This window comes from Microtus oregoni, unplaced genomic scaffold (genome assembly GCF_018167655.1).
Source record: "Microtus oregoni isolate MIOR12 unplaced genomic scaffold, Mior012 000006F_ref0000085, whole genome shotgun sequence".
Lineage (NCBI taxonomy): Eukaryota > Metazoa > Chordata > Mammalia > Rodentia > Cricetidae > Microtus > Microtus oregoni.
In genome coordinates, this window is record NW_024543065.1 from 60,874,162 (window position 1) to 60,977,077 (window position 102,916).

At 48.4% G+C, this 102,916-nt stretch overlaps 3 protein-coding genes and 1 pseudogene across 5 annotated transcripts; 2 read left to right on the forward strand and 2 right to left on the reverse strand.

Annotated features, from left to right (window-relative positions):
• Positions 1–549: 549 nt before the first annotated feature.
• On the reverse strand, positions 550–1,371 carry LOC121449055 (regulator of G protein signaling 9 binding protein). The gene has a single exon (XM_041653261.1). The coding sequence runs from the start codon at positions 1,369–1,371 to the stop codon at positions 658–660; it is 714 nt and encodes a 237-aa protein (XP_041509195.1). The 3' UTR covers positions 550–657.
• A 1,036-nt stretch (positions 1,372–2,407) lies between these two features.
• On the forward strand, positions 2,408–62,432 carry Ankrd27 (ankyrin repeat domain 27). Of its 3 annotated transcripts, none has more exons than XM_041654026.1 (29): positions 2,408–2,514; positions 7,634–7,765; positions 23,762–23,872; positions 24,944–25,100; positions 25,860–26,014; positions 27,108–27,167; positions 27,251–27,304; positions 27,396–27,461; positions 28,078–28,154; positions 29,630–29,751; positions 31,004–31,082; positions 32,323–32,455; positions 36,088–36,180; positions 37,769–37,896; positions 38,353–38,435; positions 39,120–39,235; positions 40,119–40,211; positions 42,308–42,505; positions 46,000–46,059; positions 46,183–46,302; positions 47,589–47,633; positions 50,492–50,614; positions 52,548–52,745; positions 53,695–53,814; positions 55,712–55,873; positions 57,194–57,305; positions 59,539–59,617; positions 59,801–59,873; positions 61,206–62,432. In XM_041654026.1, exons 2-29 carry the CDS (start codon positions 7,664–7,666, stop codon positions 61,431–61,433), a joined length of 3,147 nt encoding a protein of 1,048 aa, XP_041509960.1. In that variant the 5' UTR covers positions 2,408–2,514; positions 7,634–7,663; the 3' UTR covers positions 61,434–62,432. The 3 variants fall into 3 exon arrangements, with proteins under 3 accessions (XP_041509960.1, XP_041509961.1, XP_041509962.1); XM_041654027.1 differs by having other exon boundaries at positions 36,127–36,180; XM_041654028.1 differs by lacking the exon at positions 23,762–23,872.
• A 2,755-nt stretch (positions 62,433–65,187) lies between these two features.
• On the reverse strand, positions 65,188–70,909 carry Pdcd5 (programmed cell death 5). Its single transcript, XM_041654051.1, has 6 exons — positions 70,723–70,909; positions 69,620–69,657; positions 67,380–67,441; positions 66,633–66,724; positions 65,636–65,707; positions 65,188–65,346 (listed from the first exon to the last, which is right to left on the reverse strand). The coding sequence occupies exons 1-6, from the start codon at positions 70,786–70,788 to the stop codon at positions 65,299–65,301; spliced, it is 378 nt and encodes a 125-aa protein (XP_041509985.1). The 5' UTR covers positions 70,789–70,909; the 3' UTR covers positions 65,188–65,298.
• Positions 70,910–83,490: 12,581 nt separating this feature from the next.
• LOC121449979 lies at positions 83,491–84,037 on the forward strand (annotated as a pseudogene).
• Positions 84,038–102,916: the final 18,879 nt, after the last annotated feature.

Genomic DNA, 102,916 nt, shown 5'->3' on the forward strand with positions numbered 1-102,916 from the left:
ACCCCGACCGCCACATCGAGTTGTTGAAACAACCTTCTTTGGTTTCCTAAATGGAGTCACAACACCAAATCTGCCCTCGCTGCCGTTCCTGGTGTCTAACAGGCAATCTCCGCCAAGAAGTGCAATAGTGAACCACAAAGAAAGCACTTTGCATGGGCCGCTATCAGCACGCTGCTCTCCCAAAGCTTAGGCCCCAAAGGGTTGAGGTAATAAAACCTACTTATCTGTCTTATGGCAGTTTGCTTCTTGTCTAGGGACAAAACACCCCCTTTGCTACCCTTGATGCAACCCTACACTTTCCCAAATTGCCCTGTCTTATGCACTGTGGGAGCCAACTACTAGGGTGAGGGCACCAAACTTGGGACACACGTGTTAACCCATCAAGCTCAAAGGGATACGGGGTCACTGTGGACCGATTTCTATTAATAGAAGATAAAGCTCCTGCGGACGGTAATGCCCTGACAGCCCTGTGCAGTTAACTCCTCTTGGGCCAGTAAGTTAAAAAACAAAACATGTCTTGCCCAGGCAGAAGGTGCCCTTGAAAGGATCATGTTCACACGCGCACACACCGGGGGTTCACTACCTCTCTTTAACAGGCCAGCCTTCACGCCCATACTCTGGAAGGAGAAGGGGCAGCGGGCGGCCGTTGGGTGTCAGTCAGCTCAGCTTTGCCACACATAAGGCGAGTGCCACAGCCACCAGCAGCACGGCACTGAAAACAGTGGCGGCCAGGGCCTTGCTGGGGTCGCAGGGTCCCGCGCGTTCCTGTACCGAAATGCCACCAGCCGAGGACGCACCAGCACTGGCACCTGACAGGAGTTCGGCGCCCGCTGCCTGCCGCGCCTGCACAGTCCAGCGGGGTACGTTGACTTTCATTTCCATGTCGTCGATCATCTTGCCCACTTGGAGGACTTCGCGCTCCAACTCAGGCAGGTCGGCGACGTCGAAGTCTCCCTCGGCCTCGTGTCGCAGGCTGCGTGCGCTTAGGGCGCGCGCGGCCACTGCAGAGGAGCCGCCAGCCACCCCAGTGCGCACGAGTGGCCGGCGCGGCACGTGCAGCGGGAAGGCTGCTCCCAGCGTCAGTGAGCGCTGCATGTCGGCCTCGAGCAGGTCCAGGCAGCCCGAAAAGGCCACCCAGAGCCGCTCGAACTCCGCGCGCTCCTCGGTCGCCAAGCCCCGGTCACGCAGCGAGACGGTCAACCGGGCGCCTGTTGCCACGGCCAGCTCGCGCGCCTTCTGGCGGGTCTTCTGCAGCTCCTCGCGCAGGTCCTGTGTGTCCGCGGAGCCCCCCACAGTCAGCACCAAGTGATGATAGCACGCTGTGGTCTTATTAAGCGCGTCCAGCAGCGCCTTGCACTCCTCTCTGGCCATGGCGCTGCCCTCAGGCGGCGGTGCCCCACTGGCACTCTTCAGCGTCGCAGATCGCCTCCAGCCCTGATGAAAGCCTTGGGCTGGGCGGACCGAATACTGCTCATGGCCTTGCCGCCGTTCTAAATGGAGCTCTCTGGGGATCCTCGACGTGCGCCTTCGACGTCCCCGCGTGCAGAGGGAGTCCGGTTAGCTGCCTACCATCCTCTCTTCCATTGTTCCCAGATGCGCTCCGGGTCACTCGCAGTGGCTCTGCACGACTTTCTCCTTCACGGGGGCTACCTGAGAAGCCCAGGGTGCAGACCCCATCCTTGGTCGACCCCACGTCTCCAGGCTGAGCGGTGCGCCTTAGCTCCGGTCAAGGACAGCACGATCCAGTTTCGTAGCCACGCCTCCTGCCGCGGGTCTGGGCCAGGAGCTTCCCCGCCCCCCCCCCCACCACCACCACAGGTAGGCGGGGCCCTGCCAGGGGAGGTCAAGTGTGGCTTTCCCTCCTCTCCCTCCCGTGTATTCCATTATAGTACTGGAACCTTAGCGCCCGGCAAAATCAACTTTTTCCTGTTTTGCAGACGAAGAAGACTGAGGCTCGGTAGAAAGTAGCTTATGTGGAGCCCATGATAGTGAGGAGACAGGACCGAGGGATACTGATCCCTAGACCCTGTATGCAACAGAATAGTGTGGCTCAGAGGACTGAGCACCTTCGTTTTGCGTCACCGGCAACACAGGGCGGTCGTCCGGGCAGGATGGTTACCTAGGTGGGGCTCTTCTCCTTCGCGGTCCAGCCCGAGTTCAGGGACCCAGCTAGGACCCCACCCCTAGTGTCAGATCTTCCCTAGGTCCCGCCCTCTCACATTCTGGGCACGCGCACTCCCTGACTCTTGGCGGGGCTAGTCCGAGTAGGAAGCGCGGTGTCGCCTGAGCCCCACCCCCGACTGAACTGGGCTTAATGATTGCTCTGTTTACATGTCAGTCTCAGTAAAAGTGACCTCTTATTGGACAGACTGAGGTGAGGCTCCGCCCAACGGCGGAGTAAAGGGGTGGGCTGAAGAGTGGCGCTGCCGCACCCGGGTGGTGGGCACTGAGGTCCCAGCCCAGAGCCTGGGAGGTGCTGTCGTAGCTCAGAGGTGAAACTATGTAGCCTCTTAAGTAAGTGTCCTCGGAGGGTGTCCTCCAGCGCCTCTCTACTCTAGGGGGCGCGGAGGTCGGGTGGGGACCGGGAGCGGAAGGGGGAGGGGCTCCCTGCGCTGAGCCGGAGCCCCGGGCAGGGCTGAAGGGCCCCCGGGGCCCGGACCCGTTGCTGGCTGAGCCTCCCAGCCCCTCTGGTTCCTCTGCTGTCCGCAGCGTGGCGCGCCTTGCCCACGGTGCCCACCGAGTCCAGAGGGAAGGCGAGGCGGCGCGGAGAATGCGTCCTCTGTTCTCGGGGCTCCACGGCAGGCCCGGGTCCCGGGATCTGAGACTTGGGGCAGTGGATGGGACCGTCGATCACAGGTCGTGTGACCTGGGAGGTTTTCTGGGGGCGAGCCTGAATACTTGGAGAGGAAGCTGTATATGCCGGTCCCAGTCTAGGCCGGCTGATTGTAGTCCCCGCGAGGGATAAAGGAGGAGAGGGTGTCCCTGCCTGCTTTACACGTGGCGACGACCTCTCGCCCAGTAGGTAGAGAATACTTTTGGAAAACTCTTCGGTAGTCTGTTCAGTTTCTTGGTTGAAAACGGACTGTCCAGATGCGCGCGCGCCTCTCGGTGCCCCTCCAGCCTCGCTTCCAGCTGCAGGGGACTTGGACACTCCTGGTGGGTGGCGGAGGGGGGGGGGGCGGTGGTAGCAAGTGACACATCACCATTGAGGAGTGAGGGACTTAGGGTACGAGGGCTGATGAGACTGGACAGACTTGGTGGCTGGGAAGTGCTTCGTTCTGTGGAGAGAGGCTTCTGTTTTTATTCAACGCAGTAGACTTCCCACTGACCGTGGAGCGCAGCAAGGCTTATTAGTATTTTGAGGGTTCCCCAGTGCAGGCCATGGTGGTGTGGCAGCCAAGGGGGTTTAGTACTTACTGTCACTTAGGGGGTCGATTCTTTAGCCAACTCAACTGACCGTCTGCATCCAGAACTTGGGTGCTGTGGGACTTGGCCTTTCTCTGGGGAGGATGGATGCTGGCACACAGGGGTCATGCATGGGTCTTGATATAGGAATAGGTTTCAGAATTAAATGAGTGGAAGGAGGGAGAACCCATCCCTTTGGGAAGCTGTAGGGGGATGGGGAATGATGAGGCTGCAAAAGTGGACAAAAGCCAAACACCAAGGGGGGGGGGGGGAATAGAAGAATACTGCCTTGACCTGGAGGTTGAAGTGGTCACTTGGGGGTGGTTCAGGTGTGTGGGAGATCTGGGAGGCAGAGGTAGAGGATGGCCTTGAAGCTGGGTGATTATGTGTTCCCAAGTTAGACCTTGGGTGAGCTCTCACCTGAAGTCACCCTGCAGGCAGCATTTCTAGGAGAGAAGCAGCCCCAATTCTACATAGGGCCCGGAGTCCAGCTCATGGGCCTGGGCCTCCCTCCGCCGAGTGCCAACCCCACTGTGCTGCACTCACCCCCGGGCTGCTGCAGGCTTTTTCTTATCGATTTTTCTGTGTGCTGGTCAACGATTTTGTGCTGTTAGGACACTCCCTGATTGTTAGCTGGTGACATTAGGCTGGTGGTGTCCAGTAACTTCTTCCTCTCCACATAATTATAGACAACAGGCTTAGAGAGGAATCTGGACGAAATGTGTCTTTGGGAGATGCTAAGAAACCTCCTTCAGATTGCCTGCGCACTTGCTGAAAATCCTGGCAAGTAGATGGGGTGGGAGGGTGGGAATCTGGGTAGTGACTGTAGCCTGCCAAACTTAACTGCCCTCCCCCCTGACCTTTCCTCCCCAGCACCATCATCCCATTGTCACTGTTGTCTGACCAGCTTTGAACATTTTGTTTATTTTGGGCTCCTTCCCTTTTTACCTGCATGGCTGCTGCCTGGGATTAACCCTTCACCCACTGGGGCAAGACTCTGAGCCAGATGGAGTGCTGAGTACTTTAACAAGGGATTATAAAGAAGATATAGCTGGGGTCTGTAGATCTCACAGGTCCAGAAGGACCCAGGTGACTAAAAAGCACAGATTCCACCGCCCTCCCCATGCTTCTGTTGATATTAAAAATAGATGACTAGAAGGTTTTCCTCTTTTGGCCAGTCCCCCCTTCCACTTTGAATCATATATTACTGGAGAGCATTGCTCACCACTTGGCAAGTGTGCCTGGTTAGGGTCCTCCAAGGACAGAGATAGCCTCAGTGGTAATACTTGGCCAGGAGTGTATCTCTGGGAGCCACAGACTCCCTGGGCTGGATTCTGGGGAGCAGGGCTGCATCCTGTCACTCCATGGCTCCTGACCATCCAGACTTACCCGGGTTGGCAGGACAGTTGAAGACCACAAAACCACACCGAAGTGTGCACACTCTCCCCTGAAACGTTCAGACTAATGTGGGCCCCTGTACGGCTGTCTTGTTCATGGGGTAGCTGGCCTCAGATAGCTCACGTTCAGTGGTCTTTGGCATTACTGACTTCTGTAAATTATCTCCTCATTGGAAGGCTATCAGGGATGGTCAAGACTCCCGCGGTGCTTGGATTCTTAGTAGGACTTTTAGGGACTTATATTACTTAATTTTAAAAAAGTCTTTTATCATGGTTTTCTGTGCTCACAAAGACCCCCTAGCCTCCTGATTCCTTAGCTTTGCTCCTGTATGTTTGAGGCGTGTCCTCATCCCGGATCCTCTCTATTCCCTGCTGTGCTGTTCCTCTCTGGCCTTAACTCCTTAACTCCTAGCCGGGGAGTTAAGGACAGTTTTGGTGCTCTGCCAGTGTGCCCGTGTCCTTCCCCAGCTTGGTCTCGCCATAACGCACATCCTGTTTCTCAAGTGGTTTTTATCCAAAGCATCTTCTACTGCCACCCTCCGCCCCCAGGGAACCAACTATCAGAAACCAGAAAGAAATGCTGTTCCCCCATGACTCTGTCCCCTCAAAACCGCATTCTCTGCTGCTTCTGTTGGGGGCTCATAAAAGGGTTAACCAGGCTCTGGCAATAATTGAATTCAATGAAGCAAGCACCTGAACCGTTAGCGAACTCTCCCAGGGGGGCTCAAGGAAGGATTATTTGCACCCAGTTTTTATTCTAGGATCCTCTTAAAAGTCTCCTTTTCAAGGATCTCCTCAGATCAAGCCCCAGTGGGGCCGATAGTCAAGTTAGCGCTCACTGGGCAAGGAGACTTTTTTGGGGCCCGTGTGCCTGCTGTCAGGTAGACTTTTCCATCTGCGAAGATGGAGTTTGGTCTTGTCCATGTGTGGCTTATGAAATAATGCTTTCAGGTGTTTTTCTGTCTATCGCTAAACGTGTTATTTTAAACATTGGTTTTGTGTGTGTGTGTGTGTGTGTGTAGAAATTAGAGAACAGGAGCTGGATAGGTCCCTCAGTGGTTACCAGCATTGGCTGCTCTTGCAGAGGACCCAGGTTCCCGCACCCACAACCATCTGCTAACTCCAGTTCCAGGGAGATATGACGCCGTCTTCTGGCCCCCACGTATACCAGGCATGCACATGGTTCACAGACATACATGTAGGCAAAACACCCATGCACATAAGGTAAATAATAAAAATAATAACTTAAAAAAGACCACGTGCAGGAGTCATTTCTGCGTGAGTGCCAGGGATTGAATTTAGGTCATCAGGGCTGGCAGCAAACGCCTTTATTCGCTGAGCCGTCTTTCTCACTGGCTGAATTAATTTTAATTTTAAAATAATAATTATATGTTGAAAGTGTATTTTGGATAGGTTACAGTATATAAAATGTTAAAAGCAGTTTTGGCTTTTTTTTAGTGCGGCTTCTAGACATTTATATTATGCATGTGTCAGGCATGAGGGCGCACACCTGTAGTCCCTAAGACTTAGAGAGCTGAGTTACAAAGATCATATGAAGCCCAGAGGTTTGAGGCCATGCGGGTGCAATAAAATCAGAACAAGTACAGCCAGCTGGCAAGGTGGTGTAGTCAGTAAACAAACTTGCCACCATGCCCGAGGACCTGAATTCCATCCCCAGGACCTGCCCAGAGTTGCCCTCTGACCTCCACAGGCGCTGTGTGTCATGTGTCGTGACACCCATGAGAAAAACGAAAAAAGAAAATGTAATAATTCAAAACAAAAATACAATAAAATCTAACTGTGTGGCCTGTGTCTGTAATTCTATTTTTTTTAACATGCCTCTTTTTGAACTGGCCTAGACCATTGAAACACGAGAATGGAAATAGGATAGGCACACATGAGGACTTGGAGTGTGGCAAAGACAGCTTTCCCGACTGGTATGAAAGACAGAGATTATGCCAAAAGCGATGCTGGGACAATTGGCTCACCATATGGAAAAGTGAAATTAACTGCTGATTTATAGCACATACAGAAATAAAATCCAGATGGGCTGGAGATGGAGATGTGAGAAAGTTCCGGGTTTTTCTGAGGCGCAGGGGCTGCGTTTGTGGAGCTGGAGGGGACCTGGCCTCAGGTGGCCTTTGTTGTGTAAGCAAGTCAAAATGTAACAGCTCCCATCTGCCCTCCTTTCCTTACCTTAGTCTCGGGATGTTTTTGTCCACCTCACCTGTCTTAAGGGTGTGACTGCATCTTGTTCCTGTTCGCCTGTTGCGTTCGCTAGATCTCTTGGACAACCCCTGCCTTGGTCTCTTCTTGCTTGGGTGGTGGTATCTAAGAGCCCTGCAGGCTGAGGCTCAGAAATCGTCGCTAATCAAGTCAGGCTCCAGGGCCGGCTCAGGATGGAAAAGCGTGGAGAAAGCTGGTGATACAGCACTGCAGACCTACTCTGGTCCCAGAGCTAGGAGACTGAGGCAGGAGGATCCTGCTTTTGAGATCAGGTTGGGCTCTGTATGTAGAGAGATGCAGCTTCAGAGACAAAGCAAGAACCAAGTGTTGGGGCATTAGCTCATTGGCAAGAACAAGACCTGGTGTTCAGGCCTTAGAACTAACCGTGTATGTACGTGTGCGCTCATGGGTAGGCGGGTAAACACGACAAAAAAAAAAAAACCCACAAAAAGCAAAAGAACAACCAGCTATCCCAACACTTGGGAGATGAGAGCAGGTGGATCTCTGTGAGTTCGAGGTCAGCCTGGTCTACAAAGTGAGTTCCAGTCTGACTGGCACCTAGTAAGCCCTGTCTCTAGTCTCAGCTTTTTCCTCCCTTGTCCCAGGAAGCTCACTTGGACCCCCCTGAAGTCCATATGGCTCTATATGACGAAGATCTCCTGAAGAACCCTTTCTACCTGGCCCTTCAGAAGTGGCGCCCCGACTTGTGCAGCAAGGTAGCCCAGATCCACGGCATTGTAAGTCGTCCCCCCCTCCGCCCCGTCCTGAGGGTGGCTCTCAAGCATGTGAGCAATGCCAGAAATGTGGCAGACAGATGAGACATTTAGAGGAAGTCGGTTACAAAGCTGCTGAGTTTAGCAAAGCTGTGTGTGTGTGTGTGTGTGTGTGTGTGTGTGTGTGTGTGTGTGCTGTGTCCCAGGTATTACAGCATGCTGGGTGTATACAGGGCAAACAGTGAGGGGCCACCAACCGCTGCTGCTTGGAACTGAAGCCTGGTGTCTTAGTTAAGGTTTCTGTTGCCGTGTTGAAACACCATGACCAAACAGCAAGTTGGGGAGGTAAAGGTTTATTTGGCTTATACTTCTATATTGCTATTCATCATTGAAGGAAGTCAGGACAGGAATTCAAACAATGCAAGAACCTAGAGGCAGAAGCTGATGCAGTGGCCACAGAGGGGTGCTGCTGACTGGCTTGCTCTCCCTGGCTTGTTCAGCCTGCTTTCTTAGAGAACCCAGGACCACCAGCCCAGGGATGGCATCATCCAAAACGTGTTAGGCCCGCCCCCATCAATCACTAGTTAAGAAAAATCCTTACCGCAGGATGTTATGGGATCATTTTCTCAATGGAGGTTCCACCCCTTTCAGATAACTTCAGCTTGTGTCAAGTTGACATAAACTAGTCGGCAGGCCCCGTGCTGGGCAGTTCTCATCCACTCAGCTGGGCGGTCACTCCTATGGAGGTGGGGAATAGGGACCTGTGAACTCACACACAGCGGCATGATTAGCTTTACCTGTCAACCTGGAGTGCTTGATGCTCCTCAGCTGAGGGCACTTCCTGCTTCTGCAGAGGACCCCAGGCTCAGTTCCTGGCACCAACATTTTTTTTTTATTGAGAAAAGGAGAAAAAAAAAAAGTTTCCCCCTCCTCCCAGCCTCCCATTTCCCTCCCCCTCCTCCCACCCTTCTCCCCCTCCCCCCACTCCTCTCCCCCTCCCTCTCTAGTCTAAAGAGCAATCAGGGTTCCCTGCCCTGTGGTAAGTCCTAGGTCCTCCCCACTCCGTCCATTTCTAGGAAGGTGAACATCCAAACTGGCTAGGCTCCCACAAAGCCAGCACATTACGTAGGTTCAAAACCCCGTGCCATTGTCCTTGGCTTCTCATCAGCCCTCATTGTTCGCCATGTTCAGAGAGTCCGGTTTTATCCCATGCTTTTTCAGTCACAGTCGAGCTGGCCTTGGTGAGCTCCTAATAGATCAGCTCCACTGTCTCAGTGGGTGGGTGCACCCCTCGTGGTCCCGACTTCTTTGCTCATGTTCTCCCTCCTTCTGCTCCTCATTAGGACCTTGGGAGCTCAGTCCAGTGCTCCAGTGTGGGTCTCTGTCTCAATCTCCATCCATCACCAGATGAAGGTTCTATGATGATATGCAAGATATTCGTCAGTATTGCTATAGGATAGGGTCATTTCAGGTTCCCTATCCTCAGCTGCCCAAGGAACTAACTGGGGACATTGCCTTGGGCTCCTGGGAGCCACTCTAGGTTCAAGTCTCTTGCCAGGCCTAAGGTGGCTCCCTAACTAAGAATTGTGCTTCCGTGCTCCCCTATCCAACCTTCCTTTATCCCAATCCTCCTTTTTCCCCAAGTTCCCCCCATCCTCCCCTTCTCACTTTTCTCTCCCCATATCCCCTTACCCCCATCCCACCCCACCCCCAAGATCTCAATTTTCTCCCCGGCAATTTTGTCTACTTCCCATAGCCAAGAGGACAACTATATGTTTTTCCTTTGGTTCACCTTCTTACTTAGCTTCTTTGGGATCACCAATTGTAGACTCCGTGACCCTTGTTTATGGCTAGAAACCAATTATGAGTGAGTACATCCCATATTCATCTTTTTGGGTCTGGGTTACCTCACTCAGGATAGTGTTTTCTATTTCCATCCATTTGCATGCAAAATTTGAGAAGTCATTGTTTTTTACCGCAGCGTAGTACTCTAATGTGTAGATATTCCACACTTTCTTCATCCATTCTTCCATTGAAGGGCATCTAGGTTGTTTCCAGGTTCTGGCTATTACAAATAATACTGCTATGAACATAGTTGAACAAATGCTCTTGTCATATGATAGGGCATCTCTTGGGTATATTCCCAGGAGTGGTATTGCTGGGTCCAGGGGTAGGTTGATTCCGAATTTCCTGAGAAACCGAAACACCGATTTCCAAAGTGGTTGCACAAGATTGCATTCCCACCAGCAATGGATGAGGGTACCCCTTCCTCCACAGCCTCTCCAGCAAAGGCTATCATTGGAGTTTTTTATTTTGGCCATTCTGACAGGTGTAAGATGATATCTCAAAGTTGTTTTGATTTGCATTTCCCTGATTGCTAAGGAGGTTGAGCATGACCTTAAGTGTCTTTTGGCCATTTGAACTTCCTCTGCTGAGAATTCTCTGTTCAGTTCAGTGCCCCATTTTCTAATTGGGTTAATTAGCATTTTAAAGTCTAGTTTCCTGAGTTCTCTATATATTTTGGAGATCAGACCTTTGTCTGTTGTGGGGTTGGTGAAGATCTTCTCCCAGTCAGTAGGTTGCCTTTTTGTCTTGGTGACAGTGTCCTTTGCTTTACAGAAGCTTCTCAGTTTTAGTATGTCCCATTTATTCAATGTTGCCCTTAATGTCTGTGCTGTTGGGGTTACACATAGGAAGCGATCTCCTGTGCCCATCTGCTGTAGGGTACTTCCAACTTTCTCTTCTATCAGGTTCAATGTGTTCTGACTGATAGTGAGGTCTTTAATCCATTTGGACTTGAGTTTTGTGCATGGTGATAGATATGGGTCTATTTTCATTCTTCTACAGGTTGACATCCAGTTATGCCAGCACCATTTGTTGAAGATGCTTTCTTTCTTCCATTGTATACTTTTGGCTCCTTTATCAAAAATGAGGTGTTCATAGGTTTGTGGGTTAAAATTCGGGTCTTCTATACGATTCCATTGGTCGACTTCTCTGTTTTTATGCCAGTACCACACTGTTTTCATCACTGTAGCTCTATAATAGAGTTTGAAGTCAGGGATGGTAATGCCTCCAGACAATCCTTTATTGTATAGGATTGTTTTGGCTATCCTGGGTTTTTTGTTTTTCCATATAAAGTTGATTATTGTCCTCTCAAGATCTGTGAAGAATTTTGATGGGACCTTGATGGGGATTGCATTGAATCTATAAATTGCCTTTGGTAGAATTGCCATTTTTACTATGTTGATCCTCCCAATCCAAGAGCAAGGGAGGTCCTTCCATTTTCTGGTATACTCCTCAGTTTCTTTCTTCAATGCCTTAAAGTTCTTGTCAAATAGATCTTTCACTTCCTTGGTTAGAGTTACCCCAAGATATTTTATGCTGTTTGTGGCTATCGTGAAAGGTGATGATTCTCTGATTTCCCTCTCTGCTTCCATATCCTTTGTGTATAAGAGGGCGACTGATTTTTTGGAGTTGATCTTGTATCCTGCCACATTACTAAAGCTGTTTATCAGCTGTAAGAGTTCTTTGGTGGAGTTTTGGGGGTCGCTTATGTACACTATCATATCATCTGCAAATAACGAAAGTTTCACTTCTTCCTTTCCAATTCGAATCCCCTTGATCCCCTTATGTTGTCTTATTGCTATTGTTAGAACTTCAAGCACTATATTGAAGAGGTATGGCGAGAGTGGACAGCCTTGTCGTGTTCCTGAGTTTAGTGGGATGGCTTTGAGTTTCTCTCCATTTAATTTGATATTAGCTGTCGGCTTGCTGTATATAGCTTTTATTATATTTAGGTATGACCCTTGTATCCCTAATCTATCCAATACTTTTATCATAAAGGGATGTTGAATTTTGTCAAATGCTTTTTCAGCATCTAATGAAATGATCATATGGTTTTTTTCTTTCAGTTTATTTATATGCTGGATTACATTGATAGATTTTCGTATGTTGAACCAGCCCTGCATCCCTGGGATGAAGCCTACTTGATCATAATGGATAATTTTTCTAATGTGTTCTTGGATTCGGTTTGCCAGTATTTTGTTGAGGATTTTTGCATCGATGTTCATGAGTGAGATTGGTCTATAATTCTCTTTCTTGGTTGAGTCTTTGTGCGGTTTTGGTATCAGAGTAACTGTAGCTTCATAAAAGGAATTTGGCAATGCCTCTTCTGTTTCTATATTGTGAAATACATTAAGGAGTATAGGTATTAGGTCTTCTTGGAAGTTCTGGTAGAATTCCGCATTGAAACCATCTGGTCCTGGGCTTTTTTTGGTAGGGAGGTTTTTGATAACCTCTTCTAATTCTTCGCGACTAACAGGTCTATTTAGATTGTTCACCTGGTCCTGGTTTAACTTTGGTATATGGTATTTATCTAAAAAAGTGTCCATTTCCCTTACATTTTCCAGTTTTGTGGCATATAGGCTTTTGTAGTAAGATCTAATGATTCTCTGAATTTCCTCTGTGTCTGTGGTTATGTCCCCCTTTTCATTTCTGATCTTATTAATTTGCAAATTCTCTCTCTGCCGTTTGATTAGTTTGGATAGGGGTTTGTCAATCTTGTTGATTTTCTCCAGGAACCAGCTTTTTGTTTCATTGATTCTTTGTATTGTTTTCTGTGTTTCTATTTTGTTGATTTCAGCCCTCAGTTTGATTATTTCCAGTCTTCTACTCCTCCTAGGTGAGTCTGCTTCTTTTTTTTCTAGAGCTTTCAGGTGGGCTGTTAAGTCTCCAATATGTGCTTTCTCTGTTTTCTTTAAGTGGGCACTTAGTGCTATGAACTTTCCTCTCAGGACTGCTTTCATAGTGTCCCATAAGTTTAAGTATGTTGTTTCTTTATTTTCATTGAATTCCAGGAAGACTTTAATTTCTTTCTTAATTTCTTCCTTAATCCAGGTATGGTTCAGTAGTTGACTGTTCAGTTTCCATGAATTTGTAGGCTTTCTGGGGGTAGCATTGTTGTTGAATTCTAACTTTAATCCATGGTGATCTGATAAGACACAGGTGGTTACTAATATTTTTTTGTAACTGTGGATGTTTGCTTTGTTACCGACTACGTGGTCGATTTTTGAGAAGGTTCCATGAGCTGCAGAGAAGAAGGTATATTCTTTCCTATTTGGGTGGAATGTTCTATAGATGTCTGTTAAGTCCATTTGATTCATTACCTCCATTAATTCTCTTATTTCTCTGTTAGGTTTCTGTCTGATTGACCTGTCCATTGGTGAGAGAGGAGTGTTGAAGTCTCCTACTATTAGTGTGTGCGGTTTGATGGCTGCCTTGAGTTTTAGCAATGTTTCTTTTATGTACGTGGGTGCTTTTATATTAGGGGCAGAGATGTTCAGGATTGAGACTTCATCCTGATGAACTGTTCCTGTTATGAGTATAAAATGCCCCTCTCCATCTCTTCTGATTGATTTAAGTTTGAAGTCTACTTTGTTAGAGATTAGTATGGCCACACCTGCTTGTTTCTTAGGTCCATTTGCTTGATAAGCCTTTTCCCAGCCCTTTACTCTGAGTAGGTGCCTGTCTTTGTGGTTGAGGTGTGTTTCTTGTAAACAGCAGAATGTTGGATCCTGTTTTCGTATCCAATCTCTTAGCCTGTGCCTTTTAATAGGTGAGTTGAGTCCATTGACATTAAGTGATATTAATGACCAGTGGTTGTTAACTCTGGTCATTTTTTTAGTCGTAGAGTTTGTGTGTTTCCCTTCTTTGTTTTGTGTTGGTGAAGGGTCTCTAGATGTCTGAGTTATTGTGGTCATTGTTGGACTCCTTGGTTAGTGATTTTCCTTCTATTACTTTCTGTAAGGCTGGATTTGTGGCTGTGTATTGTTTAAATTTGTTTTTATCCTGGAAAATTTTATTTTCTCCATTTATAGTGAACGAAAGCTTGGCTGGGTATAGTAATCTGGGCTTGCATCCATGGTCTCTCAGTTTCTGCAGTACATCTATCCAGGACCTTCTGGCTTTCATGGTTTCCATGGAGAAGTCAGGTGTAAGTCTGATAGGTTTACCTTTATAAGTAATTTGGCCTTTTTCCTTTGCAGCTTTTAATATTCTTTCCTTATTCTGTATGCTTTGTGTTTTGATAATTATATGGCGAGGGGATGTTTTTTTTTTGATCCAGCCTATTCGGTGTTCTGTATGCTTCTTGAACCTTCATAGGTATATCTTTCTTTAGGTTGGGAAAGTTTTCTTCTATAATTTTATTAAATATATTTTCTGGACCATTGAGCTGCACTTCTTCTCCTTCTTCTACTCCTATTATTCTTAGGTTTGGTCTTTTTATTGTGTCCCATATTTCCTGAATATTTTGTGATGAGAGTTTGTTGGACTTGCTGTTTTCTTTGATCAGTGTATTTATTTTCTCTATGGTATCTTCAGAATCTGAGATTCTTTCTTCTAACTCTTGTATTCTGTTGGTTATGCTTGTTTCTGTAGACTCTGTTTGTTTACTTAAATTTTCCATGTCCAGCCGGCCCTCTGTTTGTGTTTTCTTCTTTGCCTCCATTTCAGTTTTCAAGTCTTGAACTGTTTCCATTATCTGTTTGATTGTTTTTCCTTGGCTTTCTAGGGTATCATTCACTAATTTATTCAATTCTTCAAACTTTCTGTTATATTTCTCATCCATTTCTATAAGGGCGTTTTTTACATGCTGTTTAAGGGCGTCAATCACTTTCATGAAGTCAATCTTTTCTACTTCTTCTTGATTAAGGTGTTCATGTCCTCCCTTTGTGAGGTCGCTGGTTTCTGGTTGCTTCATATTGCTTTTCAGCTTGTTGGGCGAATTCTTGCCTTGGCGTCTGCCCATCTCTTCTTCCAAATGCTCCCTTATGGATCTTCTTTTACCGGATCAGGTCTCCTTGTCTACCCAATCTGGCTCTCCCCAACGTTGGCTCTCCTGGCGCGGAGAGATCAGGCCTCCGTGCTGGTGGGCAGGTCGCAAACAAAGCGCCTACCCTGCTTGGTGCAGGCAGGCCATAGAAACAAAGGGACTCCCGCACGCTTGGGTGCCCTGAGGATTCGGACCCAGTGCCCAGACAGGCTGGGCTGGGTGATGTTATGTGCCAAAAGAGGGCGGTGGGGCCGAAGTGGGGAGGGTTCTTGATGGAAGCTGGGTGGGCTAGGAAGAAAGAGGCGGTATGCAGGGAGTGGAGGCCCTGCAGAGAGCTCAAGAAGGATAGGGGCCCAAGGAACCTCTGAGCTCCCCTTCCCAGGCTGGCGCCGAGGGGCCAGAAACTCACCCCAACGCTGGCTCTCCTGGCGCCGAGAGCCTGGCACCAACATTTTAATTAAGAAGCATCCATCTCGCCACAAGCTCGGGTCACCTGAGAAGAAAGTCTCAATTGAGGGAATCTAGATCAGGTTGCCCTGTGACCCTGTCTGGTTGTTAATCGGTGCGAGAAGACACAGCCTGCTGCTGGCCACGCTGTTTCATGAGCCTGCCAAGCATGCGCAGCAGCAAGCATGCAGCACTGGTGTGTTCGCGTCTCTGCACCTTGACTGTGCAGGTGACTGACTGCTTGACATCCTGGCTCGCTGTCCTGTCAGGGCTGGACGGTAACTGGAAATGAAAGTTCAGTGAACGCGTTCTTCTCCTCTGTCAGTTTTGGCCATGATGTTTGATCACAGCAGTGGAGACAGAACAAGGATGTAGCTTAGAAAGACGTTTCCCAAAGGGAAAGCATTTCTGCGACAAACGCCACAACCACAAAAGTCTACAGGGGTGGCCAGGCGACAGGGATGGGAGAAGCATGCAGGAGACATGGTGGATGGGGGGGGGGGTCTCTACTGCCTGGAGGGGCAGCCCATGTCCTGATGTTGCAGATCTTCCTAGCACTTGGCTTGGGGGCGGGGTGGAGGGGTAGTTAATTTTCTGGATACTGTGACAAAATGACTAACAGAAACCAGCTGATGGAGGACAGGGTGATTTTGTTTGACTAGCGATTTCAGAGGTTGCTGTCTGTATCTGGGCTGTTGGCTCTGGGCCCATGGTGAGGCACAACACTGGTGGTGGGAGTGTCTGATGCCGAAGGTTCTTCTTCTCACTGGTGGAGAAGGAAACAGCAGGGAGGGACCAGGACCAGCTCAACCTCCAGAGGCAGGCCTGTCAGTGACTTGCTCTGACCAGGTCGGGCCCCACCTCCTAAGCCCCTAGAACCTCCTCAAAAGGGCCATGGAGCCTGCCTCAGGGGACATTTCGTGTTTGCTCATTAGTGTTTGTCTTGGTTTGCGTCACTGTCTGTCATGAAGGGAAGTCGGGGTGGGAATTGAAGCAGAGACCATGGAGGAGCACTGCTTACTGGCTTCTCCGTGACTTAACTGTTTACTTTCTCTCTCTCCCCTTCCTCTCTCTCCCTCCGTCCTTCCCTTCCTCCCTCCCTTTTCTTTCTCTCTTTCCTGACTTTTTGAGATAGGGTTTCTCTGTGTAGCCCTGCTGTCCTGGAACTTGCTCTGTAGACCAGGCTGGCATCAAACTCACAGAGATTTACCTACCTCTGCCTCCCAAGGGATTAAAGGTGTGCGCCACCACCACCCAGCAATTTAGCTGCTTTCTTACAGTCCAGCACCACCCACTGCCCTCTCACATCAATCATTAATCAAGAAAATGCCCCACGGGCCAGTATGATGGAGGCATCGTCTCAGTTGAGGTTCCCTCTCTTCAGATAACTCTAGCTTGTGTCAAGTCGGATAAAACAACCAGGACAGTGGGCTTCTCTTTTGTTTCTTTTTTTTTTCCAGTGCCAAGGAGGAAAATCAGGATTTTGTATGTGCTAAGCAAGTGTACTACCTCTGTGCCACACCACCAGCCCCTCACTGGGGGATTCTAGCCAGGGGCTCCACCACTGAGCCACACCCCAGCCCCTCACTGGGGATTCTAGGCAGGGGCTCTGCCACTGAGTCACAACCCAGCCCCTCACTGGGGAATTCTAGGTAGGGGCTCTACCACTGAGCCCTTATCCCAGTATCTTGTGTGTATGAGAATTTGTGTATGAGGACACATGTGTATATGAATGTGAAGGTCACAGGACAGCTGCAGGTGCCATTCCTCAGATACTATAAACCCTTCTTATTTTTGGTACAGGGTTTCTTCAGGATTCTGAGAGACCTGTGCAGCTAGGCTAGCTGGCCTAGTAGCCCCAGGACTCTCTTCCTCGGTGCTGGGAGTGTGTGTATACTCCACCAGACCTGTCCTGTTGATTTTCCATATGAGGTCTAGGGTTAAGTTCAAGTCCTGTACCTCACTGACTGAGCTATCTACCTTCCGAGACTCACAGTTTCATTTTCTTTTCTTTTCTTTCTTTCTTTCTTTCTTTTTTTTTGTTTGATTTTTGGGATAGGGTTTCTCTGTGGCTTTGGAGCCTATCCTGGAACTCACTCTGTAGATCAGGCTGGCCTCGAACTCACAGAGATCCGCCTGCCTCCGCGTGCTGTGATGAAAGGCATGCGCCACCACCGCCCAGCCCAGCTGCTTTTTCAAAGCATCATTTTAAGTTGAGTGTGTTGAGCACACTGGTGCTGTCTTTGACTTTGCTTGGGAAGTCCCTGCTAGCTCATTGTGACCTGTTTCCTTCTCACCTCGTCCTGCACTGTGTCTCCACTTCTCTTCTGTGGTGACAGCTCTGGTCACGCGTGGGAGGACTTGAACTGAAGGAGAAGTTTGCTTAGCTCAGGTCAGCCTCTGGTTGCTGGCAGCTTTTCTGGAAGCACAGAACGAGTGTGAGCCTTATTTGTGCCCGCAGGAGGCTCTGTCATTGAAGTTCACTCTGGGTTTCCTGATTAGTATTTTCCTTCATGTGCATTAACCAGAAGGTTTTTTTTTTTAATTTGGATTTTGAATGCTATAGAAATCATTATTAAAAATCATTAGACCCTAAGCAATAGAGGAGAAGGTGCCCGAACTGGCCTTGCCCTGTAGTTAGACTGATGAATATCTTAAATGTCGCCATAGAACCTTCATCCAGAAGCAGAGACCCGCAGCAGAGCACTGGGCTGAGCTCCCAAAGTCCAGATGAAGAGTGGGAGGAATGAGAATATGAGCAAAGAGGTCAAGACCATGATGGGTGCACGCACTAAAACGGTCTATCTGAGCTAATGGGAGCTCACCAACTCCAGCTGGACAGGAAAGGAAACCACCTAGGTCTAAACTAGTCCCTCTAAATGTGGTTGACAGTTGCATGGATGGGGCAGACTGAGGGGCCACTGGTAGTGGCACCAGGATTTATCCCTACTGCTTGTACTGACTTTTTGGAAAACCGGTTCTCTTTGGATGGATATCTTTGCTCAGCCTAGATATAGTAGGGAGAGCCTTGGGCCTTCCCTTCTCTGAGGAGTGGATGGGGCGTGGGGTCGGGGATAAATGGAGGAAAGGGAGGGGGCAGTGGGAACTTGGATTGGTATGTATAATGAAAAAAATATGATTTGTTTTTAAAAAAAATAAAAATAAAGCCGGGCGGTGGTGGCGCATGCCTTTAATCCCAGCACTCGGGAGGCAGAGGCAGGCGGATCTCTGGGAGTTCGAGGCCAGCCTGGTCTACAAGAACTAGTTCCGGGACAGGCACCAAAGCTTACAGAGAAACCCTGTCTCGAAAAACCTAAATAAATAAATAAATAAATAAAATTAAAATTAAAATAAGAAAAAAAAATGATTAACGGCAGAGCATGGCGGAACAGGTCCATAATGCAAACACGCAGATTGGCTGAAGCTACATGGTGAGTTTGAGGCCAGCATACACTAACTACGTAGTGAGGCTCTGTCTCATAAAACCCCAGTGGGTGTGCTGGGCAGTGGTGGCACACACCCTTAATCCCAGCACTCGCATAGACAGGCGGATCTCTGTGAGCTCAAGGCCAAGCTGGTCCAGAGTGAGTTCCAGAACAGGCACCAAAGCTACAGAGAAACCCTGTCTCGCAAAACCAAACCAAACAAAATAAAACTAAAAACCCAGTAGATAAACAAATAAGGGGCCAGAGTGAAGGTTCGGTGGCTAAGAGCATGTGAGGACCAAAATTCAATACTTAGATCCCAGATGTGCACCACCACGGTCAGGCCCATCTTTTGAAACGGTACTCAGCTCCAGCCCCTCCTGAGAACTATGGGATCCGCTTGAAGTCCACACCAGGTAGCTAGAAGTTTCTGGCCTTCCCTGGCCTCGTCAGGTGATGCAGCTTCCCTGCAGAAGTCAGGCGTGGAATGAAATACTCTGCCAGCATACCCAGGGTGGGGCTGGAGCTGGATGGCTCGCTCCGGCCCCTGTTGTTCGTGGGATGGGCAAGGGACACAACTCTCCACTGTACAGTGTGCTCCACATGCTTCTTAAACAGTAGAATATTACGGCTGCTCCTAGAAGGTTCCCCATCCTTCCTGTCACTTCTGAGAGAGCAACCTGGCATCGGCAGTATCGTGATTAATTTCTGTTCTGGGAAATTAAGCTTTGCTAACAGGCCCGAGAACTAACCAGCCCAGCATCAGAGATCAGAACCCTTTACGGTGCAGCATTAACCTTTCTTGTGTCTGTGACCAGACACCAAACAGAAGCGACCTAGGGAGGAAGGGTTTATTTGGGGTCACAGCCTCAGAGGGTTACGTTCCGTCACGCTGGGGAAGGAAGGCATGGTGGTATTCAGTATGGCTGGGGTGCTTGGCAGACACATCTCCACATCATGGAGGAACAGGAAGCAGGGTGCTGGACCAGAACCAGGTGGAAACAGAACCTTCAAAGGTCCACCCTTGGTGACAGACTTCCCGGTCACCAGGCTCCACCTCCTAAAGGCTCCACAGACTCCTAGTATATAAGACATGAACTGTGGGAGACATTTCAGAGTCAAACCATAACCATGAGACTTAAGTTACCAGCTCATCACTAGAAATTGTGTCAGGGCTCAGTGGTTGAGAGCGCTGGCTGGTTCACAGAGGACCCAGGTTTCATTCCCAGCACTTACCTGGTGGCTCACGGCTGCCTGTAATTCCAGTTCTAGGAGATCTAGTGCCCTATTCTAGCCTCTGTGGGTAGTGCATGTGTGCAGCACACAGGCATACGCTCAGGCAGAACACCCAAATGCACAAAATTAAAACGACAGAATAAGTAATGTCTGTAGTTTCAGCATCAGCCACCTTTGACCCTTCTCCCGACAGCCACCACGATAAGATGTGCTGGTCTGCGGTAGCAGGGGTGCGGCAGCCCGACTGCTCCCCTACACAGCCCAGCCACTGCTCAAGCTGGCCTCCTTCCAGGATGTCCCTTTCCGGGAGGGGAGGAGTCTTGTTCCTGCCACCTGGTTGCACCATGGAAATTCCTTCTCCCACACTCCCTCATTTCAGATGCAGGGCCCTGTGACACCCACACTGCTCTAATAGCCACCCCTGAGCCTATTATCTGGGCTAATAATGCCCCTGGGGCTTCCTGGGAGTGGCTCGGGCAGGTCCATCTCCTGGGACTCTTGTCGATTGGCTGTTTTCTGACTTTGTAGGAGAGAGATAGAATTAAGATCTACCCCCAGGTGAGACAGTACCAACTCCCCCACCCCATGACTCACATTCATCTGGATAGGTAAAATGAATTTATTCAGGGTTACTTATATAGCAGTGGTCACTATGGACCATACATTTTCTTTTTTTAATTTATTTATTTTTATTTCATGTGCATTCACGTTTTGCCTGCATGTATGTCTACGTGAAGGTGTCAGATCCCCTGAAACCAGAGTCACAGGCAGTTATGAGCTGCTACGTGGGTGCTGGGAATTAAACTTAGGTCCCCTGGAAGAGCAGCCACTGATCTTAACCACTGAGCCGTCTCTCTGGCCCCCATAGCTACAGTTTCTTAAGTCCACAACCCACCACTTTTTATCAGATTCCTATTTTATAATTACTCTAAGCATAGCAGGATCAGCACACACTTCGGTTCAGGTGCCACCCCCTGTCGAAGCAGTGCAGAGAACTAACTCCAGGCTCAGACAGCGTGCAGTGCAGGCAGCGTGGAATCTGGGGAAAGTCAGGCGATAATGATCAGAGACACTGCTGGGCTCGGCAAACGCTGCCGGGCTGGGTGAAGGGCCTTGCTGCAGTCTGGTGTGTGCAGCTACATGGTGCTTTACTGCGCAGCGGCGTCGCTCCCGCTAGGACATAGACGACTGGCTCATGACAGCTGCCTAGACAAAGTTGTCCAGGTTTCCCGTGTGACCTGGAGGAGGAGTCCAGTTGCCTGTCAGAAAAATTACCAGAAGGCAGGTAGAGGTGAGAGGATCTGGAGTCCCTGGCTGTCTTGGGCTATATAGCAAAACCTTATCTCAAACAAACAAGGGTTGGGGCTATCTGTAGCCTAGTGGGGGGGGGGGCATTGTGCAACAGGGACCCCCTTCCTTGGATAGGGGAGGGGTTGGCCTCCTTTCCATGTCTGTCGGGAAACTGGGGTAGTGTCTGAAACTGGAGGGTCTCCTGTGCTGTCCATACCTGTGTGTCACTCTCCCTGGTGAGCTTGGTGATGGGAATCTGTGCAGGGCGTGACGGCATGCTATCTTAATTCAAGTGGAGCTTCTCAGAACACACAGAGGTTCCTGGTCCGGTGGAGGCCAGAAGGAGGCCTGCAGCAGGATTGCTGATGTCCTCAGTGCAGCCGCAGGGATGTCACAAAGCCTCTAAATCCTGGCATTAAACGCCCCAAGGACTGCTTCTAGGCATTCCCTTGCTGGAACCCACACTGAGTTCAAGGCCGTCTTGCATGTGTTTAGTCTGTGTTGCTCTTTTTATGAAGTTGTGAGGGGCCCTGTGGAGCCCGGGAGTTGTTTCCCATTTCAAAGTTGGCATCCAAACACCTCCCTTTATTTTATAATTAAAATCTTAGATCGAAGGGATCTGGAGAGATGGCTCAGCAGTTAAGTGCACCTGCAGCCCAGTCTTGAGGTCCAGAGTCCGGATCCCAGCACCCATATCAGCTGCCTCACGAGTGCCTGTAACTATAGTTTCAAGGAATTGGACAACCTCCTCTGGCCTCTGAGGACACCCAAACACATGCTATCTTTTAAATAAGCAACTACGGAAAATTTCAGATTGTAGGCTGGTCTTGACTTTACTGAGGGTGACTTTGCACGGATGAGCCTCCTGCCTGGACTTTATTGAGCCAGGTTTACAGGCGTATGCCGCTAGGCTACTTTTTATTCAGAAATGCTGGGAACTCGCAAGGTAGTTCAGAAAAGCTACAGAATAGAATTTAAACACAAAAAAGGCAGTTTTATTTTTCCTTAATATAAACAGTGAAGACATGAACACCATAAATTAAACATGTGGGCCAGAGAGATGACCCATTGCCTAAGAGAAATTGCTGTTCTTGCGCGGGCCTGGGTTCAGTTTCTAGTCATAATGGTTTGTAACCCCAGTTCCAGGGGATCCAGTGCCCTCTTGTGGCCTCTGTGGGCACAGCATGCATGTAGTGTATAGCTAGACATTCAGGCAAAGCACTTGTACTCATACAGTTAAAAAATCTCATCACATGTTGCAGGGAAGACCGCTTGTTGGTTCCCGGCTGCTCAGCCCCAAAATAATCACATAGAAACCATATTATTTAAATCACTGCTTGGCCCATTAGCTCTAGCTTCTTACTTGCTAACTCTTACATCTTAATTTAACCCATCTCCATTAATCTGTGCATCACCACAAGGTCATGGCCTACCAGCAAAGTTTCAGTGCATCTGTCTCCCGGCAGTGGTGCCATGGATTCTCTCTGACTCTGCTTCCTTTCTCCCAGCATTCAGTTTAGTCTTCCCTGCCTACCTCTGTTCTACCCTATCAGGTCAAGCCAGTTTCTTTATTCATTAGTCAATAAAAGCAACACATAGACAGAAGGATTTCCCACGCCATTTACAAATAAGGTTTTTCACGTGGAAGGCAGAGGCAGGTAGATCTCTGTCAGCTCAAGGCCAACCTGATCTACAGAGTGAGTTCCAGGACAGTCAGGGCTACAAAGAGAAACCCTGTCTCAAAAAAAAAAAAAAAAAAAAAGTTTTTTTTAAAAGAACATGAAAAACTAGGGAAATTTATAGTAAGTGGGCATTTGTGCATAATAATGCATCGTGGTTATACTTATTTTAATTTTATTTGCCAAAAGTTACGTGTATATGTGCATGCCTGTGCATGCCTGTGCAGAGGGCATTGGATCCCCGGGAGCTGGAGTGGCAGGTGGTCATGAGAGGGCAGACATGGGTCCTGGGAACTGACCCCAGGTCTTCTGTAAGAGTGTTAATATGTCCTCTCAACCACTGAACCATTTCTCCAGTCCACTAGCTCTGTTTCTTAAAAGAAGCTTTATTGTTCAGAAATGCATTCCTAAAATATATATAGGGGTGAGTCACTTCTCAGACTTACGTAACTTTCTAGGTTTTCTTGAAATAACCCAGAGTTCAGGGATAGCTAGAGATGACAAATGACTGGCCACCAAATGCCTAGTTTTGTTTTGTTTTTCAAGACAGGGTTTCTCTGTAGCTTTGGAGGATGTCCTGGAACTAGCTCTGTAGACCAGGCTGGCCTCAAACTCACAAAGATCCGCCCGCCTCTGCCTCCCTAGTGCTGGGATTAAAGGTGTGCACCACCACCGCCCGGCAAATTCCTAGTTTTTGAAGCTGGATGAAGGACATGTGGGGCTCACGCCATTGTTTCTTAAGTCTACCTTTACATATTAGAAATGAAATAAATTGAGCTGGGAGTAGTGGTGCAGCCTTTAGTCCTGGCACTCAGGAGGCAGAAGCAGGGGGATCTCTGTGCATCGAGGCCAGCCTGGTCTACAGAGTGAGTTCCAGGACAGCCAGGGCTACATAACAGAGAGACCCTGTCTCCAAAGAATATTTTAAAGAAATAAGGAAGAAAAGAAAGAGAAGTTAAACAGTTAGGGCTATTGAGATGGCTCAGAGAGCAAAAGCTTTTGCTGCCACTCCAGCCCTAAGCAGGGCCATTTTCCCGCTGATGCCGCACCCCTCAGCAGGTCCCCAGCGTGCCAACACTCTGTCTAGTGCTGACCCTCCTCCATTCTCCAGGTCTTGGTGCCCTGCAGAGGAAGCCTGCCGAGCAGCGTTCAGTCATCTTGTCAGTTCGAGTCCTACGTTTTGGTGCCCACCGAAGGACACTTTCAGACCTTAGATGGAAAGGTACCCCCTTCTAGGATGGCTCAGGGTTGATGGGGGCTGGGGCAGGCAGAGGCAAGATAACCCCGTGTCTCGGCCTTTCACGTTATTGGCATGGAATGTTGATTTTTATATGTACGTAGCAGCCTTGAAAAGCTACCTGACAGGAGGCCATGGTGATAGTTAATAGTGACTAGGTCCTAGACTGTGCCATGGGACATGATGTGGGGCTGGAGTTCTTCTCTCTCTCTCTCTCAGTCAAGGGGAGTCATCTACCGATATGTTAGTGGTCCTGGGCACACCCTTCTCGGGTCTGTGGCCTACAGGATTATTTCTTTTGTTGTGGCTGGTTGTTTTTCTTTTTCTTTTTCTTTTCTTTCTCCCCCCGCCTCCCCAAAGTGAGACAGGATCTTACTTTGTAGCCCTGGCTGGCTTGGAACTCACTCTGTAGCTCAAGATGGCCCTTGAACTCACAGATACAAACCTGCCTCTGCCTCTCAAGTGCTGGGATTAAAGGTATGCACCACCACGCCTCGCCCATACTTATTTTTTGAGGGTTTTGGTGTGTTTACTAGGCTGGTTTGGAACTCCTGATCCTTCTGCCTCAGCCTCCTAAGTGTTGAGATTACAGGCATGAGCCACCCTCTCCAGCTGTGTCTATGGTTTTTTGTTTGTTTTGTAATAGAATCAGGTAAACTCTACGAGCTGGACATTTCATTTGCTCTCAGCCGGTTGCCTTCCCCCAGCTAGTGCATGGTCCGCCGGTCCAGGCCACCATAATTACTCTTCTCACTGGGTTTTATCTACACTTTGACACCAGGGCATGATCATCCAGGGCTTGTGGGTACTATGGCAGATCTGGAAGGGTAAGGGTTATCTGTAAGTCTGCTCAGATGGCTGGCATCCCTGCGGCTCATGACGTCTGATGCAAAGTACCACAAATTACTTACCACGCCTGTTTCTTGCTTCCTGTCCAGCTGACACACACCGAGGTGGAGTCACAGGCTCTACCTGGGTACCTTTTGGGAGGAAACTGCACGGGGTGTCTGTGGCTACCACCCCCAGGCTGGTTCTGTGACGTTTTCTTGATTCCAGGGTGTCCTCATTGAAGGAAACAGGATTAAGTTAGGAGCTGGTTTTGCTTGTCTTCTCTCTGTGCCCATCCTCTTTGAAGAGACTTTTTACAACGAAAAGGAAGAGAGCTTCAGCCTTCTCTGCATCGCTCATCCCTTGGAGAAGAGAGAGACTTCAGGTACCAAGGGAGAGTCTCCCCTTTCTCCTGACAAGGAAAAGTCTGTGCAGACACTGCCTTTTCCTTCACACAGCTGTTAAAAGCTTGAATGTCGCGCGCGCGCGCACACACACACACACACACACACACACACACAAAATATCAAAGAGCCCTCTAGAGATGTGCATAACTTTATAAAATCCCCTCTGGGGCTTGGACTAAGGCTTCCCTTGGCTGAGGCTGCCGTGCTGGATATGAGAGGATTTCAGGTGGTACTGTTCACGGAGGCCACACCGCTTCTGTGTTCAGCCTGTGACAAGGTTGTCCCTGGAGCAGTGCAGAGCCAGAGTCCTGGCTTTGTGTCTGGGCCTCAGCCTGAGGTATTGTTAAGCTGCCTGCACCATTGTCTCACTGAGAGCTCATTGGGTTTCAACAGGTTGTTTCGTTGCCCCGGGAAACAGCAGAATCCCTTTGCCAAATGCACTGAGAAGCTCTAATTGCCAGGAATTGGCTTCTCCTCAGCCCCATGGGTTGTACCTAGGGTCACAGATTAATCTGATTTTGTTCCCTGAAAAGACCTTGTATGACTTTCTGGACTTCATGATCTCCTTCACCTTCTGGTCCCTGGCCATCCTTTCATGGAACCTGGGGCTCTAGACCCACCTGGAACAAGGAAAAGGATGTGACACCCTCCCTCTCCCCCTATATCCCACACAACCTTCCCATCAGTCAGGAACCAGTGAAAACTGTAGCCAGCCTGCCCCTCCATGTCTTTTGCAGAGGAACCCTCCGCACCTTCGGATCCTTATTCCCTGAAGACCATTGAAGATGTGAGGGAATTTCTGGGAAGACACTCGGAGAGATTTGACAAGAACATCGCGTCTTTCCACCGGGCCTTCCGAGACTGTGAAAGGAAGAGCCTCCGCCACCACATCGTTAGTAGCTGTGTCTTGTTCTGCCTGGCTGGCAGCTCTCACTCCAGAGCTTTGGTTCTCCTCTCAGCTCTGGAATCCCTCTGGGGACCAGTCCATGGCTGGGAGTAGCCCAAGTCCCTTTAGGAAGTGAACAATCTTGATGAGTGTCATAAAGAAACAACCCCCCCCCCACCCACACACACACACTGTTACTGGCTATGTTAGCACCAAGGGGAACTTTTTCCCTCATACACTCCTTAAAAAAAGAAGCTGAGGGGCTGGAGAGATGGCTCAGTGGTTAAGAGCATTGCCTGCTCTTCCAAAGGTCCTGAGTTCAATTCCCGGCAACCACATGGTGGCTCACAACCATCTGTAATAAGGTCTGGTGCCCATTTCTGGCCTGTAGACATACACACAGACAGAACACTGTATACATAATAAATAAATAAATAAAGTTGAGAGCCAGGAGGAGTCTTCAGTGGGTAGAAAAGGCAAGACAGACAGCCTGGGTTCAGGTCCCCAGAACCTATCTCAAAGGTGGACACCCATGGCATGTGTCTGTAATCTCAGTATGCTTAAGAGAGGAGCTGGGAGTGGAGGCTGGAGGATCCTCCAAAAGCGTAAGCCAGCTAGCATGAAGTCCAGGGCACAATAGCAAACAGCAAGAGATTCCCTGCTGTTAGGAAGGCGGAAGGTGAGGACTGACACCTAAGGTTGTCCTCTGACCTCTGTCCTCTGACCTCTGCACTCACAGGTGCTGTGCCACACACACATATACATATGTAAATCTGCAAATATGCTAACAAGTTGAGGGCTGACGATATGGTTCAGTGGCTAAGGGCGCTTGCCGCCAAGCCTGACTGTGTGTGTTGGAGTCCCTGGCCCCACGTGGGGGGAGAGAGTGACTCCTAAAAGCTGTCCTCCGAACCATCCCCAACACGCATATTGTCTATGCCTCCCCACTACAGACACATCCCAGATCTATAAATGTAATATTTAAAAAGATGATCTGGTAAAGCTCTCCTGTGCCCTCAGTCCCGTCGTCCTCGGATGCGCTACCCACTCAGGCTTTGGTGGTAAGAGGGTTCTTCCCTCTCTGTTCTGTGTGTTGCAGGACTCCATCAATGCTCTCTACACCAAATGCCTCCAGCAGCTTCTCAGAGACTCTCACCTGGTAAGCAGGTAACCACACCAAACAACAGCAGTCTGCACGCATGCGCACCCAAACGCTCACCCAGCATTTCTCTTGAATTCCAGAAGGTTCTTGCAAAGCAGGAGGCCCAGATGAACCTGATGAAGCAGGCAGTAGAGGTAAGGAGAGAGGTGGAGAGCGGAGGGCAGTGGCTGGGAGGCTCGCTGGCACCTGATACACACCCCAAGCCTGGCTCTGTCGACCCCACAGATCTACGTCCATCACGATCTTTACGACCTAATCTTTAAATATGTGGGGACCATGGAGGCGAGCGAGGTAAGTTTGCCATCTTTGTTCTCCAGGACAAGCACCTTATCTGAGAAATCTGAAGCACCTGTGGGGGCTGGAGAGATGGCTCAGCGGTTAAGAGCACAGACTGCTTTTGGCAGAGGATGTGAGTTTAGTTCCTAGCTCCCATGAGGGATGGCTCACAACCTCCTGTAACTCCAGGTGTAGGAGATCTAGCACATTCTTCTGGCCAGTGTGGATGGATACCCGTGGTCACGTGCTCAGACACAGGACACACACATACAATGAAAAATAAATCGTAATGCTTTTAACCCTAGCACTCAGGAGGCAGAAGCAGGTAGATTTCTGTGAGTTTGAAGCCAACCTGATCTACCTGTTGAGTTCTGGGACAGCCAGGACTATGTAGAGAGACATTGTCTCAATATTTTTTGTTTGTTTGTTTTGAGACAGGGTTTTTCTATGTAACAGCCCTAGCTGTCTTGAAACTTGAGGTGTAATCCAGGCTGTCCTATAAACTAGGCTGGCCTTGAACTCACAGAGATCTGCCTGCTTCTGCCTCCCAAGTGCTGGGATTAAAGGTACACACCACCACCGCCCAGCTACAAAAGTCTTAATTTGTAGCTTTGTTCAAATCTGTTGCTAGGATGCCGCCTTTAACAAAATCACGAGAAGCCTTCAAGATCTTCAGCAGAAAGACATCGGGGTGAAACCTGAGTTCAGGTAAGAACTCTCACAGCTTCACACGTTCAGTGTGCTTGGCAGCTAGGGGCATCTTCTCCCCTCAGTGGCTTCAGCAGGGCTTCTTCGCAGCAGTCATGGCTACTATGGAGCTGTGCAATTGCTCCTGACTGATGAAGGCGGCTGACATTGACCTGGGACGGTCTTGTGGCCATCCTCTCCTGTGTTTGTGGGCCAGTGTGCCAGCTGGGTGGGAACTGAGGGAGGGGCCATGTGACTCACTCAGCCCCCCCCCCCACCGCCCCATGAAGGCTGTCTGCCCTCACCTGCCAGTCTGAGAGAACCTAGCCATGGGGGTGCTCGCTATCCAGTGAAGTTCCAATAGGGTAAAAATGTCTGAAGTATTGATGTGCAAGCCTCTTCTCACCCTTGTAATATTTCCATCTTTGGCTTTTATTAAATTTTTAAAAGTTATTATTTTTGTTGCCTTTTAAAACTCTTTTCCTTCACTTTAATTATATTTTATTTTAGTGTATATGAGTGTTTGGCCTGCATGTATGTGCACACATGCGTGCAGTACCCTTGGAGGCCAGAAGAGGGCATCGGAGTTCCTGAGATTAGAGTTACAGCCAGCAATGAACTGCCGTGTGGGTGCTGGGAATCAAATCTGGGTCCTCTGCAAAAGCAGTCAGTGCTATTAAGCTCTGAGCCATCTCTCCAGTCCCATACTATTTTAAATTTTTGGTGTTTTTTTTTTTTTTTTTGAGACAGGGCTTTTCTGTGTAGCCCTGGCTGTCCTGGAATTCACTTTGTAGACCAGGCTGACATTGAACTCACTGAGATCCGCCAGCTTCTGCCTCCCAAGTGCTGGGATTAAAGGCATGTGCCGTTGCCACCTGGCTATTTTAAAAATTTATTATTTGAATTATGTGTATATATGTCTCTCTGTAGGCATGTGCATATGAGTGCAGGTGCCTCAAAGGCCAGAGGAGTTGGATCTGCCTCAAGCTGGAATCACAGGTGGCTGTGAGCCTATTGTGGGTGCTGGAAAGCAAACTCAACTGCAAGAATTAAATGCTTTTAACCACTGAGCCATCTCTCCAGGCTGTACTTTCTCTCTCTCTCTCTCTCTCTCTCTCTCTCTCTCTCTCTCTCTCTGGTTGTGAGCCTATCCTTTAATAACTGGGCCATCTCTCCAGCCCAACCTATACTTCTTGAGACAGCATCCTTGTGCAATCCAGGCTAGCTTTGTAATCCTCCTGCTTCAGTCTCCCGAGGGCCAGGATCACAGGCCTGCACCTTTAGGACAGGCTTTTGGATTTTTTCCTTTTTCAAATTTCTGGCAAAGTTCTGTCATCTTCAAGGCCAAGTGAATGCCACCTACCTGGGTCAAAGTTCTTCTCGGTCTGTTCTTGTTGGTCGTTCCTCTGTAAGAAATGTCTATGCAGGCACACGACCAGGACAAGAGCAGCAGGGCCCTCCGCCATAACCTGGAGTTCCCATTTTCCAAATCACAGCTTCAACATCCCTCGTGCAAAGAGAGAGCTGGGGCAGCTGAACAAGTGTTCGTCCCCACAGCAGAAGTTGCTGTGCCTGCGGAAGGTGGTCCAGCTCATGACACAGTCTCCCAGCCAGAGAGGTAGGTGCTGGGAAGGGGCCGGGCAGGGCAAGGCAGCGGATACACAGATATGAAGGTCCTTAGAGGAGGAGCATTGCAAAGGGACCAGAGTTGCACGGGGGAGTGCCCTGGCGAAGCAGGTTAGGCAGGATTAGCATAGCAAATTACCAGAGAGAGAGAAGCAGCTGCTTCAATTGGGCCAGCTTCACCAGGTGTTTAGAGGTTCAGCTGTCTGGGTTTTTTTTTTTTTTTTGTATCAAATACCTCATTTTGTATTAAAAATAAAAATAAAAAATTCAAGGGTAAAAAATAAAGTAGGGGTTGGAGGTTGTCACTCAGTAGTTGAGCTCTTGTTGGCTGAGCCCCTCTACCCAGGTTCCAACACAGCACGACTACAGAGAAAGGTTAAGACAAAGGAAGCAAAGAAAAACATAGTGTACAGTTGAAGAACAACTCCCAAAGAATCTTGTGGGATAATCAAGCAAGTATACAGTGTACTTCCAACAGCGGCAGAGAAGAGGGTGGAGTGGGTGCAGCCCACGTCTACGGTGGTAGGTTCACAGACTGTCTCCAACAGTAGAGTCTCAGAAAGGACACTGAGTGGCATAGGTGGCTCAGGTATTCGTGGTCTCTTCTTTTTGCGCCATTTGACTTATATTTCTTTACGCAGTTAGGTTTTGTTGTTGATGTTTTGAGACGGGGGTCACATTAACCCAGGCTAGCTCCAGCTCACCCATTGCTGGGGTTGTAAGTGTGTGCTATCTCACCCAGCCTTTTCTTTTTAATTAATTAATTTAGGTTTTTTTTTTTTTTTTTTTTGAGACAGGGTTTGTCTGTGTAGCCCTGGCTGTCCTGGAACACTCTCTGTAGACCAGGCTGGCCTTGAGTTTAGAGATCTGCCAGTTTCTGCCTCCTGAGTGTTGGGATTAGAGGTGTGCACCACCACCACCCCAGCTTTCTTTATATTTTTTAAGACAGGCTCTCACTCTGTAGTCCTGGCCGGCCTGGAACTCACTGTTTAGCCCAGACTGACCTTGAACTCAGGTGTTCTTGCCTTCAACTCCCCAAAACTGGAGTGACAGGCATATGCCAACTGCACGCTCTTTTATCCCCTTCTGATCTGTTCAGGACACTGTCAAGGAAGCAGCCGTGTTTTCTGCCTGGCGTTTGATTTTCCTAGGGTGTGGTTTTGTGGCTTGGTTGGTGGAGGAGACTCTGCGTCTGTCCTTCCGTTTGTGTCTCATGGTGTCTATGACCCTCTTTTCCCTTGTAGTGAATTTGGAGACCATGTGTGCTGATGACCTTCTCTCTGTCCTGTTGTATCTGCTTGTGAAAACAGAGATCCCTAACTGGTAACGTTTTGTTGTCATTGTTAATATACTGTTTCCTTATTTAGGCTCTTGAGACAGGGTCTCTCCTGTAGCCCAGGCTAGCCTCCAACTCTTGGTCTTCCTGCCTCAGCCTCTGGGTTCTGGAATTGCAGGAGTGACCCATTCTGCCCAGCATAAAATACTTTAAAATCTGGCTGCTCTGCATGTCCTGTATTTGAGGGGTGACTCCAAGAAAGGTGCCTTGAATTGATGTCTCTCTTAAGAGCAAGTGCTCTCTCTACACCCTTCAGAGGTGGCTCCCTTTCAGTGGATACATGGGGAAACTGAGGCCTGGTTTGACCTTTTGAAGTATGTGGCTAGACCATTGCTGAGTAGAAAGCAAATAATAGCTCTTTCTCCCACAGGTAACCATAATTCACTTTACAACCGTGAGCTTTCTAGCTAGGTGTAGCAGTATATCCCTTTAATCCCAGCACTCAAGAGGCAGAGGCAGGTGGATCTCTGAGAGTTTAAGGCCAGCCTGGTCTATATAGCAAATCCCAGGACAGGCAGTGTTACACAGTGAAAACTTCTTGGCAAAACCCCCAACCCAAAACCCCAATAATAAGCTGCCTTAGTCCCTGTTCTGTAGCTGTGAAGAGATATCATGGCCAAGGCAACTTATAAAAGGAAACATTTAACTGGGGGCTGGCTTACAGTTTCAGAGGGTCAGTCCATGATCATCGTGGTGGGCAGCACAGTGACTCACTGGCAGGCAAGGTGTTGAAGCTGTAGCTGAGAGCTCACATGATCTGTAAGCTTCAGGCAGAGAGAGGAGGTGGGGGCAGGGCCAGCACATAAGAGTTGAAATTGCCTTGGCTTCTTGGACTTTTGAAACCTCAAAGCCCACCCCCAGTGACACTCCTCCAAAGAGGCCCACCTGATCCAACAAGGCCATGCCTCCTAGTCCTTCCCAAACAGTTCCATCAACTAGAGAGCAGGCTATTCAACCATGTGAGCCTGTGGGAGCCGTTCTCATCCAAACCACCACATCAGCTTTCTGATAGCCAGCCTTTCCCAGGGAAGTCACAAGTAGTTTCTCTTGCCCTAATTGTACACATATCTAAAGTGGGGTGAAGGGGCTAGCAGACATTATACCGTCACCCCTACCCTAGTGGATAGACTTGACGGAGATCTTTAATTATCCATCCGAGTCAATAGCATTTTTTGTTTTAAAGTGTTAATTATACAACGATAACCCGCTTTTTCTTATTTTGGTCAGGATGGCAAATTTGAGTTACATCAAAAACTTCAGATTTAGCAGCTCAGCCAAAGATGAGCTGGGATACTGCCTGACCTCGGTCGAGGCTGCCATTGAATACATCCGGCAAGGAAGTCTCTCTACGAAGCCGCCTGTAAGTCCTCCCTGCCAACCCACCCTTCTTTGGGGATATCGGGGAACCTTTCAACTCAGAGCACTGCAGAGAGTTGGGGTTGAGGGGAGGGATGGGGGTTCTGTCACAGTCTGCCAAGACTAACAGTTCCGAGGCTTGAGAACCACTCAAGGAACCAGTTGTTGAGCCCCTAATTGGTTGCGGAAGCTGCTGTGTGAACAGTGGGATTTACACCGTCAATATCCTACTTCATTAACCCTGTCACCTAAAGGAGCCGTGTGTGGGAAAGGAAACCAGATATGGCCAATCTGGATGTCGTGGGGGTGATAGGCAAGAAATGATCATTGTTGTGTGCAGTCTGAGGGCTCATGGCCTTGTTATTGCTGCCTTGGTTGGTTGATGCGCTCCGGCGAGAGAGAGTGGTGCTGTTCCGATGTGAGTTATGAGAGTCTGAAGCCAAGATTTCACCGCTGGCCCTGTTTTACTACGTGGTGGCAGATAAATGCTATAACTTAGTAGGACTCAAAAAAAATCTCCACGCTGAAGTCAAAAAATGAAGAGTGAGCAGGTGTGGTGGTCCATGACTATAATCCCAGTACCTAGGAAGCTGAGGCAGGAGGATGGCTGTGAGTTTGAGGCTGACCTAGTCACATGATGAGTTCCATGTCAGCCTGGGCGACACTGTGAGACACGATATCAGAAGACGTAGGAAAAGGAAAGATAAAGAAGATAAGCAGAGAGGACAGCGAGTTTGAGTTCAGCCTGGGCTCCTTATGGTAAGACCTGTACCACACACTGTCCCCCAGGTATTGAGCAAGTCAGGCCTGACAGACGCTGCATCTTTACCTTGCTTGGCCTGTCGACCCAGTCAGTACTGGGTGTCCTTGTCTTTGTGGCTCCACATGAGACTCTGTCTGAAGTACAGACTCGGCTTTTACTGCAGCCCGGGTTTTAGGTCACGGAGTCTGGGTAGGAATGTATGGAGCCAGCAGTGATGTCACGACGCCACGTCCCTGGGGAGAGAGCCCTTGTGCATCTCCACGTGGCAGGCAAGGCTTCTGCACGTCCATCGGTTGAACTGGTTTCACCGTCAGCTCCGCGTCACGAGAGTTTTCTCTCCAGAGGGTCGTGAAACTCGAGCTGGCCACAGGCACCCTTAGGATGTCCTCTGGTGGAGATGCCAGCTTTCCAGAAACAAGGACTGCAGTGATGTCATCAGGATCCAGGCAGAGAGCTTGGAATAAATGGACCACTTCCCTACTTCATTTCTAAAGTTTTTAGTTACATGTGTCTGTGTCTGTGTATGCTCAGTGTGTGCAGGTTTCTGAAGAGGCAGAAGAAGGTGCTGGATCCCCTGGAACTGGAGTTACAGGCGGTTCGGAGCCCCTTGATGTGGGTGCTGGGAGCCAAACTCAGGTCCTGGAAAGGCAGCAAGTGCTCTTAACCACCGGGCCATCTCTCCAGCCCTAGATATTTGAAATATTTTATTTCCCTGCCTCTTTTTAAATCGCTCCTGGTCAGCTTCGCTTTCTTGTTGCTGTTTTGCTTTTGGAAAGGTGATGCCAGGGGTGAAACTTTGGTCCTTAGGCGTGCTAGGCTCTTTGGATCTGCGTCCCGAACCCTTGTTTTTGGAGGGCAGATCTCTCGGCTGACCTTCAGTGCCCAGTCCTCCTGCTTAGATGACAGGATTCACCACCATGCCCGGCTCTGAGCTCCTAATAACAGTGTTTGCTCATTTCCTGTGAGCCTCTGGGGTGCACAGCTTCTCTGAGTGCTCGTTCTTCCCTCTAGGTTTAGTTCTGGGGGCGCCAGCTTTCAGCACTGCCCCTCAGGAAGCACCCTAGACTTGAGCAGAGAGCCCTGTCTGACTGTTGTCCAGTGCCTTTGATGTCTCTCTGGCCCTAAGCTACTCAGCTGTCAGTCACCATACAAAGCAGATTGCTGGAGCTTTATATAGGATGAGGCAGCTGGGGACAGAAACGGTTCCTTCTGAGGTGCTGGCAGGATTTGTACGTCACTTTAGTTAGTCTGCACTGGAGGTGGGCAGACAGACGGGAGGGATGACGCTTGGGAGGGGACTTTGGAAATGATTCTTCCCCTGAGGCACTGTTGGCTTTATCTATAGCCTAGTCAGATCTTAGAGACAGGTGAAGAAAGAACTTTGTTCTACCATGTTGCCAGGAGCCTGACAGTTTCCAGCATCACCTGTGGAGGGGGATTTCCCTCACTTCCAACCAAGACTCTTGGTGGAGGAGTTCATTTGTCGTGCCATTTGGTTCCAGGGGCCCAAGTGAGCATGGAAGCATTGTGGTAGGAGTGATTTTGTAAAAACAGGCTCAAGACTGGGGGCGTGGCTCAGTGGTAGAGCATTTGCCTAGAATCCCCCAGTGAGGGGCTGGGGTGTGGCTCAGTGGTAGAGCATTTGCCTAGAATCCCCCAGTGAGGGGCTGGGGTGTGGCTCAGTGGTAGAGCATTTGCCTAGAATCCCCCAGTGAGGGGCTGGGGTGTGGCTCAGTGGTAGAGCCCCTGCCTAGAACCCCAGAGTGAGAGACTGGGGGTGTGACTCAGTGTTGATCACTTTGCTTCAAATTTTGCATTGAGAGGTTGGGGTCATCTCTCTGTGACAGGGCTTTTGCTAGAACAAGGCCCTGGCAGTGCAAAACAAAGCGAGCCCACAGTGAAACAGAGCACAGCATTGACCTCGGCTCAGATACTACCACTACCACATGCACAGAGGTTCAGCCGCCCTACAGTCAGGGAGTAACAGTAACCAATGAGTATAATAAACTGTAAAGTGTAAATTTCTAGGCTTTCTTAGGTTTTAGTCTTATTCATATGTATGTGTGTATATGTGTATGTGTGCATATGTTTATGTGTGCATATGCATGTAAGTGCCTGAGGAGGCCAGAGAGGGCGTCAGAATCCCTGCAGCCAGAGTTACAGGCAGTTGTGGGTCACCAGAGGTGGGTTCTGGGAACAGAACTCGGGTCCTCCAAAAGAGCAGCAACCGTTCTTAACCCCTGAGGCGTCTCCTCAGTCCCAGATTTCTAGGTATTTGTTGTCCAGATAAGCAGGTAAGCGTTACCTTTGCTGGGAGGATCTGATTATACTAACTTTGGCGGCTCCTTGATATGCAATGAGTGATTGGTGTTGAGAGATCTGTCGAGTTCCTGTGTCTGCCTAGATTTCCTCCCCGTGAATTAGGCTGACGTTTTCATGGGCACTGTCACAAAAAAGACTCCCCTTGCTGCTTGGCACCAGGGAGTAGAAACCAGTGTGTCCGGCGGTACTGTCCACAGCCCTGGTCAGAGAGGCAGCATCAGGCCATTCGGGCAATGGGAGGGAAGTCTGAGGGGCGGAGGCCAGGCCAAGCCAGTCTTCCATCTGGAGGATGGTGGCGTGTATATGGCACATTCCTCTCCTGTAGACGACTGTCTTCACCCTGTTGCCTCGCTGCCCCAGGCTACAAATTTCAGAGCTCACCTCCCTTTGTTCCCTTTTTGCGCTGAGGCGGATCTGTGCTTCAGCTCAGAGAGCAGATCTGGGTTGGGGAGAGCCCCTGAGGGCCACTCCTGGGTTGAATATCAGGGCTTGTGCCTGGGCCCTTTCTGGGGAGGATCTGTGACAGGGTCTGTGATGTGTGATGACCACAGGACTCTGAGGGAGTAGGTGACAGACTGTTTCTCAAGCAGAGGATGAACGTACTGTCTCAGATGACGTCAACACCCATCGACTGCCTGTTTAAGGTAAGACCCCAGGATGTCTTTGAGGGCGAAGACACGGGAACGTTGTTCCATCTTGCGGTGTCTGTGAAAGTCCCGGGAGGTTCTGTGTTCTGTCTGTGAGGGTGGCAGGAAGACGGCCTGATTCCCCAATGTACGCCGTGCTGTTACCACGGCATGGCGCACTGGGGCTGCCGGGCCTCAGAACCTTTGTCCACCACTCAAGTCCAGCTCAGTGAGATCTCTCCCTGGTACCCGACAGAGCTGAGACCTCTCCTGGACCCGAGGTACTCAGCTGAGAGTGTCGTATCTGATGCCCTGGGACTCTGATCCAGGGTGTCAGAAGCACTCTTCAGATGCTCACGGACTCCTGGAAGGCTCCTGAGGCAGTTTCTAACCATCACTGTGGGCTGCATGAGACTGGACCTTCTCTGAGGGTCTACTGATGTTTTCAGGCTTCTGGGAGAGCCCATAGAAGGGGGCACATCTGTGAATTACAGAAGCCAAACCCTGTGGGTTTGTGTGCTGGTGGGGGTCTCCTGCTAATTGCAGGTGTTTTGTTTCTCTTAAGCCTAGGCTCTGCTTGATTACTATAGGGATTGCACTGAGGCTCTGTCTGTCTGTCCCTTTCACTCCTACTCCTTCATTGATGCTGGAAATTGAACCTAACACCACTCACATGCTAAGCAAGCAGTCTGCATCTGAACCATAGCCCAGCCCCTGGCTGGTGGAGTCTAGATGGGTATTCCGTAGCTCAGCCACTCCCTCAGGCCTAGGTGTTTTGAAACAGTGCCTACCTGTACAGCCCATGCTGGACTTAAACTCACCATTCTCCTGCCTCTGCTTCCTGAGTGCTGGGATTAAAGGCACGTGTCAGCCGGCACAGCTGAGGAGTTTGCTAATGAAGCGTCAAAATCCACACTGGGGGACTAAGATAGGCTGCGGGCCTTTTCTTGGTACTTTGGAAATTTTGTTAGGTAGTTTTCAGAAACCATGTAATGGAATGTGAAAGCTATCCCAAAGCTGCCACACAGGCTGGTTTCATTGCAGTCACCAGCCCAGTGTCTCCGTCTGCCCAGACAGACTTGAAGCCAGCCCCAGAGAAGCCATTTCAGTGTAATCGCAGGTAAACCTTTAGTCCCATCTCAGGAGGCAGAGGCTGGTGGATCTCTGTGAGTTTGAGGCCAGCTTGGCCTACAGAGTGAGTTCCAGGACAGCCAGGGTTACACAGAGAAACCCTGTCTTGAAAACCAATCCAAATAAACAAAAGAGTTCGAGGATAGCCTGGGCTACAGATTGAGACCTCTTTTAATAACAAAATAAGCCAGACTCGGTGGTCCAGACTTGTCATCCCAGTGACTCAGGAGGCTTACAAATTCTAGGCCAGCTTGGTGTACAGAGTGAGTTCAAGGCCAGCGTACTTAGTGCGACCCTGTCTGTATAGAAGAAGGGCCAGGATGTGGCTCCATGACGGAGTGCTTGCCTGGGGTGTGTGACATCCTGGGTCCAGTCACAAGTACTGCTAAATCAAGCGAAAAGCAAACCTCAAGACCCGTTGAGGCAAGCAAACGATGCTTTAGCATTGATACTGTTGAGGTGCCCCTTTATCTAGCACATTGCGTCTGGTAACCAGAAGGAGGTGGAAAGACTTCTGAGCCAAGATGACCAGGACAAAGACACCATGCAAAAGATGTGCCACCCGCTTTGCTCCTGCGAGGACTGTGAGAAGCTTGTCTCTGGGTAAGATGGGCCTGGGGGCACGGAGAGCCCGGGTGAGAATTCACAGGGTGCAGAGAAAGCTCTTCCCATTGCCCGGCAGTTGTTGTCTGTGTCCCGAGTGCAGGGAAATGCCTGCCTCTTCCGCATCCTCAGCACCGGTCCTGCCTGCGCCTCACAGGGGCTTTTAAGAGGGAGAGGGGCGAATGCTAGTTTCTTCTGATACCATTTTTGGTTTCCCATTATGCTTGATGCGCGATTTTGTCGTGTCGAGGCCTAAAGGGTCAGTGGGGACGGACGCTGGAGCCACAGGCCTCTGATCCTCGGTGCCTGGGAGAGTGAGAGGCACCTGTGCCTGATCCTTTACCAATGGGGAAGGCTCTCATCTTGGACGGTGTCCATTTTAACCTCATCTCGTTAGCCTGGTGGGGAGGGCTCTTCTGTGCCTTTATCTGTTTTCCCATCTCCTTTCTGTTTCAGGAGGTTGAATGACCCATCGGTTGTCACTCCTTTCTCCAGAGATGACCGGGGTCAAACACCCCTCCATGTGGCTGCCCTCTGTGGTATGTGGCTTTGGGCTGGCTCCTATGACTTATTGAGACAAAAGGATAATTAGTACCCCCAAAGCCAGTGGAGGCCCAGCTGATGGGGTACCGGCAAGGGTCCCTTTGACTGATAAGTATCCCCACAAACCTGTTAGCCACTGTGCCACCTTGCAGGCTGGAGGAGCACTCGTGTGGCCCTCCAGGCTTGGAGACTGGTCAGTGAGGACAGGCTGGAATGTCTGCTAAGATGATCTCAGAATCGTGTTTTGGGGCTCACATATCTCCGTCTTTAAAGACAGCATTGAGCCAAGTGTGATGGCACAGACCTGTCATCTCAGGTACTCAGGAAGCTGAGGCAGGAGGATTATGAATTCAAGGCTAGTTTGGGCTATATAGTGAGACTCCATCTCAAAACTAGGAGCCTGGAGTACAAATGTCGTCAGTCACCATGTGGGTGTTGGGAATCGAACCTGGGTCCTCTGGAAGAGCAGCCATCTCTCAAGCCCCTGGCCCATTGGCATTCTTGCTGTTGAAGTAGACCAGGGTGTGATCCCTTTGTAGGGCATCCCACAGTGATTCAAGTCTTCAGTGCTTGACCCATGTCACCACTGGCTCCTGTAGAGCTGGCCCATCGAGAGCGAGGTGGTATCGTCATTGGAAGCCACTCTGCTTCCTCCAGTGAGAGGTCCTTCTGCTCTGCAGGTCAGGCATCCCTCATTGACTTCCTGGTCTCCAAAGGTGCCATAGTGAACGCCACCGACTATCATGGGTCCACTCCCCTCCATCTGGCATGTCAGAAAGGCTTCCAAAGTGTGACGGTGAGCGGCAGGGTTGTGTGGAACGTTGCGCAGCCGATTCCTCTCTGTGTGGGGACTTCGTGGTGGTACCATGCACTAGTCCCATGCTGGCTCTACTGCTGCCAGGCACAAGGACCCCGGAGGCCGAGGCACCTCCCTGGAGATGGGCTGAGATGGGAAACTTCCTGATCGTCTCAGGGAGGGAAGGGCAGGGTCCTAGACATTTTTCTTTAAACGTTGTTTTGACAGGAAGCAGTGAGCATATCATACTTTATGTGTGTGTTACATCTGTATGCGTGCATGTGAGCCACCGTGCACATGTGGAGGTCAAAGGGAAACTTGCTGGAATCTGCTCTCTTCCTTCTACCACGTGGATCCCAGGGCTTGAACTCAGGTTGTCAGGCTTGGTGACAAGTGTCTTTATCTGCTTAGCCATCTTGCCAGCCTGCAATGGCATCATTTTTAACAGGGGTATAGGTTGGGGATCCCACATCTTAATGCTCAGATGTTTCAGATTTTGGAATATCGGGCACATAGCCTAAAGGTGATTTTGTATAATATTCTAAGTATCTTGTGTGCCTGTGCTTTGGCACATGTTACATGCCTCTGTCACATGTGACCTGGTATGAAGTTTTCTGCCTAGGTTATGTCAAAAGCTCAACACTTTTCAGGTTTGGGGAGATGGGGGTATATCTCTATGCTGAAGCATCTACCTAGCATGGGTGGAGCCCTGTGTTTCTCCCCTAAAAAAAGAAAGAAAATAATATTTTGGATTTAGGGCCAAGAGTATAGAGCCCATGTAATGTCTAAGATCTGACCATGACCCCAGCCCTGGTCACACTTGGGGATGCTGTGGCGCCCCCTGCTCCTCCTGGAGCTCAGCTGCTGTCTTCTCTCCTCCCAGCTGCTGCTGCTGCACTACAAGGCCAGCACGGAGGTGCAGGACAACAACGGCAACACCCCGCTGCACCTGGCCTGCACCTACGGGCACGAGGATGTAAGTGGCCCCTGCTTTATGTATTTCTCCCTTGTGAAGAGTTACAGACTAGAAACTAGCCCCACCTTGGATCGCGTGGATAGTTATCGAAACGTTGGTATGTAATTTTTTAAAATTTCGTTTACTTTTTGCTGTCCTGTGTGGCTATGGTATGTACCCGATGGGACAGGGGCCACCACACGTGTGGAGGGCAGAAGATGACAGCTGTGCGGAGCTTGTTCTCTCCTCCCACCAGGTCCTAGATTGGTATCTATTGCTGTGATGAACCTGTGACCACACACAACTTGAGAAGGGAAGTGTTTCTTTCACCTTACAGGTTACAGTCCATTCTGGGGGAAGTCAGGACAGGAACTCAAAGCAGGAATCCAGAGGCAGGAACTGAAGCAGAGACCACGGAGGGGTGCTGCTTACCAGCTTGTTCATCATAGCTTGCTCAGCCTGCTTTCTTAAACAACCCAGGACCATCTGCCCAGAGGTGGCACAGTGCACAGTAGGGCTTACCCGATCAATCACCAATCAAGAAAAGGCTCCACAGACTTGCCTACAGGCCACTGTGATGGAGGCATTTTCAGCTGAGGCTCCCCTTCCCAGAGCACTCTCGTTTGTCAAGCTGACTTTTACAGGGGTTCCCGGATGGAACGCAGGCTGGTGTAGCAAGTGCTCACCTATGGCGCCACCTGCTGGCCCTGTAATCTGCAACGTTTAAATGTTGAACGTTTAATAGATGTGATTGATAGCTGGAGAAATTTAAAACCTAATTGTGCATGATCTCCCCCTGAAGTTAAATCAGTTTTAATCACCCACATGACCATCTGACTCTGAACTCCTTCACATTTGATTCGAGCAACTCTGAGAGTTCCACTTCTTCCTCTGACTTTGCTAAGCACATGTTCGTCATAGACTCCTCTCCCATCTCTAGAGTTACACACCCCTTCTCCTGGTCTTATGGTGTAGCCCGGGATAGCATTGAACCTCCTAGACCTTCTGTGTGGTCTGGTCAATGAGTAGTGGGGTCAAAGGTGTGGGTTCACCACAGATGTCCTTGTAGAAAATCTGAATTGTATGTAATGTTACATAATTTGTATCTGTTTATGTAACTGCTCCTCTATAGTCAGAAAAGTCATTTCAAGTTCCAGCTGGAATCACCCACCATCTGTGTATAACCTTCTTGGTAAATACTTACCCAGCGCCTGCTTTGAGATTCATTTTGGATGGTTCTGCAGTATACTAAACAAGTTCATTTTCTTTTCTTTCTTCCTTTTTTCCTTCCTTTCTTTATTTTTTTGAGATAGGGTTCCTCTTTGTAACAGCCCTAACTGTTCTGGAACTCTCTCTTGTAGACTAGGCTGGCCTTGAACTCACAGAGTTCTGCCTGCCTCTGCCCCCCAAGTGCTGGGATTAAACGCGTGCACCACAACCAGCTGACCAATTTTATTTTCTTAAAGGTTTTTCCAATATATGTATTAATTTACAGTAGTACAACTTTGTTTTGTAAGTTTGAAAACTTCTTTTATTATTTTTTGGATTATTTTGACAGGCATCTCTGTCTGTTATCCAGGCTTCCCTCAAGCCCATTCAGTTTCCCAAACACTGGGAGTATAAGCAAGGTTACCCTCTTATTGACTGATGATTGGTGAATCTTTTTTTCACCCTCATGTTTCGCTTGTTATTGGGAATTGTCCCAAGGCCTCCTTGCACACTAGACCAGGAGACAAAGGTTATACTACCGAGCCACACCCCAGCCCCTCCCTGGGGGATTCTAGGCAGGGGCTCTACCACTGATCCACACCCCAGTCCCTCCCTGGGGGATTCTAAGTAGGTGCTCTACCACTGAGCCATGTTCCCAGCCCCTCCACTGGGGGATTTTAGACAAATACTTGACCAATGATCCATTTGGGGTCTTTTGGAAAAAAAAATGAGGTGTCTTGATCAGGGAATGTGAAACCCTTTTATTAGAACTGCTGATTTCTGTATTTTTATCTTGGTGAGTGGAGCCTCAGTCAAATTAGGGCATGGCCCCTGGCTAAAGGCAGCACTGGCGTTGCCCTCGGTGCTCCTTCATGTTAGAGAACGATGATTTTGCTATGTCTTTGCAGTGTGTGAAGGCTCTGGTCTACTATGATGTCCAGGCCTGCAGAATGGACATTGGAAACGAGAAAGGAGACACAGCCCTGCACGTTGCTGCACGCTGGGGTTACCAGAGCATCATAGAGACGCTGCTGCAGAATGGAGCCCCCACAGAGATCCAGAACAGACTGAAAGAAACGCCACTCAAGTGCGCACTGAACTCAAAGGTAGCTCTTTCATCTCTGAGCAGCTATGCAACTATTAAAGCTAAGAAATCTGCACACAGACCAGCCTTCCTGAGAAAATGTACGCTAGCACTGAGGACAGAACGCAAACTCCATAAACTCCATCCTTTTGCTCTATTTGGGACCTTGTTGTTAGTGGGTTTTCCTGATGGATAGAGTTTCCAGTTTTGTTGGCAGTTTCTCTCAGTGTTATCGTTAGGAGCAGCTTCTGGCAGACTTGGCTCCGGCCTGAGTGTTGTGCCTCTCCCAGCCCAGGAACTGTGTGCTGTGTGAGACTGGACGGTGGCTGTGAGGAGCCACAGAGAGCAAACGGAGGACAAGACACCACAGGGACAAGCGCCACCTCCTCTCCCTTCATCTCTGCTTCTAGAAACTGCATTTTAGTTTGGCCCGAGATTGAACGACTGAATTAGATAAGTTAGAGACTGAGTCTCGTATTTAGCCTTGAACTCACAGAAATTCTCCTGCCTCAGTCTCCTGAGTGCTGGGATTATTCTGTGTCTAGACTTGGTCTTGAGGAAGAGGAAGTTTTGGCTTTTCCATCTGTCTGAGGGTAGGGAGGATTTGCAGGGCATAAGGCATATTTTCTTTTTTTAAAAAGGTTTTATTTATCTGTTTATCAATTTATTTATTTATTGGTTTTTTGAGATAGGGTTTCTTTGTGTAGCCCTGGATGTCCTGGAAATTACTTTGTAGACCAGGCTGGCTTCAAACTCACAGAGCTCTGCCTGCCTCCCAAGTGCTAGGATTTAAGTTGTGTGCAGCCACGATCTGGTGTTAGATACTTCTTTTTAAATTAGTTTATTTTTTAATTTATATGTATCTATATGTATTGTGTTCTTGAGGGCCAGATAAGTGCATCAGATCCTCTAGGCCTAGAGTTACAGGCAGTTGTGCGCCACCCAACATGGCTGCTGGAAATGGAATTCAGGTCCTCTGGAAGAGCAGTAAGGTGTTCCTAACTCTTAAGCCATCTCTCCAGCCCTACTTATTTTATTTTAAATTATGTGTATGCATGCTTGTCTGTGTGAATGCATACATATGTCAGCACAGTAGCCTTGGAGTCCAAAAGAGGGCACTGGATCTCTCTGGAGCTGGGAGCCACCCGATGTGGGTGCTGGGAACTGAACTTGGGGTCTCTGGAAGAGCAGTCAGCATGTAGCCATCTCTTCAGTCCCTGAAGATTCTTGCTGTTGTCAAACTTTCAAGCCAGCTCTAACAATAGATGGAATAAGAGGAAGAGAGCATCAGATTCAGGTATCCATGGTAACCGTCATCTTCAGAGGGGATTCGGCATCCATGGTAACAGTCATCTTCAGTAGGGACTCAGGCATCCATGGTAACAGCCATCTTCAGTAGGGACTCAGCATCCATGGTAACAGCCATCTTTGGTGGGGACTCAGCATCCATGGTAACAGTCATCTTCAGTGGGGACTCAGCATCCATGGTAACAGTCATCTTCAGTAGGGACTCAGGCATCCATGGTAACAGTCATCTTCAGTAGGGACTCAGGCATCCATGGTAACAGTCATCTTCAGTAGGGACTCAGCATCCATGGTAACAGCCATCTTCAGTAGGGACTCAGCATCCATGGTAACAGCCATCTTCAGTAGGGACTCAGCATCCATGGTAACAGTCATCTTCGGTGGGGACTCAGCATCCATGGTAACAGCCATCTTTAGTAGGGACTCAGGCATCCATGGTAACAGTCATCTTCAGTAGGGACTCAGCATCCATGGTAACAGCCATCTTCAGTAGGGACTCAGGCATCCATGGTAACAGTCATCTTCAGTAGGGACTCAGCATCCATGGTAACAGTCATCTTCAGTAGGGACTCAGCATCCATGATAACAGTCATCTTCAGTAGGGACTCAGCATCCATGGTAACAGTCATCTTTGGTGGGGACTCAGCATCCATGGTAACAGTCATTGTCAGTAGGGACTCAGCATCCATGGTAACAGCCATCTTCAGCAGGGACTCAGCATCCATGGTAACAGTCATCTTTGGTGGGGACTCAGCATCCATGGTAACAGTATTCTTCAGTAGGGACTCAGGCATCCATGGTAACAGTCATCTTCAGTAGGGACTCAGCATCCATGGTAACAGTCATCTTTGGTGGGGACTCAGCATCCATGGTAACAGTCATCTTCAGTAGGGACTCAGCATCCATGGTAACAGTCATCTTCAGTAGGGACTCAGCATCCATGATAACAGTCATCTTCAGTAGGGACTCAGCATCCATGGTAACAGTCATCTTTGGTGGGGACTCAGCATCCATGGTAACAGTCATTGTCAGTAGGGACTCAGCATCCATGGTAACAGCCATCTTCAGCAGGGACTCAGCATCCATGGTAACAGTCATCTTTGGTGGGGACTCAGCATCCATGGTAACAGTATTCTTCAGTAGGGACTCAGGCATCCATGGCAACAGTCATCTTCAGTAGGGACTCAGCATCCATGGTAACAGTCATCTTTGGTGGGGACTCAGCATCCATGGTAACAGTCATCTTCAGTAGGGACTCAGCATCCATGGTAACAGTCATCTTCAGTAGGGACTCAGCATCCATGGTAACAGCCATCTTCAGTAGGGACTCAGCATCCATGGTAACAGTCATCTTTGGTGGGGACTCAGCATCCATGGTAACAGCCATCTTCGGTGGGGACTCAGCATCCATGGTAACAGTCATCTTCAGTAGGGACTCAGCATCCATGGTAACAGTCATCTTCAGTAGGGACTCAGCATCCATGGTAACAGTCATCTTCAGTAGGGACTCAGCATCCATGGTAACAGTCATCTTCAGTAGGGACTCAGCATCCATGGTAACAGTCATCTTCAGTAGGGACTCAGGCATCCATGGTAACAGTCATCTTCAGTAGGGACTCAGCCTCCATGGTAACAGCCATCTTCAGTAGGGACTCAGCATCCATGGTAACAGTCATCTTTGGTGGGCTTCCTCAGCCAGCCCTAAAGTTATCTCCTCAATTGTGACCAGTAGTAGAATACCCTAGGTCTCAAAATGTCTGTTCAGAAGACTCTTTCCAATCACAAGAGGAGAAAAGTTGCTGGGGACGTTTAGCAGACAGCTCCTTTGTGAAGCCCAGCCCCACCAGTATAAAACAGACTGTCGTCTGGTAGGGGGTAAAAAAATCTTAAAAATAGTGGGAAAATTCTCAATAATTATTGTAAATTTTAGCTTTAAAAATGTTACATTTTAAATTTTGTGTGTGGGATGTCAGAAATTTTCTTGTTCTAACACGTAGGTTCAGGGTATCAAACGCCGTTGTTCAGGGTATCAAATCAGGCTTGGTAGCACTTGCTTTTCGCCTGCAGAGCAGTCTCTGTAGAGCCCAAAATGAGCCTTTCATAGACCTACGACCATCTCTGTCACTGTCCCCTGGGGACAGGCAGGCCAAGGAGTCTGGGAATGTTACAGCCATCTCATTGGATGCCTCTCCTGTCCTCATTGTCACCTAGATTCTGTCTATCATGGAAGCCCATCAGCTGTCCTCTGAACGGAGGCCAAGGCCTTCTGAGGTAAGTCTCTAAGTCTGTAGGGTCATGCTTCCTGCTGTCATGAGCTTGGCGCCCCTCCTCTAGACCTGATGTGCCTATGACCATGCCCATGTCCCTTTCGTTGCCCATGCTGCCTTCCCACAGGTCCCTGCACTGTCCCCCACATGCTCCGTGGATTCCATCAGCCAGGACTCCTCCACTTCCAGCTTTTCTTCCATCTCGGCGAGCTTCAGGCAAGAAGAAGTCAAAAAGGACTACAGGGAGGTGAGCCTCCTACATGGGCGGACCCTGTAGGCTAGCCAGAGCTGGGCCAGCCTGCAGCCTGCTTACAAATCAGCTGGTTTGTGGCTCCAAGGTCAATGCCTTTGAGATGCGCCCAACTGCATGCCATGTCGTCTTCACTTTTTCTGGCTCTTCTAGGTCTGTTCTCCATAGCAGTTCTCAGAATGTGTGTGTATGAGAGAAAGAGAGGGTGGGGGGCACAGAGACACACCCAGAAAGAGACAGACACAGAGATGGGGCAGAACAAAAAGTAAAGTAAAGGAAGAAACTGTAGCCTAAGAAAAACATGCTTGTATAGAGATAGCTGAGAGCTCCAAGTTCCAACTCTCTTAGTACATCCTCTGTCTCCGCCCCCGGAGCATCCCTGTGAGCCTGGCACACTTCATCCCTTACAGTCTGATGTGTACACAGCTCATATTTTGTAAAAGTTTACGGTTTGTCTTTTTCCTTTTGTTCTTCATGCTTGTTCAGTATCAGTGCAATCAATCTGTCCCATCCTTCTGCAGAGGTGTGAACCATTGTATCCCTGTCCCATTGCTCCTCTCATGGGTCACTGACCACCCCAGAGGGGTCACCCCCCCCCCCCCAAAGCATCCAGTGAGCTTCATGCAGAGTCGCCGAAAAGAAGCCAAGGTGTGCCCAGACAGGGCCTCCAGTCTTTCAGAGGCCTGCTGTGGTTCTTGGGAGCGGCGTCTACTCTCACAACCCCTGTACCTAGCAGAGTATGAGAGCTGGGTGTATGAAGTGGGTTGGGGTAGCTGGCTTCTTCAGAAGGGACCCTGACCTGTGCTGGTGGCAGGTACCTTTGTGCTACTCAGGAGGGTGAGGCAGGAAGACCACAACCCAAGGTTTGCTGGGGCCATAGTGTGAGTTCACAGCTCAGCCTGAAGAACTTAGTGAGCCTCTGTCTTGAAATACAAAGTAAAGAGCCCTGGGGTTTATCCCAGTGGCAGGGCACTTGCCCAGGATGGGCAATGCCCTAGGTTCTGTTCTTAGTACCACCAAGCCGAAAGAAGGAAGTCATCTTGTGTTAGGGTCACTGTCATCCCACCTCCCACTTAAGTTGCGTTCTGGTTTATGTTAAGTGGAAGGGGTCCTGTGCAGCTGCCAGGCATCTAGATGAACAATCTTGGGGACACGTTTTAAAGGTGGCAAGCAAGTCACTGGACCTGGAGAGAAGGCTACCAGGTTTTCAGAATGCTAGTGTCATTCCCGTTGTTATTTTATTATTAAACCATTTCCCTGACTTGCTTTCTCCTTCCATTAAGGTAGAAAAGCTTCTAAGAGCAGTTGCTGATGGAGATCTCGAAATGGTGAGTTTTTCAGAGAGTGTTTTTCTCGCCACTGTGTGTCAAAATTCCTGATGTTTATAACTGAAGAGGAAGAGGGTTCACAGTCCATCACTGCAGGGACACTGTGGTGCTGGGAGCTTGAGACAGCTGCTCTTAACATGGGGTGGCCCAGGAAGCAAAAGGAACCCCCCAAAGGCCTGCCCCTAGTGCGGGATATCCCACAGCTAAGTCCAGGCTCCTGAAGGCTCCACCATCTTCAGTGTGACATAAATCACAACACCCCAGCTAGTGAGTGGGCATCCAAAACAGGAGGGACAAATGTCCCAACGAGGGACATTTTGAGATTAAAATCCCAAGGAAGAGCATTTTTAGAGCCCACAGCGTGAAGTGACCTCAGTTTGAACTTCTCGCTAGGCGGCCTCCCTGCAAGCTCCTCAGGAAGCTTACCTGTATTTTGCACTTACTTTACATGTACTTTGCATATACTTTGTCATGGTGATGCTAGGCTTATCCTTTGAGGAAGTGCCTAGCAAGCAAGGTCCTGCCTTCTAGAGAGGGCCCTTCTGGGAGTCAAAGTGATGCTGGCAAGAATCCAGACCAGGGTTACAGGAATGGGAAACAGGAGGAATGGGAAAGCCAAACAAAGCCAGGGTTGCATGAGTCTCAGTGAAGATAGTCTGTGGACAGCGGACTCCCGGGCCAGCAGGCTTGGGGCTCTGTGATGTCACAAGCAGGGACGGGGCTCACAACAGCAGCAGCCAGTAGAGACAAGTCTTCCCCAGCCAGTTTCCATTGGCTTCCTGAAAGCAGCAAACCCAGAGCTCTGAATGAGTCACCTTCTAAGGGCGTTACAGCTTTCAAGAGTGCTTCTGCGGGGGAGAGATGGCCCAGTGGTCACGATCACCCACTGCTCCTGCAGAGGACCCAGGCTTTGTTCCTAGCACCTACGTTAGTGGCTTACAGCTGCTACCTACTCCTGTCCTGGGGGAATCTAACACTTTCTGGCCTCTGTGGGCATCAGGCACACATGTGGTACATACAAATTTATGCAGACACATGCATACACATAAAATAACGAATACATTTTTTTTTAGAAGTGCCTTTTCACTGAGGACTGAGTAGGGGGCCATGTTTGCTCCTTGTGTTACTGTAACAAGATGATATGAGAGCAAACCGATTTGTTGCAGCTTCCAGTCTTGGGACTGACCAGAGTCACTGGGGTTTATGCATTTGGGCAGGGAGTTTCTTCACTTTGTGGCAGGAGAAAGCTCTAGAGAGAGGGCCTATGAGATGGCGTAGTGAGTGAAGGGGCTTGCTGCACAGGCCTGGCTGTGACCTGAGCTTGCTCTGGAACCCATGTCAAGAGACAGCCGACTTCCCAGTTGTCTTGTGTTCTGACCTCCACACTTCGCTGTGCCATGTATACAACACCCCCCCCCAGGCATGCTTGCGCACACACACAAACATACGAACAATGATAAAGTTTTTAAAAAGGCAGAGCTAGAGGGTGTAAAGTGTTAGACACCACAGACCCCCTCCACAAGGGTCCACCCCTAAGTGACCTGCGTCCTCTAGCTAGGCCTCACCCCCTACGGTTCTCCCACTTCCTAAAGCAGCACCATTAGTTGGGGTATAGACGTCTAACCTGCACGGGGCATTTCCTAGTCAAACCATTGCAGAGGCGGTAAACAGGAATTGTGGAGTTGCATTCTAACAGCCTCTGGGACCAGCTGCTGTCTCAGCTGTCTGCACCTAGCTGGTATTAGGGTTTCCATTCATGAGACCAGCTCTGCAGAACCCAGCATTCCTGTGGTCTCTAGGTTCTTAAAAGCCGCTGTAGAAGCCTGTTTTATAGTCTGTGTGGGAAGCAATGACTAGCCCGGGTTATGACCGTCTATTCTGCTCCCACTGAGGACAGATGGGGTTCAGGCCCCTTGTGGAAAGGGTGGACAGTGACATCCTATGCAGTGTCTCAAGTCACCATCCAGACGGACCTCCTTGTGCTGTCACAAGGGTCCCTCTTGAGGCCACCTGCCCATCTGGTTCCTACCCTGACTTGTGAGCAGAGCTGGCTGGTTTTGTAGTTGCCACCCCTGCATAGGGTCTGGAAGGACCACAGGGGACAGGAGGTTTAGCATTGATGGGGTTCCCCTCAAGCTCTGTCCCCCTCGCAGACACTGGTAGTGAAGCTGAGAAATGCATGTCTGTGACTGCTTTCTTTCCTCAGATGAATTATTATTATAGGGGAACAGGGTCTTACTGTGTAGTTCAGGCTGGTCTTGGACTTGCAACCCTCTTGCCTCACCCTCCTGAGTGCTGGGATTTCAGGCGTGGGCCACCACATAAGCTAGCAACTAGCCTGCGCTGGAACCCATGCATGCCCAGTCTGGGGGTTTCTTTGCTTCTGCCACGCATGTTGGCATGTACCAGTGGAAGGCCCATGGTGGGGGGCTGGGGATTCTGGGGTGCACTCTGTATGTAGCACAGCACGGAACACTTATCATGAGGTTTCTGTCGGGCGGTAAGGGTGGTTCTGGAACTAACCTGCTTAGGTGGTGTAAGAGTGTGTACTCAGGGCCAGGGTCTGACAGCCTGCCCTCCTGCCCCCCTTCAGTCTGTCCCTCTTAATGCAGCAAAGACTAATTTGCTGGGAAATGACAGGTTAATCCCTCTGTGCTACCCAGGGAACTTGGAATGGCCTGAACACAGGTGGCGCCTACATTTATTGTTGAAGAACAAATGATTTTTGTCAGTAACTTCAGTGGTCCAAGGAGCTGATTTGGAAAGTGTGTGTGCATGCGTACTTGCGTGCTTATGTATCTACTAGTAAAGGCATCAGAATAATTGAGTCCCCGTTTCTCCTCTCTGCCTACCACCAGGTTCGCTACCTTTTGGAGTGGACGGATGATGACCTGGACGATGTGGACGAGGCCGTCAGCTCAGTGGATCTAGAATTCTGTCACCCCTTATGCCAGTGCCCCAAGTGTGCTCCAGTCCAGAAGGTTCGACTCTGCCTGTATCTGTGGGACGGGGTGGAGAGGTGGGAGGCACGTGTTGTTCTTTCTGCCTAGGAAGTTCTCCAAGTCATGCCCTAGTGACACAGACATCCCCAGGGGCTGATCAGTCATGTGATGAGGAGAACACCATCCCTTCTTTGGTTGTTTTCAGCCCCCTTGTTACTTAATTTATTTTTGAGACATGGTTTCTCTGTGTAGCCCTGACTGGATGTCACTCTGTAGACCAGGCTGACCTTGAACTCACAGAGATTCACCTGCCTCTACCCGCCCCCCCCCCCGCCAAGTGCTGGGATTAAAAGCATGCACCACCATGGCTTGCTGGACCTTTTATTTTCTATGTATGCATGTTTTGCTGGCATGTATATTGATGCATCACGTATATGCAGTGCTCATGGAGGCCAGAAGAGGGCGTCAGATGCCCTAGAGCTGGAGTTGCAGATGTTTGTGAGCTGCCCTGTGGGTGCTGGGAACTCCGGTCCTCTGGAAGAGCAGCCACTGAGCCATCCATCCCTACACACACACACACACACACACACACACACACACACACACACACACCCTTTTTAAAGGTGTGACTTACAGGTAGTAGGATCCAACCTTCGGTGAATACAGTAATGTTTGTTCTCAATGAGATGCTCTACAGAGCAGTTCCATCTGACCTTTGATTGATTCCTCTCCTCTCAGCATGACTTTAAAGCCATCAGGGATAAGAAGCAGTTTCATGCTAGGAATGGAAGGGAAGTGGGGAGGCGAGGGATGTATTGACTGTCTCAGGAGGTTTGGCAAACCTGTAGCTGATTTGTTTCTTTAATCTCAGTCTGGCTTCAAACTCACTTTGTAGCTAAGGTTGACCTTGAACTCCTGACCCTCCTACTTTACCCAGAGGAAGGGATTACAGCTGTGTGCTACCCACCCCTGCCAGCTTCCACGCATAGTCTTCCACCATCACGGAGAAAGACTGTTTACGCATCAGTACCCCTGCTCATGAAGCCCTCACCCTTCCCGTCCCTACAGACCCATGATCCGTCTCCTTGGCATTGGGCTCTGTCACTCCTGGCACTGATGTGCGTTTCCTTGGTAACTGGCCTCATTACCGAGCACTGCCATGAGCAGCGTTTTGTTCCACCGAATGACCATCGCTTCTCTAGGCTGTGATGCCTTCCAGCTTGTGTTTGCAGTTAGGGTTGGTGCCCAGTGTGCCTGTGTGGTTTCCTGATCATCCCAGTCCTCCCCCACCCCCCGGGTTTTCTTTTTTTTTTTTTCTTTTTTTTTAGTTTTTCGAGACAGGGTTTCTCTGTAGCTTTGGAGCCTGTCCTGGCACTAGCTCTTGTAGACCAGGCTGGTCTCGAACGCACAGAGATCTGCCTGCCTCTGCCTCCCGAGTGCTGGGATTAAAGGCGTGCGCCACCATCGCCCAGCCCCCCCGGTTTTTCAAGACAGGATTTCTTTGTGTAACAGTGCTGGCTGTCCCGGAACTCAGTTTATAGACCAGGCTGGCCTCAGATTCACTGAGATCCACCTGCCTCGGCCTCCCAAATGCTGAGATTAAAGGCATGCGCCACCACCGCCCTACGCTCCAGTCTTTTTTATTGAACAGGCTTGGTTTTTCTCACTACATTTCATGGACTGCCCCTTCCTTCAGGCGTAGGTTTTTTTCTCCTTGGAGCTCTTGCCTAACATGATCAGGCATCCTTGTAGAGGGCTTACTTTATTGAAAAATTGAAGTCAGTCTTTTGGTGTTTCATCTCCTTCCAAAAAGCTGGGAAGTCACTCATGGGCCATGTTGAATCCAGATCCCTCTGTGATCCCAGAATTTGTATAGGAGCCAGGAGGGAGCAGGGAGGTGGCTTCCATCACCACCCCTGGCCTAGCCTCTTAAGTGTTAATGCCATTTATTTACACCCTCTGCCCTCACTAGAAACTGGCAAGGATTCCTGCCAGTGGCCTTGGTGTCAATGTGACCAACCAGGACGGCTGCTCTCCTCTGCATATGGCCGCCTTGCATGGCCGGACGGACCTCGTCCCCCTCCTGCTGAAGCATGGTGCCTACTCCGGTGCCAGAAACACAAGCCAAGCTGTGCCGCTCCACCTGGCCTGCCAGCAGGGCCACTTCCAGGTATGGCCCCACCTCCTGGACAGCTGAGTAGATGATTGGTTTTGGCAAGACCCTCACTTAGTGGCAGTGCACTGGGGCGGGGTTCAGGGAGTCCTAGAGGACAGAGCCCACACCTGGGGGATACCAGTGCCCTGTGATTCCGACTGCAGCAATGGTGAGCCTCTTCTGCCATGGAGCCGATCACTACACTCCCTTAGATCTGCAAAGTAGCTTCTTATTGTGTGATGTACAATCAAGACAGAAGTTTACAGTTAGTAGTCTTTGTTTCGTTTTGAGACAAGGTCTTAGTATGTAACTTAGCCTGGTCTCAAACTTTCAGTCCTCCTGCCTCAGCCTCCTGAGTGCTGGGATTACAACTGTGTGCCGTTGCACCTGGCTTTGAACCAAGTGGCTTCCTAAAGTCTGTTTCCTTTGGGAAGGTGTCTGTGTGTGCATGTTTCCCTTTGCCGTGGTACGTTTCCCTCTGTTTTTTTTTCTTTTTTTTTTTTTGGTTGTTGTTGTTGTTTGGTTGGTTGGTTTTTTTGTTTGTTTTTTTCGAGACAGGGTTTCTCTGTAGCTTTGGAGCCTGTCCTGGTACTAGCTCTTGTGAACTCACAGAGATCCGTCTGCCACTGCCTCCCGAGTGCTGGGATTAAAGACGTGCGCCACCACCGCCCGGCTCCCCTCTGGGTTTTAAAGGCAGGGCCGTATTTCCAGTCAGCAAGCCTCTTGGATATCCAGCAGGCTGCTTCCCACCATGCACTGGAAGCAATGGCTGCCGATTCTCCGTAGGCAGCAGTAAAGATGGAAACCCAGTGCCTGGTGCATTGTGGGCATGGAGCCGACCCCTGGCGATGTGACTCCTCCTTTGCTGTCATCTCTGTCCTCCACAGGGTCCATTTCCCTGAGAAGAAAGACTTCTTTTCCTAAATTATAATTAAGATTGACATTTTTTTCTTCTCTGAACTAGGTGGTAAAATGCCTCTTAGACTCCAATGCAAAACCTAATAAAAAGGACCTCTGCGGGAACACGCCCCTCATTTATGCCTGCTCTGGTGGCCACCATGAAGTCACTGCGCTCTTGCTGCAGGTGAGAGCCCTCCTCTCCCTGCCATACCAGGCTTTTTCCTTCCTTCCTTCCTTCCTTCCTTCCCTCCCTCCTTCCCTCCCTTCTTCCCTCCTTTTTTGGTTTTGTAGTTTCAAAATCTACACAGGGTTTCTCTACCACCTGCCTCTACCTCCTGAGTGCTGGGATAAAAGGCATGAGCCACCACCATTCAGCTAGACTTTTTAAAACAACTTTGTTTTTATAGGTTTTAAGGATTTGTTTATTTTTATTTTATGTGTGTTTGTATTTTGTCCTGCATGTATGTATGTATGCCATGTATATGCAGTGCCCACAGAGACCAGAAGAACGCACAGGTTTCCTTGGAACTGGCGTTAACAGGCAGTTGTGAGCTGTCTGATGTTGCTGGGAACTGTTGCTTTCTTTAATCCTCAGCAATTTAAGAAAACATTTTTCTGTTTAACATAGGAAATTGTTGTTAAAAGAAAACTGTTGCTTAAAACCTTGCTTTGGGGACTAACAAGAGGCACCTGTGTGCCTCCGCACAGACCCACACAACCATACACCTGCGTGCCTCCGCACAGACCCACACAACCATACACCTGCGTGCCTCCGCACAGACCCACACAACCATACACCTGTGTGCCTCTGCACAGACCCACACAACCATACACCTGCGTGCCTCCGCACAGACCCACACAACCATACACCTGTGTGCCTCTGCACAGACCCACACAACCATACACCTGTGTACCTCCGCACAGACCCACACAACCATACACCTGTGTGCCTCCGCACAGACCCACACAACCATACACCTGTGTGCCTCCGCACAGACCCACACAACCATACACCTGTGCACATCATTAAAAATTGAAAAGGAAGACAAAAAAGTCCAGCTTAATTTTTAAAAAGAAGTTGCATGAATTTTCTAGTGAACCACACACCTGTAATCCTAACACCCAGGAGACTGAGTTTGAGGCCAGCCTGGGGTACATAGTGACATCATCACAAAAACAGACTACTTTTTTTTTTTTTGATAGGCTCTCACTTGTGTAGCTTTGGCTGGCCTTGAACTCACCAGGTAGACTCATCAAAGAGATAGGCTTGCCTCTGCCTCCTGAGTGTTCGGATTAAAGGTGTGTTTCACTACCCTGTCTTTAGAGACTAAGTTTGTGGTCCTGGGAGGTTGCCCAGCAGGTAGAAGTGCTTGTGCAAGCCCAGCTCCCTGAATTCTAAACTCCAGCCAGGGATCCAGGGAAAGGCGGACACTGGAGCTGGAGAGACGGCTCAGCCGCATGAAGAGCACTGGCTTTTCTTTTTTATTTTTGTGTTTTTGAGACAAGGTTTCTCTGTGTGGCCCTGGCTATCCTGGAACTCACTCTGTAGACCAGGCTGGCCTTTGAAATCAGAGATCCGCCTGCCTCTGTCTCCCAAGTGCTGGAATTAAAGGTGTGCGCCACCATGTCCAGCTTACTGGCTGCTCTTTCAGAGGATCCAAGTTCGGTTCCTAGCACCCACAGAGTGGCTTACAACCATCCATCTCCAGGGTATTTGGCACCCTATTCCGGCCTGCAAAGCCACCAGGCATGCACACAATGCACATACATGCACACTGGCCAAACATTCCAACACATAAAATAAAAATAAATAGACCTTTAAAAAGGCTGTGGATGCCCTGTGGTTCATGCCTATAATCCCAGCAGTCCAATCTCCAGATGGGAGGCAGGGACAGGAGAGCTGGCAAGATGCTCCCCTATGCAGTAGAGCAGCAGAAACAAGACAGAAGGAGAGATCAACCAGAGAGTTGTTTTCTGACCTCCATATTCATGCTGTGGTACACATAAGGAAATTTTTAAAAAGTAATTTTATAGCGAGCAGTCACATAGACTCTGCATCTCCTGTCCCCTCTCTCTCCTAGCACGGGGCCGCCATCAATGCTTCCAACAACAAAGGCAACACAGCCCTGCACGAGGCTGTGCTGGGAAGGCATGCCTTGGTGGTGGAGCTGCTTCTGTTCCACGGAGCATCTGTTGACATCCTGAACAAGAGGCAGTACACGGCCGTGGACTGCGCAGAACAGGTGATGCGCAGTGTTTGCGGGCTGAGCACCAGTGCTCCCTGAAGCACACTGTAGAGCCCTTGTGTTCAAGCCAGGTGTGAGAGGGCAACAGCCAGGCTCCTTGGTGCTCTGTGCTGAGCTAAGTGAGCATGCCAGACGTCCACTGGCAGGGCTGGATCCTAGCCACTGTCACATGGTTGCACATGCTCACAATGCCGGTGTGCATTCTTTCTGGGTAGTTCCAGGGGCCCGAGCGAAGGCAGAGCACCTATCCGTTGCCACCATTAGGCACCTTGGTCTAGTACACAGAGATGTTGTCACATCTGGGAAGTGGCAGGGTAGACGCCAGGATGGATGGGCCAGCCCTGTAGCATAATGGAGAGTCTTAGTTTGTAGGGATTTAAGTTCCTCAGATCCGGAGAGAATTTAGATCCCCAGCTTACTACTCCCTCCAGCAATCATGCTGAAAGTTGCTTTCCTCTGTTCTGTCTTCATGGTAAATCTCGGCTTTAAACTCCAAATAGACAGCCAGTTGGTTGCTGATTGATCCAACAGAGATGTTAAAGTCACTATAAATCCAACTTATTTTAGGCCTATTTAAGGGTGGCGACATGGCTCAGTGGGTAGAGCACCTGCCTAGAATCCCCCCCAGTGAGGGGCTGGGGTGTGGCTATGTGGGTAGAGCCCCTGCCTAGAACCACCCAGTGAGGCGCTTGTGGTGCAAGGTCCTGGGTAATATCCCTAGCACCTCAAAAGGAAAAACTTTTAAATATTGTCTCTTATTGCCTTAATCTAGAGATGGGATATACTGTAAGGTGTGTCAGGTGTTGGTGAATTTTAGGTGTCCTTGAAAGGGTGGAGAGTACCGTGAGGGTTGCTGTTACTTAATAGATAGCGCATAACTTTTTGTTTAGTACTTTCTCAAAGACGGGTGGTGCCGAGAATGTTCTATTGTGGGCTGGGCAGTGGCTCCTGAACAGTCTCCTAGTAACCATATAGTGACAGCCCTACTGCGCTTACCCCAGTTTAACATGCAGGCTGGGGTTCCTAGTGAAGGCCAGAGCGGCTCCTAAAGGAAGGACAGAATCTATATTTGAAAAGTATTTCTCTGTTGCCCAAGCTTGAACTCCTCAGCTCCAGCTGTTGTCTAGCCTCAGCCCTAAGTGCTGGGACAGCAGGCACGGCCCGGATGTGTTCTCATTGCTGTGATGTTGTTGCAGAGCTAAGTTAGGGCGAGGGTTCAGCCACACCAATATATTGATATTTAGATGGAAACCCGAGCCACAGTTTGCTGAGAAAACATTAAAACTGCCCAGTGACATTTTCCCTCTCCAACTGCAGGATTCAAAAATAATGGAGTTGCTGCAGGTAGTGCCAAGTTGTGTTGCGTCCTTAAACAATGTTGCCGAGACAGACCACAAGGAATGTGTGACTGTTAAGATCAGAAAAAAATGTAAGTGCTTCTAAATTCTTAATCGGGGTCCATTTGGGAATTCCTGAGTAGCTGGTGCATTGCATCTTGAGAGTGTGTGTGTGTGTGTGTGTGTGTGAGAGAGAGAGAGAGAGAGAGAGAGAGAGAGAGAGAGAGAGAGAGAGAGAGAGCGCATGTGTGTGTGTGTATCAGGGTCAACCTGGTGGCATTCCTCAGGAGCCACCCAGTTTGTGTTTCAGAGGGCTTCCTGCTGGGCTGGAGCCTCTGGAGTAGGCAAGGCTGGCTGGCCAGCAAAGCAAGACTCTGTCTCTGCTTCCCCAATGCTAAGAGTACAAGCATATAGCACCACACCTGGCCTGTATGTGTATCTGTGTACAGTGTGTGTGCCTGGTGCCCTTGGAGACTAGAAGGGCATCAGATGCCCTGGAACTGGAGTTGCAGTCACTATGTGGTTGCTGGGAACCAAAGCAGGGCTCTCTGGAATAGCAAACAGTGCTCTGAACCACTGAGCCTTTGGTTCTGAGGTAGGAGCTCAGATCTGCATGCTTCTATGGCAGGCACTTTACCAACCAAGATATCTTCCCAGCCCTTCGTTGTGTATATAGTACATATACAGTGTGTGTGTGTGTGTGTGTGTGTGTGTGTACACATATATAGTACAATATACATGTATATATACACATACATACATATGCATGTGTTTTGGCATTTCTGTGGTGTTGGGCATGAACCTGTGGCTTCATACATGCCAGGCAGGTGCTCTACTACTGAGTCATGCTCCTGTCTCTGTTTTCATTTAATTATAAATGAAAAGTGTAATTTTGTCGTGACGTGGAGGGACATGGGGACCATAAAAACCATGCTAGATCATGATTCATCTGGTGAAGAGCTGTTTTTGAATTAAAAAATTTTATGGTTGGGGTCACCACATGAGAAACCGTATTAAAGGCCACAGCATTAGGAAGGTTGGGAACCACTGCCCTAAAGATTTTCCCTTTTTCCACTGTGATGAGGATGTAAACTATGACCTTGCACTTGCTAGACAATTGTCAACTTCTCCTGCCCTCTTTTAAGATTGTTTTTAGTTATGTGTATTTGTGCATATCTGTATGTGGGTGTGTACACATGGGTGCAGGTGCTCTGGAGTCCAGAAGAGGGCGACAGAGCCCTTGACACCAGAGTTACAGGTGGCTGCGTCTTTTCTAATAGTGAGTGGTCAACCCTCTTAACTCTGTGAACTGCTGAGCTGTCTCCCCAGCCCTTTTTGGTTCAAATTTGCAGGGTGCTAAGGGGTGGTGGTGGTGATTGGAACAGAACCTGGCCAACAGTGTCCGATTGAGTACTTTCTCTTTTTTTATTTTTATTCTTTGCAGGAGTTTAATTTAGTTTTATTTTTATGTACACTAGTGTTTTGCCTGCAAGTATATCTAGATGATGGTGTCAGATCCCCTGAAACAGGAGTTACAGACAGATGTTAGCTGTCTTATGGGTGCTGGGAATTGAATCCAGGGCCTCTAGAAGAGCAGTTAGTGCTCTTAACTGCTGAGCCATTTTTCCAGCCCGAACACTTTCTTTCTCTTTAAAAGGTTATTTGACACAACCTTTGGGGCTGGAGAGATGGCTCAGTGGTTAAGAGCATTGCCTGCTCTTCCAGAGGTCCTGAGTTCGATTCCCAGCAACCACATGGTGGCTCACAACCATCTGTAAAGAGGTCTGGCGCCCTCTTCTGGCCTTCAGGAATACACACAGAATATTGTATACATAATAAATAAATATTTAAAAAAAAGGTTATTTGAAATGTATTGTTTTATGAGCGTTTCAAAACTGAGTTTGAATGCAGTTGCAACCTTGTAGACAAACCCACTCGCATTCCTAGATAATCCCAGGGTGACCTTGGCCATAAGGGGCCACAGCTGAGAAGCCTCAGTATGTAGACTTGACTTTGTCTAACCAGGGTTTGCATAAGGAACAACTAGGTACAGGTTTTTAAAGCAGATTCCACACTTAGTGTTCTAAGTTTTGTTGAGCTAGGAAATCAGAGAACTTGTTTGTGCTACAGGTTTTTTGTTTGTTTTTTGAGACATGGTTTCTGTGTAGCCCAGAACTTGCTTTGTAGACCAGGCTGGCCTTCAGACTCAGAGAGATCTGCCTGCTTGTGCCTCCCAAGTGCTGGGATTGAAGGTGTGCACCACCACGCCCAGCCCATTTCCTTTTACTTACAAAATTTTCATGTTTTACTCTTTTTTTTCCACAGGGAATCCCAAAATGTACAACCTGCCAGAAGAGCCTTTTAGGAGACAGTTTTGCCTCGTTAACCCTGGGGTGCAGCTCCAGTGAGTATCTAGTTCCAGTTGACGTTCGTGGTTCTGACTGAGGTTTGCTTCCAGGGGCTGCTGAGTGTGCAGCTTTAACTGTGTGTGCAATGCTGCCATCTTGTGGCTGACAGAAGGCTTCCAGCCATTACCCAGATGCTTAACTTGGTGTTGGATTACTACTTGGTTTATTTTGCATTTCAGGGCAAGAACTTCAAGGGAAACTCTGGGAAGGGATAGAAGTGTGCCTGATCTTTCTGGAGGTTCTCTGCAGGAGGTGAGTGATTACCCAGCAAGGGCTGATCGCCCGACTTTTTCAAAAATAACCCACAGTGGACGCGGCTCCTCAATACTCCTCATCTCACTGCCCCCTTCAGTGAAAGAATTAGCAGCAGCTGAAACTTCAGCTCTACCATGAAGCAAGAGTGTGGACTTGGGAGTAAATTTTAAATTACAGCTCTAGACAAGCATGGTGGTGCACGCCTTTGCTCCCAGCACTTGGGAGACAGAGGTGGGTGGATCTCTGAGTTCAAGACCAGCCAGGGTTACATAGTGAGACCTGATCTCCAAAAATTATAAAATTCCAGTCCTGAGCCAAGAGAGTCAAGGAGACGTGCAGAGTCGTGGTGTACATGGGAAGCTGCAACTCAGTGTGAACAGAGAGAATAGCCCAGATTTTACTGCCTTTTAATATTTGGAATATGGACAGTGTGTGCATAATGTAATGTTATAACCCCCATGGTTCTTTATGTACCCAACTTCTTACTGAATCAGTTGGTTAGAAAAACTCCGATATAGTCTATTCTGCCTTTCCTGGCTGCTGCAGAAAGAATGGCATGCTTGCCACAGGTTTGCTGGGACAGATACACAAAACTTACAGATGATCATTTTAGAGAATCTACTTAACAATTACTGTGGCAAATTTAGCACCCCCCTTTACTAAGACAGAATTTCATAGTAATGTAGACTGTCCTCAAACTCATGGTTATCTTCCTGCCTCAGTCTCCCAAGGGCCAGGGTTACTGGTGTGAGCTGCCATGTGCAGCTTACATGACAAAATGTGATTTCATATTTAATGTTCCATAGCTTTGCTGAGGGTCAGTCAAGTGTGCTCTTCCCTTGCTGAGTGACAGTCAGGTACCCATACTGTGCGGTTCCCTTGCTGAGTGACAGTCAGGTACCCATACTGTGCGGTTTCCTTGCTGGAAAAGCAGGAGCAGCAACAGCACACACTGATCAGAGATTAGAAACACAAAGTGGTGCTGGAGAGATGGCTCAGAGGTTAAGAGAGTTCAATTCCCAGCAACCACGTGGTGGCTCACAACCACCTATAATAAGATCTGGTGCCCTCTTCTGGCTTGCAGGAATTTATGCAGGCAGAATACTATATACATATTAACAAAAATCCTTAAAAAGTGGGGGAAAAGGAGAAAAACACACAAAGCACTTTGTGTGTGTCTCATGGAGCATGACAGTCACCTGTCACAGGAACATCAAACTGTCACTGTGTCTGTGGGGGGTTATCAGTGTGTAATCAGATAGAGCTGATGCTACTTAGTGGTTTAAAACACACAGTACAGCCATAACCTCAGTTTTCTCTTTTCTTCAGCCAGAGAAGCAAAGAGTCACGGAAATTCAGAATGACTCATCAGACCAGAACAGATGCCGGGCTTCTGAGGAAGGAAACAAGGGGATCCCAGAGAGGCCTGTACCAAGGCATGCTCCTGGACACAGGCGGATGGTCCGCCGGCATACGGTCAATGACGCAGCCATACCCCAGCTCCCAGAGGTGACTGGCCACCTGACCACCCAAGAGGGTGGTGTTTCTCAATCTTAGCAGTAAGGGGTTGGTAAATTTGCTACCGAGACATGAGTTTGCAGTAAGATGGTGAGCATGGATGCAGCTTAGAACTAAGCATACTTTATAAATAACCAGCTTGAGAGACCGTCCCTTGGATTTACCACCCTCTCTCTTCAAAGCTAACTAATATACTTGAAAAGGAATAAGAGGGAGTGAATGAGCCCCTTCAGTTTAGGATTTGGATTTTCTGGTTATGAGCAAAGGCTTCACACCATCAGATTCTGATCTTTGTCTGGAAGGTGCTGGGTGTCTGTGGTGTGGATAAGCGGGCAAACCCTATATGCTAGAAAGATCCTCATGTCCGGGAGACGTCAAGAGAAGCAATGCCAGTCCTGTGGAACTGGATGCCAGGCGGAGAAGCATCCTGTTGGGATGAAGAAATGGAACCTGAAAACACTTGATCTGGGAAGTGCCTGAATGCCATTTTGATGTCCATCCCACTGAAAAGGACCTGCCATTTTGCCTTGTTCTACACACGTATGGGGAAGGTTGGCCGTCACTTTCCCAACAACACAGACACTTGGGTCACTGCACGTGTGCACCTGTAGCAGTTTCTGCTCACACTCCTTTCCGTTAAGAGCCTCCCTGACAGCACACCTGACGATGGGTACCAGAGAGCAGCTTTGGCACATCTTAAATCTTTTGATTCAAGTTCAAAATTTACAGCACAAGCCAGGTCAGAGTTTAAGTTAGATATTCATTGCCATTAATTCCTTTTTATAACTTTCTATAGATTCTATTATTTTTTTATGTTCCTTATCCTAAAGTTGCAAACATGGGTTCATCCTGAGTCCGTCTTCAGAGGACTTTGTAAAGAGGAAATGACTTTGTGCACACTCTTGGAGATCTGTGCGGATGTATAGAAGGGAAGGGCTGAATATTTTTCTACAAAGTAATTTATGATTTCTAATTTTCTAATGTGCCTTGGATATGTGCCAAATGATGGAAACGAAAACAGTAAACTCTGATTCTTGAGCATGTGATGTAAGCTTTTTTATTTTGTTGTGTAGTTCCTCAGCCACCCTTCTGTAAACCTCTTGTGAAAATTTCCCCCCGAGGGAGATGGAATTTGCCTATTCCTTTTTCCTGAGGTCCCAATGACAAACCAAGGTATGATTGATTACACTGGAGTTCACTCTGGGGAACGAAGTTTATTGAGCTTGAGCTTCCTTACAGAGCAATGGGCGAGAAGCCTTAAAAGTAGTCACACTGGAAGGTCATGGTTGAGGAATCATGCCTGTGTAGATGGAGCCCCGTTCCCTAGTCTTTCCTTGCCTTTCTATATATGCAAGCTAGCCCCTCCCAGAGGCCATGTGCAATTGCAGGCTGGAGGAGGTGGTTACATGACTGTCACACTCACTCCTACCGTAAAGGAACAGTAACATTCAACACACCCACCCAGCCGCAATGATGAACATGGTGTAGTCTGGCTGAGGGGACAGTCCTGCACAACACCGTGCTGTGTGAAAGCAGTCCTCACTGGACGGATGCAGTGTCTCCTGTGAGTCACTAGCACACTCACCTCCATCACGCAGAGCAGACCATCGCCCATGCACCTGCTCAGGATCGATGCAGTGAAGATGGCTCAATGTTTGCCCACAGACACTCCTGGTTTACTTAAGTTACCCAGGCTAGCCTTGCTTTCCCTAGGAGCTGGGACTACAGGTCTGCACCAGCACAGGAAACAGGAAAAGAACAAATCTAGCCTCCTGGCACAGAATGAGCATGGGTGCTCTCTGTTGGTTTGTTAATTCTTCTCTTTCCCACTTAATGAGAATGGGTATTGGCCTACTTTTCTGTGTGCCTCATGACCACACACTAAAGAAAAGGGCATCAGACCCCCTGAGACCAGAGTTCTGGGTGGTTGTGAGGTGCCCTATGGGTGCTGGGTATCCCATCCAGACCCTCTGAAAAATGGTCAGTGCTAACAGCTGAGCCATCTCTCCAGCCCTTCCTTTTTCATTTTTAACAAACCCACGTTATTGATGTGTGCTGCTCTAGCTCTGTGACCTCATGGTTCATCAGGGCAGATTCTGAAGAGGCAGACACAGGCAGCTGAGCAGAGTTTCAGCTTAAAGGGCGCAGGCTCACTTGCCAACCACTGCACTGAGTACTGGAGCAATTATTCTTCCATGTGTTTCTGCAGTTGCTTTCCCCACTTAAAATGAAATGTTGACATGGCCATTAAAATTGGCAATACTCAAACCTGTGTTGTTTGTAATTCCAAGTACTGCCAGTGCCCTGCCTGCGGGCTGACTGCACACAGCATGTTAGCTGTCTACAGGACCCCATCCTCACACAGTCAACTTTCCATTCCCACGTGTCCTTCAACACACCTCATGCACCGGCACTGGTGACTGTAAGGAAACACGTAACAAAACTGGCAGAGACATGTCGGGTATCTTTCTATCGTTTCATATCAATGAGCCATAAAGCAAATTTGAAGTGGAACTGGTAATCTGAAGATGTGCTCTGTTTACTTAGTACCATGTTCAGTTCCCAGCATCACAAAGACCAGGTGTGGTAATCTCAGCACAGAGATGTGGAGGCAGGAAATCAGTTCTGAGATCGTCCTTGGCTAAATGGAGAGTGGGGACCAGCTTTGACATAACAGCAACAACAAACCCGAACATATTCAACAAAACCACCCACAGGGGGCTGGAGCGATGGCTCAGAGGTTAAGAGCACTGGCTGCTCTTCCGGAGGTCCTGAGTTCAATTCCCAGCAACCATATGGTGGCTCACAACCATCTGTAATTTGATCTGGTTCCCTCTTCTGGCCTGCAGACAGAACACTGTATACATAGTAAATAAATTAAAAACCCCACCCACAGCCCCGTCAGCAGACGACCGCCATGGTGCAGTCGAACTGACTATTCACTTATCTGTAGTTTTTCCATTTATTTTTATCATGTATGTGTTTGTGTGCTTATAAGGGGGTTCACGTGTAGGTTTCTGAGGCTAGAGGATGTCTGATCCCCTGGAGCTGGAGGTACAGGCTGTTGTGAGCTGCCCAACATGGGTGCTGGAAAAAGAACTGTGTCCCGAGCTGGCCGGCACGGAGCCATCACCCTAGCCTACTCCTCTACTGTCCTCAGGGACAGTAAACATGTCACTGTCCAGCAGTTACCCCAGGACATCTTAGTTGTCTGCAGAAGTGCCACTCTAGTTGTTTTAGATCAGAATGGTATTTGTTGGATAAGTAAACTCAACACCTGGAAAGTAAAATAAATCAAAAGCTGGGAATCTGAAGTGCTACCTACAGGGAGAGGAATCGTCCCTGCTTCTACAAGTTCTGCCTAAAGAAAGCTGGGTATACTCAGATCTTTTTTTCTTTTTTTTACTGGTTTATCGAGACAGGGTTTCTCTATAGCTCTGGAGCCTGTCCTGGAACTAGCTCTTGTAGATCAGGCTGGTCTCGAACTCACAGAGATCCACCTACCTCTGCCTCCCGAGTACTGGGATTAAAGGCGTGCACCACCCACCACTGCTCAGTTAATGTGCTCAGATCTTAAAGCAAATTCGGCTGCCCAGAGTTTCGCTCCCCTGATGTCTCTAGCTGCTGAAGCATGCTGGCACAGCTCCTATTTCTCCACCCGTGTTAACATCCCAGATGCAAAGGGTAAACTTGCACAGCCATCATTTAAAAGCTTTTGGAAGGAAGGGAAAATTATTCCAAATGCAGATCTTATTGAATTGCCTGTGATTCTAAAACACCCCAACTGCTTTAGTTTGAGTAACAAGTTTATTTTTCAAAAGGCTTATATAGACAATAAACAAAGTAAACATTTAAAAGGTTGTAACTGCCCTAGACGCTGCTCTGTAAGTCTAAACATTTCCTCTCAGTAATCATCATCTTCATCGGAGTCCATTACTTTTCTTCTGTTGAACTAGGGGAAAATTAAATGAATGTCAGACACTTTCTAAAGCCTCCAATTTTCTGAGAAAAACATTTTTAATTACTCAAGTGAGGCTTCTTTGTGTGCGTCTTTGAAACAACTTAGTAAGTGAAGAGGAGTAATTAGAGGTAAGAATCTTAACATTACACTCTCCATGTAGCTAGACTGCTCCCAACCCCATCAGAGAAATCAGTGTCTAAAAGCTCAAAGGCACTGATTGCTCAGGCGCACACTGAAAACGACACAGCCGCGCCCTCTGCCATGCACGCAGGGCACTTACTTTAACTGTTGTTTTCTTTTCTGTCTGTTGGCTGACTTTCTCAAGTATTTCTATTAAACCTTGTTCTGACACCTATAACCAGAAAGAAAAAAGTGTTTCAAAGCATACAACATCTCTAAGCAGACCGATCATGGTAAAGTCTCTCCTTTCTCCAAGGTGCAGGAATAGATCAGGAGGGAAGTAGAAGGACAGCTCAGGAAAGTGAGTAGGTTTAAGGCCATCTTTGTCACTGCTAGCAAAGCAATGAAAGGTCACAGGTATGGATGGATAATGCCACCTCTGCCCAGACCACCCCAAAGACAACACACTTAGAAAAGACTGAAATCCTCAGAAAAGCTGGTTCTTTCCAGCTCCAGCCCAGTGCAGACAGGGCTTGTGTGGCCACTTGAAACTTGAAGACTAGACTTCACAAATAGTTCTTCACGGTGATACAGCAGACATACATAGAGACACACATGAACCAAGGACTTCAACCTCCCCTCCCAAGTGCAAAAAACAGCCGAGCTTCTGCAAACACTGGTGGTGTTTTAGTTGATGTTGACAAACCCTATACCTCCAGTGCAGGAACAATTTAAGGCTGGTGACTAACAGTCACTGAGTCACACTGATACAAATGATACAAATGATATTCCACACAATACCAGGAAAGGAGAGAGCTGAGCATTTTAGGACAGGCAATCATCACTCAAGATTTACAGTGGGGTGATTATTCTCTCCTTTAAAACTTTTTGAGTCAGCAAGAATTCTATATTCAAATACAGAATTTGGTACAGTTTTAAAAATTCAAGTGTGTAAATATTTTGCTACAATGTATCTATCTATATGCACCATATGCATTTATGGAAATCAGGGCACTGGAGCAGTGGTGAGCTGCCTGGTGCGGCTCCAGTCTTCTGCGAGAGAACAAGCACTGTAACTGCTGAGCAATCTTCCAGCCCCACAGCCAGGCTTTCAGACTGCAGGCAACGCCACACTCCTTCAGACAGTAGGGGCTTACCTTCCCGCTTAGTTGTCCATACCGAGCCATCTGTATAAGGTAGTTCTCTACTGCTTTAGTTTTCTCAGGCTTTACAAGTGCTAAGTTACTTACTAAAAAACAAAAAACACAAAAAAAGCATGAAGATTAAATGCACTAACTATACCTTCAAACTATCCACTGACACTTCCAAAGTATTTCACAAGCTTATGTCTGTCGACAGCAAAGGGTAATTAGGGCAGACAGTACAGTTAGCCTCTCAGTCTCAAGACAGTCATTCAGTATGGTGGGAGAGCCAAGGCTACACTTGAGTTCTCAGGTTCTAACCTACTTCTGGTCATGAAATGACGGCATGATCCATCTACAGCGGCCTCCTCTAAACAGAGGCTGGACTAGGTTTTCAAAAGATGCTAGTTTACTCTGACTGGTTCATTCTTTCTATGTTTCTAGATTTTACTATAAACACTGCAGACATAGCACTAAAACCCAGAATACAATCAACCCCTAGCCCCCACCACAACTCTGACTGTTCAAAAGTCAACCCTTAAAGCCTTCTGAAAATGTCCCCAAGGAACATCTTCCTAAGGCAGGGAATGTGCTTCAACAGTAGTAACTCTCTCCAGGGTTATAAACTGTGAACTTCTGGACAACGTATCTCCAGTACTTTAAAAGACTGCCCTGACAAGAGCAGTGACTCCATGTATGTATTCACCCATCCAATTACCTCAAGCCAATTTTATGGGGATAAAGGAAATTGAAGATGCTTACACCTGGCCCGGGCTGACTGATCCAGAACTTGGGCTAAGATACTGTTTCTCATTTCTGCTTCCCTATAACCAAACAAAGGTCACACAAGATTAGAACTGAGCTGTCAGCATGCTAAGTACAAAGTCATTTATTCAATGCCTCTTTAAGAGAATCTTTGCATTTATTTATTTATTAGGGGTGGCACAGGCCTCAGCGTACATAATGGAGGCTGGAGTTCTCGCCTCTCACCATGTGGGTCCTGAGAACTTAGCTCAGATCATCAGGCTTGGTGGCAAGTGCCCCTCCCTGTCGAGCCATCCAGCAGGCCACTATGGTTCAGACTGCACGATGCTAGGTGCTTTTGCCTTCTAAGAGGCAGCTCTGTGGTGTAAACCTATCAGAATGGCAGCCCACTATTTCACGCAGTATTTCAGTGCAACAACGATTAAGTCCCTGGTGCGACACGTGCTGCGCATCTGCAGGGCGGTCTTGGAAGTTAAGAGAGAACAGGTGTGCTTTCTTAAGGGAGGATACAGAAACCTGGGAGACTCTGAAAAACTGGGGCCGAGGTAGAACCGGATCCTGTGACTTCTAACTCTGCATTATTCTTACTTCCTCTTGAATACGCAAGTAGGAACCATGGCGTACTACTTTCAAACTTCTAAAGAGATAAAGCTTAGCTACAGAGCTCAAGCTGACTTGGAATTCACTGTGTGGCCATGGCTGGTCTTCAACTCAACTTCTTCTTCAGTTTCCCAAGTGCTAGGATCACAGGTCTGTGCCACCTCACCCTGCGTTAAGACTCGAAGTAGGAGTGTATTTGGTTGTTTTTTACTCTTTGCTCTTTTTGACTCTTTGTGAAGGCCTGTCACCCAGCTCCCAATCACACAGTTTTATTCTTACTTATGAATGCACAGCCTTTGCTTGGCTTCTTTCTAGCCAACTTTTCTTAAATTATCATGTCCATCTTTTGCCTCTAGGCTTTTGTATTTCTCTATTCTGTGTACCTTTCTTTTCCTTCTTACTGCATGGCTTAGCTGTGTAGCTGGGTGGCCGGCCCCCATGGCCTCCTCCCTTTTCTCATTGCTTCATCCTCTCCTCTCAGATTTCTCCCATGTATCCTTTCTCCCTGCCAGCTCCACCTAGCCTTTCTCCTGCCTGGGAACTGGCTGTTCAGTTCTTTATTAGAGCAATGAGGTGTTTTAGACAGGCAAAGAAACAGCTTCACAGAGTTAAACAAACGCAACAAAAAAGAACATTAAAGCAAATGTTCCGCAGCATAAACAAATGTAACACTTCTGAAAATAATATTCTATAACATAGGTGACTTAAAATATTTCTCCAAGGCAACCATCCAAGTAACCTACTACACAGACAGTAGCGACGTGGTCTGGCAGAACAGCTGGGGCTAGTTGTGCCCACTAGCAAGGGCTTTGGGAACTGGACTTACACTTTATTTCCTCAGGTCATTTTCTCAGAGTTAGTCTGTTTTCGCCATACTGGTACTCGAACCTAGAGCTCTGCAGATGCTGGAAAATGCTCTACCACTGCGCTACATCCCCAGCCCCTCTTCATTTTCGTTTTCCAGTTTGAGGCAGGGTCTTGCTAAGTTACCCAAGCAGACTGAAAGTGAGATCCTGTCTCAGACTCCAAAGCAGTTGAGACTAGATGCATGCACGGGCTTTATGTACGTACTCAAGGGGGTGAAAAAAAGACCCTAAAGAGAGATCCTGAGTGGAGAAGGAAAATGAAACCAGCTCCTCGGGAACGTGGGCTTAGAGGTTTAACCTTGCAGGCTGCTATCTGAATTTACACTACCAGGGAAGAGGGAGTGGGGAACAAGGAACCACTTGACTGAGCGCTACAATTTGAAGTACACCCCAGGAAGGGAAGAGGCAAAAGTAGGGTGTGTCCACCCATCAAATGTATGTTTGTACTTGTGTGAAAGTGCTCTGCCACGCGCAGGGGTAAAACAGCAGGGACGTTAATGTTGACTGAACACTTACTGTGAGGCCCTGGGTTGAGACATCCCTATGAAGTAATTCTATTATTATCCTTAGAGAGGCATCAGGCGGAACTTCAAAACAAGGCATTAAGGGAATTCCAAGAGTATTTACTGAATCAAACTAAAAAGGGAACTACCCTGATGCGAACAGACTTATTAGTAAATCACTCCTTAGGAAACCTGTTAAGAGTCAAACCAATTACAATGACTAAGTAAAAAAGACAACCTTCCAGAAAGTTCCAACTCTGGCTCATACCTTTGTTTTGCTTCCTGTTGGGCTGCATCACCAGGATCCTGAAATTAAAAAAAAAAAAAAAAAAAAAAGGTAATTTTTACCTTTTCATTGAGTGCAGTTTCACAGGAGGAAAGAAAAATAGAAGGTACTGCGGGGGTGGGAGAAAGGGTGAGGTGACACACATCCAAAACTCCAGTTAGCGCTCGAGGCAGGAGGACCTCAAGTGACAGGCCAGCCTGGCTATAGACAGAGCCCCTATCTCTAAAGAAAACAAAAGAACAAATAAATGAAAACAAAAATAAAGGGTTTATTAGATTTTCTTTCTGCTATGATCGACTCCTGGGGTGGAAACTAGGCCTCACAAAAATCAGTGAGTCGATTTCCATTTGCAATGTTTTGTTTTATTAAATACGGAAGGGTTGGGAGAAGGGAAGGAGGGTGTCGGACAGACCAGGCTGGCACTGTGGCCCAGGCTAACCCCCAGCCCCACATTTACAAAGTGAGGACGAATTTCTAAAGTCACAATCTGATAAAATGTTTGGGAACACACACATTCCCTGGAGAGGCCCTGAACCACGGAGCCCTACTTCTGCCAGTAAGAAGACTGTCTGAAGACACCCTGGCTTGGCCTGAGGGATGCTGGTTCAAAAGGTGCTGCCACCGAGACCACCCACCATCACTAGCGATGGCCCTGAGACGCGTTTCCAGCCCACTACTCCCTCCTAGACGGCACCGCGGGGGCTGAGCACCGACTCTGGGGTCCAGGACTCGGCCGGTGTCCTCCGCGCTCAGGGGTCAGAGGACCCCCCCCCCCCACACACACACGGTACTAACTTCCGGTCACCCAGACCGAATCCCAGACGACCAGAATTCCGACGGGGTTGGCACCAGGCTCGACGGCGGCCAAGGCCGAGATGTGGGGGCGACCCGAAGGCGCGCACACCCCGACCCGCACAAGGTCCACGCGGGACCCTACGCGACTCGAAGGGGCTGAGGCGACCTCCGGGACATCCCCAATCCCGCACACACAAGGAGATATGGGGGCGGGGAGCCGTGGTCCACGAACCGACGCTGGGAGCCCTGGCCCGGGGCGAGGGCGGCGCCCCAGCAGCCCGCCCGCTCACCCCGTGCTTGGCCTGCAGCTCCGCTAGCCTCTGCTTCCTCAGCGCCTCGAGCTCTTCGTCCGCCATGGCGCGGCCGTCCCACGTCGCGCAGCCGCAGCCGCCGTCGGGGGTCACGCAGCCGCACCGACAACTCCGAGGGTCCACCCAGAGGGGGGAGCTCCTCAGCGCGAGTCCGACGCCCGCTACTGCGCAGGCGCAAGGGGCGCTCAGACATCAAAGATAGAGTCCCGAGCCGCGGCTGCTCCGCCCCTGCCAGGGCGCCTTGCAGAAGACCGATGCTTCGATGATAGGCGGCACAGTGCCTCTCTAAGAGGACGCTTCCTACCCCCTCCACCAAATCGTCTAATTATAAGACATCGATTAGCAAGGATAATAATTAGTGCAATTTACTCATAGCTTCCATGGTGAAACGCGGGGGCTTGGAAAGGCGAAGTGGGGATTGGACATGGTCTAGAAGTGGATTGTGGCGATGGTAGCACATTTTTTACAGACACTAAAACCTAGTTAATTGTTTCTAGCGGATTGAGACGCGTAACTGTGAGGAGAAAGCGGAAGAGAATACCTGGCCATTAAAAAAAAAAAAATCAGTGAAAGCAAAGTCAGATGGAGGCTGGGATGGGGATGCAAATGATCCCCAGAGATTGGCGATGGGGTCGTGCTGCAAAGTGCAAACTCCTTGATGGATACCCTGACTGCCTTACCCCCGCCCCCAGGCCCTTCTCCGAGAAGATGCTGTGGGTGTGTGAACTCTGTCAGTACACACACACACACACACACCTGCTTTTGAAGTGGGGGTCTCGGTTTGGGGTGGAGAGGCTGAGAAAAACGCTCAATTCTCCAATCCTGTGACTTACTTGAGGTGTACATATTTTAATTATTCCAAAATATATACCTAACCATTTTCATTGTGTGTGGGGGGGGGGGGGCGGTGCTTGAGGACCTAGTGTCGGATCCCAGCAGCTGGAGTTCCAGGCAGTTTTGAACTACTTGACAGAGTGTTGGGAATCAAACTCTGATCCTCTGGAATAGTAATACACACTTTTAACCACTGAAGCATCCCTCCAGCCCATCGAATACCTAGGTCCACTGCTGAGCAATGATCACTCTCTATATAACTTTTCATCGCCACAAACTGGCGCTCCAGTCACAATGCTGTATTATTTATTTCCCCCTATTCCCATCCCAAAACAAACAACACTCCCTCTGTCTGTGTGAAGTTGACTTCTCATGCAATATTTCTCAATGTGTGACTGGCATATTTGGTCAGTCATCTACCCTTCAAGTTTTTAATCCATATTGTACCATGTGACAGAACTTCATTCCTAACTAGACTTAGTGGTATTTGCTTATCAACTCTGCCAATCCAGGGGCTGGTGTCCAATTCTAGATTCCAGGCCAGGGAATCTAGAATTGGACACCAGCTTACCACTACAGAGTGAGACTTTGTCTCCAAACAGACAAGTTCTCCCCTCCTCTACTGCATTGCTTTCGTGGCTGAACACACCCACTGTGTAAAGAACATTAGATCCCTGCATCCGTTTGGCCTCATTTTCACTTTGGGTCTGTTGTAGGTAAAGCTCCTATCAATATTGGTGTGCAATGCCAGGCTGCAATCCTGCCTTCAGTCAGTTTAAATATATATTCATGGGTAGGGGAACTGCTGCATCTATGCTGTGTTTGTTACTGGTGCTCTGAATGAAAATGACCCCCATAGGCTCAGGGGGGTGGTACAACTAGAAGGTGTGACCTTGTTGGAGTAGGTGTGACCTTGTTGAGGAAACCTGTCTCTGGGGTTTCAAGTGCTCAAACCAGGCCCAGTGTCATTCTCCCTACTGCCTGCTGATCCAGGTGTCGAGTTCTCAGCTACCTCTCCAGCACCGTGGCTGTCTGAGCTTCGCCATGCTTCCTGCCATGATAACAGTGGACTAAATCTCTGAAACTGTCAGCCAGCCCCATTTAAATGCCTTCCTTGATAAGAAAGTGTGTTACATTCGTTTATGCTGTGGAATATTTGTTTAATGATGCAAAGATGTGTTGCATGCCTTTCTGCTGCATTTGTTTAACTCTGCGAAGCTGGGTCACTTTGCCTGCCTAAAACACCTGATTGCTCCAATAAAGAGCTGAAAGGCCAATAGCAAGGCAGGAGAGAGAAATAGGCTGAGCTGCCAGGCAGGGAGAATAAATAGAAGGAGATGAAGAGAAAAGGGAAGATGAAGGATCGAGAGAAGAGGCCAGTCACCCAGGCACACAGCCAGACAGAGGATAAGAAGGAAAGAAGAGACACAGAAATAGAGAAGAGTACAAGCCCAGAGGCAAAAGATAAATGGGATAATTTCAGTCAAGGAAAGCTGGCTAGACACAAGTCAAGCTAAGACCAGGTGTTTCTAGATAATACGTCTCCATGTGTATTTATTTGGGAACTGGGTGATGGGCCCCTCAAAGAGCCTAAAAGTTAAAAAAAAAAAATTCAGACACCTCCAGCCTCCACATTCATGCATGTCTAAACACACAAGCACACCCTAGTGTGGCAGATTTTCCCTAGGAAGACACAGTATTCATCAATTTAGCCCAGAAAGGGACCCATGAAAACAGACCAAATTAATGATTGCACCAAAGTCCAACTCTGTGAATCTTAGCATTTTTTACTGGGCTTACAGACAGGAGGATGTGTGAGGATGAGAAGTCCACCCCAGGATGGGTGATGGGGACCCATGAAAGCTGCAACCCTGGAGCTCTCTGCACAACTTGCAGGCAGTGTCTAGGCCTAAGAACCCTCTCAGGGCCAAATCAGCTCATCTGGGGAGTCTCCCCTCCCACCAGGTGACATTTGCCCAGATGAGACAGTTTGTTTACTTCTATTGTGTTTGGAATGAGAAATGTGCCCCGTTGACTCGTGTATTTGAATGCTTTCCAATTAGTGGTGCTATTTGGAGATGGGAACTTTAGGAGGTGGAGCCTTGCTGTTGGAGGAAGTATGTCACCGGGGGCAGGCTTTTTTAAATTTATAGCCTCACCACCTTCTTGTTGGGTCTCTCTGTTCAATGTTCCTGGTTGAAGATGAGATCTGTACACTTCTTGCTGTAGACACCTACTGCCTTGCCATCTCCCCATAGGATCATAAGCCCCAATAAACTCTTCCTTCTATAATGTCTGTAGGTTGCTTTGGAGTGTGGGGTCTTATGACGGTGACAAAGATTTATGGTCCACCTCCTGGGTCTCACAAGCCTTCCCCTCTAGAGGATCAATTCAGAGGATACTGACATACCGCACACACGGGCATGCGCGCACACACACACACACACACACACAGGAAAAAAGGAGAGCAGAGGGAGGGAAGGGAGGAAGTAAAACATGGAAAACGCACTTGGTAGGAACATAGGTGACACACACGGTATTTCCTGGCCTCCTTGTATTGGCATTGCTTTCGGTTCTTGCTGCTTAGGTGACAGCATCTGGACCGGACAGCAATCCTAGAACCCACAGGGGCAATGCGTACAGCATCCATTGGTTCCTCTGCCATGCTTACCCCCATCCTGATCAGGCCACCTTCTTCTGCTTGATATCCTCCAGGCCCCAGACAGCAAAGCCCTGGCTGTCTCCTGTCAGCAGCAGAGGGAGCCCATACTCTACCAAAAGAGATCGAGTGCCTCGTTATACTACATAGCAGAAGGGACCAGGATTGTTGCTTCATATCACACAGTATGTCCTCACAGACAGGGCTCTAATCTACCCTGTACATTCCCGTTGCTGGAAATCCATGCTCCATTGTGGGCCCATACACTTCAAAAGCCTCAGGCGGCTCGGTGGGAGAGTTGGGGCTTCAATGCAGCTCCAGCTGCATGTTGTTTTGTGTGCTGTCACCTCCCACACCCAGGGTTTGTACCTTCACTGACTGGCCACCTCTAAGCTAGGGGGCATCAGCTGATCAGCTATGTCCTGAAAAATGCGATGAAAGTCACCAATGATGGCAAAAATGCAGGAGGCAGGCCGACTGGTCAGTCTCCTGCCGCAGCAGTTGTAGATGAATGCCCGATTGCCTGCTCAGGACTTCTCTCCCTGGCAGAGCGTTGTGGTTGGCACCTCCCTGATCCCTTGCTTTATAATCTATCCAACAGAGCGATGAACTCCTCTCTTCCACATCAAACTGAGTGTATAAGAAGATGATTAGCAAAAACAGAGGCTGAGATACTAACTGACAAATGTTTCTTCAACTACACTGGCATCCCTTGGGGACACGGCAAGTTTGGCTACAGGCTCTTACTGTCAAACTAATCTCATGATTTCTACCCAATACATATAAAAGTTATTCTTTCAGGACTGGATAGATAGGTCACCAGTGTAGAAGGAGCGGCGGGCTGCATCCTGCCACCCGGCTAGCTTTACACCCGAAACAACAACACACAAATTGTATTTTTTAAACACTGCTTGGCCCATTAGCTCTAGCCTCTTACTGGCTACTTCTCACATCTTGATTAACCCATTTCTAATAATTTGTGTAGTACTACAAGGTGGTGGCTTACTAGGAAGGATCTTAACCTGCGTCCATCTTGGAAAGGAGAGCTATATCGTCTGCCTGAATCTGCTTCTTTCTCCCAGCATTCTATTCTGTTTACTCCGCCTACCTAATTTTCTGTCCTATCCAAGGACCAAGGCAGTTTCTTTATTAACCAATGAAAGTAACACATAGACAGATGACCCTCCTCCATCACACCAGTTAAAAGCACTCACTGCTCTTGTAAAAGCCATGGGTTTGGTGCCCAGTATCACATGCCACCTTACAACTTATGACTGCAGTCCAGGGCATCCAGCATCCTCTTCTGGCTTCTCAGTGGCACTCACATGCACACAAACACACTCAAGTACACACATACTACACATAAAAATAAAACAATAGTTTAAATTTATGTTTACCATGCTGGTTGATTTTTTTGGTTGGGCTTGCTACAAGCCATAGTCACCTGGGAAAATGCCTTCATTAGATTGTCCTGTAGCCAAGTCTGTGGGGAGTTTTCTTGATTGATGACCAACTTAGGAGAGCCCAGCTCACCATGGGTGGTGCTACCCCTAAGCAGGTGGTCCTGAGCTGTATAAGAAAACAGGTTGAGCAAGCCATGGTGAGCAAGTCAGTAAGCAGCTTTCCTTCATGGTCTCTGCCTCAGTTCCTGCCTCTAGGTTTCTACCTTGAGTTTCAGCCCTGATGTCTCTCAGTGATGAAACTGTTCAGTAGAGGCTAAATAAACCCTTTCCGTACTTTTGGTGATGACTTTGTCATAGCAACAGAAAGCAAACATTTACCCTATATTGCGGTTTAAGAGCACAGCATTGCGTCTACAAAGAACACTTTATGGGGCATCCAGTGTCTTTTTGGTTAAAAACACTGTATTGCTAGCAATGCCTGTGTGGGCATTTTGCCCGCATGTGTGACTATGCACCACGTGTGTGCAGTGCCTGTGGAGGCCAGAAGGGGTGTCATATCTCACTGGAGTTACAGATGGATGTGAGCTGCCATATGGACACTGGGAATTGAACCCAGGTCCTCTGGAAGAGTATCCAGTGCTCTTAACCACTGAGCTATCTCTCTACCCTCTTTCTGGTTTTAGGAATAAGTTATTACCAGTCTGTGCCAAGTGTTTGGTGGCACTTACGTGTCCACACAGGTTCAGAGCCACCCACCACACTCAGAATGAAATCAATATATGTTTGTAAAATTGAGACTCTTGGGCAAAGCACAATCTGAAAAACTGTTGTGTTTTCATAAAATGGTGTGACTCAGGGGAGGGACATCCTAGTCTTAACGCTCATTCATCCACTTATTCAAGAAGTGTTTTAAGCCAGGCTGTGGTGGCGCACGCCTTTAATCCCAGCACTTGGGAGGCAGAGGCAGGCGGATCTCTGTGAGTTCGAGACCAGCCTGGTCTACAAGAGCTAGTTCCAGGACAGGCTCCAAAACCACAGAGAAACCCTGTCTCGAAAAAAAAAAAAAGAAGAAGAAGAAGAAGAAGTGTTTTAAGCTAGGCAGTGGCATGTGCCTGTAGTTTTAGCTCCTTGGTGGGGGAGCTGTAGAAGGAAGATCACGTGAGCCCTGGAGTTCAGGACAAGATTGGTTAGGCAACACAGAGAGACTGTGTCTCAATACATGGATAAGTAAATGTATTAGTGAAGGTTCCCTAGAGTCACAGCTTATAGAATGAATCTCTCTCTCTCTCTCTCTCTCTCTCTCTCTCTCTCTCTCTCCATATATATGTGTGTGTGTGTGTGTGTGTGTGTGTGTGTGTGTGTGTGTGTATGACCTACAGGCTGCAGTCCAACAATGGCTAGCTGTGAATAGAAAGTCTAAGAATCTAGTAGTTGCTCAGTCCCATAAGGCTGGATGTCTCAGCTGCTCTTCTGTAGATGTTGGGATCCCGAAGACGCAGGCTCCAATGCCGGTGAAGGAATGGACGTGCTGCCAAGGGGAGGGCAAGCAGGCAAAGAACGAACAAACCCTTCCTTCTTCCATTGTTCTTCTGGCAGAAGGTCTGGCCCAGATTAAGACTGTGCTTTTCATCCTCAAGATCTGGATTAAAGGCATCTTCATCCAGCCTCGGGATCAGGATCAAAGGTCTGTTGTCTTCTTGCCTCAAGGTTCAGATCACAAATGTGCCCTCGATTTCTGGATTATAGTTCATTCCAGGTGCAGTCAAGTGGACAACCAAGAAAAACCATCACAGCAAAGAAATAGACAGGTATGGTAATGCATGCCCATAATCCTAGCATGTATGTAGCTGAGGCAGGAGAATCGTGAGACTGAGGCCTGAATATCAAGATCCTATCTCAATCTAAAATCCAAATAATGAGTGGATGGGTGGATGGATGGACAGACAGATGGATGGATGGACGGACAGATGGATGAACGGACAGATGGACGGATGGAAGGATGGATGAGCCATTCCACATCTACTCAGTGTCTGATAGCGTGCTCAGTCCTGGGGGTGGGCGTGAGTGACAGGCACCCAGTATCAGCTCTAAACACCCTAAACTCCTCTGCCACAGCTCTGACCTTTTTCCATCTGCCTCCCGTGACTCATCAATCTCATAACTCTGATCTATCTAGAAACAAATCCTAAAATTTTGGATGGTTTTTGAAAATGTTTTTTAACAGGCCTGATGCCTACAGTTGTAACATCAGAACGGAGGAAATGGAGGCAGGAAGATCGTGATGTTCAAGGCTAGCCTAGGCTATATAGTAAGTCAAGTCCATCCTGAGCTTTATAGTGAGACCCTGTCCTTAAAAACCCAAGGGGTAAGGCTTGCGGCTGGACGTGAAAGCACTTGCCCACCATGTGCAGGGCCCTGGGTTTGATTCCCCAATGCTGAAAAAAATTGAACAAATACAAGCGATTGATCTAAATTTCACTTTGTAAGTCAGAGAAAATTACTATTCAGTGTGAGGAGACTTCTTACATCTATGCGTTCATTCATAATTAAGCCAACTGTGCCACACAGGAATGTATGCATATGAATATATGTGTATGTATGCACAGTTCTCATATCAAGATAAATGCTGGTGGCAAAGGACCAAATGGTTTTACCTATTATTTTTGTGAATTAAAATCCTCCCACAAATTTTGTGGTCGGCACCCCAAGTCAAAAGTTATTAACATCGCCGGGCGGTGGTGGCGCACGCCTTTAATCCCAGCACTCGGGAGGCAGAGGCAGGCGGATCTCTGTGAGTTCGAGACCAGCCTGGTCTACAAGAGCTAGTTCCAGGACAGGCTCCAAAACCACAGAGAAACCCTGTCTCGAAAAACCAAAAAAAAAAAAAGTTATTAACATCAATGAGTCAACCAGCAGGCATCTTCAGGACTGGGAAGGTGTGTTTATTACGCTTCCTGGAAAGATGAACACTCAACAAACAGGTCTAGAGACACCCCCAATCCTTACCCCAGTGAAATCCCCCAAGCTCCAGGATCCATCTACCCCAGGAGGAGGCAGACTGAGGAGAAAAGAGATAGAGGATGCAGGCAGGCAGGTGATAAGGGTCTCCTTACTCAGAAGCCTCTTTGATGAACAAGGGGCTGGCTGGGGCCTTCTCTTCCTTTTCCCCTCCCAGCCCGCTCACCTACCCATAGCAGCAGCCCCAATTTGCCTTTTGAGGAAGAGCAGATGGAACCTCTGGGCCCCTCCATGGCTACAATGAGCAACTGGCTAAGTGATGGGACAAGAGAGACAAATTTTGTCACAATTCTGCTTGGTTTCTGAGGCTGCTCTCCTTGCCTGGTAGATGGGTCTCTGCTCTGTGTCTTCACAGAATTCCTGGTGCTTTAGTTTCAGATCAAAGCCCAGCACATTGGTGTCCAACAGCCACCACTCAATACACCAGAAAGAGATGACTGTCCCAGAACACCACTAAGGCCATGCATTAAGAGACCAGAGCATCATAACACAGGGTTGTCATTTAACAAAGCTAAGTGACCTGTGTGACATCACTTCCCTGTCCTGTTACTTTGGGTCATATTATATTTTTCAACCATCCATTTATTTTCCATTTTCATGTGTGTGGGGTGCACACGTGTGTGCACACTTGCACGCGTGTGTTTGTGTGTGTAAAGGTCCGAGTTTGATATTCAACATCATCCTCAATCACTCTTCCACCTTAGTCATTGAGGCAGGCCTTCCAATCAAACCCAGAGCTCACTGATGTGGCTGCTCTCCACAGGAGGCTCGCTCTGGAGATCTCCTGTCTCTCTTCCTTCTGAGGCTGGAATTACAGGTGGGCTACCACACCCACTGGGCCTCTAGTGGGTTCTGGGGTCCCACCTCCAGTTCTCACACTCAGGGTGCAAGCACTTCGACCCTGAGCTATCCCCCTGCCCCTCAACTTACAATCTTTTCAGAGGAGGCCAGTGACATGAGATTAGATTTTAAAAAGTAGTGTAGTGGATGCTTGAAGAATTAGAAGCTTCTCCTTAATTGATTTTTGACATGAATTAATTGTTTTCTAAAATTTAAAACCCTCTGTCTGATTCTAAATCTTTTCATATCTCATTTTGCCCTTTGTTTGTATTATTGTGGTTAGTTCAAAATTCCTAGATTTCTTTGGAAGAATACTGTCTTTTTTCCCCCCAAGAGGGTGTGTTTGGATAAAAAACAAAAAATGTCATTGTCAACAATAAAAAGCTTATGATATATATATATATATATATATATATATATATATATATATATATATATATACATATACACACATATACACATACACACATATATACATATCTCACATGATTCTGTGATGGTGAAATATTTGGATGAATGGTGAACATTTTTGGGGACTTCATCATTTGCTTTCTGTCACTGTGACAAGACACTAGAGAGAATCACTTTCAGGAGAAGTCAATGTTGATCCATGGCCTCAGACCATGGTTATCATCTGTCTCTTCAGGGGGCCCATGCTGAAGCTCAACATTTTTTTTTAAGATTTATTTATTTATTATGTATACAGTGTTCAACCTGCATGTATGCCTGCAGGCCAGAAGAGGGCACCAGATTTCATTAGAGATAGTTGTAAGCCACCATGTGGTTGCTGGACAATGAACTCAGGTCCTCTGGAAGAACAGCCAGTGAGTGCTCTTAACCGCTGAGCCACCTCTCCAGCCAAAGCTCAGCATCTTGATGGCAGTTATGTGCTAGAGCAAAGGGATGGCCTCATTGTGACCAGGAGAGAGGGAGAAAGCAAGAGGAAGGGTCTAGGCATGAGATACAGCTATGTGCCTCCAAGGACCCCCTTCCTTCCCACTCCTGATTTTCCATCATCCCCTGTTAGGTGCCAATGCTGGATGGATCCTCTGATGATGTCAGAGCCCTTGGGATCCAAGCACTCTTTCAAAGCTCTGTCTCTTGTCATGGCTCCTGGGAACTAAGCCAGCCAGACTCTGCTGTAACAGAGTAGCAGACACAAACAATGTGAGTGAGGAAAGTGTTCAGTCCCCCAGGGCAGGGATACACAGAAGAGTGGCTGTATTCATGGTTGGCAATAGTGAGGCAAGACCCAAGGGTGTGACCCCAGTGACCATGCCTCAATGCCACGATCCCCCATCTCCTAATAGTCTGCTCATAAGTAGATTAAATCATTGATCAAGTCAGAGCCCTTATTACCTGATCATTGTATTTTTATTTATTTATTCATTTTACATGTATGTGCCTGAGTGTATGTGCAATGAATGTCCGCAGATGGCAGACGAGGGCACTGGATCCCTTGGAACTGCAGTTACAGATAGTTGAGAGCCATCACGTGAGCACAACCAAACTCCAGAGCAGCATATGCTCTGACCGCATCTTTTCAGCCTCTAATGGACTTCTAAACCTGAGCAAATGTACTAGCATGCTTTATCACTCCAGGGAGGCCAGAGTGACAGGCAGCCCATGCCTTAGCCTACTTCTTGGGGGAATTATGAGATGTCCCAATCTCTTGTTTTTGAAGAACTTTTCATGAAAACACTAGAGCACAACAACTACACTTCTACAAGATTTATTCACGGGTATGTGTGTCTGCATGTGTATATATACACTGTATGAATGCAGTTACCTTCAGAGGCCAGATGAGGGCATCATATCCCTGAAAATTTGAGTTACAGGCAGCTGTGAGCAGTTATGAGATCTTGACCTTTTGTGTGCATCTGATCACTAATTAGGAAAACATATTCCTACCCCTGATATTGCTGAAATAAGTGAGTTTAGCAAGTTAAATATGTAATTTATTAAGTGTGTCAATTAAAACCAAAGGCATCAAACTTCACATGTGGGTTCTGGGATCTGGAACCTGATACTCCGAAACAGTCGCAGGTGCACTTAACCACTGAGCTGTCTTCCTGGCCCTCAAGCTACAGTTCTTCATCTTCTTTCTTTAATATGTGTTTGGTAGTCGGCAAATTTGACCCTTTTACCTGTCAGGATTATCTAAATCTTGGGGCACTTAGGAATTCAAGAACTGATTCGCAGACGGGATGTCTTTCTATGACTAAAGCAAGGACCGATTCAGTAAAGAGCCAAAGACAATAATGACAAGAAATGAATGATATCATTTGGGGAGGTCCAGACCCCTAGAAGATCTTGTCCTACTGTGTGCATCTGATCCCTCATTAGAAAAGCGTATTCCTATCCAAACACTGCTGAAATAAGTAAGCCGAGAAACACTCGTTATGCAAATTAAAACCAAAGGCATCAAACTTTGCATTCCTGATTACATATTCAAACCATACAATTACAGCGTATAAAATCAATTTTTACTATAGTCATAAGTAGCAATTAGACATAGTGTTTTAAAATTCAAATGATATTTGTATTAGATGAAATTCCTCCTCTTCCCCAAGCCCCAGGAAAACATCTGACTAGGAAATGATCTCCTGCGGTTCTTTTCTTCCCAAGGAGCCCCTCAAACAGCTTCTTATGACCCATTTCAGCTTAGGGGATGCAGTGGGAAAGAAAGGACATTGACTCCCTCCAAACTCTGGGTCACTAGGGTCAGGGGTTCAGAGTCTTCATTCAGATATGCCAACATTTTGTCAAAGATTTGATGCCCAAAGAAAGTTGGGAAGAAAATGAGGGCAGATAAAGGGAAGAAGCAAGTAGAAACCAAAAATTAGTTTTGTTTTGCTTTCCAGACTTTGGTGGTAGTGTAGTGGTATGTGTGAATTTTTCTAGAGGAAATACGCAGCAGAAGGCTCAGAAACCCAACACCTGGATCATGGTCTCTATGCACCATTCCTTCCTAAAAGGAACCAAGGCTTCCTTGGAACGATGGATTCCAGATGTGGAGAAAAGCAGACAGTACATATATGTGTACAAATCAAACTAGAAGATTCTTGGGACTGATGGAAACATGTTCAGAGGACACCAGATTTAGTTTAAGCTGTGTGTGTGTGTGTGTGTGTGCACGTGAGTGCAGATGCCTGTGGAGGCCAGAAGAGGGCATCAGAGTCCCTGGAGCTGGAGTTACAGGTTGTTGTGAGCCACCCCACATGTGTGCTGGGAACCGAACTTAGGCCCTCTGCGAGAGTGGCTCCTAACTATTGAGCCATGTCTCTCCAGCCCCAGATATAGCTTTTTGAGGCAAGTCTTCTTTGTAACTGTCTTAAACAAAATTCACCAGTGGATATTCTACTAGATACCATTCTCCTTGAGATAACAAGATTCCTGACAGAAGCAAGACAAGGGGAGAGAGGTGGTTTGGCTCATGGTTTCAGGATAGGGAAAGCATGGTGGCTGGAGTAACTTGTCTATGGAGGCCTGAGCTTGTAGCAGCTTGCTGCATTGCCCTGGAAGACAGGACGTGAAGGATATTTGGTCTGGAAGTGGGAACAGGGAACCCATTTCCTCTAGGTAGGCCCTACCTCCTAATGGTTCCAAACTCTCCCCAAACAGATTATCAGCCAGGGGATCAGCTGTTCAAACGCATGATCCTCTGGGAGGTATTTGAAGCGTGACAAGTGCTAAGTCATTTTTTGTGTCAGTTAGCTCCCTAACTGTGGCGGAACACCAAAGACTACAGCCGAGAAGAAAAACGTTTCTTTTGACCGTGGTTTCAGCTCAAGGTCACTTGGCTGTCTTGTTTCTGTATCTGTGGCGAGCTAGTGAATTATTGTGGGGAGTCAATATGGAGCCAAGCTGCTGACCTCGTGACAGCTAGGAAGCAGAGATGAACTAAGAGTGTATTTGCGCACGTGTCTGGAGGGGGTGGGAGACGGGGTGGGGGCGGGGCAAGCTCTTTCGCTGAGGCGTCTGTCCGCAGCCATGAGTATGCTCAGGCTACAGAAGAGACTTGCTTCTAGCGTTCTCTGCTGTGGTAAAAAGAAAGTCTGGTTGGATGGACCCCAATGAGACCAGTGAAATCACCAATGCCAACTCCGGTCAGCAGATCTGGAAGCTGATCAAAGATGGGCTGAACATCCGGAAGCCTGTGACTGTCCATTCCCAGGCTCGATGCTGGAAAAACACTTTGGCTCAACGGAAGGGCAGGCATAGGGGCACAGGGAAGCGGAAGGCTACTGCCAATGCTCGAGTGCCCGAGGTGACCTGACTGAGAAGGATGCGGCTCCCGCGCCGACTTTATAGGAGATACTGGGTATCCAAGAAGATTGACCGCCACGTGGACTACAGCCTGTACCTGAAGGTCAAAGGGAACGTCTCCAAAGACAAGTAGATTCTTTTGGAGCAAATCCACAAGCTGAAGTCCTGCACCCAGGCTGAAGCTTTTAGGTCCAAGATCAAAGAAGCACAAAAGCTCAGGGAGGAGCCCCTCCAGGTCCTCCTGTCCAAGGAGAAGGAGACCAAGAAATAAAGTTTCCCTCCAGTCTGTACATAGGGGGCTGCCTGTGACCATAGGTAGATCAGTCATTAAAATAAAACAAGCCTTTAAAAAAAAAAGTGCACATTGGGAGGTGGGCACTGGGATAAGATCTAGTCCCTAAGGTAAGGATCTGGAGCAGAGTCGTTAGATGTGTGTCAGGAAACCCTTGCCCGGAGCAAGGACTGGAACACTTTGCTGGGGAAACCGACCCCCACCAGAACAGAACTGTAACACTTCTGTTGGGATACCTTTCTGAGCTGTAGGTAATCCTTGGTCCTCACTCCCTTGGACCAGGCTCCCTCACCAGTTTCCACCACCTCCCAATAGCCCATTAAGCTCAGAATCCAGAGGCTGGAGAGCTGGGTCAGCAGTTATTAGCATAGAGGGTTGAAGTTCAGGTTCCAGACTCACTGGGAGGCTCCAGATTCGGGGGACACAGTGCCCTCTTCTGGCCTTCATGGGCTCTGCACTCACATGTGCAAAACGCAGAAAAAATACACAGAATTAAACAGCAGCAACAATAAATCTTTAGGTGCGAATCTATCAATGGGTTAATTCTTTGGGGTGGCCAGAGATCTCATGATCCAATTACTTCCCCGGAAGTCCCACCTCTGAACATGGTTGCCAGAGAAACAAGTGTTCAACACAGGAGCCTCTGGGAACACTGAATACTCTAACTATAACAGCATGGACTAGTATGTGGTGGGAAAGGATGCTCGTGCCTCCACAGATCACCTCAAAGACTCATTCATTACACAGAAGAAAAAGGGGCATGGAGTGGCTCAGCAGGTGAGAGCACTGGCTGCTCTTGTGGAGAACGCTTTTGTGGGTCCCAGGCCCACGTGGTAGCTCACAACCATTTGTGACACAGGTTCCAAGGGATCTAGTGCCTCTTCTGACCTCTGAAGGATGCCAGGCAGGCATGTGGTAACGCCCGTACATGCAGGTAAAACATCCATACACATAAAGATAACTAATCTAAGAAAAAAGAAGCAAAGGGGTCTTCTCTATGGAGAGATGCAACATGATCTCAACCCCCAGGAAGAGAGCAGCTGACGCTGTGGGCCTCTCGACGAAGGACTTGTTTCCTGTAAGAACTGAAGGGTGCCAAGGATGTTGAACTTAATCTAACCATGGGGATTAGTGGAACACCTCAAACTGAGGGGCAGTCAACAAAACAGCATGCCCAGATGCTAAAGATGTCCGCTTCAAGAATGCCTAAGATAGAAGGCTGGGTGTGAGGGTGCACACCTTTAACCCCAGCACTCAGGAGGCAGAAGCAGAGGCAGGAGGATCTCTGTTGAGTTTGAGGCCAGCCTGGTCTACAGAGTGAGTTCCAGCACAGCCAGGACTAACTACACAGAGTGGCCCTATCTTGAAACACACAAACAAATAAACAAGCATGGATCTCCAAGACAGGGCTGGAGTGATGGCTTAGTGGTTAGGAGTGCTCGCTGCTCTTGCAGAGGACCCGAGTTCAGTTCCCACATCCAACTTCTTGTAACTCCATTTCCAGGGAATCTGGCGCCCTCTTCTGGCTTCTGTGGCACTGCACGAATGAACACATCTGCCTGCCGTCTCCCCCCACCCCCAATTAAAAATGAAGAGTGCTGTGTGGAGGCTTACCACGTGATTCTTTCAATATCTCTGAAGGGCCGGGCGGGCGTCATCCAGATGGCTGCAGTGAGCTTAGGACGCTATAGACTACACAGCAAGTGAACAGCTGTGCAAAGCAGAATTCTGGGCACCTTCCATGGGGTCGTCACCATGACGGGGCATGACTTTACGGCTGCGTTTGCCAGAGGGCCACGTAGCCTCCTGTAAGTGACCCCTCACTGAGTTCTAGAAGCCCAAGAAACCCAGTGGTTCCCACAAAAAAATAAATGAATTAGTAAGTAGATAGTTAAATAAACTTTAAATGAAAAGTCGAAAGGAACAATCTGGTTAGTTCCTTATCCCTTTATTTATCTAAATATGTTAGGTAATTCTTAACAGAATAATGGATTTGTTTTTAATAATGAATTATTAAATGAATGTGAAATCACTGTAACATGACTTGCTTTTCTTCAATTAACAGTTAATTGACTTTCATGCATATTTAACTTTGGAATAAAAATATATTCACATGCCTAAAAATGAAAGGATATAAAAAAAATTCCCTGGGGCTGGAGAGACAGATCAACAGTTATGAGGGCATATTGCAGAGGACCTGAGTTCAATTCCCAGAATTAGCATCTGTGACTCCAGCTCCAGGAGACGAAGCGCCCTCTTCTGACATCCACAGGCACCAGGCACACACATGGTACAAATGTCCGTGCAAAACACTCATGCACATAAAGCTAAATAAACAAATCTGAAAACAATCAAGGGGCTGGAGATTGCTTAGCAGCTGAGAGCACTGGCTGCTCTTCCAGAGGATTCAGGTTCAATTTCCAGCACCCACATGGCAGCTCACAACTGTTTGTGACTCCAGTTCCAAAGGATCTGACACCCTCTTTTGGCCTCCATGGGCACTGGCACACACATGGCGCATAGACATACATGCAGGCAAGATACCTGTATACACAGAAAAATTTTAAGCTAAAATTAAAAAAGAAGTGAATGAAGAGGGCTGTTGTTAGAGTTGAGGGTTGTTGACAGCATGCGCAAGGCCCTAGGTTCAGTCCCCAGTACTTCGTGCACACATACACCAAACCCCCCGCCTGGACAGGAACGTCTGATAGGGTCACTTGCTCACAGACTGACAAATCTGCTCTCCATAGGAACCAGATGCCCACATATTTGTCTTGCTAGAACACCCAGATGAAGAAACCTAGCCTAATGTCACTTGCTTGAGAACTTTATAAGATTTTAATGTCTACGGCTCCAAATTAGCACGTCTCTGTCCAAGGGTATGAAGAACTAATCTGAGTATAATGATGCGATAATGTAATAGCAGAAGCAGAGACCCAAGCCACTGCCTGCGCTGTGCGTTGCAGCGGGGCCCTTAATAGACCCCATTAACCAGGGCCTGACTAGGGAGGCTTAACGAGAACAGTTCCCGGATGACCCTTGGTGGCGAGAAGGATCAGCCGTCACTCACTCACGGCGGGAGCTGCGGACCGACTTCTGCTCGGAAGCCACACTTAGCATTCAGATTTCAGAGTTCTCCAAAGGGAGCTGCTCATGGCATGAGTGACAAGGCCTGTGGGGGCGGGAGGGGGAGGCCCGGAGCCTTGATGAACGCCGCCGCCTCCCCTCTCGGGAAGTGCCTGACTTCCCGAGCGAGCTGCCCCGTGTGTCTGTCTGAAGTCTGAGGGGTGGGCCGCTCGGAGCAGGGCATCGATACCTTTCAGGATAATTAAGTCCCTAATTGAGTGTCTCCATTCAGCTGAGGCAATTTATGTGGCGGCTTGTCATGTCCGCGTGCCAGTTCCGCTTCCGTCAAGTGTGCATATTTTCCCTTATTTCCTTTGGTGGGTTTGTGTGTGGTATGCGTGGCTTGTGTGTGTGGGGGTGTTTGAAATGTGCACGTGTTGTGTTCGGAGGGTGTGTGTTGTCTGTGGTGTGTTTGTATTTGTGTGTGTTCTGTGTATGGTGTATAGTGTGTATGTGTGTGGTATGTAGTGTGCAGCATGGGTGTGATGTGTGTGTTCATATGTGCATGCACACCCGTGCCTGAGCATGCGGCGGCCAGAGGAGGACATCAGCTGCCTTCCTCCAGCTCTTCCTCTTACTCCCTTGAGGCAGGGTCTTCTCTTGAAGATGAAGTCTGCTGTTGCCCTGACTGGTGAGCCCTCCAAATCTGCCTGTCTCCGTCCTGCAGCACTGAGGTTACACTCTTCATAGCATGCCTGTTTTCTGCATGTGTGTGTATTGGGGGGGATGTTTTACATGGGTGCCAGGGATTTGAACTCAGGACCTCAAGTCTACATATACTAGGCAAGCACTATATAATTAAACTGCATCTTCAGTCTGCTTCTGTTTCCATAAGGCTCTCATGCCAACCGCAGCCGTCCTGTGTTCATGCTGTAGTCTTCTAAAGGATCCCTGCCTATTAAGGCCATCAGTTTGGGAGGTCTAGCATTTCAACTCAGGACACAGACAGTCAGACCACAGCAAAAAGAAAAAAAAATCGTGTATATATATTTTCAGCACGGCCTTTACCAACAGATTTTCCTCTTATCTCTTATTACTACTTTTGGAGGGTGTCACTGCTTTGACTCCTGTATACTCAAACGTTTATGAAGCGCTTACTGACTGCGCTGATCCAGGATAGCTCTGGATTCCAGGTGTTAGCCCACACCATCTGATCTGGTTTTGCCCTTCTAAGTGGAGTCCCAGCTTGACACCTCAAACAGTCATGGGGTGCATGGGATGAGTGGGGCTTGGCTCTGTGCAGAAATCCTCAGAACTTTGGGGAGCACGGTGCCCACTGCCAGCTTCTCTCTGTCTCACACAACCGAAGAGGTGGAGACTCTTAACAGGGCCTGCGATGCAGTCTTCTGGTTGAGAAACCTATTTTCGAAAGGCTCAGAAGGGATGGGATGGCCACATTAGGGCTGTAGGACAAATCAACACGGACCTAATTTCCACACATTTGTCCTTTTCTGTGCTAACTTTCCTTCGCTGGAGGAGGGTTCACCTACCTGAGCTCTTGGTTTGCAAGGTTTCAGTTTCTGATTGGCTGGCTGCATGGTTTGGGGCCTGAGACAAGATGGAGACAGAAGTGAGTGGCGGAGGAGGCTGGTCACCTTATTGCAGCTGGGAGGTAGAGGGCCAGAGGGGCCAGGGCCAAGGTGTACCCTCAAAGTCACACCAAGTCCTCCGTCAGGGAAGCTAGCTCCATGTCCAGTTTTTGCTGCCTCCCAGCAGCCCTCTGTCTTTACATGTTACATGTCTACTCTGCATGTGCACGTGGGCACACATGCACATGGGGGGTCAGAGGTCAACTCGCAGGAGTCTGATGCCTTCTTCCACGATGTGGGTCCTGGGAACTAAACTGAGGTTATCAGACATGGCCACAAGAGCCTTTACCCACTGAGCCATCCAGCTGTCCAGCCAACGGTCCTTTTAATGACAAATCTAATAATGGGTGGACACACTGATGAAGTCAGAGTCCCTAAGTCACACAGTAAGCGTTGCTGTAGCAGAGGCCAGCCCTTCAGCACAGACGCCTTTGAGGGGACACATCACATCCAAGCCAGCATTCCTACCCTGAGTCTAACTTTAATGTAGCTGCTTCCGTGTGGATACAAGTTGAGAAGACGGTGTGATGAACCCCAAATTAGTTAAAGCCTAAAGGGTTTTATTATTTCCACATATGTACTTGAATTGTACCCATCCCTCATCATGACTTTTGCTCTCCCCTCCTGGATCCCCAGCGACCTCCTTCATTTTCACATGCTGTCCCCCACCACCCCACCCCACTCTGATCCCACAAGGAGGGAAACTGTGGAGCACTTGTCTTTTGTAGTCTGGCTGCTTTCTCCCGTTCCACACACTCTCCTTCAATGATGTGACGTTCTTCTGCATGGCAGGAGAGCGTCCATGGTGGGCATGCACCTCACGTTCTGTCAGTCCTACAGCTGGGCGGGTTCTGTAGCTGGGCTCCTGTGGGAAAGCCTCAACAACCACAGGGGGACAGGCACACCCAGAGCAAGGCGACTCTGATTCTTCTGGTTACCACGTGGTGGGCGGCTTTGAAACATTAAATGACTTATCTGAAGTTGAGTCGTGTTTCGTAAAGGGTGGGTAGTGTCTCTAGACTCGTCCTTTGGAGCAGTGACGATTTGGCGTTCCCTGGCAAGCTTGCCATCTCTCGTCTTCTCCCTAAATTCTCGACTGCTGTTGCTCCTCTTTCCCTTTCTGCAGGTCCAAGGTGACGACATTTACCCCTCCCCCCATAACTAAATGTGTCAAGAGGATAATTAAAGAAACTAGCCGGGCATGGTGGCGCACGCCTTTAATCCCAGCACTTGGGAAGCAGAGGCAGGTGGACCTCTGAGTTTGAGGCCAGCCTGTCCTATAGGGCTAGTTCCAGGATAGCCACGGCTACACAGAGAAACCTTGTTTTGAAAAAAAATCAAAACCAAAACAAACTCCATAGGATCCAGCTGGGCCTGATGGTGCACGCCTGCAATCCCAGAACTTGGGAGTCTGAGGCAGGAGGCTCGACGAGCTCACGGCCATCCTGGCCTACACACAAAAGCACCGAACAGTCTCACACACATACAGACACATGTACAGGGTGGGGGCTGGAGAGATGGCCCAGAGCTTAAGAGAGTTCACTGTTCTTACAGGAAACCCGGATCCAGTTCCCAGAAGCCACGCTGGGCAGCTCACAGCCATTTATAACTTCAGGTATAAGAGGTCCAACTTCCAGTTCTGGCCTCTGTGGGCACCTGATATGCGCCCTTGCTAGAAATTTTATGGTCAAAATTATTTTAGCTGTGCAATTTGTGAAAGTAATTTCTTTATCTGTTTTTACTAAGGAGGAAATGTTTGAAGAACAATGAACAGTGCTAAGCATGGCTCACAGTGTCTTTAGGATGGCCTGGAACTCATGTAGTTCAGAATAGCCTTAAACTTACTAAAGTGTGTACCACCATGCTCCTCTTCTCTCTCTCTCTCTCTCTCTCTCTCTCTCTCTCTCCCTCTCCCTCTCCCTCTCCCTCCCTCTCCCTCCCTCTCCCTCCCTCTCCCTCCCTCTCCCTCTCCCTCTCCCTCCCTCTCCCTCTCCCTCCCTCTCCCTCTCCCTCTCCCTCCCTCTCCCTCCCTCCCTCTCCCTCCCTCTCCCCCTCCCTCCCTCCCTCCCTCCCTCTCCCTCCCTCTCCCTCTCCCTCCCCCCTCTGTCTCCCTCCCTCCCTCCCTCCCTCTCCCTCCCTCTCCCTCCCCCCTCTGTCTCCCTCCCTCCCTCTCCCTCCTTCCCTCTCTCCCTCCCTCCCTCCCTCCCTCCCTCCCTCTCTCCCCTCCAATTAGTGCTGCCTGTTGACCAATCTCGTCTATATCCTGGGTAGTTTCCGAGTTCATGGGTTCAATGACTGGGTGAGGTCCTGAAGACAGCATTTCACAGTCCTCCTCCCCACCCTCCAGCCCCTACATCTTTCTGCTCTGCCTTCTATGATGTTCTTGAACCTAGGGGATGAGGGTTGAGATGGATGTCCCACTTAGGGCTGAGCAATGGATACCAGATGTCTGACTAGGAAGTTCCTTAGTCCTCTGACCTTGACAGGAAGGGAAAGCACACTGTCTTGGCAGAACTTTGACTCCAGAACCACCCTCTGCCCCCTGGCATCCACCTTCCACCCAAGGCTATCCCTCCTTCACACACACATAGGGGAATCCTCTCCACAACTCTAGTTCCCCTGGGACTCCAGAGAGGAGGATCACCTCCCGAAGCCCATCAGGTCCAAGGGCACACCAACTTTAGTAGTACTGAACCCAAAATGCTTCTCCCTTGCAGTCCGTCCCCACAGCTCAGCCCTCATCAGATGACCCTAGATCTCCCACACAGCTGCGGTCACTGTGGACGGATGCCTGTGGTCCGTGAGTGGAAGTTATCAAAGACAGGGTTTCTCTGTGTGGCCCTGGCTGTGCTGGAACTCTCTCTGTAGACCAGGCTGGCCTCAAACTCACAGAGATCCTCCTGCCTCTGCCTCCTGAGTGCTGGGATTAAAGACATACGCCACCACCACCCAGCTGGTTTTTAAACAAGGAGTCTTGGAGCTAGAGAGCTGGTTCAGTGGCTAGGAGCATTTGCTGCTCTGGCAAAGTACCCGAGTTCAGTTCCTAGGATCCACATGGCCGTTCATAACTCCAGCCCAAGAGTTTGGAAGTCTTTTTCTGGCCTTCAAAGGCACCAGGTACATATGTGGTTTGTATAAATAAATGCAGGCAAATATTCATACACATAAAATAACAATTAAAGATAAATTACAGGCTGGAGTGCATGCTGCTCTTCCAGAGACCTGGGTTCAGGTCCTAGCATCTATGTCAGACAGCTCCCAGCATCCTGTAACTCCAGCTCCAGGATCTGACACCTCTTCAGGCCTCTGAGGGCACAACACTCGTGTGCACACACCCCTACATAGACACACATACATATACTTAAATAAAAATTAATTTCTAGCCGGGAGGTGGTGGCACACACCTTTAATCCCAGCGCTGGGGCGGCAGAGGCAGGTGGATCTCTGAGTTTGAGGCCAGCCTGGTCTACAAGAGCTAGTTCCAGGACAGGCTCCAAAGCTACCGAGAAACCCTGTCTCAAAAAACCAAAACCAAAACAAAACAAAAAAATTCTGAAAAAGGTGTTAAGTCAGAGTGGAGATTTTGCTCAGTGGCTAAGAATCCTTGTTGCCCTTGCAGAGGACCTGGGTTCAACTCCAAGCGACCACGTGATAGCTCACAACTGTCTGTAACTCCAGTTCCAGGGGATCCCATGTCCTCTTCTGACCCCTCGGGCACCAGATATGCACGGTGTGCATCCATACACGCAGGTAAAACACCGTACACATAAAATAATCAAATAAGTCTAAAAAACTAGAAGCTATCATGTGTCTTATGTCGTTGTGTTAGATTGAATTTTGAAGTATTTTGAAAGCCAGTCACTCTTCTCGTGTGGTTCTGACTGGTGCTGCCTGGTTTGGCCTTCCCACTGTTTTGATTGTCATTACAGAAGGTTGCTTTCCAGAAGCTCCTTGGGTTTCGCGCTGCCTTGGGTCTGAAAGCGAAGGCTGTGTAATAAGGTTGACTTGTAAGGCCAGCACCAGTCCTCCCGATGGGTTTTAATTGTCATTGCAAAAGAAAAGATTATTCTCCAGAGTGAGACAACTGGTCTCTGGGAAAGACTCTGGCTTTGAAAAAGTTACCATGACAACCTCTGTCTTTAGGGCAGCATTTGAGTTTTATGAAAACAAAGGACTTGGCTTTGTGTTGAGTTGGTCACCATGGCAGTGCCACAGCCTGCGGACTTCACCCGCTCCCTTCGCTCCTGGGAGCACGTGTTTTTCTTCTGAGATTTGGAGACTCAGCTCAGCACGGAGCGGCCATCTCCCACCTCCCTCTGGCAGCTCGGACTCACAGTGGGAGCCTGCTCATATCTGCGAAACGAGATGTATTTTCTCTAAGACAGCAGGTTCTGTTGGCTGGATACTGCTCCTTAAATACGGGGCTCTAACTCGGGAAAGATTTCTGTGCACCGGAACACACTCTGTTTATGTCTCTGCCCACCGTCCCTCTCCACCACCCTTTCTCTGGCCATAGTGTGCTGTTTGTCCCTTGACTGGTCCACTGACACTGGGTTATTCTCTTAAGGGGGAAATGTCATCTACACTTCCATGACATTCATGAGATTATGTGTGGATTAATAATCTGAAAGTGGTCCAGCAGTGGTGGCTCACGCCTTTAATCCCAGTACTCAGGAGGCAAAGGCAGGTGGATCTCTGTGAGTTCAAGACCAGCCTGGTCTATGGAGTGAGTTCCAGGATAGCCAAGGCTGTTATGCAGAGAAACCCTGTCTCAAAATACAAAACAAAACAAAAATCTAAAAGTGACTCAGGTGGCAGAAGAAACCATTATATATGTGTTTCTGTGTGTGTGTGTGTGTGTATATATACACACAAGAGTGCAGTGCCCACAGAGGCCAGAAGAGGGCATCAGATCCCTATCAGATCTGCTGGGAACTGAACACTGGAACTCAAGTCCTTTGCAAGAACACTCTTAAGTACCCAGTCACCTTGTCTGCTTTTATTTTCCTATGACTATTTTTTGGGGCTGGAGATCCAACACCCTCTTCTGGCCTCTGTGGGCACTGCACACATGTGATGCACACACATACATACAGACAAGCACTTAGAAACATAAAATAAAAATATACAACTCCTCCACATCATATGCATGTATGGCATACACACATACATATGCATGTATATATGTCATATGTGTATAGACACACACACACTGGCTGTTTTATCATCTCCATTTTTTTGCATTTCTTTTGGGGTTTGCACCTTTTCGCTGAGTGAAAAATCCCCTTCTTTGTTTTGTATGGCAATGACAGTACTAAGAGGCTGTGGCTGGTCTCTGTCGTCCCCCACCATCCTAGCATCCTGGGCTGGTGGTGTGGGTTTCCTCCTTGACAGAGAGGGTTGTTTTTAAAAGGCGTCTTAAAATCCCAGGTTTGAATTTTAAAAAAATTAATCTCTTACAGATGATTTCTAGTTTTACTAAATTGGCACATCCTGTGGTGGAATTAGACATTTTCCACTCGTGACATTTCTGTGATTAAGTTGATTACACACAGGCAAGGTTGTGTGGTCCCGCCAGTCAGCCGCGCTCCTACTGAACCTGCCTTAAATGGGGACGTTCGAGCTGAAGCACCTCACTGTGGTTTTCTTCCCGACATTCATGCCTCAGTTTCTTCTACTGTGCTTAATAATTCGGTGATTGGCATTTGTGTTAGCGACCCGACCACCTTCACTGGGAAGCGTTCCTCCTGGCTGGTAATATCTCGGCCCAAAGCCACATCACACGAGGGTTTTCCTCAGCTGGCAGCTGCCTGGTGGCCATTCATTTGTGTCTGCCATGCTCCGGCCACCATGCTTGGTCGTTGGGATGGAATGCTGAAGAGGCCACCGCTGGGCCTGCCTCAGCAGGGCTTCCAGGAGGAGACTCAGTCTCAGGCCCACTCCTCCTACCCATGCTCACAGTCACTCACACTGACACACTCTTGTGTCCTGCACGCTCAATCACACTGTCACCCATCCCCCGAGTGCATTCTTCAGACACACACACACACACACACACACACACACACACACACACACACTCCCTTTTAGCCTGTAAGATTCGGTATTAGGAAAGGAATTAGGAAAGGCATAGACAAAAACTGCCGTTTCTGCCTTTACAAAGATTGCATGATTTCCTACTAGAAAGTGGAGTCACCTGGGAGACGGACCTGGGCATGTCTGTGAGGGGGGAGTATTGTGATTGTGTTAATTGAGTCCATTTGGTCTGTAAGCCTGTGTAAGTCTGCATATGCTAGTTCTCTTGAAAACCTTAGAAGCAGGCATGTGGCTCATGTAACTAATACCACCAGTGCCTCCTGTGTATGTGTGTTTGTGTATGTGTATGCCTGTGTGTGTGCATGTTGATGCGTATACGTGTGTGTGGTGTATACATTTGTGTGTGTATGTAGTATGTGTGTGTGTGCACACACACACACACACACACACACACACACACACACACACACACATATATATTGTGGATTTTTCAAGACAGGATTTCTCCGTAGCTTTTTTGGTTCCTGTCCTGGAACTAGCTCTTGTAGACCAGGCTGGCCTCGAACTCACAGAGATCCGCCTGCCTCTGCCTCCTGAGTGCTGGGATTAAAGGCGTGTGCCACCACCGCCCGGCATACGTGTACATTTTTATATGTGTTTGTGTGTGGTATTTATGTGTCTGTGTGGTGTTACGGTGTGTGTGTGTGTGTGTGTGTGTGTGTGTGTGTGTGTGTATGTGTGTATGTGTGCTGTGTCTCCCCAAGAAAAGTTTCTCACAAGCATACAACAGCCCCTGGGCATTTCCCACCTACGTAGCTCCGGCAGGCCCTGGCGTCTGAGCTGCTCTTCAGGGTGCTGTGCTGTCTGGAAGGACACAGACTCAGCTCCTGCTGCCTTTCACCTCGACAGCCTCACCTTGCCCAGTCAATGGACTGAGAGCGCTGGAAAGGGTACTTAGAGGATGGGGGGGGTACTCTCTTCAAGGTTTTCACTCTGCTTAATTTTAACAAATAGAATATATATCAGCTAATGAATATTTCAGTCTTTCACGTATGAGCCGAGAATGTAATTATGGATTTGATTTTGCCGACTGTTGCTGCCTGCGGTAGTCAGAGATCACAAATCGCATTAAATGAAAGGTGAACCCCATTACGGCCTCGGGAAAATGGAGCTTAATAAGTTTTATAATTATGGGGCAAATCTATGCAAATTGCCATTTTTTATCAGGTAATTTTCCATCTTCATCTTGGTGCTAATAGTCCATTAGACTTGCGGCAGCCGATGCCTCTGCTGCGGAAGTCTTCCAGCTTTCTTTCTGGGTTGTTCTCTGTGATAGAGACATGGTGTTTGGGGGTGGGATAGTCACAGACGGATTTACTTTTTGTTTTTGATCTTTTTTAAAATAGCAAGACTTGAATCCTGTGCTAGTCACTCAGCTAAAACTCTAAGCAAGCCAGATTATACCCATCGTGTGTAGAGACTGAGAACCCTGAGAAGCCAAGTTCGAGGCATTATTTTGTTTAGGTTTTGAGACAGAGTCTCACCACGGAGCCCAAGCTGGCCTAACAGCCACAGAGATCTGCCTGCTTCTGCCTCTCTAGCACGAGGATTAAAGGCGTGCGTTTCAGCTGGGGGTTTCTATTGCTGTGAAGAAACACTGCAACCAAACAGCAAGTTGGGGAGGACAGGGTTTATTAGGCTTCCACTTCCACACTGTGGTCCATTGTTTAAGGAAGTCAGGACAGGAACTCAAACAGCGTAGGAAATTAGAGGCAGGAGCTGATGCAGAGGCCATGGAGGGTGCTGCTTACCAGCTTGCTTCTGCATGGCTTGCTCAGCCTGCTTTCTTATAGAACCCAGGACCACCAGCCCAGGGATGGCACCATTTACCATGGGCTGGGCCCTCCCCCATCAACCACTAATTAAGAAAATTAAGTTCTACAGGTTTGCCTACAGCCCGATTGTATGAAGACGTTTTCTCACTTAGGGTCCCTCCTCTCAGCTGCCTGCAGGCGGCACAGCATGGGCCACCACATTTGTCTTTACTGCTATTGTTGAGTTCACCCTGCTGCCTGGAAATAATGAGAATCCTCCTTCCTCAGCCTCCCAAGTGCTAGAATTATAAGTATGAAGTACAGCTAAAGCTATTAATTTTTAAAGTTTTTTTTGTTTGTTTTTTGGGTGTTCCTATTTGTAGCCCTCGCTGCCTTGAATCTCACTCTATAGACCAGGCTGGCCTCGAACCCAGATATCTGCCTGCCTCTGCCTTCCAAGCACTCCCAAGGGATTAAAGGCATGCCCCATCACCTTCTGGAGAAGTGATTCTTTTTTTAAGATTTATTTTTAATTATAAAATTAAAATTATATTTATAGTAATTTTGTATTATTATAAATTATATTATTATGTAGGGGCTATGTACACATGAGTGCCGTGCCAAACAGAGGCCAGAGGAGGGCATCAGATTCCCCAGGAACTAGAATGACAGGCAGATGTGAGCTGCCTGATGTGGACGCTGGGAACTGAGCCCAGGTCCTCTCTGCAAGAGTAGTGTGTGCTCTTAACCACGGAGCCGTCTACAGCTTTGGCTCTGTTTTCTTTACTTTCTCTGCACCATCATGTACGATGTCATGTTTTAACACAGCGGCTTGTAAAGAAGGATATATTTTATTGTTAGGTGAGTGTTTTGCCTGTTGCATGTATGTGACCTCATGTGTATCTAGTGCCCTCGGATGTCAGAAGAGGGTGTCAGGTCCCCCAGAACTGGAGTTACAGACAGGTGTGAGCGGACTCTTGGATGCTGGGAATCTAACCCAGCATCCTCTAACTGCTGATCCATCTCTTCAGCATCCTGCGCTCAGATCTCAGAGCGTGCTGTCTCTTTTCTTTAGGACTCTAGCTCTGCATCTTACAGACTCATCCTGAAACTCTTCTCCGTGGTGCAAGCTGGAAACCCAGCCGGGCATGTGGGTGGCGTTCTAAAGTGGGCCGTACTTCAGGTGGCAATCAGCAGCAAAGGGCCGGCCTGCTGCCACCGGCAGGCCCCAGACACACAGAGAAGTAAGACAAACTGTGGGTTCTTGGGAGTCTCTGGATACATGAAGAGATGTATAAATACAGTACTGAGGATTCTGGCTTGAGCAACAGGGTGGGCAGAGGTGCTGTTCACGCAGATACATGTCTCATGTCATCAACTGCACGTCTCAGGACATACGTTCACCTGGAACATGTGAACACATCATCACTTCAGGAGAAGAGTTTTGTGGGTGCGTGGGGCAGGACTCAAGAGTGGGGGCTGGAGAGGTGGCTGCTCTTTCAGTGGACCTGGGTTCAAGTCCCAGCACTCACATGACAGCTCACACCCATCTGTAACTCCAAGATCTGGCACCCTCACACACATATACATGCAAGCAAAACACCAATGCACATTAAAAATAAAAAGAGAAAGAAAATAAAAAGAATCTTAGGATTGGAGAGATGGTTCCTGGTCCTGAGTTTGGTTCCTGGCAACAATGCGGGGCTGTCAGAGATGCTTGTGACTCCAGCTTCAGGGGAATTTGATGCCCTCTTCTGGGATGTGCACCCACAGGTGCAGGGACACACACACACACACACACACAATTAAAAATTAATCTCCCCCCTCCTTTTTTTTTGAGACAGGGTTTCTCTGTGTAACAGCCCTGGCTGTCCTGGAACTCACTCTGTAGACCATGCTGGCCTCCAATTTACAAAGATTCCCCTGTCTCTGCCTCCTGAGTGCTGGGATTAAAGGCATGTGCCACCAATGCCCGGCTAAATCTTTTTTTTTAAAAAATAATCTTGAAAAGATTCTAGATGATCCTGGGAGCTTCTGAGGAGGAAGGTATAGGGAAGTTTGAGACATCTGTGAAGCACATATAAAGACAGAGAAAAAATTTAAAGTTTTGTAGCCATAAGCCAAGAACCACAGGAGCTAAGGAAGTGTGAAGTTTCCAGAAACAAAGAAACAAATCCACACCTATGTCAAAGACCCCCCAAGACTGGTTGACTATTAGAATTGTGGAGACTTGGGATTCTGCAGATCTAGAGCCAAATTATCTGGGCCATTTCTTTCCCACTGCTGTGTCTCACCTAACACCCTTTCAATGCTCATGGAAGATCTTTTGGAATGTACCAACCAGGTCAGCGGCTGCCACCAACCCCAAAGCCCAGGAAGCGATAAACGTTTATCAGATGCCATCTGCGGCAACCCTTCCCACTCGGCGTAGGAGAAAATAAAAACAGAACAAAGTTACATCCCAAGCATCGAGAGTTGCTGCTGGGGCAGCAGAAAGCAGAACGCAGGGGGGCTGGAGTCACGTGACAAAGGGCGGATGAGGCCCACCTGACGTGACGCGCTGGACCTCTGTGTTGACTGGCACCTGCAATCTGTGAAATTGTATTTGCTTTTCTGTTGATGGGAGAAAGTGTTTCAAAACAGGCGCAGAGAAGAAAACAAACGTTAATATATGTTTCAGTCACGTCCTGGGTAGCCACTTTATCGCGAAGGGTGAGGAGTGATCGCGGAGCCAACCTCCCTGTTAGGAATTGTCAGAACTGGGTTAATAATAGCAATAAATATTTATTAGGTGTTTAGTCTGCTCAGTTTTGTTCTAAAAGCTTTAAATTATTAACTTAATTTAATCCTTTCAAAAACTCCGTGGCCTGAGACTGCTGACTTAATCTATTTACAGTCCACACACAGGCTATGCACCCAAGGTTATGCTTCGGGCAAGCGCTGACACTGAGCACGATGCTGGCTTTTCCTCCAGACCTCTCAGAAGAACATGAAAATGTGAAAGAATATGGGTTTAGAGAGATGGCTTAGGGTCAAGAGCACATATTAATCCTGCGGAGGACTTGAGTTCAGTTCCCAGCAAACATGTTCGGCAGCAGGTAGCCTCTTCTAACTCCAAGAGGATCCTACGCCCTCTGCTGGCCACCAAGGACACTGCACTCCTATGCAAATACACAGGCACACATATGATTAAAATAAATTTAAATATAAAAAAGAATAATACAAAACCAAGAGTGTAATAACTGAGATGTCTTCTCTTCCTGCCTTGTCCTCCACAGTGCTGGGATTTGGACTCGGTTCCCCCACGCCTCACGGTTACAGCATTTTCCCAGTTACCCTGATGCACAGTTTACCCCATACTACCATGCTCCACCACATGGATACCATAACCCTTGAGGTGCATGCTTCATCTAGGTTCTCTTATGGCACTACACAGTTCAGGCTTCACCATGATCTGAGACAGAACAGCCACTGCTTCAAAAGTCCCCCTGTCTGGGTCTGTGAGAGGACCCAGCATGTAAAGGGGCTTGCTGCCAAGCCTGAAGACATGAGCTCGATCTTCAGGACCCACAGGGTAGGAAGAGAGAACTGACTTCCAAAAGTTGTCTTCTGACCTTCACATGACCTCCAGAGCACACACACAAACAAAAATAAATAAAAGATCCGCATGCCTTTAATCCCAGCACTTGGGAGGCAGAGTCAGGTGGACCTCTGTGAGTTCGAGACAAGCCTGGTCTACAAGAGCTAGTTCCAGGACAGGCTCCAAAACCACAGAGAAACCCTGTCTCGAAAAACCAAAAAAAAAAAAAAAAAAAAAAAAAAAAAAAAAGATCCTACCTGTGGCACTTCTTCAACCATCTATTCCCTATATTTTAAAAGACTTACTATTTTCATTTCATATGTATGTGTTTTACATACATGTATGTATATGCACCATATGTGTGCAGTACCCACAGAGGCCAGAAGATGGTGTCTAACCTGAAACACCATTCCTAAACATTCTGTCCCCAAATATCAACTTGGATTAAATGCCTACCTTCTTTGTTTATGTGCATGCATATACACACAGTGGCCGGATCTGAGTGTCCCCCTCTATGGCTCTCTGCCTTCGTCCCTTGAGAAAACTTCTTTCACTGAATTTGGACCTAGAAAAGTTTTGAGGCTAGGCTGACAGCCACCAAGTTCCAGACATCCCCATCTTTGCCCAACCCTAGCACTGGGAGGGTACATGACATAAGCCCTTGTGCAAAGGCTCTTACCCTGGTTTCCACCTTATTTATTATTATTTGTTTTTATGGGTATGGGTCTGTGTGTATGCGCACATGAATGCGGTGCTCATGGAGGCCAGCAGAGGGCGTCAGATTTACCGGAACTGGAGAGGCAGTTGGTTGTGCACTGCCTGATGCATGCACTGGGAACCAAACCCCCATCTTCTGCATGAGATGCAAGTGCTTTTAGGTACTGAGTGGTGGGAGGATACTTTTTTAGAGATGACTAATACTGCCTCGTCTAGATGTACAGCCACTAAGGAGTTCTTGGTTTCTGCTGTATTTCTCACTTCCCCTAAGTTTTCTGTAAAGATCTGTGTGCAATTTTAGTGTGGACTAGCGTTTTCAACTCATCTGGACAAATACCCAGGATGTACTTTGGAGCCACAGTCCTGCTCCTCACTGGGGGAGTCGAGGAAAAGGTGACCTTAGCCGGGTTTTAGCCTCTTTATTGTGTACATGTTGTGTGCATTTGCCACAGCACTGTTGTGTGACAAATTTTTTCCTGGGGAGACTCCAGCAGTTCTCAACCTCTGGGTCGTGACCTCTTTGGGTGTCCACGACTCTTTCACGTGGGTCACTTAAGACTATTGAGAAACACAGATATTTACATTACGATTCATAACAGTAGCAAAATTACAGCTGTGAGGTAGCAATGAAATAATTTTATGGCTGGGGTCACCACAACCTCAGGAACTTATGAAAGGGTCTCAGCATTGGGAAGGCTGAGAACCCTACCCCACATGTTCATCTACTCACCCCAGACAGGGAGTTGGTAACAGATCGAAGTATAGAAGCCACGCAAGTCCAATGTGGTGAACCATGGAAAGAAAATATCAGCCTGGGAGCCCCGAGGCCAGTTCTCAGTACAAAGATTTATTTCCCCAGAGGGGCAGAGGACAGGGCATAAGAGACAAACACAGGGCAGAGGACGAGGAGAAGGAGAAGGGAACAAGGTAGAGGGGACAGAGGTATTTGCCCCAGAGGGTCAAAGGACTGCCTGTGGAGAAAGGAGACAGACATGGTCCATCAGCAAACGGCAGTTTATAAAGGGAAAATGCAAAATTAGGGTGAGGTGTTTAATTGTGTGTGTTAATTAGTTGAGCCAAAGGGAGGTTTTGATTGCTGGAATTCAATACTTTGATTGCTGGACTTTGGTAGTCAGCCTCAGAAGGAGGAAGTGGCCAAAATAAGGGAACAGACCTTGGTGGTTAGCTTTCGAATGCAATCTCATGATTTTTTAGCAAGGCAGAGGGAATCGGGGAGAAGGGCAGGGCCTGCCAGAGCCATGCTCACCACGCTCCAGCTGGCCAGAATCCCTTCAACGAGCTTTGTTGGGGTTACTTACAGGAACAGAAATGACTCAAAGACAGCTGCATCACCAAGGCCCGCCCCAGCATGGTGACAGCTCACAAAGTGGGGACCTGGCGCACACTGCACAGCCTACAGGCAGCTCTACAGGCTAGAGAGCGTCCTTTACATATGTCTCAGTGGTCTAAACCTCTTCCAGGCAGTTCCACCTCTTCCAGGCAGCTGGTCTGGTCCCAGAATCGCCTTCTTGCAGCCCAGTTTCCTTTAGTCTGAGAAAGACTCCCAACTTTCATTGCTTCCTTGGGCAGGGAGTGGCCTAGTGGTTCTGGTCTGTTTCAGGGACTTCCTGAAGCTCTTTGGAGTTGTTTACTCTCTGGCTTAGGTGCTCCCCTGCAGGATGGATGGTTTCCATCTGGGGGAAACTTACACAACAGGCACAGGTGCAGAAGTCAGAGGAAAATCTGTGGTGTGGCTTCACTTACTTCCAGGTGGATCCCAGGGATTGATCTCAGATCCACTGGGTTGGCAGCAGAAGCCTTTTCCCACTGAGCCATTCTAGTGGGGAGTGCTATCTCCTGGCTGCCTAACTTGTAAACCCCTGGCTTGAATTCAAGAAGGCCCTGTGACTAAGGCCAACCTTCTTACTACCTCTTAACCCCATGGGATATCAGGCCACATTGTGGACAAGCAGAGTGCATGAGACAGGGCCAGGAA

Excerpts from the sequence above, each read along its gene's own strand:
- Ankrd27 (XM_041654026.1), top strand. The coding sequence starts at position 7,664 with ATGGCTCTATATGACGAAGATCTCCTGAAGAACCCTTTCTACCTGGCC. Across the intron at positions 28,155-29,629 it reads GGGGTGAAACCTGAGTTCAG|CTTCAACATCCCTCGTGCAA; the intron begins GTAAGAACTCTC and ends TCCAAATCACAG. Across the intron at positions 59,874-61,205 it reads CTGGAGGTTCTCTGCAGGAG|CCAGAGAAGCAAAGAGTCAC; the intron begins GTGAGTGATTAC and ends TCTTTTCTTCAG.
- Pdcd5 (XM_041654051.1), bottom strand. The coding sequence starts at position 70,788 with ATGGCGGACGAAGAGCTCGAGGCGCTGAGGAAGCAGAGGCTAGCGGAG. Across the intron at positions 66,725-67,379 it reads TCAGTCAGCCCGGGCCAGGT|TAAGTAACTTAGCACTTGTA; the intron begins GTAAGCATCTTC and ends TTTGTTTTTTAG. Across the intron at positions 65,708-66,632 it reads ATGGACAACTAAGCGGGAAG|GTGTCAGAACAAGGTTTAAT; the intron begins GTAAGCCCCTAC and ends TTCTGGTTATAG.
- LOC121449055 (XM_041653261.1), bottom strand. The coding sequence starts at position 1,371 with ATGGCCAGAGAGGAGTGCAAGGCGCTGCTGGACGCGCTTAATAAGACC.